The sequence below is a fragment of the Marmota flaviventris genome, chromosome 17, assembly GCF_047511675.1.
Source record: "Marmota flaviventris isolate mMarFla1 chromosome 17, mMarFla1.hap1, whole genome shotgun sequence".
NCBI lineage: Eukaryota > Metazoa > Chordata > Mammalia > Rodentia > Sciuridae > Marmota > Marmota flaviventris.
Genome location: NC_092514.1, coordinates 54,402,104 through 54,523,999, shown reverse-complemented (window position 1 = coordinate 54,523,999; position 121,896 = coordinate 54,402,104). Strand labels below are relative to the sequence as shown.

Below are 121,896 nucleotides of genomic sequence, written 5' to 3'. Positions count from 1 at the left end.
CCATATGCTTCTAACCTCAGAACTGCAAAGAAATTGCTAGCAGAGAAAGATCACTTCTTCTTTCAAAAATCAAAGATAAATGGCCAAGCTTTCCTAATTTTTTTTCAAGTCAGCAAAGACTGACTTGAAAGTTTTCCCAGTGTGGCAATGTAGAGCAATAATTTCAAGCTCAAGCTATATAGTGAAGAGCTCTATAAATCAGCTACATCCAATTCACCTTGAATCAACAAAATGAAATGTAACTTTTCTTCTTTTTTGCTGTGCTGGGGATGGAATCCAGCGCCTTGTGCATGTTAGGCAGGTGCTCTACCACTAAGCTACATCCCCAGCCTTTTTTGAGACAAAGTCTACATTTCCAGGTTGGCCTAAAACCTGTAATCTTTCTGCCTCTGCCCCAGTCGCTGGTATTAAATGCAAACTCCCGATCAATTCAGGAAATGCTTAACCTGGAGCCCACCTACCAATGTCAGGGGAAGTCAAGAAACCGCATTTTTTTTTTTTTAAAACAGGAATTTTGCTAAGAAAAGATCTTCATGAGTTCCTAAGACTAAAAAAGACCAAGAAACACGATCCTTTATGACTGTAAACACATTCATTCTGGGTCAAGGTTATGCCTTCGTAGGGGCACCTCTGAATGGCAGAAACATTTCTATTCTGTCAAATACCTGGTAACTATGGACGGAAATCTAAGCCTATCCCTAAGTGAGACTATAAAAGCACAGGTCTCAAAACCTACAAACAGACCTAAGGGGCCTCCTTGGAGGGAAAGCGTCGTGAAAGGCCAAGGAGTAGTTAGGAACGCTAGAGTCCAGTCCAGACCAAGTTACTATTACTAAACCACGGTGCGACCTTATACAAGTTCCATACCCTCTCTGGACTTCAATTTCCACGTCCGCGCTTTGGAAGTTGAACCACATGGTCTTCAAAATCCTTTCCAGCCAAGAGTCTAATAACAAGTAGATCTAGCTATTAAAGCAGCTTCATGTGGACGCAGTACAGAACTTTAACGGTTCCCCCCTCCTCCCCAGGCCCGCGAAACCCTCGCTCAAAACGCCCCTCGGAGTGACTGCACTTTCCGGACCGCTGTCCGAGCGGTACGCGGTCAGCTCCACCCCTTCCTGGAGGCGTCCCATCGTGCTCCGCGCTCCTAAAACGGCGGGGCGCCTCCCGCCTTTCCGCGCCCGGACCCCGAACTCCTCTCCCCAGTTCTCCCGGGCACCCTGTCCTATCAACGTCTAGTATCCCAGCCAATCAGAAGGACTCCGAGACTCGCCTTCAGCCCACCCTTTTGCCCGCGCTCAGCCTGTCTGAGCTTAAGGCCTTGACCAAGTCAATCCAATCAGTAGCCGGCTCTCACCTGCCCCACCCCGACTTCCCTCTCTTCGGCCAATCCGCGTGCCCCATCCCGCTGCCCGCCCAGCCAACCCGGACCCTAAAACCTGCGGACGAATGGGCGCAGGGCGGCCCTTCAACGAAGAACGCCTGGCCAATTGGGGATTCCGCGTGGCCACAGTGGCAGCCAATCGACGTGGAGCGCGGTGCCGCCGCGGAGAGGTTCAGCCCAATATCCCTCCGCCTTCCTCCCTCCCTTCCTCTCTCTCTCCCTCCCCGAGAGCCGCCGCTCACTTACTGCCTCCCTTCCTTCTTTCTCCCTCCGCCACCCGAGCACCAGCCGCGCTCTGAGCTGCCCCCGGGGTCCCTCCCCCGCCGCCAGAGGAGCAGCTGCCGCCGCCGCCAGCAGCACATTAGGAGGGCGGAAAGAAGAAAAGAGGGGAGGAAGGAGAGCTAGAGCGCCTGCCCAGAGGGAGCCGGTGAATGGGCTTGTGGTGACCCCCGCCCCCCACCCCACCCTCCCTTCCCACCCGACCCCCAACCCCCATCCCCAGTTGGAGCCGCCGCCCGAGAGCCCGGACCGTCGTCTTAGGAGGAGTCGCCGCCGCCACCTCCGCTATGGAGCTGATCACCATCCTCGAGAAGACCGTATCTCCGGGTAGGACGCGGGGGCTGGGGGTCGGGCTGAGGTGATTGGGGTGGGGGAGGGGAGCACGGCCCCTCTGACCCTGCTCCGGTTCCCACTTTCCTCCCACCAGATCGGCTGGAGCTGGAAGCGGCGCAGAAGTTCCTGGAGCGTGCGGCTGTAGAAAACCTGGTGCGTCCCGTCCCGCCGCGCCCCATCCCGCCGCGTCCCCATCCCTGAGAGCGGGCCTTCCCGCCCTCCCGGAGGCCCAGGCCTCGGGAACCCACCCCGCCCCATCCCGTCCCCCTCCCCCCCCCGCGCCCGGTCCAACCTAACCCCGCCATCGGGAAGCCGGTGGGTGTGTCCCGCCCCGGGCCCCGGGGCTGGCCAATGGCGTACCGCGCCGGGGTGACTGCTGCCCAATCGCCGTGCGGACTGAGGGCGGCGGTGCAGCGGGAGGGAGAAAGAGGGAGGGAAGGGAAGTTAGGTTGCACGGCGCTGCGTGTTCAGCAAGGGTGGGGGTGGGGGAGCCGGGCCTAGGGGCCATGTGGAAGCTCCGGGCCCGCCTGCTTGCCGGGTGCTGGCCGAGGCCGGCTTCTCCTTCCTGTCCCTTGGCCCCCGTGTCTCTCTCCACCTACTTCCCAGAGTTCTACCCTTTCCTATCTCTCTTGGTCTGTGCTTATGGCCAGGCCTGGCACCCGACTGCCTCTCAACCCATTCTCAGTAAAATTTTTCCCTTTGCTGCCTGGTTATTACTTTTCTGAGATATACATACACATACATAGATAGATATATATTTGAAGTTAGGTGGGTAGAGATTTGATCACTAGGGATCTGCATCCAGACAACGGACAGACTCATCCTTGAGATCAGGCCTATTTCCTGATGAAATCCCAGAGGAAAGTTCCTGCCTCTCATGTTTTCAAATTTAAGGGGCACTAAGAAAAAAGGAAATAATTTCGCTAAGGCTTGGACCTTTGTTTAAAAAAGTGGGGTGGATTGGTTAAAATAGCCTGCTGCCAGAAATGTTTCTCTTTGGTGTCCCTCCCTTGTTGGGGGGGATGGGGAGCACAGGGAAGGGTGGATGATACTTCAAGTGTTTTTAATAGGTAATAAGTCTGAAGAACACTGTAACCAGATGTGTTCTTTTGCAATATCCTGGCACAATAATGTCAACGACAACAAGGTGGTAGGGCTTATTTTATACAAACTGCCTTTGAATGATTATTTTCCATACTTATGTGTGCTAGCTTTTACTAACTTTTTTATCCTTTGTCTAGAATAAATTTTCCTGCTCCTATAGGCTGATAAACTCCATTAAGAGTATATTCCTGTTTCTGCTTTTACTAATTTGCAAAAAAGCCTTTTATTCTTTAAATTCTTTAATGGTACATAGTTAATAAAATTGGGAGGAATTACTTTCTCTCCTGTGCTTTTAGAATTTGTTAGTAAAAAATTGTATCTACTTTTGGCTTCTATTGACTTTCCTCTTTGGATAGGGCTTTTTTGGTGTGAAAATTTTTAAACAAGGGGTGGCTTTGGGGACCTGTGTGTTACAAAAGATTGAGTATGCTTTTCAGGGATCTATTATATTTAGTAGACAAGTCTAAAGTGTGTAGGAGCCTTAGTACATTTTTGTTGCAACAACTTGCCTTGCCATTTCTATCTTTTCAGTTATTCCCTAATTCTAAATATTCATTAGCATTTTGCCTTATAACTCAGCTTGTTATTGTTCCTCAGAGCTAGGCTCCTAAGTCTTGTGTTGGAGACTAGAAATTCTTATCTACAAGAATTTCCCTCTTATCAAAGATTACTTGCTTCCATGAGATCAAAAGCTGCCCTCAGTATCATTTTGGGGGGGCTAAGGTATTTTAAATTTAGAAAAAGAATTTTACTTTTGTTCCCTGTCATAATCCTTCAACAAATATTTATTGAGTACTAATGTGAAAATTTGGAAAGATGATCTTAATGGGGAATCTTAATAAGTGTGAGGCTGCAGAAGATGGGAACTTCATCACATACTCAATGACATAGTTTGTTTTTGATACGTGGTCTTGCGGTGTTACCCAGGTTGGTTTTAAAATTCTGGACTCAAAGGAGCCTGCCTCTGAGTGCTAGAACTATAGGAATATGCTACCATGCCCAGCTTTGGATTACAAATTTGATGTTTTCTAAGATAATTGAACATGATGTCCTGGAAAATTGACTGGTCTTATCCCCATTCCCGATCCCGCATGGTTTGGTGCTCTATAAACTATCCAGAGTTGTTTGAAATTTCTAAGAAATTTTCATTTACAAATGCATTTTTTCTTAACAGCCCACTTTTCTCGTGGAACTGTCCAGAGTGCTGGCAAATCCAGGAAACAGTCAGGTTGCCAGAGTTGCAGCTGGTCTACAAATCAAGAACTCTTTGACATCAAAAGATCCAGATATCAAGGCACAGTATCAGCAGAGGTGGCTTGCTATTGATGCTAATGCACGACGGGAAGTCAAGAACTATGTAAGTAAATTGCACCTCATTTTGGCATACTGTCTAGGGAATAAGAAACATCTTTGTTCTTTTGTCATTTGTTTGGGACGGAGCTTGACAGTGTGACATTTGTGGGTTCTAAACTCTACCTGAAGGTGAAAGTTGTATTTGGTTTTAATGTCTTTCAATTCAGTTTGTCTGATGGATTGGAATTCAGTATCAAATGACTGAGGTAGCCTGCAATGTTTTGGAGAGTTTTAATTGGATCTCTTTGAATTGGAGTAGTATATGAATGGATGCTATATCAGAATCACTTACATAATCTCTGGGGATGTAGCTCAATGGTAGAGCACAGACCACATGGATGTCGTGGCGTTGGGTTTGATCCTCAACAGCACACCCCAAAAAGGGGTGTGGGTGTGTGAATTTCTAAGCTCTTCAGATATTTTGGTTTGGAAGGCCTAGAATAAAAGTTTTTTTTTTTTTTTTTTTTTTTAACTGTTATCCTATGTGATTCTTTCATAGTTAACCAGCATCTAGCTCTTGTTGAACTTCTGCTGTAGATAGTTCTCATTCTTTGCTGGTTTAAGCTTGGCATTGTGTGGAATCAGAAGAACTAAATGATTTCTTGGGCCTTTCAAGCCCAAAGAGTTTGCAGAATGAGTATGACATTAATGATGGATGCTTTTATCTACTTAGCAAATTGTGAAAAACTTAAATACTTGACTTTTTTCAAGAGTGAGATGATGAATTTTGAGGAAAATGGAGTATCCTTTGTTGCTTTGCATCATAACGTTCTTTTGACTTTCTTGTTGAATTAGAAATTCATAATTCTATCAAAGTATGGGATGTAGAATATAAAGATAGGTTTGGGGTAGGTTGGTTGGTTGGTTGTCTTAATGAAGTTCTTTAGTGGCCTGTGTTATGTGGATAAGGCCCAAAGGAGATTAAGTTAAACATTTGTGCAGTCATTTTGAGGAGAAACCAATGGGCAGATCATGGTTATACACCATATTTACTATATCTTAGTTCTACATGATAAGTAGCTTTAGGCAAATTAGTGTCCCTTAAGGCAACTACTTCTCTTTGTAATATGCTTCTTTTTGCAGTCTTGCAGTTAGGAAAGCTGTCTTACTTTTAATAAATTTTTTTGGAATATGTAAAGCTGTTTCAATTCACTCTGGGTCTGCTTGTGTAACAACACTCCCTTCAGCCAGTTGACATAAGGGAAGCATACTCCATCAAAAAAATTTTTTTTCCTCTTTGTGATGGTGTTTCCCTATATTGCCCAGGCTGCCCTGAAACTCCTGCTTCAGCCTCCTGAGTAGCTGGGACTACAGGCTTGTGCCACCACGCATGGCTCATCACTGAAAACTTTGATGTTCATTGTGCCCATTGGATTTCTCATTTCTTCAAAGTGTGTGTGTACACGCACACGCATATTGGAACTGTAATTGAATTTATTGGCACATTGCTCTTGACACTTCTTTTTTGGTACTAGGGATTGAACCTAGGGGCTCAACCATTGAGCAACATTTCTGGTTCTTTATTTTCTTTACTTTTTTATTGAATAATAATTATTGTTGTTGTTGAATTTATTGCTCAGTAAATTGCAGAGGTTGTCCTTGAGCTTGGGATCCTCCTGCTTCAGCCTCCTGAGTCATTGGAATTGTAGCCACCGGATCCAGCAATGCTAAAATTTTTAAAAAATTGGGTAATAATCAATATTGGCATGGTTGAACTCTGATGCCTGAGAAGAAATTAGCATGAGCTGAGTGTGGTGGTGTACACCTATAATTCCAGCTACTTGGAAGACTGAGACCCAGCTGGATTGCTTGAGTTCACAAGTTCAAGGCCAACCTGGGCAACATAGTGAGATTCTATGTGTCTGTGGGCCCCCCCCCCCAAAAAAAAAGAAGCCATTAACTTGTCCTTTTTCATAGTGTATCTAATTATTACTCTAGTGTTGGTGGTCTTTTTAAAGTGGGGAGAGATGGGGTTTCTGTGTTGTCTAGGCTGGTCTCATTTGCTATAGCATCACTCCTAGTTTAAAGGGGGAAAAAAAGGTTTTTGTACTCAGAAATTGGACATCTCTAGCCTCTAAGTTACTTCAAGTAGTATTAACTAAGGGTCTTCTAAAAGCAATTTTAAAGAAGAGATAAAAGGGTCTGGGATTATGGCTTAGTGGTAGAACGCTTGCCTTGCACACGTGAGGCACTGGGTTCAATCTTCAGCACCACATAAAAATAAATCAAATAAAGATATCATGTTCATCTACAACTAAAAAATATTTTTTAAAAAAAGAAAAGAGAGGTGAATGGGATTCATTGTGCTCCATATATGTACAGAGGTGTGAATGGGATTCAGCATAGTATAAAGATACCCTGGCATGGGGAAGCAAGGAAAGAGAAGGATTGCTTAGTGAGTACGAAATTATTGCTAGATCAGAGAAATAGTTCTGGGGTGCTGTTACACAGTAAATTTTCTATAGATAATGGTATATTTAAAAAAAGTTACAAGAAAGGATTTTGAATGTTTTTTTACCACAAATGACGAAGGTTTAAGGAATGTTATGTTTACCCTGATTGGAACTTTCTATAGTATATCTGTATATTGAAGCTTCAGGTGGTTATTGCATTAATATATACAATTTTTGTCAGTCAATCTACCCCACCAAAAATAAATAAATAAATAAAGTACTATGGACTTTAGTCCTTTAAAAATACCCATTTAGCCCCTGGGACAATTCAGTTCATTTTTTCCCCTCGCTACATTGTGTTTTTAACATAGTTTTTGTCCATTCTGCTGTGCCTAGAGAACAAAATTTTGTTAAAATTAGTTTATTACTGGGTAAAACTGTTGGGGGTGAGGGCAGTCAGGGATGGTGATATATTGTGTAAAAGTGAAAGGTGGGGAGTTCATTATTAGCTGATAATTACAAAGCAGAGTGCTAAGTGACCTGACCCAGTCAGCAGAGCTGGCCTGAATATCTGGTAGCTATTCTTTGTCCTGTGTTCATGCCAGGAACAGTTAACTGTTTGACTTTGAGTGGACTGGGGATTCTTAGTGCCTTCATTGACTGAATTTAGCTGATCGTGGTAATGATTAACACTGGGTCAATTGTGGCTTCATCCTTTAGCCTAACCTGTGACTTCACCCATTACATAAATGTTTGAGTGATTAACACTTCCAATGAGATATATTTAATGACAAGTGAATCTTGTTTTAATTGGCATATCTGTCTAGTTCTTGGAATCTGTTGGTAGTAGAGAGAACCATTCTTGGGCAAACAGAATGAATCCTTTTAAAAATAAGAATTCATTTTTAGGTTTTTGTAGCATTAGGAACTTTTGTTTCCATATTCAGTGATATTGCTTAACCAAGGCCTTTCTCTTTAAATCACTCAGAGTGCTGGGCTGTTGGTAACTAGAAGGAAGGAGGTTTATTTCACATGTCACCTATAAGTAGGATCTTTTCCTTGAGGCAGGTTTTAGACAGTGTCCTACTGTGAATCAGACCCACCTGGATGCCCCATAGGTGTTGTTCTAAAGCCTCACGTTTCTTTCCACAACAAGGCTGTGAGCATTCTTCCCTTATATCACCATCAAGGAGCATGGAAGATTTGTGTCATTTCTGTCTTGAGGATCAAACCCAGGGCCTTGCATGTGTTAGGTAATCATTCTGCTACCAAGATATATCCTCATCCCTAGGAAAATGAATTTTATCCCTTGCTCTTCCCCGGCTCCCTTTAATTTCCTTGACAAGGTTTCATTAAGTTGCCCAGGCTGCTCTCAAACTTGCCATCCTCCTGCCTCAGCCTCCATGTACTAGCTGAAGTTACAGGCATAGGTCACCATACCTGGTTCCCACTTAACTTTTAACACTATCTCTCCTAACCACTAGTTTTCTGCTGTGTTGATTGTTTTCTGCTGTGTTGATTGAGGTGTGTGGTTGTAATTCACAGCAGGGGATGGTTGGTTTTGCTTTTAGGCTCTGGGGAATGTTGATTTTTAAAGGTGTTGGTATTGAGGCTCGCATGGTTTGGGCTTTGTTTTGTTGGCAGAACTTAAGAGACAATGATATAAGGGGTGTGGTGGTAGGCAAATATGCTGAAGTTATTACAAACTGACAAATTTTGTCCCCTGTTTTCCAGGTTTTACAGACTTTGGGCACAGAAACTTATCGGCCTAGCTCTGCCTCACAGTGTGTAGCTGGTATTGCTTGTGCAGAGATCCCAGTAAACCAATGGCCAGAACTCATTCCTCAGCTGGTGGCCAATGTCACAAACCCCAACAGCACAGAGCACATGAAAGAGTCAACATTGGAAGCTATTGGGTACATTTGCCAAGATATAGTAAGTGCTTGCCTGGTGTATTTAATATTTCTATCTCTGATTCTCTCTAGCTGTGGACTTGCATGATGTTAGGATTAGCCTATCAAATCATAAAGAAAACCATGCTGCTGCAATGTTTTGAAGTAGAACTGTTTGTTAATTTAGATCTATCCTCATAGTTCTAATCATGCACTAAGTAAAGAAACTTGAAATTCACAAATTCAAAACATGACCAGGGATGTAACTCCATGGTGGCACATTTGCCTAGCATGAGCAATGCTCTGGGTTCTATTTCTAGCATTGTAAAACAAACAAAAGTAATAATAAACTTAAAATTGAAATCCATATGTTTGGAGAAACTGGGTTTTTTCCCTTTTTTTTTCTTTTTGCAGAGCTGGGGATTAAATCTAAACACTTGAGCATGCTAGGCAAGTACTATACCACTGACCTACACCCTGAGGTTATTCTTATCTGGAGCATCCCTGAATTGAGATTCTCAATGTCCCATGAATTCCTGAGTGCTTTTCCATTTACTAAATTGCAGAAAGATTTGCCAGTTCTTCATACAGTTGGGGTCGCAGCACAGTACTTCAGTTGCAGCCTCAGCCCTCCTACGATTATTATTGCCCCTGGAGGTTACCACTCTTTTTTATTTTGTACCAGGGATTGAGTCCAAGGGTCCTTAGCCACTGAATCACATCCCTAGCCCTTTAAATTGGTACTAGGGATTGAACTCAGGGGCACTGAGCCACATCCCCAGTCCTGTTTTGTATTTTATTTAGAGACAGGGTCTCAATGAGTTGCTTGGCGCCTGGATGATGCTGAGGCTGGCTTTGAATTCGCAGTTCTCCTGCCTCAGCCTCCTGAGCTGCTGGGATCACAGGCATGTGCCATCACGCCCAGCCAGTATTTTTTATTTTTGAGACAGGGTCTTACTAAGTTGCTCAGGGCCTAGCCAAGTTGCTGAGGCTGGTTTTGAGCTTTTGATTTTCTTGCCTCAGCTTCCCAAGCTATTGGGATTACAGGCGTGTGCCAATGTGCTAACATGAGGTTACTACTCTTGGTAACTGTTTTATGTAGACTTCATGTAGCAAACTCTCAGCACTTGACTTGGAGTTAGATACACCTAGTTGTATTATACTAAGGTATTGATCTTTGGCCCTCAGCTATTCTGAAACTATTTGGTACAGGTGAAATACATTATACAAAAGGAGAAGAAGCTAATGTTAACTTATGCCCATAGACATTATGCTAAGAAATCAGAGACAAAATTGATGAGATTAATTTGTTTCTGTTCAAATTTTGGACTACTAGTTCTCTTGGTTATTTTATGGTTACTTTGCAATAGTGTCCCAAAATGGAAATGCTTGGAAAATATCACAAAGTAATGATAATTAACTCGTGGATTTTACAGTTAAAAGGACTGCTGATTAGTCATGAGTTTGTTATTATGTTCATTGCATTTCTTTGCTTTTTTCAGGACCCAGAGCAGCTACAGGATAAATCCAATGAGATTCTGACTGCCATAATCCAGGGGATGAGGAAAGAGGAGCCTAGTAATAATGTGAAGCTAGCTGCTACTAATGCACTCCTGAACTCATTGGAGTTCACCAAAGCAAACTTTGACAAAGAGGTAAGTTTTCTTTTTCTTTCCCTGGGGTGGAACCCAGGATCTTAAGCAGCTGGGCAAGTGCTCTACTTGTGAACTACACACCTAGCTGAAGTAGGTTTTCTTTTTAAAACTTTGGTATAGGTTCAGAGGTTACTTGTAAAAGAAAACAGCATTACTTAGTGGGAATATTTTGGAATTTTAAAAAATTATAGCAGTGGGGCTGTTCACTTTAGGAAGGTGCTCTTTAAGAACGATATAAATGTTTTGCCTGAAAATCTTCCTGTCATTTACTTGTTTATATATAATGTAAAATATGCATACAACAAAATTTGCCATGTTTTATTGGTGCATTATAATTACACATAGTAGTGGGATTCATTATGTCATATTTATACATACACATAATTTGATCAATCTCTTTCCCTAGTACTTTCCTTTTCCCTTAAAATTTACTGTTTCAATAGTATATTCATGTGGAAATGGAACCAATCTTCAGAGCTTTTGCATCTTGAAAAAATGTCAGACTGAATATTGGGCTGGGGTTGTAGCTCAGTGGTAGAACACTTGTCTCACATGTGTGAGGCACTGGGTTTGAGCCTCAGCACCACTTAAAACACAAAAATAAAAGATATTGTGTCCATCTACAACTAAATGTGTGTGTGTGTACATTGAAAAAAAAGACTCAATGTTATTTATTTATGTACATATACTATGTTTATTGAATTATCCATTTGGATTGCTTCCATCTTTTTGTCTGTTGTGAATGATGCAGTTGTAAATATGGGTATATACCTTTCTGATTCTAATTCTTTTGAATGTATATCCAAAAGTGCAATTACTGGGTAATCTAGTCTGAAGACTTTTGTATTTGTTGACAATTTAGCTGGGCGTTTGCCTTTATTGGAGAGGTCTGAGAAGCCAGAGCAAACTGCAGTTCTAATTGATTAGAAAGCATGTTTTTTTTCCTTATAGACTTCAGAAGAGTTGGGAGAGTAGCAAATGAAGTTCATATTTTGTTCTCCCTTTACTCCTCACATTTGATGAGGATTTGCTACCCTCCAGAAAACAAATTTGGCCCCTGAAATAGTACAGATGTTTTGAGTTCTCTTAAATTTTAAATACAAGGACATTAATTTTTCTACATGTAGGTTTTGTTTTTTTCTTGAAATGATCAACTTTATTTAAACCACGTGACTTTGTTATTTTCTGCCTAAATTCTTAATAGTGAAGGTCATCTTGGAGATTAAAAAGGATTAAAACCTTCTTATAAGGTAGGTTGTATACCAGACACTGGAGGCAAACTGTGTAGCCTCCATAGTGCCATTGTTGCCTCAAGGAATAGTTGGTGGATTATACCAGGGTATGGGGCCCTCAAGGAGCAGCAGGTTTTTCCTTATATTGAGAATTCAGGAATCAATAAGTATGGTTCATATTTTCATAATTTTCTTTTTCTTTGTTCTTTCTGCAGTCCGAAAGGCACTTTATTATGCAGGTGGTCTGTGAAGCCACACAGTGTCCAGATACACGGGTAAGTGTGTGGTCATACGAAAAAATAGGGCTGTCTTATGTACTTCCTTGGAAATGTCAACTCTAACTTAGTTTGAAATATAGGGAGTCAATGGACTAAAACAAGGTTTGAGTAATATTATAAAGAATTTTTTCCAACGTATTGGAGGAGAGAATAGTACTACTTGGAAAGAGCATAATGGAAGTTGTAAAGGAGAGAGAAATGGTGGGTCCTTTTTTTTCCCCCCTCCTCTCTGTACTAGGTTGAACCCAGGGACACTACCATTGAGTTATAGCTCCACCTCTTTTTATTTTTTCCATTTTAAACAGGATCTCACAAGTATCTGAGACTGGCCTCAAACTTATGATCTTCTGCCTCAGTCTCCCAGGTTGTTGGGATTATAGGCATTTGCCCAGAAGAATGGGTTTTGATCAGCTTTGCTATTTTATTGCCATGTTATTCAAGTGATTGTTTCAACTATAGCCACTGGAATAGTTTTGCTATTGGTGTAACCTAAACTTTCCCTTTAAAGTCTATTTTTAAAAGTAGCATTTTCATTCTGAATAGAATTAGTGATTTTAGGGCTGTCATATGTCCCTTGGGCACCTTTGAAGGAAAAAAAAAAAGGAAATGGGAAGGGATAATGAGAACTGGGGGTAGAGATTGATTTAGGGGGAGATTTTTGACATTACCCATACACAACCTTGACCCATTAGAGTCTACCATTGCAGATTGTGTTATTTTTAGTAAATTATTTAATTTACTCTTCTTAAAAGGTACGAGTGGCTGCTTTGCAGAATCTGGTGAAGATAATGTCCTTGTATTATCAGTACATGGAGACGTATATGGGCCCTGCTCTTTTTGCAGTAAGTATTTCTTTTTTCTTTGTGTGTATGTGTATGTATATGTACTGGAAATTGAACACAAGGATGCTTAACCACTGAGTCACATCCATCCCCGGCCCTTTTTAATTTTGAGACAGGGTGTCACTAAGTTGCTGAGGCTGCCCTTGAACTTGTGATCCTTCTTCCTCAGATCCCAAGTTGCTGGGATTGCAGGGGTGTACCACCATGCCCAGTCTCAAGTATTTCAATTTTTAGGTGATATGAGCTTCTAGCTGATTGCAGGGAGTCATTATTCTTAGTTGCTGTTTTGTAATTTTGTAATTTTTTACTTAATATTGTGAAATCAAGAAAATTCCTTGAATGTGTGAGTAAATATAAGCAGCTCAGTGGTGTGCCAAAAAAACTTGTACTATTATTGTCTTGGTAAAAGGAGTATATTTTGTTTCTTTATTTCAGACCTAGCTTTCATAAATTATGTTTTTGAAACTTGAATCTGGTTAAAGAGGAGGGTCTAACTTGAGTCAATACTTACTTGAGGTCTGCGGTGTCATGTTTTTTCTCTTAAGATCACAATTGAAGCAATGAAAAGTGACATTGATGAGGTGGCCCTACAAGGGATAGAATTCTGGTCCAATGTCTGTGATGAGGAAATGGATTTGGCCATTGAAGCTTCAGAGGTGAGCCTGGGAGAACATCACCATAGGGGAAGTGCTATTCTGACTGGGCTTGAAAGGTATTTCCATTTGTAGATGTTCTGGATGTCTCCCCCCGCCCCCCCCAGCCAAACCTCCTCACAAAGGAAACAGATCTATAATTAGAGGCAACTTATGTTTTTGTAGATATCTGACATGATTTGTTGTACATAATGGTATTAGTACTATGAACACAAGGGGGCAGTAGGAAGTCAGTTTTACCCATACACAACCTTGACCCTTTAGAGTCTATCTTTAGTGACACCTGATGCTAAATTATTTCCTTTTTGGAAGTCCTAATGCATGCACAGGATGTGTATTTGATAGTTTACTAACTAGTGAAGGAATCAGATAGAGGTACAAGGAAAAGAGTAGTTGTGCCCTTAGAATCTTCAAATTTAAGCTTTACTTCCAACCTTATTTGTCATCTTGTTCTTCTAAAACAACAGCCTTATTTTTGTTATCCTATGTAAACTTCATGTATCTCTTAATCCAAAGAACACTAGATGTAAGGTTATTAAAATGAGTTGAGTTTGTGAAAAAGAATGTAATTTTTAAAGTTGCCTTGGTCCTTTAAGATAGATTTTATGTATAATCAAAAGAATATCATGTCAAGTAGATGAAAAAGTGAGCACTTCCAAAGATCACAGAAAATATTACTGTTGGCCCCATATATTTGTCACTGATCTTGGGACGGCTCTCATTGTATCCCTTTAGTATTGCAGCTTGTTCGCTTTTGTCTTAGAATCTGCTATACATTTCTCCTCAGGCAGCAGAACAAGGACGGCCTCCTGAGCACACCAGTAAGTTTTATGCCAAGGGAGCACTACAATACCTGGTTCCCATCCTCACACAGACGCTAACTAAACAGGTGAGCCTCCTTCCAAATCTAACAAGGTAAATTGTGAAACCTTATTTAAGGTGGGTTGGTTTGCTGTGGAACAGTTTCCATGGAGCAGCTTGGCAGCCCATCAACTATTTGATATTCTGTTATAGATGACTCAGGAATAACTGAGCTGAACTGAGCTGGATCTGTAAGATCTCCTAGGCTTTGAGCTGTTTATAAAAAAACGGGTCTGAATATCTCATGTGTCTTAATTGGGAAGAGAGCACACACTGTTTTGATATTACTGAGTACAGCATTATCCACAGTAATAGAAGAGGTGTGTTCTGTAAAATTTGCAGTAAAGGTTGGGGGCTGGGAGTGTTAACTCTGGTAGAACACTTGCCTAGTGGGTGCATGGCACAGGCTCAATGGTTGGCATCAAAAACAAAAGTTGGGAGGAGAGATGAACTAGGTTTAAGCCATTCTAATACCTAGGGTATCTTCATAAATCCGTGCTATATATACATTTTTAAAATGCTAATTAGGTTAGTTTAAGAGATATATTCTGACCCATAAAAAGAAACTTTACTAATACAAGTTTTTTGTAAAAAGTGTGTCTTCCTTGCCATTCTGCTTTTTGTTTTGGGTATTGGGGATTGAACTCAGGGGCACTCAGCCCCTGAGCCACATCCCTAGTCCTATTTTGTATTTTATTTAGAGACAGGGTCTCACTGAGTTGCTTAGCGCCTGGACGATGCTAAGGCTGGCTTTGAACTCACGATCCTCCTATCTCAACCTCCTGAGCCGCTGGGATTACATGCATGTGCCACTGCACCCGGCTGCCATTCTGTTTTGACTTTATGCATCAGTTTTTCTTGGTATGATGTTTGGGACAGGTGCTTTTTTGTTTTTGTTTTTGTTTTTTTTCTGCCACTTCAGTTCTTACAGTGCATGTGAAATATTACCAAAGAATTGGCAGTGCTCTGTGGAAATAGTTAATTTGAGCCCTAGAAATCTCTTTGTACATGGTAATATAATTTGTTTTTAGGAATATACACATTTTAACTTTGTCTTCAAAGGATAAGTAGAGATGTTTGGTTTGAAATGAACTGTGTTTCCTTTTCATCTCATCTTTCAGTTTTACGTTGATTTTTTTGATCTTTTAGTGTCTTTGCTTTTGTGTATTTTTGTTATTTTTCTGGCTTGCATACAAGTCTTTTTTTTTTTTAGTTGTAGATGGGCACAATATATTTATTTATTTTTACATGGTGCTGAGGATTGGACCCAGTGCCTCACAGGTACAAGGCAAGTGCTCTACCACTGAGCTACAGCCCCAGCCCAACAAATCATTCTTTATGTGTATAATTTTCTGACACTCCATAGGCAACATGCGTTAAGTTATTGTGTGGTGATTCGCCATAATAGATATACCTAGTCTACTTTTTAAAAATTTTTATTTATTTGTCCTAATTTGTTATACATGACAACACTTCGATTTCAATTCATAGTACAAAAATGGAGCACAATTTTTCATTTCTCTGGTTGTACACAAAGTAGAGTCACACCATTCGTGTCTTCATACATGTACCTAGGGTAATGATGTCTATTTCGTTCCACCATTTTTACTTTCCCATGGTTCCCTCCTTCCCCTCCCTCCCCTTTGCCCTATCCAAAGTTTCTCCATTTTTCCCACATTCCCTCCCCACCCCCATTATGGATCAGCATTCACTTATCAGAGAAAACATTTGGCCTTTGGTTTTTGTATGGAAATAAACGATAACTAAAGTCATTATATATATTCTCTACATGTTTGTGACTTAACCTGTTGTTAAAACTTGGTCATTCTCAATTGTTATAAAGGCTATGCTGTGGTGAGTATTTCTGGAAGAGACTTAAAAATCAGGGCTTAATATTTTATTTCAAGAAGCTTTAAGTTCTAAAGGTATTTGGGAGTCATCAGAAAACCTTTTGAATAAAAGTAATTCTTTGAACACAAACTCAACTAGTGCCACATCTTTCACCAGGATGAAAATGATGATGATGATGACTGGAACCCCTGCAAAGCAGCAGGGGTGTGTCTCATGCTTCTTTCCACCTGCTGTGAAGATGACATTGTGCCACATGTCCTCCCCTTCATCAAAGAACACATCAAAAACCCAGATTGGCGATACCGGGATGCAGCAGTGATGGCTTTTGGGTGTATCTTGGAAGGACCAGAGCCCAATCAGCTCAAACCACTGGTTATACAGGTAAAGCTGAGGGAGTTTTGTAAATATTAGTGGAATATTTATTGTTTGTTTCAACTTTTTGTTTTGAGTGTGCTTTTGTTTTTAGTTATTTGCTGTCATTAAGAATATAACGTATCGGGGGCTGGGGTTGTGTTTCAGCAGTAGATTGCTCATCCAGCACATGTGGGGCCCTGGGTTAGATCATGAGCACCACATAAGAAGTAAATGAATAAAATAAAGGTATTGTGTCCAACTACAACTAAAAAATAAATATTAAAAAAAAAAAATAAAGTATTAGGATGTGGCTGGGGCTCAGTGGTAGTGCACTTGCCTGGCGTGTGTGAGGCACTGGGTTTGATTCTCAGCACCACATATAAATAAATAAAGGTCTACCAACAACTAAAGTAAAATATTTGTTTTTAACTTTTCAGAATTATGTAAATTGAGCCGGGAATGTGGCTCAGTGGTAGAATGCTTTGCCTGGCATGTGTGATACCTTGGGTTTAGTCCCCAGCACTGCCAGAAAAAATAAAAATTAAGTTAAATTAAATGTCATAAATCCAGAAACTTTTGAATGCAGAGAAAACCAAAAAGAAAGTCCCATTTTCTAGGGATTACTCTTAACTAAATATTGATCTGTACAGCTTTTTTCATTGTACTTGTGTATAATAAGAAAGGGCTCTTACAGTCTTATAACTATGTTTAGGGTATGATTTTTCAACACCATAGCATAAACATTTCCCAATTATTTATTTATTTACTTTTGGATCAGGTTGTCACTAAGTTGCTGAGGCTGGCTTTGAATTTGTGATCTTCCTATCTCAGCCTCCCAAGACACTGGCATTATAGGCATGTGCCACCACACCTGTGTTTTTTTTTTTTTTTTTAAGGTAGTGACTCACTATGTTGCCCAAGCTATCCCCAAATTGCTGGACTAAAGCAATCTTTCTGCCACTGCTCCCAGCTGCCATACATATATATGTGTATATAAAGATGTTTTTAGTTGTAGATGGACATGACTATTTATTTACTTTATATTTATGTGGTGCTGATGATCAAGCCTAGTGCTTCACACATGCTAGGCAAGCACTGTACCACTGAGCCACAACACAACCCTAGCCTTGCCCTATAATTTTTAATGACTGATTATTCCCTCCTTTAGACAAAAAATAATCTATGGAAATGTGTTTGTTTTGCTAATATAAATCATCAGTTCATATAATTGACTTTAGAGCTTGCAAAACTCAAAAGTCTTTTGAGATATACTAGTTGCCATCATACCTGTATCCTAAATTAGTCAGCATAAAGTGCTTAGAAACATGCATACCAAACTCTTATTAGAACTCCACATTGGAATTTGGTAGAGAAAGAATTTTGTCACATTTCACTCTACTGTTTTTATTTGATAAATCTTTCAGGAGCACAAAAGCATCTTGATGATATTTTGAGTTTAAATCCACCCATCAGTATTTCCTTTTGAGTAGTTGTCAGTGTGAATTTGTTTTGTTTTACTGTATTTTCAGGCTATGCCCACCCTAATAGAATTAATGAAAGACCCCAGTGTAGTTGTTCGAGACACAACTGCATGGACTGTGGGCAGAATTTGTGAATTGCTTCCTGAAGCCGCCATCAATGATGTCTACTTGGCTCCCTTGCTGCAGTGTCTGATTGAGGGCCTCAGTGCTGAACCCAGAGTGGCTTCAAATGTATGCTGGGTAAGGGATTTTCTTCCTGGTGAGCTTGCCTGAGCCAATGTCAAGAAAATAGGAGGTATGTAGGGCTGGGGTTGTGGCTCAGCGGTAGAACACTCACCTACCACATGTGAGGCCCTGGGTTCGATCCTCAGCACCACATAAAAATAAATAAAGATATTGTGTCCAAACAAAAAATAAATATTAAAAAAAGAAAATAGGAGGTGTGAGAGAAAAGTGGATCTACCTCATTTGGAAGGCTTTCTCTGAATACCGTCTCCTTTCTAATTTCTTCAATTAAAACGTGGGAGAGTTGTCTATAGCAGGAGCCAGTGGGAACTGTTGACTCATGGTGACTAGATCTCAAAGCACTTAGAGCAGTCATGGCAATCATGACTGGAGAGGCACTCTGTACTTGCTTTTTTTCTTTTTGGGTGGGGCAGGTACTGGGAATTGAACTTAGGCACTTAACCACTGAACCACATCCCTAGTCCTATTTTGTATTTTGTTTAGAGACGGGGTCTCACTAAGTTGCTTAATGCCTCGCTAAATTACTGGGGCTGGCTTTGAACTCACTATCCTCCTGTCTCTGGTCTTGCTTTTCTTCCTTGAGTTGCTCCCAGACAATAAATTTCAATTAAGGTAGACAGTTGTTGGCCACCATTGCCAAGAAAGGGACAAAAAGGACCGAAAGTGGGTGGTCTCAGTGCTGAGTCAGTATAGAGTGCATGTCATTTATTGGGGGCCTTTGGGGTATAGAGGAGGAAGATGAAATAAGGAAGGAGTGGGGCTAAAAGCCTTTCTGTGAATGGAAAAATAACAGTATTGGTAGGTGAAAATACTCTGCTGCTTAAACGAGTTGGATGTAGCCAGGTGCAGCAGCTCATGCCTATAATCTCAGTGGCGCGCAGGAGGATCGTGAGTTCAAAGCCAGCCTCAGCAATGGCAAGGTGCTAAGCAACTCATTGAGACCCTATTCCTAAATAAAATCCAAAATAGAGCTGGGGATGTGGCTCAGTGGTCGAGGGCCCCTGAGTTCAGTCCCCAGTACCCAAAAAAAAAAAAAGAGCTGGACGTATTTATGAGACAGGACAAGTAGACAATATAAGTAAGTAAATGTTTAGTTTTTAAAGATACCTATAAAATGTAGAATGTATTGTGATGACCTTGACAGAAAAAGTCTTTTTTGAGTTTTATTAGCATTGATATGTTCTTAAGTCAGTTGGAGAACACTGCTCATGGTATCTTAAGGAAACTTGAGGTAATCCTAGGAGACACTTCCCTCAGTACTAATATTTAATCTGTCTGCTTTTTAGGCATTTTCCAGTCTGGCTGAAGCTGCTTATGAAGCTGCAGATGTAGCTGATGATCAAGAAGAACCAGCCACCTATTGCCTGTCTTCTTCATTTGAGCTCATAGTTCAGAAACTCCTGGAAACCACAGACAGGTAACCAATGATCCATAGAAGTGGCTGATATCACTGCACATGGTGGCACCCTTCTGTAGCCCCAGGTACTTAGGAGGCTGAGACAGGAGGATAGCTTGAGCCCAGCAGTTGGGGGACAGCCTGGCAACATAGCATGACTGTGTCTTTAAAAAAAAAAAGAAGTGTTTTGTTGTTATTTGTTTTATTCATGCAGCTCCTGTTGTCCTCTGGAGGATAGTAATGTAGAGGGATCAGACAGGATTTTATCTGCCCTAGGGGAGTTACAAGAATCCTATTGTAGATTGCATTATTTATTTAAATAAAAGGGAATGACAAACGTAAACTATGCTACTTAGGATTGTTAAGAAGCCCCATCATTTTTTTTGTTTTTGTTTTTAATATTTTTTAGTTGTTGAAGGACTTTATTTATTTGTATGTGGTACTGAGAATTGAACCCAGTGCCTCATGCATCTAGGCAAGCGTGCTACCACTAAGCCACAACCTCAGCCTGAAGCCTCATTGTTTTGCAGTATTGACAGTTGATGGTGGAGTATTTGGTAATGGTTTAGGAGAAATGGTGACACTGTAAATCAGAAGATTTATACCAACTCAGTAACTGTCAATTTTATGATATCGGATAAAATTTAGCATTAGTATTTATACAGTTGATATATAAATGAGCTTAAGTTTGGAGGTGGGTATTTGCAATGACTTGGGTGATCAGGGGATGAGAATCTCGGGTCCTAAACCAGCTTCAGCAACTTAGCAAGACCCTGTCTCTGAATAAAAATAAATTGAAAAGAGCTGGGGATGTGACTTAAGTGCCCCTGGGTTCAATCTGTGTTACCCTAAAAAAAAATTTGGGGACCCCAGACTTGTGTTTTGTGTGTTATACCTAAAGCCATGAGCAAAGTAAATGATTAGGTAGGGACTGGGCATAAACCTTCCATGTTTAATCCTTACTTCCCTGTTAAGATTGTATGAAAAAAAATTGGTGTATCTCCTCATCTATTCAGGCAACCTCTTTAATTATCCACATGGATTCTTTTTAAGTTCTGATTTCTAGGTATTATATTGCCAAACTCAGATAAGGTCTACAGTTGTACCAGTTTCTGGTTTTCTATTTTTGGAGAGACATTCCAAAACTTCTCTATCCTTTCTCCACAGTTGAGGCTTTAAGATTTTTGCCATATGTTCCTTACAGACCTGATGGGCACCAGAACAACCTGAGGAGTTCTGCATATGAATCTCTAATGGAAATTGTAAAAAACAGTGCCAAGGATTGTTACCCTGCTGTTCAAAAAACTACTTTGGTCATCATGGAACGACTACAGCAGGTGCTTCAGATGGAGGTAAGACTGACTGGAGTACCCTCAGCTATGGGGTGAAGGGGATAGTACTTTTGACAAATATAGCTAAGAAAGATATAAGGCTTAGATGACAACAACCAAAAAAACCAATATTGCAGTCTTGAGGAAGGCCCTTAGTTTAGTCCCCAGCACCAGTGCCCCCATCCAAAATGGAACTTAACATTTTCATTGCTTGTCACAGTTTACTTGCATTTGTATTATATTTCTTGTTTTTACTTAGTTTTCTACAGTAAAATTGTTTTTTCCTGTAAATAATATATATAAAACAGCAAATAAAGATGATTAAATAAAATATGTAAATTTATTTTATGTGTTATTTAATGATGGAAGGTTTTCACTTAGAACACTATTTCTTCTTTTCCTTATAGTCACATATCCAGAGCACGTCTGATAGAATCCAGTTTAATGACCTTCAGTCTTTACTCTGTGCAACTCTTCAGGTATGATGGTGCTTTATCACTTTTTTTTTTAATTATTATTTTTTTTAATTCATACACTATAGTTACAAATAATAGTGGAATTCATTATACCATATTTGGTTTTGGGGTTTTGTTTTTTGTTTGGTTGGTTGATTTTTTTTGGTACCGGGGATTGAACTGGGCGGCAGGGGGGCACTCAACCACTGAGCCACAACCCCAGCCCTGTTTTGTATTTTATTTAGAGACAGGGACTCACCGAGTTGCTTAGCGCCTTGCTTTTGCTGAGGCTGGCTTTTTCATGATCCTCCTGCCTCAGCTTCCTGAGCCTCTGGGATTATAGGCGTGTGCCACCACGCCTGGCTAATGCCATATAACAGTTTGGTCAGTCTCTTTCCTCCCTTCCCCTGATCTGCTTGAGAACTTTGCTAATTTTCCTTCTATTACTATTTTAATTAGTTCATTATAATTATATAAAAAGTGTGTCCCCCCCACCCTTTTCATTTTTGAGACAGGATCTTATGGTCTTGCTAAATTGCTGAGGCTGTCCTTTAGCTTGTGATCTTCCTGCTTCAACCTCCTCACCTTAATGAAACGCAGGCCTCGGGCTGGGGTTGTGGCTCAAGCGGTAGCGCGCTCGTCTGGCATGCGTGCGGCCCGGGTTCGATCCTCAGCACCACATACAAACAAAGATGTTGTGTCCGCCGAAAACTAAAAAAAATAAATATTAAAATTCTCTCTCTTTCTCTAAAAATTTTTTTTTTAAAAAAGAAAGAAACCCAGGCCTCACTCATGAGAGTCAAGCACTCTACCACTGAGCCACATTTCCATTTCCAACCCCTTACCACTTCTTAATAGCTTCAGGGAAGAAAGTCTGTCTCATGAGTTCTTATACTCTCACATCTCTGAAATGGTGTAGACAGTGCTTTTCTCAGTTTGGTATATGACTCTTCGGAAGAGTGATTTTTTCCTACCTTCCTTTCTGTCAAGAAAGGTCCAGTTTGTCTTTTGAGAAGGAAACACTTCAGTATGTATTGGTCCCTTCCAGCTGAATAGCTAATTTGTGTTGGCAGCTTTTGATCTTGTTTTCCAACAAGACTAGCTCAGTCAGATTCAGTTCCCAGCTGTGGTTCTTCTTTTTTAGAAAAGGGGATAGGATGAGGTGCTATAGCCCATACCTGTAATCCAGTGTTTCAGGAAGCCTGTAGCAGGAGGATCGCAAGTTTGAAGACAGCCTCAGCAACTTAGCAAGACCTTGTCTCAAAATTAAAAAGTAATTTTAAGGGGGCTAGAGGTGTGATTCAGTGGTTAAGTGCCCCTGGATTGAATCCCTGGTACCAAAAAAAAAAAAAAAAGTGGGTTGGGGTTTTAATTCAGTGGTTGAGTACTTGCCAAGTATGTGTGAAGCCCTGGGTTTGGTCCCCAGAACAACAACAAAAAAAAGTATGGCGTTTCTACCATCATCTTTTGATACACTTGCTATTAAAAGTTTTATCATTGTTACACCATATATAGTGCTTTGTATTCACAGTAGAATCTTTTTTAAGGAGAGGCTGAAAGCTAAAATAAAATGTTGCTCTCATCTCAATGCAGTAGCTGGGAAGCTATTCCTTTCTTTTAAAAAAGCCCTGGAACTTATTTGTAGTATTGAATTTTAGTATTAATTACATTAATTAGGTCATCTTACCTGTGAACTCCTTTTTTGTCCCAGACTTTTAACTTTTTAATAGATGACTGTTGAGAGATTTTCATTTCTCATCAGACAAAATACAGGAAAGATTCAGTGACATGAGTTGAAGCAAACAAAAGAATAAGGAGACAGATTTGATTGCTGTGTAATGTATGAAATTGGAAAATGTTTATCAGGACTGTACTTTTGATCATTTACAAGTCTGTTGGAATACAGGAAGCATTGCTTTTTGTTTTGTAAGTAGGAACTTCTAAAGCAACATGATTTTTTAAATTAATTAATTGATTATTGGTACTGGGGTTCACCCCAGGGGTGATTAACCACTAACCATATCCCCACCCCTTTTTATTTTAACTGTCGTTCCAGTAAGACTAGAATAGGGAGACTACTGATAGGGGTTTGTCGGGCCAGCGTAAATGAAGCACAGAGTTTACTTTTGCCCCATGGAGGGTCTATCATGTTTTTTGTGAACTGAAAAACAGAAGAGTTATTAAAATGAATGTAGCATTGCAGATGCTTTGCAGTGTCAAAGTTCTTTTTTTTTTTTTTTTTTTTAAATAAGCACTCTACTGACAGCTATATTCTCAGCCCTGATCTGTAATCTTTTTTTAAATTTGTTTATTTATTTTTTTAGTTTTCAGCAGACACAACATCTTTGTTTGTATGTGGTGCTGAGGATCGAACCCGGGCCGCACGCATGCCAGGCGAGCGAGCGCACTACTGCTTGAGCCACATCCCCAGCCTCTGCAGTGTCAAAGTTCTTGAGCAAAGAAAAAAAAATTGGCCTTTCTAAAACTTGAGAGGGGGTCTTAACTGATTTTAAAAAGAAAAGATATAATGTTCTGATAGAAAGGTTTGGAATTATTAATAGGTCCTGAATTCTCATTTGTTCACAGAATGTTCTCCGGAAAGTGCAACATCAAGATGCTTTGCAGATATCTGATGTGGTCATGGCCTCCCTGTTAAGGATGTTCCAAAGCACAGCTGGCTCTGGGGGAGTCCAGGAGGATGCCCTGATGGCAGTTAGCACACTGGTGGAAGGTAAGTGAGCACTAATCAGTTGGGGAATGACTTCAGAAAGCAGAAGTTTTAATATCTCTGAAATTTTGCTAAAAAAAAAAAAAAAAGACATAGTTCTTTTACTGTGGACTGACTGACTCAGTTCATAGATTGAACGTAAGTATAAATTATATAATTGCCTTGGCAATCTTCTTGAAGTCAATGGGGAGCCAGTTTGCAACAGGGAGTCAAGATTGGTAACCTTTTTCAGAGGAAACTATTCCCTATCTCATACTCAATAGATTACTTCTTGCCTTGAAAGTCCACTTGCTTTATTGACTCCTATCAAGGGTAGAGGAAGTAAAAGTTTCTAGTTTCATTACTGTCATGTGATACCTCCTGGTTCCAGTTTTAATGCTTTGGACTCAGGTGTGGGATATAATGAAACATTGAGTGAGTTTTAGGAATTAATTGATTTTTCTGATTGTTACATGTCTGACTGCAAAATTGCTCTGGGCAAGCCATATCTGACTTAAAATTCTTTGAAGGGCCATTAAAAGCACATAAAAGAGCACTTAAGAAATCTGGCATACTTCTTCAGGGTAGACCTAGACCTATAAGTATATTACTGAGGCCATTTCTTGAGGACCACTCTCCTGAGGACCAGTCCTACTGCTGGCATAAAGAGCCTGTGTCCAGCTGGTGTGGCAACATGTGACTACCTGAGAAGGGCAAGGAAGTTAATTTTGGCTCCTGAAGTGGTGTTTTGAATCTGAAGCTCTGTGCTGCTTTTCCTGGCTCTGGCTTGTTAAGCCCTTGATGGGATTGCCTAGGAACCCTGGTTTGAAGCTGACCTCTAGAGAGGACATATAATCAGATGAGGGGAGGTGGGGAAAGAAGCAGTATTACTGGCTCAGTCAATTCATAATTTACCTTGAAGTTCCTTAAGATCCTGCCACTTCATGTTTTAGCAAAAGTAAAATCCCATTCTGTATTAAAGTTGGTACTGTCTCTGGGACATAAGAATTAAGCCCTCCTATTAGTTATGAACTTGGCTTATGTGAGATGGAAACAGTAACTAACACATTCCACCAACTTGTTGAGGATTGCATACAATTTTGGGAGAGCTAGGATGGTTATTTTGCTCACCTGATATCCTGTGTTGCTATCATTTGCTAATATCTATCTTGTTTCAGTGTTGGGTGGTGAATTCCTCAAGTACATGGAGGCCTTTAAACCCTTCCTGGGTATTGGATTGAAGAATTATGCTGAGTACCAGGTAGGATAAGCTTTTCAAATTTTCAAAAATTATTATTTTTTTTTAGTTGTAAATGGACAGCATGGCACTGCCTTATTTATTTTTGTATGCAGTGCTAAGGATCGAACCCAATGCCCCACAGAGGCTGATCAAGTGCTCCACCACTCAGCCCCAACCCTAATATTTATTTATTTATTTATCTATTTATCTATCTGTCTATTCATTCATTCATTCATTCATTTATTATGGCTTTTGTTGTACTGGGAATTAAACCCAGGTCTTCACACATGCAAGGCAGATAAATGTGTACCATTGAACTGTATCCCCAGCCCTCAAAATATAATCATATTCTCATACCTGTTAGCCATTGAAGTACAGAAAAGATCAGGTTCCTATGATCTAAGTAGTTTTCCTTTTTGTATTGTTTGAACTAGAAATAGTCTATTTAAAACGGGATATTGGGCTGGGCATGGTGGCACATGTCTGTAATCCCAACGGCTCAGGAGGAGCCCGAGGCAGGAGGATCTTGAGTTCAAAGCCAGCCTCAGCAAAAGCGAGATGCTAAGCAACTCAGTGAGACCCTGTCTCTACATAAAACACAAAATAAGTTTGGGGATGTGGCTCAGTGGTTGATTGCCCCTGAGTGCAATCCCTAGTACTAAAAAAAAAAAGGATATTGGATCTACCCAATAAGGGACTATACAATGAATGACTGTGGCTGTACAGTATGAATACAAGGGCAGCTTATAAAGTTACCCCATAAGTACCTTAAAAAAGCAAACCTAGGGGCTGGGGTTGTGGCTCATTGGTAGAGTGCTCACCTAGCACGTGTGAGGCCCTGGGTTAGATTTTCAGCACCACATAAAAATTAATAAAATAAAGGTATTGTGACCAACTACAACTAAAAAATAATAATAGAGGGGGAGGGCTGGGGATATAGCTCAGTTGGTAGAGTGCTTGTCTTGTATGCACAAGGCCCTAGGTTCAATTCCCAGCACCACAAAAAAAAAAGAGAGAGAGAGCAAAGCTTCTTGTGGTTTTGTTTGTTTGTTTGTTCTGAGAATTGAACCCAGGGCCTTGTGCATGTGAGGCAAGCACTCTGCCAACTGAGCTATATCCCCGGTCCCAAGCTGCTTATTTTTTAACCACCTGTTTCTACCACCACCACCACCAGCAGCTCCAGTGAATAATGTCCTTTCTTTCTTTCTTTTTTTTTATTTTTATTAATGGTATCTCTAATACTTCTAATTACTTCTTGCCATTAACTAATCTCAGCTGTTGTTGGGGGGAGGTGGTCTTTGATTCTAGGTCCTGCCTTACCCATATAGGCCACCTTTTCTTTTTGGGAGATTATTTCCTTGATTCTTTTCAGGTTTGTTTGGCAGCTGTGGGCCTAGTGGGAGATTTGTGCCGTGCCCTGCAATCCAACATCTTACCTTTCTGTGATGAGGTAATGCAGCTGCTGCTGGAGAACTTGGGGGTGAGTGTCTACACATATGAACAACCACTCTGAATAAAATCTAAGTTGGCAAGAAATTTAAGCATTAAGACCATGATAGGAAGCTGTAAGTTCCCATAGCACTGTGAGCTTATGGGAGAAGGGAATTATTTTCTTTCAGATGATTTTAGAATCTACAAAGTTAATTAAAGGAATGTGTACTCTACTTGTAGAAAAAAAGAACAATAAAGTATAAAGGAAAAACAGTTTCTTGTGGGCTGGGGTTGTGGCACAGTGGTAGAGCGCTTGCCTAGCATATGTGAGGCACTGGGTTTGATTCTCAGCACTAAATAAGGATCCATTGACAACTAAACGATATTGTTTAAAAAAAAATTCTTTATCCAGCAATAATCATTTAACTTTTGTGTATGTCCAAAGATTCTTCTTGAGTCTCTGGATCAAATTTTTATGTTAGTTAATTGACTTTTTTTTTTTTTTTAATCAGAATGAGAATGTCCACAGGTCTGTGAAGCCGCAGATTCTGTCTGTGTTTGGTGATATTGCCCTTGCTATTGGTGGAGAATTTAAAAAATACCTAGAGGTTGTATTGAATACTCTTCAGCAGGCCTCCCAAGCCCAAGTGGACAAGGTAAGCTTGAAGCTGTCCCGTTAATCGTTAAGTCCAGCTCTAAATGGAGGAGAGGACTATTTACAAACATACCATAAAGGTGATCAGTGGTTGGATGTGGTGGCACACATCCATAATCCCAGTGACTGGAGAGGTGAGGCAGGAAGACTGAAATTCAAGGCCAGCTTGGGCAACTTAATAATACCCTGTCTCAAAATAAAAAAGGATAGGGATATAGTTTAGTGGTAGAATATCTCTAGGTTCAGTCTCCAGTACCACAAAAAATATATTTAATTGTTGTGATGGAAGTTTTATTCTTTGTCTCTTCTAGTCCGACTACGACATGGTGGATTATCTGAATGAACTAAGAGAAGGCTGCTTGGAAGCCTATACTGGAATCGTCCAGGGATTAAAGGGAGATCAGGAGAACGTACACCGTTGAGTATACAACCCAGCTCCTTAAGTCCACCCACCAGATTGCACAGCCAGATGAGCTATCTCTGCTGGTTGCTTTCTGACCAACCATGAATGGTTGATTCATGACTACCCCCATATTACTATTGGGGGAGATATTTGTACTTTACCTGTTTTGACATTCAAGGTTCAGAAGAAAAAGTTCCATTTGTTCCTTGTACATTGTATCTGATTATTATTATTTGTTTCATCTGTTGATTTGAAAAATGACATCCTCATTTAGGAAGAATAATTTGGTACTACTCTGCAGCTGGTTATCCAGCTCAAACCTGATATAGGTAGAATAGCTGGAAACTTTGGAAAAGGTGTGGTCCTGCCAAATTCAGGGCAACTTCATCAGACCTTCTCTTTTCTTTTATAGCGGATGTGATGCTGGTACAACCCAGAGTAGAATTTATTCTGTCTTTCATTGACCACATTGCTGGGGATGAGGATCATACAGATGGAGTAGTAGCCTGTGCTGCTGGACTGATAGGGTGAGTTATACCTGCTTCCAGTAGCTAAGTATTCTCACGCAAAATGAGAAACGTGTAGGAATGAATCTTGAGAGACTAATAGATGGTAATAATCCACTTCTCAGAGGAGATTCAGGAGTTAGTTTGTTGTGATGTTGGGGATTGAACCCAGAACCAATACTCTACCATCAAGGAGATAGTAAGCTCATAGTGTCTCTCTTGGGTATTCATAAGTGATAATCCATTTCAGACCCTCTAGAGCTCTGTAATTTCTTCCCACTAAACTCTGGTATTGGTCAATACCTCTGTTTAACATCCTTTGAGGGTTTCTGATGCATTGTTAAGAGAGCATTGGTCTTAAGCCCAAAGATCTGGATTCTAGTTCTGGTTTTTACAGTGAATTTAGCTGTTTAATCTTGGACATATTTAACTCAGCAGTGTTTTGACAGGTTCAAAACATGGTTCCTGGAGTTCATTCACAAGTGGGTTTATTCTACGCAGGGACTTATGTACAGCATTTGGGAAAGATGTACTGAAATTAGTAGAAGCTAGGCCAATGATCCATGAACTGTTAACTGAAGGACGGAGATCGAAGACTAACAAAGCAAAAACCCTTGCTACATGGGCCACAAAAGAACTGAGAAAACTGAAGAACCAAGCTTGGTAAGATTGGGTCACCACTTTTCTTTCTTCAAGTTTCTTAGGAGGAGGTACATTTAGGCTATTGTGGCAGGTTCTGGTATCTTATTGGTACTCTTTCCCTTATAGGTGCTTCCGGGCGAGACCTTTGTTCCTCATTCTTGTACTAGGGGAAAAGTCAGGCAGTCTCATTTCTCTTGAGCCAGATATTTGATTGATTATGGTGCTGGAGAATAGGACCCAGGGGCATTTTATCACTGAGTTATATTCCCTGCCCTTTTTATTTTTTAGTTTGAGACAGGGTCTCACTAAGTTGCTGAGGCTGGCTTTGAACTTGCCATCTTTCTACCGTAACCTTGTGAGTCACTGGAATTACAGGCATGCACTGCCCTGCCTGCCAACAGAACTTTTTTGTGGTTTTGTTTTGGGGGCTCTGGAAATTTAATCCAGAGACACTTCACCACTGAGCTTTATCCATAGTCCCTTTTTGTTTTTGAGACAGGTTATCACTAAAAACCTCAATAATTTGCTGAGGTTAGCCTTAAATGTGCCTTCCTCCTGTCTTAGACTCCTGAGTCTCTGGAATTATAGGCGTATGCCACAACACCTGGTTAGAACAGAACTTTTACAACAAAAAATTCCCAAAACATTTGGACCCTAATAAAACTATTGATAGAGGCATTCTCCCATAATTCTCTTTTCTACACCCTTCCCCATTCCCTTTCGCCCCCAATGCTGCGGATCAGACCCAGGGCCTTGTGTCTGCTAGACAAGTATTTTAAGACATTGCCAAACTCCATAGAAGATACCCTTTGAGACCCCTGCTTTGGAACATAGGTTTGTTTGTTTGCTTTCTGCAACTTAGTCAGTCTTAGTAAAAAAGGGGGGGGGAGGGCTATTTTTAGTTTTTAATTTTATTTTCCCATCTACCCCTGATGGATATGCTCATGAGAGCAGGTAGGTGGCACATAGGAAGAGAAGGAAAATTATTCATTCTTGAAGTTGACAAATCCATTCAGCCTATGAGCACTTGGTTGTAGGAATTGGAGGTATTTAGGTTTTATTGAGCATATGTGATCCTAGGATTGATCTTTTCCTTCCATCTGTTTTTAGATCTGTTACCATTGGGATGATAACCTGAGACCCCCACTGGAAATCTCCAATCTTTTGAAAAACCCGGAAGTGAGGAGTGTGCACGGATGCTGAATGTTTGGGAATGAGAGGATGAGTGAGTGAGGCTTGAAAACACACCACATTGAAAATCCTGCCACAGCAGCAGCCGCAGCCGCCAACAGCAGCGCTGTTAGTGAGCTAAGTAAGCACTGACTTCGTAGAAAACCATAACATCAGCCATCTTGGAAAAGAGAGAAACGACGGATTTACTTGCTTACAAAAAAGCTGTCTCTTCCCAGGGGAGGCTAGAACTAGCTTTTCTGTCTTTTGGCAGTGCCGAGTGGAATGACTGGTTTGGGAGAGGAAGAGGGACTGGGTTCAGCTGTGGTGCTTTGTTGTAAAAGGCAGCCTGGCCTTTGCTACTGAGGAGAAAGATGGAGCCTGGGTCTCAAGCCCACCTTCGCTGTACCTTTGCCACACGGTATTTTACACGTGCAGGCTAGAAGGAGGGTGAGGGATTTTTACAGTCTGAGAATGAGTGTGTGTGAGTGAGGCGGTATCCACATTCTCAACTTCAAGTCATTGCAGTTTCTTTTTCCCAGAAAACAAGGGGTTAGATGTTGCATTTCATAAAACTAACCGAAGTTCTGTCTACTGATGCAGCACAAGACATGTAAAAAAACAAAGAGAAAAAAAAAAAAGGAAAGACGCTCTTTAGGTTTTGTTTTGTTGGTTTTTTTTTTTTTTTTAATTATTTTAGGGAAAACACTGACGAATGGTCAGAGCTCCTATCCTGATCTTTTCATCAAGGCGCCTTTCCTAATAATATGGTTCAACTGTGAATGTAGAAGTGGGGGGGGAGGGGGGAGAAAAATAAAACTCTGAAGTTAGAGGATATAGAAAAATAAAAGTACAAATTGTTACAAATAAAGAATGCAGACTTAAAAGACAAAAAAGCCACAACCCAAACCAAAATTTAAATGCTTGAAATTGGCAGCACAAAAGAAAAGCTCTCTCCTGACTTGTATCGTGGCAGTCTGAACGCCCCCAGAGAATTGTGCCAAAGAGTTTAGAAGACAAATAACCAATAAAAGTAAACACACATGCGCGCACACACATACAAACATACACAACAGCAGACTTCAGGTAACTATTTTGGATTGCAAATGAGGATAAATTTAATGTTTAAACAATCTGATAAAATAACCATTTGGAAACTGCTTGGCCTTCTGTTCTCTTTTATTTGATTGACTCCAATGCGGTATTGGTCTCTTGCTGCACTTCAAAACCAACTAACCAACAAAACAAAAGTGTGTGTGTCTATATGTATGTATAGACACACACACAGTAGAACTCATGATGAAAGTGGCACTTGAAAATGGTTATATTTTTCCACTGAAGTTTGAAGATTAATAAAATGGTGTCAAACACTCCCCTGTTCACACATTTTAGTTTTTTGTTTTGTTTTTCAAGTGTAATGTGCTGTGATTACCATAAACCAGAATCATTTTCCCTTTTACAAGGGAACAGGGCATCCTGAATTTTAGACTTTCAGCAATAAGAAGGGATGTTGGTGAGCTTTTGGTTTTTGCAGATACTAGGGAGTTTTTGTTGGCATTTGAGTATGCGGCTTTCAAAAAAAAAAAAAAGGAAGGTTTTTAAATTGCTTCCTAGTAGTTTGAGGATTAAAAGGCAAGACCCACTTTCATTTTCATCCTGTAGAAAGCATGGGCTTATGTTTTTTCCCATCTCTTCCTTTGCATCTTCCCTTCCCTGATCCAGCCTTCCATTCAAAGTGGGATTGGCTCGGTTTTGCCCATCCATATGGCAGCATCTCTAATAGCTCTTGTACAGGGTATCAGATATTGTGCCTTTTGGTGCCAGGTTCAAAGTCAAGTGCCGATCTATGAACCAGTGTACAAAAAAAAAAAAAAAAAAAATCCAGGTGTTTGAAGGAGAGACGCTCCATTGTGAATAGAGAACTCACACCAGCTCCTAAGCCTATTGAGAAGAGGGCCTGGTCCTCTTAATGCCTTGTTTCCATTTTAGTTGTTTCTTGAGTGAGGGAGAATGATATACTAACCATTCCTGATATTAGGTAGGGTTGGGTCAGGGCTTAGGGAGGGGCAGGAATATTGGGGAAAGAAAGAAAAAATAATCTGATCATTCCTCAGTGCTACCCATTTCTGTCCTGTGTGGGTTGCTTAGCTAGACAGCAGGAGAATAAAGTACACCAAGAACCATAATAAAAACAAAACCTTCCGTGTGTTTTGTCATGTTTTGTTCCAGGGAACCAGTTGATAAGTGCTGTTATTAATGCTTTCTCCCAGATCCATTCAGTGATGGAGAGGAGGAAATGGGCTGGTTGGATTGTGGTCTTGGTGCCTTGTAGTTATTCTGCACTGGTTATGTATTTAATCCTCTTTCCTAGATACCTTTGGCAAGTGGATTTTCCATAGTCTGGGTATTTTCCTTAATCAGTTGTACCACCTAAGGCAACTGGATGCAAATGCATTCTGTCCAATCACTGTCTGGGCCTTCCCCCACCCTAGTCTTGGCACATTCCTTTAAGAATGTAGTTACCGTCTGCTTGGGAAGATGTCAGTGCAAATGTGAAGAAAATGGGCATCGGACTAGACTTTGGTTTGCCACAAGTGGCAGCTGCCTATACCAATTACATTTAATTTTGCTTTTCATTTTTCCCTGTTCCCCTCAGCCCCCCTCTTGAAATGTGGAAATTTTAGCTGTCAGAGGCAACTGTAATATTGCCCTAGGGACTTGTGGAGAAAGGGAGGGGAATTGCTCAGTGTAGTGTTTTAAACTTTCAGAACCAAGCAACTATTTACTCTTACTATTTAAGAAGTGTGTTAGTCTGACTTTAAGAGAAATCCAAACTCCATCAGCTTTTGATAGCATCTTGGTTTTTGAAACAACTTCAATCTGTAATTGGCATTCAGAATGCCCTTGGCATGCCAGTCTGTGTGATGGCATTAAAGACCTGTTAAAACACTTGAGCCCAACTTTATTAACCAAAACTGATACCACCACCTTTATCTTCTAAATAAAGTCCGCTTTATTTTTATTTTCAACATTTTGCTGCTTCAGTTTTTTGTTACAGATTGTGTCGCCTCTGTAGAGGTGAAGTGAGTGATTTGAAAGGAGCCAGAGTGTGGTGATAGGGAGTGTGTGTGTGTATGTGTGCGTGCACTTGAGAGTGGAAGGACACAAAGGGCTGGGGTGGTGCTCAGTAGCAAAATACTTGCCTTTGCCTAGCACATTCAACCCCCAGCACTGCAAAAACAAACAGAAAACTGCAGTGTGATGTGAAATAGAAACACTTCACCGTGCATGAGGAAAGGAGATGGCACCAAATAGGTTTCCTTCTTGGAGAGTGAGTGACTTTGAAGCAGTACAGAGATGTCCTTATCTCATGCATGTTTTTCAGGCTGAGAACTTGATATGGCCCATCTAAAAGTTGCTACCTATCTTGCAACATGCATTTAGTTTCCCCTTCCCTTTTTTCCCCAGAAACTGAAAGAACTGTAATTTGGGATTAAACTGGGTTCTTTCTTTCACTCTACTATTGATTAGCATAGTGGCACCAAGTTAACTGACACCTTAGTTCATGGTGGGCAAGTAAAATGAAGGCTGAGTTTAATTGGCCTACCTTTAACCCTTTCTTACTGCAAACCCATAAGATTTTTTTTTCTTTTTTTATACCTTTATTTTATTTATTAATTTTTATGTGGTGCTGAGGATCAAAGCCAGTGCCTCGCACGTGCTAGGCAAGTTCTCTACCAGTGAGCCAACCACAGCCCCCATCAGAAATTTTGATCACACGTACTTCCCCATGTGTTTATATACTCGTACACCTGAACCCACGTTATATAATTTTAAGATAAAAATGGAAATTAAAAAGTTACATGAGAAACAAGTCCTAATATTTCTCCGCCCAATTCCAGAAAACAGTACAATGTTACATTTCCTTCCAGGGCCAGCTTAATCTACCTGAATACAATACAATACACTGAAAAAGTTATATTATTAATACTCATAACAACTTTAATGGCCATTATTGTTTTAGTGATGAGGAAGAAGAGGTAGAAAGATTGATGTTGTAAGATCAAGTTCAGGCGAGCCAGGAATACCCAGGTAAGTCAGAAGACAGCATCCAGCATCTCACTTCTTCGCCCTGCACAACTGCACCTTAGCAATACAACATAAAGGTCCGTGTTCCGTACACTTAGGATGTGCCACCCACTTCCTTTGCACTGTATAAAAACATATCTTAAGCCAGGTGCAGTGGCATGGACGTGTAATCCCAGTGATGGGAGGCTGACGTAGGGGTCTCAGCAACTTAGACCCTAAGCAATGTAGGGAGACCCTGCCTCAAAAAAAAATTTTTTTAAGAAGAACTGGGGATGCCTCAATGGCAAAGCATCACCAGTACCAAAAAAATAAATGGGTAAATAAATCTATATCTTAAACCTTTTTTTTTCCCATGATACTGAGGTTTGAACCCAGGGCCTCATAGGTTAGGCAAGTGCTCTAACACCAAGCTACACCTTTAGCCCCATACACTAACTTATTTGTTGTTGGTTTCTCCCACTATAATGTGGGTTCCTGTGCTGGGGGCATATCTCACTGGTACAGCCTAGCATGTGTAAGCATTGGGTTCAGTCCCCAGCATCAGCACTGTGCAAAAAATGTAGGCTCCCGAATGCAGTGACCTTGTCTGTCTTTTATTTACAATTGTATGCTCAGCTTAGAGCAGTGTCTGACATACAGCAGACCTTCAGTAAATATTTGTTGAACTAATGACATGTCAGTACAGCTCAGGGAGTTTTGATGGCCTCAGTGTTTGAAGGGCAGAGCATCCAAAACTAGGAATGGCCAGGCCTTAGAAGTGGGGTTTCTAGCTCTTCCCTCATTTGCTAGATGACTTCCAGCTAGCCTCTTAGCTTTGGGTTAATGGGAGGAATGGGGACAAGATTAGTGAGTAATTAGTATCTCACAGAGTATAAATTTATTCGTCATTTATATTATTATAAAGGTACCCTTTTAGTCCCATTTTTATAGATGAGGAAATGGAAACAAATGGGCTAAAAGTCCTGCCCAAAGTCATGCAAGCTAACAAGCAGTGCTGACACTGTAGATTGTGCCTGTACCACAACCCATGTGTGCCAATGTTGAATGTGAGCTTAGCTATTGATCAGAGCAAACCCTGAACAAAACATTTTGGAAATCAATAGCCAAGCCATTTTGTGTTCTATAAGACCCATCCTGAGCCTTTTAACTCAATGGGCTGTGTGTGTGTGTGTGATTCTTAACCTAAACTCAACCTTCCTCCTAATCGGAGTTTGAACTAAAACATCTCCCTGCACTTCTGTTCCATTTTTCCTCTGAGCTGGAAGCTTTTGAGAACCAGGGCTGGGGGAGGGGTGGTGCAACCACTAGGCTGCTGAGTAAGCTCCACATCTGAATTACCCCATTCCCTCACTGATCTTGCAAAGCGAAGCACAGGCAGGAGGCCCACAAAGCCCAAGCTGGTCCTTCTACCAGGTGCTCTTTGACCACAGGTTCCCCAGCTGAGCTGTCCTCTGTGAAACAGACCTTTGTCTGAAAGGAAAGTACATCTCAGTTTTGGCAGCAGCCTGAGTTCTAGATGCAGAGGGGCAGCCTGTCACCATCCTAAGAGAGAATTAAGAAATGACTTTGTGTCAATAAGCTCTCCATAGCAATGAGCAAGGCTTCCTCTTTTCTGAGCACTGTCCTTTGCAATATTTTAGTCTTTTTGAGTGTGACTTTGGGCAAATTCTTCAACTTTATTATTATTATTATTTTGGTACTGGAGATTGAACCCAGGGGTGCTTTACCACTGACCTAATCCCCAGCTCTTTCTTTGTTTTTTACTTTTGCTTAAGCTTTGCTAAGTTTCTGAGGCTGGTCTCAAACTTGGAATCCTCCTGCCTCAGCCTCCCAAATCAAAATTCTTCAATTTTTCTGAACTATAGTCTCCTCATCTGTGAAACAAGAATCCAAATTATAGATAATGCATAAAGTTCTTAGCACAGGGCCTTCAATGCTACATAATTAATCAATTAATCAACAACTATTTATATACCAGACCCTGTTCAAGACATTGAGGGTACAGCAGCAAACTAAACAAAATTTCTTTCTTATGGAGCGATTGTTCTAGTGGATAATACATAGGAAGTGGTCAACAATTCAATATAATTTTTTGTAGTGTTGGGGATGGAACCCAGGGCCTTGCACATGCTCAGCAAGTGCTATATCCCCAGCCCCAATATAATTTTGGGGGGATTCAGGGGCTGAGGATGTAGTTCAGTGGTAGAGCGTTTGCTGAGCATGTGCAAGCTTCTGGGTTCCATCCCTAGCACTGCAAAACAAAAATAAAAATTTGGGGAGATAGACATAAACATAACTGTGGAGAAAAGCATATAGAGAGCTGTAAACAAAACACAACAAACCCTATTTCCAACCAAACCCTCCTAATTCAATTAGAGGCCTTGTATAACCTGTAAAAGAATTTGGGGAGTTGGTGAAGGAATGAGTCCTCCCCTGCTGTCCTAACTGAGGCTGGTCTCAAACTTGCAATCTTCCTGCCTCTGGTCAGCTGGGAGACCTACAACTGTACTTGGAGGCCCAGGATTGTTCTTCAGTGACCCTAATTTCCTAAGGTCTGGAACTTGACGAGGGGGGGTGAAGGTGGCACTGGATCCTGCATTGTCACATGTGTCTAATCAATTTTTCTGCTAGCCAGATTCTATTTGAGTCATCTGGGTTTTATTTTGATTCAGTCTAACGCTACCTCCTCCTACTCTTTGCAGGCAAGAATGGGACAAGAAAGAAAAAGTCTTTCTCCAGAGCAAAAGTCATGGAAGTGGGAGACAGTATCTCCCTGATGGCTTCCTAGGTGGAAACTTGCTAGGGCCCTGCTTTCTCTCTTACCAGTAATGACTAGCAGTTGGTCCTCTCTCACTGCCTCTGGGAAGGCCAGTGAGGAAGGTTTCACAACTGCCTGACAATGCTTCCCCAGGCTTGCCTTTCCCTTTTCCACCTCCCCTCCCCTTGTCATCCCCTGGATTCTACTTTTTTCTGTCTCCATGATGAGCCTGGATAGTTATTAAGAGTCTTAGGAGGGATTCTCACCAATCTCCAGCTGTCTTAGAAAGGTGAAGCAATGACTCTCAAGTCACATAATTTCATCCCTTGATTCACTCGAAGAAAATTCCTTCTTATCTTTTTTTAAATATTTTTTCAGTTGTAGGTGGACACAATATCTTTATTTAATTTATTTATTTTTATGTGGTGCTGAGGCAGTGCCTCACGCAAGCGAGGCAAGTGCTCTGCCACTGAGCTACACCCCCTGCCCTTAGCTTTTTAGTAGTTAGCTTAAATGCCATCACATCAGGAGACCTTGGGTGACTCTGAAGCAATTTTGTCCTCCTATTCTTCTCTGTTGCTGCCCGTTTATTCCTTTTACCTTTTATCAGAATATGTAATTGTCTTTATGATTTGTCTTTTTAATTTTCTGACCCTTCTGAGTATAAGCTACATGAGGTCAAGACAGACATGCTCATCACAGCATTTCCAGTGTTGAACACACATAGGTGTTCAAAAAATCTTTGTTGAGTAAGCGTATAATGAACAAGTACCCTCAGGGTGCCCAAGTATACAAAGCTGTATGGGACACAGTCCCTGCTCCCAAATTTATCTGTTTTGTGTGATCAACAGAACTAGTAATGGGGAGAATATAATGAGATCAGGTCCAGATCTGGTGCTGAGGGACATGTTAGAGCACTTGAACCAGGCCTAATCTCTGGTTTTTGCCCCTCTACCTGCCAGGTTAGAAGAACTCTTTGGCTCCATCTCACCAGGTGACTTTATTTAGGCTGTACCCTAAGCATCCAAGTAGCAGCAGGGGCTGATGACATTCTAGAGTGTGCTCAGAGGGTACTTGGACTTACTGCCTTTTCCAGCAAGGAAGGGATAGCTCGTCAGTTGATTTTACGTTTGTGGCAAAGTCAGTGCTCACTGAGGGTCTCAGAGACAACCCCATCACACCTTCTGGCCTACACTCCAATCTTTCCTGGTCTGTTTCAGAAGAGAACTTGTGAGCACTGAGGAAGGGGACATCTGCCTCACCCTTGGATTAGGGGAAGACACACATCACAGCCTTCACATCTAGAGGGTAGGTGGGTCATTCATTCCACATGGCTCAGAGAAAGCTGGTGCCTGGGAGGGCAAGGGCTGACCTGCCTTCCCTTCTGGTCTATAAAAGGGAGCAGCCAGCAGGAAAGGCTGCAAGGGAAGCCAGCAGGAGGAGGAGGAGGAGGAAACCAGTGAGAAATCCTTTGAAGAGAGCTCTTGCTGGCGGTCCTGGGGGGCGCTGCTTATCCTAGTCCAGTCTTCTCCCCACAGTGAAAATGACAGTTGCTGTTGCGTTTTCAAAGCTCACAGGATGCAAGAGACCTTTTCTTTCATCCTCCCCCTCTCCAATACAGCCCCCCCAATCAAAAAGGATCCCAGCAGCGTTTATAACAAAATGCTGACCCCACTAAGAGCCCCCTCCCTGGGCTATGCCCCCTTGCAGGGTTTCCTTCCACATCTCTTGAGGATACTTTTTAGTCACAGTCTTCCAATTTCCCCTGGTCATTCCCCACCTGCGGCTAGGTTGACCCTAACTCTGTACATTTTTTAATCTACCAGGGAATTAAAATGACTCATTAACACCTTCCAGTCATTCACAGTGTACCTTTAGTCCTGATCCCTGTTCTTCCCCAATAAGGGTGAGGGGTAGAGTATGATATCCAATCTAACTCAGAGGTTAAATAACTTACCCAAGGTCACACAGTGGGAAAGTGGGGGCAGGGTAACAAACTTGTGTCTCCTGCCCAGCGGTTTGGCAGATGCTCAAATAATCTTTGTGGAAAGGGTAAAATATGTTGTTTCTTCATTTCTCTGGCCTGTGGACACTTCTGTGTGATATGGGGGGGGGATGTCCGTCTTCCTAAATGAACATTTGATCTTAGTTCACTCTTACTTTCGAAGTTACAGATTTAACTAATCTCTCCGACTGCACCCTGTGTTCAGTGCCCCCTCCTCCCAGAGCAGAGGAGTAGACAGGTCTAACAATTTTCTTCTCAAATGAGCAAAGATTAAAACCATGCAAACAACCAACCTCACTTTCTCTCAAAATACACAGCCCCGAACCAAACGGGCAAAACACCAGCAGCACCCCTGCACTGTCCGCAGACGCCCCCAACACACGCCACCACGCCACACTGCGCTGCGAGGCGTCGGGAAGGGGGGCGCCGCGCGGCCGGCCGCTCTGCAGGGAGCGGGTGGGCGCCGGGCGCGCTGCCAGGCCGGGCCGGGCCGCACCGCGGGGGCCGCCGCCCCTCGCCACGTGGTGGTGGCAGCGGCGGGGTCCGGGGCGCCTTCCCAGCTGGAGAAACCTGGAGCAGCCGGGGAGGAGGAGGCGGAGGAGACGGCGGCGGCGGCGGCGGAGGAGGAGCGGGGCGGGAGGGAGGGAGGGGGTTAGGGGGAGGGGTGGGGGGTGGGGAGAGACCCGGCGGCGGCGACAGGGCGAGGAGCAGAGCGCGGTGCCAGGGGGGTGGGGGCACCGGTGCCCGTCTGGGGAGGGAGCAGGCAGAGGGGGTACGCTGCGATTACAAGCAGGAACCGGCGGCAGCTGTGAGTCCCCGGCCGGGGCGAGGGAGCGGGGAAGGGATCGGCGCCCGCGCGGGGCCCTGGGGGTCGCGGGGAGGCCGGGGAGGGGGCGGGAGGTTGGCAGGCAGTTTGCACTGGGTGGCGGGGAGGGGAAGAGCTCGGCGTCCTCCGCTCGCATTCTCCCGGCCCGGTCCGCCGGCGCTCCTCAGGCCGCACCGCCTCCGGAGCCCCTTGCCCGGCCCCGGGAGGGCAGCCGGGGGCCCCGGGCTCGCCCAGCAGTGGGGGAGGGGGCCGCGCGGTCTCAGCGCCCGAGAGGGGAGGGGCGACAATTTCTGTCAGCCGAGCTGAAGGGGTTTAAAGGGCGGCTCTTAAAGGGGCCGCAGGAGGGGCCCGGGCCGGCAAAGGCACCCCCTCCTCAGCCGCCTTCCATCGCGCTCCGCCGGGCCGCTGGGGTGTCGGGAGAAGAATGCGGAGGAAGGCGGCATTGGTGGGGCGGCCCGGGCGACAGAGCCCGCAAGTGGAGGTGGGCCAGAGGTGGCGGGCCGGGGTCTAGGGGGTGTGGTGAGCGCCGGAGAGCAGAGTAGGGGGAGGGGATGGCGTGGGCAGGAGAGGGTTAAAGGTGGGGCCAGCCCTACAAACACGCGCACACACTTCTTACTCAGACCCAGTCACACGCGTTTCCCTGGTACTTAGGTGAGGTTACGGGGGGTTGTTGGGGCCTGGGCCTGAGCCCTTGCACCCTAAGCTCCTGCAGCGCAGCTCGGGGAGGTCAGAGACCCCACTGTCTGAATTCGCGCCTCACCGCCGAGCCCCCTTTCCCAGGCGCACACACGCTCCAACGCGCGCACACACCTCGGACATTCCCTTAGTGCCTCACGTGACACACGGCCCGAACGTGCCCACCCTTCCCACACGCTCACGCACGCGTGCTCACACGCGCGCGCACACACACAGCTTCCCGGCCGCTTCCTAACTCCGTACCCCCACTCTTCGCCCTGCAAAAGCACTCATTGACGGTGACACACCTACACTCATTCACAGACACACACTCCCCCCACATGCCAGCCACCACACATTCATAAACAGGGCCCGGAGAAGTACTCACGCACCCCCTCGCTGCCTACTCCTTTCGGGAGCCCTGAGTCATTCCTGTCCCCTCCCAGGGCGCCCTATTTCCCTGTGTGCCCGCACTCTGGGACTGGCTGGGGACTTTATTGACGTCCCTCATCACTTGAGTCCCCTTGTCCAGTTTGCTGCCATTGACACTCGGCCAAGGACTTCCTGCAGGTCCCAGGTCAGGGGCCATGAGCGCCTGGACGGTTGCCACGGTCCCCGGTGCAAGAGGGGGAGGCACTTCCTTTTCCTGAACTCTGGGATCCTGCGGGAGGAAGCGGGGAAGTTGGGCGGGGGCTCGCCAGAGGCTGACTGGGCCTTCCTTAGGGAGGAGCTGGGGTGCCACAGGCCTGGGATGAGCTGCTTGGTGAGGTACTTGGGGAAGTGAGGTCTGGGGAGGAAAAGGGTCTGAGGATGTGTCATGCTGGGAAGGCCCTCTCATCTACAGGTCTCCCTGGGTTCTGCAAGGATCCTGCTGCTGACCTGGCTTTCTTGTCCCTATTTGTCAACTGTCACTGCTCCTCCACTCACAAGTCTTCATGTGATTCCTGCCCTCTTCCCCCTACCCTCCCCACCAAGACAGTGGCAGCAGAGAGGATGGGGCTTAGCCATCTGGGAAAGGGCTGTGGCAGTCCCCCACTTAACTCTGGGCAGAAATCTTCCAGGCTGCTTTTCAGCTATCCACAGGATGCTTCTGGCCAGCATGAGTGATCTGAGGACAAGTGCCAGGTGTTCCTCTCCACATTGTTCCTATTCTCCCAGGAGGCCCAGTGTGGGCTGTGGCCCTTACCATGGAGTCCATGTTTGAGGAGGACATCAGCATTCTGACCCAGGAGGCCCTAGGGCCCAGCGAGGTGTGGCTGGATGGTCCTGGAGACCCCTCGTTGGGTGGAGACATGTGCTCTGCCTCCCACTTTGCCCTCATCACAGCCTACGGGGACATCAAGGAGCGGCTAGGGGGCCTGGAGAGGGAGAATGCCACCCTCCGACGCCGCCTCAAAGTCTATGAGGTCAAGGTCAGCATCTGGAGACAGGAAGGTAGTAGTATGGGTTGTGGGGGGATGGTAGCGGGAACTGGGTGTCCAGTAGAGATTCCAGGTATCCAGAAGAGAGGTTGAGAGGCAGTCTTCTCTGAGGGATGTGACCCAGCAGCAATCATGAAGGATCTGCTCTGGAGTGGTGGATCTTACCGGAGAATGGGAGGGGAAATTGGACACTCTGAGGCAGATTGTGGGGTTGGGGGCATGAAGAGGCCCAGGCATGGGCAGGAAGCCAAGCTCAGCCCTCCTGAGAACCTGCCTTCCTGCAGTACCCGCTGATCAGTGACTTTGGAGAGGAGCACGGCTTCTCTCTGTATGAAATCAAGGATGGCTCCCTGCTGGAGGTGGAGAAGGTCAGTCTGCAGCAACGGCTCAACCAGTTCCAGCATGAGGTGAGTCCTTGATCCCCATCTAGCCCAGCTCCCTGAGCTTCCTATTGCTGATACCCACTGCCGTGCTGTCACCCCACTCGAGCCTCTGGCCTTCTGTTTCTTTGATCAGAGATGTCTACAGTTCTACCTAAACCAGCTACAGCTCCTCCTGCCCCTTCATAGAGTGCTGGGAGTCGGGGTGGTAGGCATGGGGTGGGAAGTGTGGGGAGCTCATTTGAGGATAGGCATGACTCTGATATGCCCTCTGGGCCTTTCCAGTTGCAGAAGAATAAGGAGCAGGAAGAACAGCTCGGGGAGATGATTCAGGCTTATGAGAAACTCTGTGTGGAGAAGAGCGACTTGGAGACAGAGTTGGGGGAGATGGTGAGGCCCAGGGAGCAGGGGTGCTGGAGGGTGTTGCCAGGTGTTGTGGGTGTGTGGTTCTGCTGTGAGCATTCTGACCCTGTGATTGTGTGACCCCATTTCGTACTCCTCTTGTATCTGAGTGCCCACTTGGTTTTGCAAGTGAGGTTCTGTGTGTCATCCAGCTTATGAGTGACTGTATTTGGTCATGTAGTGACCCTATGGGACACTGTGTGTGAATGTTTGACTCTCATGCTGGGTCTACCCTGTGCCTGTAGCACTGCACCTGGGAGGTGATATGAGTGATCACAAAGGAGACCAGAAGTGTCTGACAGCTGGGACGGGTCTTGGTGTGTGTATGAATCAGTCAACATGTGACTGTGCATGTGAGCAGGTGTCAGAATCAAGAAACTTGGTCTCTGCCAATTCTTAGCTATGACCGCAGTAAAGTCACTTAACTTCCATCTCTCTGAAAAATGGGGCAAATAATAACCCTTCTGAGCTGTAATGAGGGTAACTGGGTGTTTGTGTAAAAATGTTTTGTTTTGGTGCTGGGGATGTATTTTAGTGGTAGAGTACTTACTTAGCTTGTGTGAGACCCTGGGTTCTATCCCTAGTGCTGAAAAACAAACAAACAAACAAACAATTTTGCTTTAGTAAGCATAAATGCTCATATGGCTTATTGTGTGCCAGGCCCTGTTCCTATATCTGAACACATATTTACTTATTTTAGCTTTCAAAACCATCATAAGAGGTAGGCATGGTACTGCTGTTCATTTTATACATGAGGTAGATGAAACCCAGAAGTAGTTAAGCTGCACATACAAACAGCCTACATCTTACAGGGTGGCAGTGACTGGACACAAGGCTGAGTGTTGTTTGTTTTTGTTTTTTCAAGTTTTGTGGGTATTTTGTTACTGGGGATTGAACCCAGGGGTACTTTATCATGGAACTATATCTCTAGCCCTTTTTATTTTTTTAAATTTTGAGACAGGATCTTGCTAAGTTGCTGAGGCCAGCCTCAAATTTGTGATCCTCTTGCCTCAGCCTCCCAAGTTGCTGGGATTACAGGCGTGCACCACTGTGCTCGGGAGGCTTAATGTTCTTATGAGAATTCATAAGACAGAGATATTTGCTCTGACCTTGCCAGGGGCAGTAGCCAGAAACATCTGCATTGCAGTTGCTGGAAGAAGAGGCCTCACACCCATGACCACTTGGAGCAAGAGTATGGGATGTGTGATCTGGTGGCCTCTGCTCCAGTTTGGAGAATGATGATTATACAGACATGGCATTGTCGTGGGTGTGGGGAGTCCCTGTCAGGCCTGTGCAGACCCTCAACCCTCTTCCTCTGTCTGCAGCGGGCCCTGGTAGAAACCCACCTGCGGCAGATCTGTGGTTTGGAACAGCAGCTGCGGCAACAACAAGGCCTCCGGGATGCAGCCTTCCCTAGCCTGAGCCCTCCGCCTGCCTCTGCCCCACCCTGTGCTGATCTGGACCTGCACTACCTGGCATTGAGAGGGGGATCTGCCTTGGGTCACGGTGAGATCTCAGTGACCCCTGACTTCCCAATCCCCAAGTCCCCAAGCCAAACCCACATTTGGACACCACTGGACACCAGTAGCTTACCTAAAACCCTGTTATAATACCTTAATTTTCTCCCACAATCATCCCATCTTCCCTTTCCAACTGTTTTTTCACTGCAAACACTGTTTCCCTAATTTCTCCCACTGACATTCCCACTTGGCCATTTTTGATAGGTGCCTGGCTACCAGTTGCAATTCTTGGGTTCGCCAGCAGAGGGTGCCCCCACCCAGCGTTCCTTGCCTGTCTGAGGTTGTGGTTAGGAGAGGCCCAGGGAGAATATCCTAGCTGCTCAGTCTGGTCTGGGATGTCTTCCAGAGGTCATCTCATTCCCCCCCTGGCCTCCAGCCAGGTTAGAAACAGCAGTCAGCCCCTCCCTCCTCACTCCCTTTGTAGCAGTCTGTCTCATCCTTGGGTATCTGTCCTGGCTTTTCTCGGTAGTCTCCACCTGTTTCATTTTGTGTGGATCTGGATATCAGTCGAGGCAGCTAAGTCCAACCTGACATTGTCCTGTCCCCTGACAGCATGCTGGCCTGGCTCCACACCGAGTGTGAGTGAGCTGGAACGTCGGCAGCTGGAAGAGGCCTTGGAGGCTGCCCAGGGAGAAGCTCGGGGGGCTCAGCTCCGGGAGGAGCAGCTCCAGGCGGAATGCGAGCGGCTGCAGGGGGAGTTGAAGCAGCTACAAGAGACCCGGGCCCAGGTAAAGGCAGAGGGCACAGAGCAACCTTAGACGTCCAGGAGTGCAGACAGAATGGCCGAGAAGGGGTCCAGGAAAGGGTAAGGCTAGGCTCTGACCTCTTGATCTTCCCCCTTAGGATCTGGCCACCAACCAGTCAGAGCGGGACATGGCGTGGGTGAAGAGAGTTGGGGACGATCAGTAAGTCACATCTGTAACCCTTGCCCTCTTAACCTGGGGAGGTATATCCCAGGTACCCCTTAGGTTTGCTTTCCATCCCTCTGCATTATTTGAATGACCTTTCTTTCTAGCCCAGGCCTCAGGGGTATGGTGTCTCGGTCACTTGTCTTCTGTGTCCATACCTGGAAGGAGGTGGGTTCTGGAGTATTCAGGTTCTAGGATGTTCCTTTTGCCTTCTTCTGGGACCAAGTCCATTTCTTCTTGAGGTATCAGGGGCTGAGAGATGTTTACTCAATGACTTTGTTGCTACGTTCTTTGTGCTCTGGTGAGTTTAGGGGCCTCTTTGGGGCCCCATTTTTCTATAGCAGGAACAAGGCCCGAGTACTCTTCCCTCCCTATTGAGGAGGAAGGAGATGGCCTCGTGCTAGATTTGCTGTGCCCTTTCTACTTGTCTTGGAAGGGAGCAACCCTTGGCTTAGAGGTGGAGTCTTCCTTGGGTTCACACAGCAGTAGTCAGGGGAACTAGAAGGCACCTTGGAATCCTGTCAGGACAGAAGGGCAGCAGGAAGTAGTGTGAGAGCTCTGTTGGTGAGGACCTAACAGCGGGACACAAGGCCACCCAGCAGTGGTGGCGCCTGATGCTTTTCACATCTGCAGCCGAACTCCTCCTCTCCTACTTTCTGAGAAATAGAGCTCAAACCTCCTTCCGCTCAAGTCCTCTGAGATGAGGCCAGTGGCACATACTCCTTACGTGCATTGAAGGAAAAGACTGAGGCCCAGAAAGGGGCAGGAACTAACCCTCTGTCACACAGCATACATAGCTCCAGGTCTCCAGGGGTCATCCCTCCCAGCAATCATCCTCCTGGTCTTCCTCACAGCTTCTGGACAGCTGGGGATACCCCTCATCTCCGTCTCCACCCTGGGGTGAGGGCCTGGGTGGAGCTGTGATATCTGAGAGGGTGAGAACCCAGTGTGTGGGACTGCTGGGTGGTACCCCTCAGTTAGGCTACTGAGGGAGTGTGAGGGCCCCTTTGGAGGGTCTGCCCTAGCTGTGCCTAGGGCTCTGGGCCCATCTTGCCCATGTGTCCAGACCTGGACATACACATACCCAAATATTCTAGAATCCCAGCTTACCCCAGAAGTCATATGGCAGGCCCCCTTACACGTCATTGAGTCTGATCCCTTCTAATAAGACCAGCAATGAAGGCTCTGGAACTCTGAGGCTTTTTGGCAGAGCCAAGTGTGACCATTCAGGCTTTGAGTCCCAGGCCTTTCCAGGCTGCAGAGTGGCTTTGGCTTCCCCTCTCTGGACCCCAAGTTTCTCTCCTGGCTTGGAGCCAGTCATTAATGAGAGTGAAAGGGTGGTGAGGTAGATGGGTGGGAAAGGGCAGAGAAGGGATGGGGGTCCCTAGGGTATGTGCTGAGTGGAGAGAACTCATCCCATAATGTGCTTTGGAGGCTGTGCCATCCTCTCCTCCTGTGGTTCCCACGGAGCCATAGCCCTCCTTGATCGCTGCGTCCACAGCAGCCTGGCTCTGCCTGCCCAGCATGCCTGCCTTTCAGGCCGGGTTTCTCTGGACAGCCCCAACTTGGCAGAGGCTGATTCTCAGAGGAAGTCCTCACTCCCCCAGTAGTTTTAGTTTCTTATAAACTCAGCTCCTTTTGGTAATTGGCACTTCCCGAGGGCTACCTCCTGCCCTCCCACCTGAGAAAGCCTTGGTCACCTGCTGTGGGCTGCCTTTCCCACCAACCCCCTCTTCCTTCTGCTTCCCCTGACCCTGCAGACTAATGAGAATTTACAGGTGGGATTTTCCAGGAGTGTTATGCTGGGGCTGGATTACCTGAGTTGGGGTGTAAAAGCTGAGGCGGGGAGACATGGTTCCTGAGTCTATCTTATTCTTTTGGGATTCTCTTGAATCCTAAAAGGTGCCTCCGTATCGGCTTGAACACTAGGGCAGCTAGGTTGACTCTGGGAATCCTCACCACTAAACACCTCTCTTAGCCTGGCAGGGTGGCACACACCTGGAATCCCAGCAACTCAGGGAGCCTAGAGGATTGCAAGTTCAAAGCCAGCCTCGGCAATTTAGCAAGGCCTTGTCTCAAAATAAAAATAAAAAAAAGGCGTAGCTCAGTAGTAGAGCGCCCCTGGGTTAAATCTCCAGTACCGCAAACCATTAAATAAACAGTTCCCTTGTACTTATCCTCTGTGAATCCCCTTCCTGGTGCTGTCCGTGCTAGGGAGCAGGCCTGGGATACAGCTCAGCCTTAAGGTTCCTGGTCCCTTCCTTCCTAGTTCCTGGTCCACAAACTGTGGCCCTCAATGTCCCCCTGTAAATAGGTGCCCAGACCTGAACAGGCTGCCACCCTCCAGGTCTGACCTTGGGGCAAGATTTCCTTTGGTCCCCTTGGTTCTTGGTGGCCAGAGGCCAGCAGGACAAATTGCCCCAGATGCCAAGAGTCTCAGGGGCCAGCAGCAATGATAAGGGAGGAGGTGGAAGCAGAGCCCACCAGCTTCTTAGGATGCTCAGAGAGCTAAAGACCCCAGGAGGGTCCCAGCCAAGGTGGCAGGTGCAGAACCCATGGCCCACTCCCCTCTAGTTCCTGAGTGGGACTTTTTGAGGGTGTTATTAATGCTGAGGGGGAGGGGGAGTCGTGGGATTGCCTGAGGGGGATGAGACTCCAGGGGCCCTCTGAGGGGTGTGAGGGCCCAGTGAGGGAGGGGGCTTATTAGGGAGGGACCCCAGTTAGAAAATGGGACTCAGTATGGGTGGTGAGGGGAAACTATAAACTATAGGTCTTTCTTTTTCCCAACGTGGGGGGCTCAGTGTTGTAGCCTGGGCCCTTTTCCGTCCACCCCTCCTACCCCCCTCTCTCCGCCCACAAGCCTCTGCGTGGGCTGCGGTTAGTGGTGGGGGAGAAGTGTGAACTCAAGAGAGAGGATGGAAACTCTGCACGGAGGTCAAGGGCAGTGTGGGGTGGGTCAGGACGGAAGTTGGAGACCCCTATGTACCCTGAGCTTAGCCTCATGCCCCAGAACCAGCGGGCCCAGGGCCTCCCCTTTCATGCTTCTCACCCTCCCTACTTCCTTTCTTTCAAGTCTCCCTCAGCCTGGGTACCCTGTGTGTGTGTGTGTGTGTGTGTGTGTGTGTGTTGCGGTGTTAACCCTTGAGGAATTAACCCTTGAGCACTTGCAGCCTCCAGGCTCCCTGAGAGCTGGGAAGGGCTCTGAAGCGGGTCTGAGGGACTGGTGGGCTTCAACCCCCAGCTTGCCAACCAAGCCTGCCAGAGCAGTTCTTGCTTGCTGTCTCCCTGATGGGAAACTGCACGAACACTCCTCCTCCTCAAACCAAGTTTTCAGCTAGTGTCTCAAAAAAAAAAAAAAAAAAAAAGTCTCAAAACAGGTTTGTCCCTTTCCCTGCCTGTCCACAAGGACTCCTCATTCTTCGTCTGAGCAGGATGCTAGGTGAGGTGCTAGGTGAGGCTGGGCATTCAAGATCTCGTTTCATTCTCATAAACAACATGAGTTGCAGAGAAGTTCAGGAACCCGAGAACTGCAGTGCAGATGCCAAGCAGGTCCGAGCAGGTGGGGGCAGTGGGACCTCGTGGTTTTCCTCGTCAGGTTATTCTGTAGGAGGCCTTTATGGGGGGGGGGGCACCATGTGATTTGTTGACCAAATAGGATCACTTTTGAAAGTGAAAGGGGGCGCTATTAATAATTATGCTGGGGTAACTAGCGTGAACGGGACAGTCCTGGGCCATTGGGGACCCTGGTTCCTGCCCTGCAGTGAGCTGCTCTATTCCTCTTCACTTGGGGAAGCTTCTAGGCACATTAGATATCTAGCTGTGCTGGAAACCTGGCAGGGGTTGCCATGAAGTACTCTGGGGACCGCAAGTCATAGCTGGTCGAGGAGAGTAAAGGACTCAAGGCGCCCGGAAAGGAAGTGGTGGCGCACTGGCTTGTTGCAGAGCGACTTCCTCCTCCCCCAGCCCGCAACCTCAAGTCCGCTCCACGGCCCGGTGCTTGTGGTCCCCTCCCAGAGGGTCGGGCGGTCGGGGCGGGAAGACTGATGCTGGGTGTGCCTGTGGGTGGTGGAAAGTTTGGCCCCTGAATTCCCCCTACAGGGTGAGGTGGCTGGGGCAGTGGTGGGCAGCTCTGGGCAGGGATGGAAGGGCTGGGAATTCTGGCTTGCTGTTTTTTCAGTTCTGAATCAGATGATGATTCTGATCATGGGACAAGCTGTAGTCCTGACCCCAGTCCTAACCCTAATGTTGAACCCATCCCTGACTCTTACCCTATCCTAGCCCTGACTTCATATCTACCCACAGTGAACCATCAGTGAGCTCATAACCCTCTGCTTAGTCTGACCCCAACCCAGCTTCCTTTAGAACCTCAAGCCTCTCTTTGGGTCTAATCGCGTCACCCAATACTAGCTTCAATTCTGACCCTGCTGCATCCTCACCTCCTCACCAGCTCCAGTGTAGCAGCCAGCATGGAGAGCCCAAGGGTCTCAAAAGCTGGTTTGAGGCAGAAAGAGGCCTAAAGGAGGATGCTTAGATCTCTAATCTAACTGATCTTAGTTGCTTTATCAGTAACAACAATGCTTATTGTGAGATACCCCAGTTACTTGTGAAAAGAATGAATGAAAGGATAGGTCAATGAAGAGTGGAATGATTTGCAGCCGAGGGTGCCAGCTCTGCCATTTGCACTCTGGCTCCTCTGAAGGTGCCAGCCTAGTGGGCTGAGGTGCCAAGAGCAAGTGTTTGAATCCCTGCTGTGTGCCACCGCTGCTATGTGACCTTGAGCCAGCTCTTAACCGCTCTCATCTTCCACTTCTATGCATGTCTAGCACCTTCTTCTCCCCTTCCCAGGCAGTTCTCAGGGCTCCCAGGTCACTTCCAAGTTCCCCAGCCTCTTTTTGCCCTTCTGTTGCCTTCTTGCTTTTTCGCTCTCATCTTTGCTGATTCTTTGGGAGGTGTATGTATAGTAGTCAGTAATCTGGACTTTGGAGTCCAGGAGGCCAGAACTTCCATCCCAATAGCTCCACCACTTCGAAGATTTAAGGACTTTGGTTGGTCAAGTGTGTCACATTTTTCTCATCTGAAAAATGGAGGTGATAACAGTAGCAACATTGTAGGGTTGTTGTGAAGACAAATGATTTTCGTAGCACAGTGCCTGGCCCATGATCAGCACCTGTACAAATCATCTGTTTTCTTTTTTCTCCTTGGGTCCCTCTCAGGTTCTGACAGACTCAGAACTTTTCCTAATTTAAGCAATCGAGAAGCACCGTATTGCAGCTATCTGCTGCCCTTCACCTGACCCACTCTTCCCAAAGGCATGGTGATGGAAAAAGTGTTCAGGTGTGGGCCAGGAAATGGATGTGCATTTAGTTGCACGTGTGCAGCTCTTGGGTCGTGTTGTGAAGTTGAGATTTTTTCCACTGAATTGGCAGTGTTTTCAGTGAGTCATGCAGGTCGTTAGCGTATTCAGCAGCCTGGGCATGTGCATCTTGAGGAGGGAGAGATGCCCAGTGAAAAGGGAGGTCCCACATGGCCATGAGGCATCAGGAGGAGGTCGGGACCCTCACCCTGCCCAGGGTCTCAGGATCTTTGTGAGGGTGGCTTGGACCTCTTGGAGGAGAGAACCAGTCTGCCCTAGGCCCCTAGTGTCCACTCGGAGAGAGGGGCTGAGCGTTCTGAGTTAGGGGCTGCTGCTTTGGATTTCCTGGTTTTTTTTTTTGCTCGGGAGAGGAGGGTACCAGGACCCAGGCGGTGGAAACTGGGGTTGCTCCTGAGAGACGGGGCCTGGGAACTGAGTGTGGCAGGTGAGATCTCCAAGGTGGGGTGTGAAGTCAACGACCTGTATCTGTCACCTGAGATACAGCAGGGAAGGTGGATGGGGAGAGCAACTGTGGCAGCCTGGATGGAGAATGACACTATCAGTGCCTTGCCCAACGTGTCCTACCTCCCCGGAACAGATAGCATAGTCCTGCCCTTCTGTAGCCCCAGTCTGACAAGAGACACATATATCCTGCTTTCAGATTCCCTTAGTCTGAAAGGAGGAGACTTCCTTTGGGGAGTCCCCAGTTTGATGTGGGGCATACATGGACCTACAGTCATGGGAGAGATGCCATTTCTTCCCACAGACCTGTAAGATGAGGTGGGGGAACACAGGACACATTTAGGGGGCCCAGATGTGGTGGGATCGCAGGCCACAGGATTTGGGTGAGGGTTCCTAGGACTTCTTATCCCTCTGAAGATGGGTGGGGAGAAATCATCTTCCCTAAGAAGTGGACTCGTCCCTTAGACTCCCTGCTTGTGTGCAGGACTCCAGCTTTGGCCCAAATTGGTTGAAGATGGTTTTGTTGTTAAGGGGACTTTTTTCCCCCCACCCTCCAGCCCTGTGCCAGAATTAGTAGAGTGCCAGCCAGCAGGTCAGTGGAGGAGTGCATTCACTATCTGCCCTCTCCACTTGGGCTTTTCCTGCCTTCTGAAGCCCTAAACTCACAATTTGCCCTCATTCCCTTTGGAATTTGACAAAAGCACAGGAACACATGGACATCTTTCCTTGCACTCCTAAGACTGGCCTCACTTCTGCCCTCACCCCATCCCATCCCCATAGCCATGGGATGGGGACAGCCTTTGGGACTGGAGAACTTTGGCTGCTCCCTGACCTCTGTCCTGGAGCAAGAGGTCCTTCCTTACCGAGGAGGAGAGTCACATGGAGTGATATCTACTACTGCCCTCCAACTCAGACTTCCAAAGTTCTAGAAGTCTGTTCTGGAGTTGGGGAGGTGGGGAGAGTCAAATAAACCCAAATTGCTGCTTTTAGGGAGATCCCAATCTCTGTCCAAGTCCGGAACCGAAAGGAAGGCAGAACCCAAGGCCATGGCAGAGCTTCCTGTGAGGTCAGGGGGCTCCCTGTGGGTGAGCAGGCCACAGTGGACGAGGCGGAGGAGCGGTACTGGAGTGAAAAATCTTTCATGGTTCTGGGTTAGAGTGACATAGAAAGCAAAGGAAAGGACATGGTGAGATGTCCCTTAATAAACCCAGAATCTGTTACAGCTCTGTTTCTTCTCTGGAGGTCTGAGCAGAAAGAGAGGGAAGAAGGAAAAGAAATGGACAGAGAGGCTCAGTTCATTATCAACTTAGTGAATATTTCCTGGGTACCAGGCCCTGGGCAAGGTGCTGATAATATAAATACAATGATATAATCCTTGCCCTTGAGGAACTCCCAGTAACATTCTAGAATGAGGTAGCCCTTGAGAGGTGCTCAATTTGGGTGCCCCCTGCAGGCGTGCAGTGCAGTAGGAGGAGGTCCTGGGAGGTGCAAGGCAGAAAAGAGCCAAAGGCAGCTTTGAGGTCCAGGCAAGAGTGTGGATCTAGAATGGGGCCAACTTGGAGTCATATTTATCAGTTGGCACCTATGCCAGCCAGGAGGCTCTGTCTTGTCTTAGAAATGGGCTCATGATAGGCTGTACAGCAGTAGTTCCCAGCCTTTTCAAAGGTGAGGATGCTTTTTATAGACCCCTCCCCCCAGCACATGGCTCCTGTTATACTTTTAGTATGTGCTATGAAAAAACTCAGTGACAAAAGCTACTATAAATTCAGGGCAGCTGTTTGATGAATCTGTGTTTTATTTGTCATCACAGCTTTTGCAGAGATTAGGAAAACATTCACACATACCTGCGTGAGCTATGATCTAGCCACAGACAATGCTTGGAGCACATAGGGAATAGGGGACCCCTGGCAATCTCTCTGCTCCCCATCCCAGCCCCTAGGCTGGGAACCACTGCCTCTGCCTGGGGAATGGGTCTCTGGAAGTAGATGGAGTCTCCCTGGTAGAAGTGGCATTTGAGGTGAACCTTAAAGGCAGAGAGAATTCCTGCAGTTGGTATAGGAGGGTCCTGGAGTGGGGACCCAGTGCAGTGACAGAACCAGTTTTTCCTTCATAGTTGGAACTGTAGAGCCCTGTCCCCATTCCTCTGTCCCACTCCCTGCCCTCTGACCTCAGGGTGAATTTGGCGCTGGCCTACACCGAGCTGACGGAGGAGCTGGGCCGGCTTCGTGAGTTGAGTTCCCTGCAGGGGAGGATCCTGAGAACCTTATTGCAGGAGCAGTCCCGGAGTGGCGGTGAGATGGGGCAGGATGACAGGGCAGGATACCGGAACCGGGCAGGCAGGTGGGGATGGGGGTGGTGGCTATGGCAACCAACCTTAGTCCTGTGTACCACCTTGGACTTCTTTGCCTGGAGGAGAGTGGGTGGGCTTTGGACCCCGCCAGCCTCTAGCTAGCCAGTTCTGATGGCTTTCCTTGCGTACCTTCGTTCCTCAACCCGCCCTACTTTCTTTTCCAGGCCAGAGGCACTCGCCGCTGTCGCAGCGCCATTCCCCGGCCCCCCAGTGCCCCTCGCCCTCCCCGCCTGCCCGAGCGGCGCCACCGTGTCAGTCCCCTGTCCCGCAGCGCCGCTCTCCAGTGCCCCCGTGCCCCTCGCCCCAGCAGCGCCTCTCGCCGGCGTCACCCTCCTGCCCATCTCCGGTCCCGCAGCGCCGCTCGCCGGTGCCGCCGCCGTGCCAGTCGCCCAGCCCGCAGCGCCGGTCGCCGGTGCCGCCCAACTGCCCGGCCCCACAGCCCCGGCCGCCCCCGCCGCCGCCGCCGGGGGAGAGGACGCTGGCCGAGCGCGCCTACGCCAAGCCGTCCAGCCACCACGTGAAGGCTGGCTTCCAGGGTCGCCGCAGCTACTCCGAGTTGGCCGAGGGGGCGGCCTACGTGGGCGCCTCCCCGGCCTGGCTGCAGGCCGAGGCGGCCACGCTTCCCAAGCCCCGCGCCTACGGCGGCGAGCTCTACGGCCCCGGCAGACCGCTGAGCCCGCGGCGCGCCTTCGAGGGCATCCGGTTACGCTTTGAGAAGCAGCCCTCGGAGGAGGAGGAGTGGGCCATGCCCGCCAGCCCGCCCAGCCCCGAGGCGGGCACCATCCGCTGCGCCTCCTTTTGTGCCGGCTTCCCCATCCCGGAGTCGCCGGCCGCCGCAGCCTATGCCCACGCAGAGCACGCGCAGTCCTGGCCATCCATCAACGTGAGTGGGGCACACACCTGCGGCCCGCACCTTGAGATGCAGGGCCAAGAGTCCCGTCCTGTCCTGGGGACCCTGCCCTTCGGGTGTCAACACACGAAATATTCACACCTGATAAGCAGAGGCCTGTTCCCTAGACCCCAGACTTAGTACAAGTCCCTTTACCTCCCTCTGCATAGCTTTTTGTTTGGGGAAATTGGGGCCTGCACCACTGAGACTGGTCTATTGCGCTGTGAAGGGTATGGCCCTCGATCCCGGCTTTGATTTCAATTTCACTATTTAATAGCTGTGGGAACTGTATAACTTTTCTCCTCTGATCCTCAATTTCCTCATCTGCCAAATGGGCAGTTAATATCTAATTACCTTAGAGAGGTTTGGGAGGCAGTGAGCCTAAGGTAGCTTGCATTGTGCCTGACTCAAGCAACCTCTCTTATTTTGGTACCTGTGGAGGGGGATACTGAAGGCTGTGGGTCAGGGGTCATCACAGGGACAGGACTAACCCCCCCTCAGGCCTCAGAGCCCCTGCTGTTTTCTGTCTGCCCTAGAAGACAGCTAGCTGCACCTCAGGGATTCATCATTTTACTGAAATAATGAGTTTCCTGAATGTCAGAGCTACCTTTGCCACCTAGAAGGACCAAAATATATTCCAAAGCCAGTCAGAAAATTATTTTGGGGTTGAACATTGTTTGGGATTATCCATTGCTTTGAGTTATCCAGAAACTGTGTCTTAGTCACCCCAGGCACCTGTCTGGGTGTTGACGTTCCTCATTACTACAGATGCCCTGGCAAGCTGAGCAATGACTGTCCTATACACACCTCCTGAGGAACCTATGTCCTGGGATAGGGGAGGAGATGCTGAACTGGTTGGGGGTGTTGCTGGGAAAAAGGTGCACAGACCCCTGCAGAATGCTGTAGCCCTCCCTGCCTTAGATCCTGGGAAAGGGCAGACTGGGATTTGGGGACCATGGGTGGGGACTGGGGTCCATAAGTGACTCCCTTTTCTCCCCACAGCTGCTGATGGAGACAGTGGGCTCCGACATCCGCAGTTGCCCCCTCTGCCAGCTGGGTTTCCCTGTCGGATACCCGGATGATGCCCTCATCAAACACATTGACTCCCACCTGGAGAACAGCAAGATCTAGGGCGCCTCCTCCCAACTGGCTGTTTCTCTGTCCTCTCCTGTCACTCCTGAACACTCACTTTGAATGCTGCATGAATCCCGTGGGGCGGGGGGTGGGGCCTGCCCCTTACGATCCCCAGATACCTCCACTAGCTACCGAGTTAATGTGTGTGCCGTCTTCCCTGGTCCAGGCACCACTCAGCTCTGGCTCTTCCCAGGAGGTCAGCAGAGGCTCCCTCCATCTTCCCAGTTTCTGCTGGGGAGATGGGATCTGGGCTGGGATGGGCAGGGGTGTACCTTCCGGCCTTTTCTGCCTTTCTGTTCTTAAACAGGGTTGGATCCAAGAAGGTGTCTAGTAGCTGGGCCTAGGCGAGGGGGAAGGTGTTGGATGACTCCAGGAGCTGCCTGAGCTCCTCCCCCACACCCATCTTTCCTAGGCACTGTACTACGCCCCTGTAGGGTCCCAGAGCCTGCTCTGACACTGATGCCAGTTCCTCCATCCCATGACCATCTTGAGGCTCCTGTTGTTGGGGGAAAGAGGCATCTTGTTTCTTGTCATTCCCAGCAGGCCAGCCCTGTCTTCCCCCTCTGCCCACCCTGGGGAACAGGGAGGGTGGGAGAGGAAAGGGAGGCCCCTGAACTGCTGGAAGAAGCCAGCCCAAAGAGGGTACCCTGAGACTGAGGGTCTTGTGTCATCACCTTCAGGCTAAGGGACCGTTTGCCAGCTCCCAGGCCCATGCCCTCCTTCTGGAGCCCTGACACTCAGGCCCAGATCATAACGGCAGATGCTCCTCTTCACCTTTTCCCTCACTGGAGCTCCTGACACTATAGATGCCCTGGGGCCCAGGTGTAACTCAGCCTCTGTTTGGTGGGTGTCATCAGTGCCTGCTTCCCAGGCCAGAACCCGCGAATGGGCCCAGGGTGCTGTGGAGATCAACTTCAAAGAGCTAACCCCCTTCCCACACCCCACCGACCCACGTTCCCTCTGTGAAATCTACCTCAGAGTCATACCCTCAGAAGGATGGGTACGCAGGAGGCCAGGGGCCCCAGAGCTGAGGTGGGGAGCCTCTTGCAGAGGGAGCCTGCTGCCCACAATGAATCCACCCCTCCACTGCAGGCCTCCCCAGGCCTCAGCCCTGGGCAGGTGGCAGCGGATGCTACCAATACGTCAGCGCATGTACCGTTCTGATCCAAATCTTCCAGGTCCCCCACCTCCTCACACTCCTCCCCTCCTTAGTGCAGGGGAGTGAAGGGGTGTGCTGGGCCGGGAAGGGGCCAAGGACTCCAGAGACACATGTCATTGTACCCTGAGTGTTCCCCAGAGAGGGGACATGGGGAAGGGGGCCTGGAGTGTGGAGGGGGGCCCTGTGCTCTCTGAACAAGTTGAAAGTTCAAATAAAACTTAACCTGTTACATCTGCCCCAGGGCTGTGCCTCCTCTATGCTGGGGCAGGGCCACAGTGCCTAATAGCAGGAGGTCTTGGAAACTGTCTCAGGGAACCACAGCCATGAGAGGGTGGGCACTGGCAAGTAGGGGACAGGACATGGGACGCCCACATTGAGAGTGATTCTGGAGCTGCTGACATGCAGGTGGTCACAAGTGGCTTGAGGAGTTCATTTAGAACATAGATAAGCCTCCAGCCAGCCCCAGGCAAGGGGCTCATGAACTTTTCCTCCCAGAGGATCTGGCCAGTAGAGAGCCTCTAAAGCCTGAGGGCACCTGGGATGTAGGGAAGTGGTAGAGCACTTGCCTCGCTCGCAGGAGGCCCTGAGTGCCATCCCAGCACCACAGAAATAATAATCTGACTGTTTCTTCATCAAATGAATACTGCATTCCAGGAGCCAACACGGGGCCTCACAGAAGAAGAGCATTAGTGTTCCAGGTCCTCACAGGTTAAAGACGGGAGGGGCCAGACTCCAGCCTCCCTGCTGCCTCAGAAGTCCCACACCTGGGAGGTCAGAACTGGGTCATGAACTCATGACTTCTGCCCCAACTGGGGTTATGCCCTCTGCAAAAAAGGGCCTAAAGTACTTATTCTCAGTCCTGGCTGCCTTTCATTTCCTTTTTGGCCAAAGGTTCACTTAAAAAGGGACTGAGGGAAGGCTTGAGGAGGAGAGGGCTGGAAATGTAGCTCAGTGGTACAGTACTTGCCGGCATGCACAAGCCCCGGGTCCCATCCCCAGCAACGTGTGCACATGAAAACTCACACACACACGGGCAGGCAGGGGGCATTGGCTGCTCATTGGCAGCCTAAGACTTCTCTCTAGACTCAGGGCAGATATCCCTCTCCATTCCATGCCAAGGTCCCGAGTGGCCTCCCCAACCTCTCTGTTGTAATAAACAACTATTGTCTGGAGCCAAGGCCTCAGTGCTAGGAAAGGTGGGGCCAGCTGACCCTGTTAGACTGGCTCATAGCCCTAGGAAAGAAGGCTCCGGAGCTTTTGTTGCATGGGTGCTCAGTGCCCTCCACAGTCCCCACATCCCTGTCATGGAGGAAGGCAGCACCCAGGTTTCTGGATCTGGACCCGACAGATCTCTGGAAATGCTAGAGTGGTATGAAAGGATAAGAGGTGGTCTAGGGACATACAAGCAAAGGGAGATCCTGGTTCTTGAGAATGGCCAGGGAATGAGCTAGAACACAAGCAAGAGGTGACCCAGGTAACCTCAGCACAGTGCTTGAGTGTGCCTGAAGGTGGGAGGGAACCTAGGTATCCCACAGCCTGGACAATTGCTCTGTCATGAGGGTGAGGGGAGCGTGGGGACATAGGGTACAGATTCTGTCAGCTTGTCTCCTTAATTTCTAGAGACCTGGGAAAGGGCTCAGGTGCAGGGCAGAAAGCTGCTGGGGGCTGGGGCGGAAGGAGGGGAAGAGAGAAAGAGCCAGCATTTCCCTAGTCAGGTCCTCTAGCTGCAGCTTACATCTAATGCCCCCAAAAGGAGAGGACTTGGGGGAGGGAGAGCTGGGGAGGGGCTGGAGCAGGGGAGACACTCACCTTTCTCCCTCTTCTCTCGCACAGGACTGCCATCAGACAGGACACTTGCTGCTCTTGCTACTCATTGCTCTCAGGCTGGGAAGAGGGCACAAGGGATTGAGAAAACACAGGGGCAAAGGGTTGATCATCTCTGGGCTTCTGGACAGGGGAGGGGGGCAATTTTTCCTTTAACCAGGTGGAGGAAAGACCTCTGTCAAGTCTGGAAAAGGCACACCTGGGGAACCCACTCACTCCCCCCAGCATACACCCCAAGCCAGATGTGACAGGGCTAGGGGAGATGACTTCACAGAGACCAAGCCATCCTCGGGCGTGAGTCCACATGCCAAATTAAAAGCCAGCCTTCAACATCCTCTCCATCCTGACCTTTCTCCCCTTAGGGTTTCTCGGCAGAGTTACCAGGCCCCGGGACCCCTGCCCCGATCCTTGGCCCCATGCAAGCTGGGTCAGGTAAACAGCCAAGGAGGGCAGCACCTGTCAGAAGCTGGTGGCATGTGCATGCGTACCACTGTATATGTGGAGGAGAAGCAGATCGACAACAAAGGGAGGGGTGTGTGGGTGAGCCCTGTTAATGAGAAACACCTTACCTAGCTGATTAGGGCTGATGAAGAAAAGAGGGTGTGGGCATTACTTAGTGATATCTTTATAAGGTAGGGGGAGCAGGACAGCTTCCCTAGTCTTATATCTCCCTCAGCAAGGACACGAACTGAGCAGATTTGGCAACCACAAATTTGGAAGAATTGAGGTCAGACCCAAGGACGAACTATCAAGGGCAAGAGGGGTCGTTGCCGGGAGGAATGGGAAAAGACATCTAGGGCAGAGGCCAGATAGTGGGGGGAGAAGTGTGAAACCCTCTAGCACCCTGCCTCTCTTCCTGCCCTTCCTCCACTTTCTCTACCGTGAGAGAAATTCTCAGCACCCCGGGAAGCTCCCCCTGGTTGCCTAAGTGCCTCTTGAGATCTGACCCCCATCTGCAGAGGCTGTGAGCCATGCATTCAGCAGATTGGAGCCCGTACCCTGCCTATCAGCAGCCTGGGAGAGAAAGCTCGGGTATGAAGTCCCTGCTGGTCTGTGGCACTGGCATCTATGCAGATGCCATGTGACTATGTTCATGGCCCAGGGAGACCTGGCAGGGCTGAGGGCAGGAAGGGACTGGGTTATAACTCAGCCCCCACCTACAGCTTCAGCAATCCTCCATGCCACTTGAGCAGAGGGCAGGGTCCCCAGGCGCATCGCACAGATGTTCCAGTTGGCTGTGTGAGTGTGGGCATGGGGGAGGGGGAGGGGCCAGGGGACAGGATGGGTGTCGGCCAGCACCTCCAACACCTCCTAATTTGCATTACCACTGACACCCTTCTTGACCAAGAAAATGGAGCCAGAAATAACAAGGGGGGAGGTGGTTCCCTTGGGGGGGGGTGACTTTGAGGCACTCTTTCCCTGCCTCCAACACTCCCACGGTACCAGGGGCAGGAGGTCACCCCACAGCTGGCTTGGTCAGGGGAAGTGCACCCACTGTTGCTCATCCACCCTCACATTAGGCAGACACCTCGTCCCAGCTTCTCACTGCCCTTGGCCCCAAACACCCCAGCGCTGCCCTTTTTCCTAAGCCCGCTTAACCCTGCCCCATCTGAGGGCTCTCTCCTAGGGCCCCACTTGCAACTGTGATGACCAGTGCTGCCCAGCTGGGGACTCATCTCTGCCAATGTCCTATAGTCTGTATCCTGCCTTCCCCATCAGATTGGCCATTTCCCAAGGCCAGGGGCCAAACCTCCCTGGCCAGTCTGAGAGAAGCATTAAGGGACCATTCTCTGTGGGAAATAGTCCAGATAATAGCAGGACAACTTGTGGTTAGATTCTAGAAATCTCTAGAAATGGCATGAGGTAAATCAAAGTCTAGTGTGAGACCCTATCCCTGGGGATGTGTAGTGGGGGCCGAGAGGCCTGTTACAGGCCTTTAGTCCTCCTGCACTTGGAGGAGCTCTCCAGATGCAGGGCCTCCCCCTCATGAGACCTTTGAGAAAAGGGTCAGGATTGTTAGTTAGATGGCCTTTCTTGTTATTTACTTATTGTGGTGCCAGGGATGGAACCCAGGGCCTCCAACGTGCTAAGCAAGTGCTCTACCATAGAGATGCACCCCCAGCCCCACTTCAACATTTATGCCCCTGCGACTACTGCAGAGACCCTCATGACCATATCTGATGCTCAATTTATGTGCACTGAGTTGACTTCTGCCCCAAAGAGGGTAAGGAATAGTATGACAGCCACAGCTGGGGGACAAGAGACGGCAGGAGGGTGGCTGTGGTGAGGAAGCGCTCTCTTTGGCAGAGGGGTCCTGGGACCTGGGAGGATGAGGGGTGAGGGTGGAGGCAGAACCTGGCAGGGAAACCAGGTCGCGAGAGACAGCGGGGAGAGTTGTGAACGCACTGTGGGAAGGAGTGAACGATGAGCTGAGAACTTCCCCCACTCTCCCTCAAGAGATGCTATTTTGGGGGAGAGAATATATGCAGTGCAGGGCCAGGGTGCAGGGAGGACACCAGCTTCTACACGGGTCAGCCAGGCCACCCCCTGCCTTCACTCTCTCAGCCATCTTCATTGGTCCTGGAACCTTCCAGCACCTCCCTCCCATTGAGAAAGTCTTCTTCCCTTGAGCATGAGAGTAGAAAGAATGAACCAGGAGATTGTGAGCTGGACTCTTAGCACCCTCTCGGGGGTCCCCGCAGCTTCAGACCAAGGAAGAAGCTTGGAATAAAAATGTGGAGGGGTACTGTGGTGCAGGCTCAGAGCACATGTCGAGCATGTCCACTCCCCAGCTCCATACTTAGGCATTAAACTCAGGGCCTGAATGGGTCCAGGGTGAGGCCCTTCCAGGGCCACTGAGCTTGCCTCCAAAGGTCAGCTAAGGAGGCTGGATGGGGTTCACTATCAAGTGGAGCCCTTGCTTGGCACAAAGGGGAAATTCTTGCAGCCCTGCTCAGCCCTCTGGAGGCCCTGACTCATTTTGGGATGAAGGCTCCAATGCCCTGTGGGTTTCTGTGGTGGCCGGGTGCAGGGGGAGGACAGGACGTATAGATAGAGAGCATGCTGGGATAAGCAGAGACTTTTGTTTTCGTTTTTGGAGCTTGGCTGTGTCTCTGCTTGAGAATCCAGCTTTACCTGAAGATTGACTGGGGTCGGAAGAAGGTCGGACTCCCAGCTCATGAGCACAGCTGCAAGTAGAGGGAAACTTAGGTTAGAATTTAGGAAGAACTGCCGGGCGCGGTGGTACACACCTATAATCCCACTGGCGCAGGAGGCTGAGGCAGGAGGATCGTGAATTCAAACCTAGCCTCAGCAACTTAGTGAGGCCTTAAGGAATTCAGTCTCTCTGTGTTAAGAAATTCTGTCTCTAAATAAAATATTAAAAATGGCTATGGCTGTGGCTCAGTGACAGAGTGCTTGCCTCGCATGTGTGAGGCTCTGGATTCAATCCTCAGCACCACATAAAAATAAATAAACAAAATAAAGTTATTTAAAAGGGGGGAGGCTTGGGATATAGCTCAGTGATTAGGCACCCTTGGGTTCAATCCCCAGTATCAAAAAAAAAAAAAAAAAAAAAGAAGAAGAAGAAGAAGAAGAAGAACAACAACAACAACAACAACTTCTTCCTGTGAAGACAAGGGGCCACATTTCCAAGGATGAATGGATATTCCACAGCAGACCCCTTTCTGCTCTGAAGGCTCCAGGCAGGAGGGATGAAGGTGGGTTCAGGCATCAGAACGTTGATATCCCCAAGCCAGACTAGGAGGTTAGGGGTTGGAGTTAGGAGGCCACAGGTTAGGAAACCCCTCTCTCATCTCAGACCCTCTCTTGGTCCTGGATTTGTGCTTTTGCTCCTGCAGCCTAATGGGCAGGGAGGGAAGGAAGCAGCTCTGGTAAAGCAGACACGTGCTCCTTCCTAGCCTAAAGTGAGAGACCTGCAGGACTTTTTGGCAGGGAGACTGAGATTAGACCTAACTCAGAGCCCTCAAGGGAAAAATGGGGATGAGAATACAAATCTCCTGGGGCAGAGAAGCTGAGTGGGCCAGCCAGGGGCAGGGACCCTTGCTTGTCACCCTGCCCAGGCATCTCACTCAGGCCCATTGAATGAGCACATCCCTCCCCCTTCAGAGAACCCTTGGCCTTGTGGGTGTTGTAGGAGCTGGTCTTCCTCCCCCCACATGACAGGAGCATACTGGAGGGGGCGGGAGGGTCAGGTCAGGAGATGGAGTGAGGGAGATGGCTCACCCACTGAGTGAGGGGCAGGGAGAGGACAGTGTCCACTGTGCTGGCCTTTATGGTAGGTCCAGGGTGGTCACACAAGTCACATAGGGATCAGAGAGCCCTGGGCTGCCTTGAATCCCACTGCTTCCTGGACTGATGGAGGCTGTTCCTAGCGACAGAGGAGGGACCAAGGAGGGACTTGGCATGAGGGCTCAGCATTCCTTGAGTCCTCTGAGCTCAGAGATTTGTGTGTGTGTGTGTGTGTGTGTGTGTGTGTGGTCTCAGCACTGTCCTGGTTCCTCACACTGGGCACAGGTGGGTCTCCTTCCCACCATCAGGCAGATGTGCCATTACCACACTGTTCTCCAGAATCACCTGGTCACACTGCCCCTGGGGTGCACCCTGGAGAGACCCAATCACACACGTATTTTACCCTTCCCACCCACCTGCCTCTCAGGACACCCACCTGCAGAGGCACGCTCCCCTGGTAAATGAGGGTACACACCTCTCTCAAACCCAGGATCACAGTGCCACAGGCTGTGTGCCAAGTACAACAGGGACCCTGGGAATGGCGCACACCAATGCACACATGGAATTTCCACATGCACATACAGACACATGAAGATACCCAGTGGTGTGCTGATATTTAGCAACTAGTTCTCCAGTTTACTGCTAAGATGGCACTGAGCACCAAGAGACGCACACTGACAGCTCTTTGGAGCGGGTATGAGCCAATTCTAACACCTTCACCCCGCTTCAGTATCCCTTGTAGAAATCACATGGTGAGCCTCACACACCACCTCTGGAAGCCACCAGAGGGCTGCACCTGGGCAGCAGTGACTCATCAGGGCAGCTTTCCCCCAGTAGGTGCCTCCCTTCCCTAGCTTCACTCCTACCCCCTCTTATCTAGACACCACCTCTTGTCCCCTCTTCTCATTCCCTGTCACTTAGGGCTGTGAGGAGCTGTGGCTGGCACTTGGGCATGTTCCTTTCACTCTTGCTCCCTCCTTTCTCTTTCTGCTGTGGCCAAGGCCCTAGGTATGCAAGGCGACCACCTGTAGCTAATTCAGGTAGGCTTCCAGGGGGAGGGGGACAAGGCAATTCTAGGTGCTGCCAAAATCTCACACACTGTGCCTCAGTTTTCTGCCTCCTCGAGCTTCTCCATTCCTCCTTACTTTCTTCTCCCTGGTCACGAGGACAAGGGATCTGGTCCTTGGTGGAAACTGTGGCAAAAGGGAGGAGCCGCAGCTGGCAGGGCGGTGCAGCAGGTGGTGAGAGCCTGTGCCCAGGGCCAGCGCCTCTGTCCTGCACCATGGGAACCTTGCGTCCCTCCCTATTCAGAGCCTCTGCTCCCCACTTTGAAAACACGAGAAGACTGGACTAGGTGGTTTTAATTTCCCTCTTGGCTCTGACATTTTGGCATTTTCTATTTCTGAGATGCTTCTAAACTCTTACTCAGTGGGAAGCTTTCTTAGAGCTAATCTTGCTCTCTTTCCCTGTCGCTCATGTGGGAGGAAAGGAAAGAAAGAGAAAGAGAAAAATGAAATGACATAAAAGGATGGAAATTAAATGAAAGAAAAAGAAAGAAATGGAAATGTAAAAAGGCAGAGGTGGGAAGGGCAAAGGGCTCGCCCTGGATCAAGTGAGGTTGCCAGGGGTGCTTGGTAGGGGGGGAGCATTGCTAGCGATTACAGCCCTGGCCTTTCTAGGTGAGTCTGTGAGGTGGGGACATTCTGGTCTTCCTGAGTCTCAGGCTGCACTGTGCAGCGCCTGGGCCTCGGCATGCAGTGCCCGCCTGGTTGGGGGCCAGGACCCAGGCCACACCTCTGCCAGGGCAGAGGATTTGCTGCTCCTTCTGAAAACTGAAACCACAAAATTGGCTTGTGGTTGGGTGGATATCAGTCACCGCTATTCAGCTTGGCTTCCTAGGATGACTAAGGGGATTGGAAACCACTCCCATTAGCCCCCAAAATTTTTAGAGGTGTCAGAGGCAAGGATGAAAAGTGGTTTTCTTTGGAGACTTTTGCTAAGTAAGGCCTGAACTCTCGGAGGTCACAGGGGCAGGGCCTGGGGGCTCAGGTTACCCAGGAGGGAGGTACATTATTCCTGGGCTTCCTCACCCAGTGACTTGGAGTTCAAGGGCTGGAGTGGCAGACACCAGAGTTCCCTTCAAAGTCTGCTTTCGGTCCTGCCTCTTCCAGCTGCAGGTTTTTTCTTCTTTCTTTTTCTTTTTCCTGTTGTTGTTTTTAGTACTAGAGATTGAACACAGGGGCATTTTACCACATTTTACCAGTAGGCTACATCTCCAGCGCTTTTTATTTTTTATTTTTTGTGGTGCTGGGGATTAAACCCAGGGCCTTGTGCCTGAGAGTGAGAGGCAAGCCCTCTACCGACTGAGCTATATCCCCAGCCATTCATTTTAAAAAATATATTCTTAATTGTAGATGGACACAATACCTTTATTTTTGTTTATTTAGTTTTTTTTAATGTGGTGCTGGGGATCAAACCCAGTGACTCACTCACATATGTTAGGCAAACGCTCTACCACTGAGTCACAACCCCAGCCCCCTTTTCACTTTTTATTTCAAGACAGGGTCTTGCTAAGTTGCTTAGGGCCTAAGTTGCTGAGGCTAGCCTCAAACTTGCAATCCTCCTGCCTCAGCCTCCTGAGTTTGCTGGCATTACAGATGTGCACCACTGTGCTTGGCCAGCTCCTGTTCTAGAGGGAGCAGAGCCACTTGAGGGCAGATATGGGCACAAAGGATTCCCTCTGTAGGGCCAGGCAGCTAAGCTGGGGCTTTAGCCTGGGACCAGAGCCCTAGGTTGGAATTCCCCCACTGGCTCCCAGCTGGCTGTGTGCCCTGAAGACAGTCCCCTCCCCTCTCTGAGCCAAGGTCTGCGGGTGGTCTTTCAGGCAGCAGTGGTGCAGACACTGGGAACTAGGTTGCACACACTCAGCCCCCAGCCTGGTTGGCATACTAATAGAGTTCCACAGTTCTGATTTCCTAGACCCCCCCCCCCCCAGAGTCTGGTGAACCTGAGTTCAGGTGGAGGTGGGCGGAGAACAGATGCTTTCCTTTTCCCTTCTAGGACTCTAAAACACCCCTGGCCTGATCTCTTTTCTGGCTTCTTTGGTGATGGAAGTGCCAAGGGAGGAGGCAGCATCCCCTGGTCTGTGTTACATAAGAGCATCCTTTAGAAAGTTTTGCCATTTTTATTGATCTGTAACATCTCAAAGCAAGACCTGCACTTGCCATGCAAATATACCCTCAAGGCAAGTCCCGGTCCTGTTCCCCATTGCTGCTGCCCAAGCCCCGCCCACAGAGGACACTGGAACTGCCTTGCCGCAGCCTCCCATCTGCCGACCTCCGGATTCCCCCTGGGAGGCAGGAGGTGGGCTTTACCCGGGGCGTGGGGAAGGGGGATCTCAGAGGTTTTTGGTGACTCTGAACTGGTCTAGCTCTTACTAAGCCTCGATTTCCCCTTCCCGACATGAAAAACTTGAATTCTGTCCTCGCTGACCTTTTGTGCATCCTCAGTGCTCGTGGAAAAAGGGGAAAGCACGCAGACCTAGACCCTGACTCTGGGTCACCCGCACCCAGCCGGGCCACCGCCCCAGCGCTGCCCTGCGCTGCCCTGCGCTCTCTGTCTGACTCTCGCTGTCTCGGTTTCTCTCCTTCCCTCCTTTCTCTCTCTCATTCTCCATCTCTCTTTCTGTTTCAGCTCCTTCATTCTCTTCTCCCCCACCCCCAGGCACGGGGGCGTGGGGCGCGGCGGCACGTGCGATCCTATAGCTTGCTGGCTCCCGCCTTTCTCACCATGTCACCCCCCAGTTTCCCCAAGGGGGGGTCCCCTGACCCTCCAGCCTTTATCCAGGGTTGGGGCGCGGGCTTCTGATCACTGGGGTTCGTGTCTCTCTCGGAGTCTTGGAACAGGTGGGAAGGTTGAAGGTCTCCAGGGCACCTCTGTGACCTCCCCCCACCAGCGGAGCGCAAGGGGGTCCCCTGGTGGGAGGAAGTAGAGTCAGTTTGGTTTTCTGAGATGGGAAGTACCCACCTCCTGTTTTTATTTGTTCTAATTAGACATGACAATAGAATGCATTTCGATACATCATACATAAATGGAGTAAAACTTCTCATTTTTCTGGGTGTACACAACCCACCTCCTCTTAAACTCCCGAATCCCCCAGCCTTTCCCCCCAAAGCTGGTGGGGTGTCCTCTTATGGAAGGAGATAGAAGGAATTTGCTGAATGCCCAGGATGCAAGGTAGGGGAGGGGTACCCAGGGAGGGCTACCCACCCATCGTGCGCCTCTGGGAAGGGATGGAGAGCATATGTGGACACAGAACGTATGTGTGGACACTCACCTTGTGCCACTCACAGTCGCACCAGAGGCATGACACCTCCCCTCCTCGCCCCGCTGGGAGCCCCGATAGATAGCCAGGCGGCAGGGGGAAGGGACAGGAAGGCAGGTAGCCCCACCCCCCAACCCCGTGCCCACCAAGACCCGCCTCCCGGTGGCTGGCGAGGTCTCTGCCCCCTTGACTTTTCCCGGCTTCGAAGAAACACCTCCCTTTAGGGGAAAGCGAGATGGTGAGGGGAAGCAGGGGAAGCACTGACTCTCGAGCAGAAGCATGAGCCTGATTTTCCAGTCCCGGCGGGGCGGAGGGAGATGGCACTGGGGACGCCCGGGCAAGGGGCCTGACTCAGAGCCAGAACCACAGTGCTCCTCCGCTATATTGTCGTCGGGGAACAAGAAGCCACCAGATTTATAAGAAACTGCGATTCATCTCTGTCCTCTTCCACTCCTCTGCAAGGGATTAAGGTTCGACTCCAGGAAGAACTTGCAGCCTGGGGCAAGGAAGGCACTGCCTCAGATGATTTGTTGGGTGGTTGTTGCTGGTATCAGAGATTGAAACCATGGGTACTCTATTACTGAGCTACATCCCCAGCCCTTTTTATTTTAACACAAAGTCTCTAAGTTGCCCAGACTGGCCTCAAACTTGGGATCCTCCTGCCTCAGCCTCCTGAGTGGCTGGGATTACAGACGTGTACCACCACACCTGGCTTCACATGATCCTTTTGGAGGTCTTCCCTGGGTTTGTTTAAGACGAATGGCACGTTCAGGGAAGCTTCGGAGCCAGAAACAGGGTCCTCCATTTCTCCAACCCAGAACAGGAGCTCTGAAATCCCACATATCCCCAGGGCTACTGCTGAGGCTGCAGCAGGGGCGGACAGAACCCCCAGAGTGGCAGACAGTCTGGTTGGCAGTGAGGGAGTGAGGCAGCTGGCAGCTCCAGCCAGCTCTGCCACCCACTTCTTAGCCACTGGCTCACAGGTCCCAAGGTGAGAAGCAGGAGGGGAGAGCGCAGGTTCTGTTGGGAGGCAGGTGTGATGAATCTCTTGGGGGGGGGGCAGAGGGAGGGCGGCAGCCCCACCTGGCAGGGGGCATTCCTGGCACCATCTCCCTGTTCCTAGGAGTGGTCCAGGCTCCCCTCCACTCAGAAACACCAGTCTGGCAGTGGGATTGGTAGCCAGGGCAGGGGAAGGGGAGAAGTGGGGACTGCCCCTGCCTCCTACTCCTGCACCTGGAGACCAGGCCTTGCTGTTCCTTCTGGTCTGGACCCCTTTTCCTCCACCACCGCCCCATGCCTAGCCTGGCGTTGGCTGTGATGGAGCCGGTCCCTGCCCCTTTCCGCCCCTCGCCCTGCTTCCCGTCCCTCCTGCTCCATAAAGGAGACAGAGTTGCTGAGGGCTGGGGTCCAGGTCTGCAGGGTCATCAGACAGGAAAGGACAGCAGGAGAGTGAGAAGAGGAGGCCTGAGTTGGGGTGAGAGGTGAGAGACGACACTGGAACACCAGAAGTGACTTCCCAGAGCACAGGGGAACACTAAGCAGGTGACCTAAGGAGCTCTGAAATCCTACATGTCCCCAGGGTTACTGCTAAGGCTGTGGTGCTGCCTTTCTCCAGAAGGCGGAGGGAGGACTCTGAACCCCGACATCTTGTAAGGAGAGAGATTGGGGAGGCACATGACAGCCTGGGGAAATTGTGTCACCCCTCAGCGTCAGTTTTCCATCAGTGAAATGGGAATAACATAACACCCTCTAGACACAGGAGAGGGGGCCTCAGCCCAGGGCATGGTCCAGGCTCAGCCTAGGCTTGTCATCGTGGGACCTCAGTTTCCTTGTCCATAAAATGAAGATGGGGGGGGGATGGGGATGTGGCTCAAGCGGTAGCGCGCTCGCCTGTCATGCATGCGGTCTGGGTTCGATCCTCAGCACCACAAACAAAGATGTTGTGTCTGCCGATAACTAAAAAAATAAATATTAAAATTATCTCTCTCTCTCAAAAAAAAAAAAAAAAGAAAAATGAAAATAAGGGTCCCAGCCCAGTTGACCTCAACTCCACTGTGAAGTCTAATGTCACAAGGGTATGCATTGTCTGGAAGTGTTCTCCTGTCCCATGCTCCCCACCCCTATGTGCCCCCCAGCAGCATTGGGGATAAATAAACAGAAGAACTTGGGTTTTGCAGTTTAGAAGCTCATGGAGGCAAGGGATGAGATCAAGTACAGGCTAGATGAGGCAATATGTTCAGGGTAGCAGGGAGCTGGGAGCTCTGAACCTCAGGTGGAGAGCCCAGGTCAGTGTGTGTGTGTGTGTGGAGAGAGAGAGAGAGAGAGAGAGAGAGAGAGAGAGAGAGAGAGATGTGCAAAGAGATGGGTCCAGTGTCTCGACTCCCAGCTACTCCCAGTTTCTAAGAACTTGCGTGACCATAAATCCTGGCCCGCAGGATCTGGTGCCAGTGATTGAAAAGAAACAAAGCCAGGCATAGGGAGGAGGAAATGACAGGCAGTGCACCAGCTTTCTACCTGCTGTGGCCAGAGACATGGGTCCAGGGGCCATCTCAGGGCCCTGCACAGAGCGCCAGCTGCCCATGGCCCTGGTGGAAGGAGGTTGGCAGGACGCCTTGTGACACTTGCTGGGTAGCTGAGGGGGGTGAGCAGCAGACATCAGGCTCCCGGGGAAATCGCAGACTTGTGTGTCAGAGCAGATCTGTGTCTGGGGTGGTAAGTGGGGTTAAACTCAAGGTCAGACCTAACCAATCCGTTTTCACACCCAACATGGCCCTGGGTGCTTGCCCAGCATGGTGGTGACGGGAACCCAGGTGCCCACTCAGCTGGAGATGGAGCTGCTGGGAGCCTGGTGACTGGTTTGTCCCTCTGCTCTGGGTACCGGTTGCCGGGCTGCTTTCTGCCCATGCCTGGGATTCAGGAGGAGCAGAGGTATGGGGTGGCGTCCCAGGCCTTACTTCCGCTCCCAGGTTGCAGGTGCCAGTCTCCAGGTGAGTTCCAGTGAATTAAAAAAAGGGGAGGTGACTGAGCTGCAGTGCAGGGAGCTGTGGAAGGACAACTAGAAGAATAGGGGAGGGGACCCCACACTAGTAGGCATCTCAGATTTCCGTTCAGACCAGGCACCGAGCCCCTGTCTGCTGAGAGCTCAGAGATCATCAACTGTCCTGGACCCGTGGGACCGTGGGGCTCCTGCTTCCTCATGCTCTGCCTTTCCCAGGCCACTGTGGTGTTCATTGCAAGAGTCAAGAAGGCAGGGAAGGAGGGAAGGAGGGAAAAGGAAGCTCCCAGAACAAGTTGAAGGGCCAGAGTGGACCCCCAGCAAGATGCGGAGTTGGCAGAATGACAAAGGGGACGCGGTGGTGGGTGAATCCGTTCTGAAATATAGGGTCAGTTAGCAAGCTGCCTCTAAGGCTAACCTAAGGCTAGAAGGTAAGAAGAACTTCCAGATCGGGCAATAGTCTTAGCATTTTCTGGAACAGACTTGGTGTACATGGTGTGGGTTAGGCAGGGGTGGCATGGCCCTGCCTTTGAGGAGGAAGATGGGCTGTGGGTAGAATTCCAAAATGTCCCAATGAGACAAGGCTGGGGAGGCAGAAAGCCAGCTCCTGGGCCTGCAGCCGTCTTGTCCCCACTCCCCACTCCCCGCTCACCCGCCTCTACCAACACTCCTCAGCCCCCACCCAGTGAGGCCACAGCCCTGGGGAAGCTACTTGCGTTCTCACCATGGGCCCAGTGCCGGCTGTGGCTTCTTCCCTCTGACCTATTTTTTAATCATTTGATAGGATTTTCCCCCCCAAACCAAAGCCCTGGCCCCCTGGGCCCGTCAGCTCCGCCGCGTGTCAAAACCACCCCTGTCACTTTGCGTTGGTTTCTCAGTCCAGCAGCCCCTCCCCGCAGGGCCTGAGAGAGATGGCTAATTACCCAGCTGCGGAGCGCCCCCCACCCTTGCCCTCCACCCCAGTCCCAATAGAGGAGCCCTGGAGGCCTGCTGTGAGGAGACGCTGGGGCCTCTCACCCTCCTCCTGTGTGGCAGGAAGTCCTTCCTGCTGTCTAACCTCCATTCTTCCCTCTGTCCTGCCCCTAGTGGTGCTGAATCACAGGCACAGAGGCTATTGGTTTAGACTGGAAGAGACTTTGGGACACAAAAGGTCAACCAGCCTCCTGCCCTGAATTTAGTGATGCCATTGTCACTCTGGCTCTCACGGAATTCTAGGGGATGGTCTCTGCCAACTGACTCACTCTACAGAGCAGAGAAATGTGGTAGAAGGAGAGGACCTAAGGTTATCTGGGGCTCGTGGTGGAGCCAGGATTAGAACCCAGAGCTCCCTGTCAATTCGCCTGCTTCTGGGTCTTCTCCATTCTAGTCTGTTTCCGTATGTGTGCAACTCTGAACCCACCCATGGCGAGGAGGTGCCTTCCCTGCTGTGTGCACCCCTGGGCTTTCTCCTGGGGTCTCCAGGCTCTCCACCATTAGGAAGTCTGTGCCTTCACATTCCCGACATGCACCTGCTGTTCCCTCTTCCTTCCTCTTGCGTCCATCCCTGGGCCACCTCATCCACTACCCCAGACGGGAGCTCCTCCTTCCACCCCACAACTTTAGCCAGCAGGACAAGCCAAAGGGCCCCAGGCCAGAGACAGACAGGCCAGAGTAGACCCACAAATGGAGGCTCCGTCCCAGACAGACAGACATGCAGTAGACACACAGAGAGCTAGACAGACCTCATGAGGCTGACTGATGTGGTAATACCCACACAAACACGGGAGACTCAAGCAGGTGGAGACCAGAGACAGAGAGGAGGGTAGGGAACCTGCACTCAGGACGTGCACAGCTCCACACAGCTCCCTGGATAGAGGTGGAGAATCAGACAGATGGCAGAGAAGGGCAGAGAGAGAGAGAGAGAGAGATGAGAGGACGCAGAACCACAAGGATAGTATGGCTCACAGGAAGTAGGCAAGGACTTGAAGAGAGGGGGCCAAGTGGGGCCTGTTGCTGTCCTCTGGCCAGAGGTCCTGGGGCTCGCAGGAGGCCTGGCAGAGCATCGCTGAGCCAGGACGTCTTGCTGAGTCCCCCTGATGGGAGCTGGGAGGATCCCGGCTGCACAGGGTTAACCCCTCAGCCCGTCCTCCCTCCCCTCCATCCCCTTCCCTGGGCTTCTCTCCCTCCCTCCTCCCCCAGCTCCCTTCACCCAAAGCCCTGGGCACCCCTCCCCACACTTGGTAACCAGACCCTGCTTCCTGTCTGAGATTAAAGGCCTGTCTGCTGAGATTCCCCAGGAAGGGGGGGCACAGCCTCTCCCCAGGGCCTCCCTGAAGCATACTCTGGCATGTCCCACGATGACAGAGGTATTCAAGTGCCCAATGTCTTAATGTCCCTTGAAACATTAAGTGGGAGCCATAGTCTCCCTGCACACCACTTGGGGAGGAGTGTGGGGTGAGGGTCTTATGTGAGGAGCTGGGTGGAATAGTTAGATCTAGAGAGGATGGAAAATCAGAGAGGATGCCCACAGTGGGTGAGAGGGACTGAAGTGCAGGCTCAGGTGTCATCTGGAGTCAGCGGGCAAGGGGCTTCTAGCTGGGGCGATGGGTGTTGGGAGCTTCCAAGGGCAACCTGGGGATGTGAGCCTGGAGCCCTTGACCTTGGGATCATCTCTCTATTCTGTGTTCACACTGACCACCTGGTGCTGGGTGCTGGGACTCAGAACTCCTGCAGCTGTCACTGCAGGCGGTGTGGGGGGGGCATCTACAGGTGCTGTCACTCCTTCACCCTCCCTGGCTGTTAATCCGAGGGTTCCGGCCATGCCTGGTGAAGGTCTGGCAGTCTGGGCCTGGGTGGGGGTGGGGGTTCAGGGCTGGTGGACGGGCAGAGTCAGATGCCCCAAGGATCCCTGGGAGGCTGGATGTGGGACAGGAGCAAGGGGTAGGGCTGAGGGACTGGACCATGGGGATTTCTCCATGTGCAGAGTGTGTTCACACGTGTGGGCATGATGCGTGTGCACACAGGTGGGCGTGTTGTGAGTCCACACCTGAGGGGCAGTGGGCAGAGGGGCTGAAGAACGATGGCCCTGGGTCACCAAGACAGGACCTCTTTCAGGGTGGAGACTAATCCTCATTCATTTGTGACCCCAGAGTCCCCAGGATCTGATGTATCCCAGCCCTGAGCACTGGAGACTCCAGGGAATGGTATGCAGGCGTCAGAGGCAGGCCTGTCCCCTCTTGTGATGGCATCTTCTGAACAGAAGGGTTCTCTTTTGGCTCAAGGCCCTGAGTGGAGGCTGGGGGATGGATTTGAGGGACCCTTTATGGATAAGCCTGTGAGTCAGAGGGAAAGAAGGGAAGATCAGGTAGCTGGGAGGAGAGGTAAGAGGGTCAGTTCAGCTCAGCCTGTTCCTCTGTTTTGCTCCTGCCTTAGGACAGAGCCCCTTGACCTTTACAGACAGAATTAGTCCTGGCAGAAAATCAATTAGCTCCATTTACTGACAAGGAAACCAGAGAGGTTAAGATACTCCACCAAGTCACACAGCCAGCGAGGGTTGGAATTGGGCTTCCAATCCAACCAGCTGACTACGTCTGCCCCATTCCCCTCTGCATGGCCTTTGGTGCCTCAAAGCCTCCCCGCCTCTGTGGACCTCCCTTTCACAGATGGGGCGTCTCTCTCCCTTTCTTCTCTCTTGCATTCCCCATGAGTCCTCTTCTGGGTGTCCATATTTGTGGTCCCTGTCCCTCTCCATCTCTGAATCTCTTTCAGAAATGCACTCTGAAGTTCTCCCTTTGCTTTCTCTTCCCCACACACCTTACCCTCCACCCGCCCCCCCTTTCAAGCCTCCAAGGCTGGAGGGCAGAAATCCTGGGTCCTGGCGCCCTGTGCTCTGAGTGTCCGCCACCCGCTGTCTGTCCCCTCCCCTAACCCCCCCCCATACCCGCCTCTCAGCCTAGCTGAGTATGAGCCCACCCAGGAGGCTTCCAGGTCTCCAGAGGGGCCCTCCGCCCTCAAGCTGCCTCATGGATTGGCGGAGGATCATTTGGTCTTCGGCGTTGAAAAGGAAGTCCAGCGCCTGTGGCTGCCCTTTTCGACTGTCACCATCCTCTTCACACCTTGCAGACCCTGCAGTGACCCGCAGGCCCGATCTGGAGGTAGGAGAGTCCCGTGGGAGGGGGCCTGCAAGCCTCTGGTGCTCAGCTTCACCTGGACCCTAAAATGTGCAGATTCTGGCTCCACTACAGGCCTGGGAATCAGAATCTCCAGAGGCAAGTCCCAGAAATCCACATCCCAGCAGCTTCCCCACACAGTGTGGAGCAGGGGCAGAGCAGTGCCGTGTGACCTCAGGGCAGCACCTATAATTTTTGAATCTTGATGGGAAGCAACTTGTTCAAAAGGAAGTTTAGAACACTTCAGAGGACAGCGGGGCGAGCGACCCAGTGCCGAAGTAGGGGTTCAGGGGCAATCTTCTTTTCTGCTTTCTATTATTATTATTATCATCATTATTATTATTAGGGATTGAACTCAAAGGCTTTTTACCAATGAGTCATATCCCCAGCCCTTTTATTTCTTATTTAGAGACAGGGCCTCCCTAAGTTGCTGAGGCTGGTTTTGAACTTGGAATCCTCCTGCCTCAGCCTCCCACACTGCCGGGACTACAGGTGTGCACCACTGTGCCTGGCCTTTCACTCATTATTATGACTCTCCCGGACTCTTGGGGAAAGAATACTGGGCCAGGAGTCAAGAGACCAGGGTACAAGGCTAACTCTGTCACAAATGGGGTGTGTGACTTTGGTAAGTCATTCTATTCCCCATATTTGCAATCCAGCCTGTCTCCTAGAGTCTGATGCTGGTTGGAGACTCTCTCCCCCCTCCCAGGCTCCACCCTGTGTTTCTCATTCCCACTCCACTGGGGCCGGCCTTTGGATGCTCAGCGAGCAGATGGGGTTCTAGAAGAGAAGTGAGGAGGTCCCAGGGGGCCTTGTCTCCTAGCTCCTTTTTTTCCCACCTTTCCAGCCCTGGGGCCTGGGAAGGGGGTGAGGTGGCAGCAGGAAGAGGAGGTGTCACTGCCAGGGTTCTTCTCACCTAAGCTGGCAGAGGGGCGGGACTGGCGGTGGTGACACCAGGGCCACTCAGCCCCCGCTTTTCACAAGCACTTTCTTTTTTGGGTGGAAGAAATTGGAGGAAGATGGGCGAGGAATCTGGGGTTAATGAGACAGGCTGTAAGACCCTCTTACAGCCCCTTAGGTTATAGGGAGACCACTCCAACTCCCCTTATCCTCCAGAGACATGTTCCCAGGGCCACCTGATTCTGAGGTTCGTAACCCCTCCTGCTCTGGAAAGCTGGGTGGGAAGTCAGGTCATCCTGTTCAGAAGCAGGGGGATGGACCACTTGACCTGAAGATTAGCGTGAAAAAGAGGAGACGGAGAGAGGAGGAGCAACAAGACTCCATTTGGCCTTCTACAGTCAACCACTTAGTAAAAATGTCCCCCCCCCCCAAAGAAGTGGCAGGATTCAACAGTCTCATGTCTCCTGGGGAAATCATTCAGGTGAGTCTTACGGAAATCTCTAATGTTTTACAAAAAGTGGCCAAGGGCAAGGTCACCCTCTTTCAAACTATGCTGCCCACTTCGAACAGCAGGCAGAAGCTTCCGCCTTCCTCAAGGCTTGGAGAAATGTGGGTAAAGGGCAGGGGAGGAGACCAGACCTGGTTTTCTGGTGCTGTCATGTATCCGGTCTCCATCCTCAAGGGATGTGTTGATTCTCTCTCCCCCACCCTCCCTGGGTCATGCCCGCCTCCTGGGGTCCCCAGTTTCACCTTCACCTGCCAGCTTGCCTCTTGGTTCAGCTCTAGTTGGGAGCAGAGAGCTCCCATGGGCCCCTCAGGGTGAAGCCCTGTTGGGCTGGGACAAAAATATAGAAATGGGGCTGGCCCCTAGGGGAGAATTAGGGCTGGCAGGAATGGGGGAGAGAGGAGAAGTTAACCTTTAACATGATGAAACTGTTTTAGTTTTCAAAACACTCCTTAAAATGTAAATCTCTACATGTTGATTTGCAAAAAAAAAAAAAAAAAAACATTCCATGACACCTTATTGAGTGAAAAAAAAACAAAACACTACAAAACATCATGTACATGTTTATAGAAAATTATGTATTTGTGTGTGTGCAGAAGACAGAGAAAGAGAGACAGTGTGTAGGAGTGACACCTGGAGGGATGCCCACCAAAATGTTAATTCTGTTTGCCTTTGGGGGCTAATGTTTGGGAAAGATTTATGTAGCTTTGCTACATAAAGCTTTCGCTTTTCTGTACAGCTTATATCCTTATACACAGGACAACCACAATAATGCTATTTTCCATTGAAAGAAAGTAAGGATACTTTTTATTAAAAAGTGTGCCTATAGTAGCAGAAAAGAAAAATCAAAAAAGACCCGCCTCTGTAGCCATCAGCTGAGGCCGCCACCAGAGCATGTGCTGGGCTTCCTTCTTGTCTGCCAACTCTGAACTCTTCCAAACGGCTTTCCATCCAGACTGGAAAGTGCTACACACTGATACTGGCTGGTGTCACGGCACCCCACTCGCAAAAGTAGATGTGTTTATTTCCCCAGTCCATGTTGAGACCTGTGAGGATGATTTTCAGGCAAGGGAAGTGACTTGTCCAGGTCATGTGTACACGAGTCACAAGCAGGGACTCTGAGCCCTGGTAGCCTAATACTGCTTCCAGTGCCCACGTTTGAGAGTTTTTTTTTTGGGCCCAGATTTGACCAGCCTAGCCCTGCTCAGCAGAGTCCAGGGCTCTGGCAACCTGGTATGGGCGGCTGAGAAGACAATCCCCTTTAAAGACCCTGCTGCCCACCAAGTTCTAGGTCTGCTTCTGAGCAAGATGCCCAGACAGAGGCCACCCTGGCCTCTGGTTGGAAAAGGAGGGAAATGGCTTCATGCAAAGTCACTTAGCCCAGAGCCTGGGCACAATAGCTATCTCTTGAATATTTATGTTGAGGCAGCTTGGAGCCTGCCAATGGGGTGAGAATGTCCAGCTAGTCCCATCTTGGCCATCCTCACAGGCTCCTGTAGGAGAGGTCTCTTGAGCTGAGCTTTCAAGGATGAGTGAAATGTCCTCGAAGTTTGAGGGGAAAGAAATGGACAGTTGTTTCAGGTGGCGGGATTGATTCTGCCAGAGGGCAAGGTCTACAAGCAAGAGTTTCAGGTCTCTGGGGTTCGCTCATCTGCACTGTGCAGGGGGCCCTCCAGTCCTGGCCAACAGCGGAGGATTCGCCAGAGTATTAGCCACGAGGGGGCGGGGTGAGGCGGGGCGGGGCCGAGATGGTGGGGTGGGGGACCCGAGAGCTTCATAAAGCCACAGCAAAGGCCGCGCGACGCTAGTGACAGCGGCCCGCTGGAGAGGGAGCCCGGTAACTGCCGCGCGCCTGCCAAACGCGGGCGCGGGAGCCAGGCGCCCCAGCCCAGGCTCCGGTGGGGCCCCCACCCCGCCCCCGGTCCCGCCCCCAGCCGCCCCAGCCGTCCCAGCCGCCCCAGCCCCCGCGTCCCTCTCGCCTGCCCCCACGCGGGGAGGAACGGGTCCTCGACGGCTGCGGGAAGGTGCCCAGCCCGCCCCGGATGGGCATCGTGGAGCCGGGCTGCAGAGACATGCTGACGGGCACTGAGCCGATGCCGACGAGTGACGAGGGTCGGGCGCCAGGCGCCGACCCACAGCACCGCTATTTCTACTCTGAGCCAGGCGCGCAGGACGCGGCCGACCGTCGTGGGGGCGGTAGCCTAGGGGCGCCCTACGCCGGGGGCGCCCTGGTGCCGGCTCCGCCCGGACGCTTCCTCGGTGCCTACGCCTATCCGCCCCGGCCCCAGGCGGCTGGCTTCCCCGGCGCAGGCGAACCCTTCCCGCCGCCGGCGGGCACGGAGAGCTACCAACCCGGGGATGGCTACCCGGCCCCGGACCCGCGGGCTGGGCTCTATCCAGGATCGCGCGAAGACTACAGGCTGCCTGCGGGGCTGGAGGTGTCGGGGAAGCTGAGAGTCGCGCTCAACAACCACCTGTTGTGGTCCAAGTTCAATCAGCACCAAACGGAGATGATCATTACCAAGCAGGGACGGTGAGTGAGCAGCGCTAGCTCGCGGGGCGGAGCGGGCGAGAGCCTCTGTGCCTGGGCCGGAACAAGGACTTTTTTTTTCTTTTTTTTTTCCCCCTGGCTAGACATCATAGTGTGTCCGTGTTCTTTGCAGTTTTGGCTTAAGCTTGAGGAGGCAGGGGATGGGGTTGTAGTGAGGCCGGGGAAAGCTCTTAGGGGGTCGGTTTCGCCCGGGGAATTTCGCCAACAGCCAGAGAACTCAAAAAGGAGACGGATGTGTGCGCGCAAGAAATTACCTTGGTGGAGGGGAAGAGGTACCTCTGGCTTCATCCAGAGTTGGTGCGCGCCCCTGCCCAGCCCTCTGCCTGACTGGGGGTTGCAGCGAACAGAGAGAAGCAGACACTCTGAGCCTGCGGGGCAAGGCTCCTCTTAGCCCCTCAGTGTGGGAAACTAGAACGCTGGGATCGATATCCCGGCCTTCTCCTTCTCTCTCCTGGGCCGGGCCGTGTCCAGCCACCCACTTCGCTTTTTTGCTGCTGTGTGCTGGGGCAATCTTGGTGCTGGTGGGGGTGGGGGGAGGCTGGGATTTGGTGACATGGAGAAGCCCTGGCCAACTTTCCTTTCCGGCCTTACTTTGAGATCATATGTCTTGAGTGTGTGTGTTGGGGGGGTGGGGAGAAGAAGAGGGACACTGCAGCTTATTGGGGGTACAGGTCCCTCTAGGCATAGGCACCCGGGCCTAAGCAGGTGAAACTCATTTAGGGCCCATGCAGGTGTCACCCTTTGGGACTAGCCCCTGAAAACCTGCTCACTCCCCTGCCCAGATAGTCATTAATTCAGCCCCTTGGATGGGGGAGCCCCTTGGCTCCATGGTCCTGAACCCCTGAATCCAGCATGAGGATTAGGGGTTGAGGGTGCTGCTTCCGCATAGAGCCTCCTGAGTGAGGAAAGAAAGAGAAACTTGCAGTTTGTGTGGTGATTGTTTAGTAAGCAACACCCTGAGTGGGCCTTGCGTGTCTGAAATGTGGACTCACCCTTCCCAGGGCAGGGGCAGGGGGAACCATCAGGTTGCTCCTGTGCAGAGGCTGTGTCATTGGTGGGCCTGGATGATGGGCCCAGGTTGAGGTGCTGAAGAGTAGATACCAAGGGTGAGGCCTAGGAGGGAAAGGGGGAAGGCCACGCAGGGCCCGGGGTGGGTATTCAATCTAGGCACGGCTAGAACATCTTCATTTTCCCTCCAGACGGTTTCTGTGAGTGCCCTGGGATTGATGGACCAGGCATTAAATTGCTGAGCTGGGCCTCTTTCCTTGAGATGAACCCAGGAAAGGTGGCACTTTCTTTTATGGCTCAGCCTTTGATAATGCTCCATCTTCTCAACCCCAGTCTCTCTCTCTGGGTGTCCCTGGCTTCTGATCCCAGTGTGTCTGAATTGCAAGGAACCAGAAGATGCCGCACAACCTTCTCACTGCACTGACAGGGAAACAGACCCAGAGACATCAAGAAACACTTCAGAGGTTACACAGCACACCCATTGCTGGCAGAGCTGGCACCAGAGCCCAGAGGGAATCTGCCTGGGTTTCCTTCTTCAAACCCCCATAGCCACCAGTAAAAAACGGCCACCCATGCTGTCTGAAGGCCTTGCTTGATGCACTGAGTGCTTTCACTTCCATTATTTCACTGTGTCTTAGGTGGGCCAAGCAGTCTCCCGGTTTTACTGTTGAGAAGTGCACAGATAGCTAGTGCTTGCACCCCAACACACAGCAGATCAGAAGTGGGGCCTCCTAACCCTCTGCCTTGTTGTATGGTCGGCAAGGTCTCCCCACGAGGCCTGGCCAGGGTCTCCCCATGGCACTGTCAGGCCTCTGCAGCTCCAGTCTGGAGGGCTGGGTGAATGGAGCATCTGCCAGAACTTCAGGGATCTGGCTGGAGCTGGACCAGTGTCTTTCTGTCCTTCAGGGAGATTTTCTAAGTGTGGATCACCATCTGCACTCCTCTGGCCTCCTGCTTCCTTGTATGTTCCTGCTACATAATTCTCACTTGTCTTGTCTCCCTTTTAGATCTATAGACTTTTTTTCCTTCTTTTTTTGTGTGTGTGTGCATGTGTGTGTGTGTTGGGGATGGAACCAAAGGCTTTGCACGTACTAAACTTACTTTTTTTTTTTTTTTTAACCCAAAGATGCTTAACCTGAGCCACATCCCCAGCGGTTTTTATTTTTTATTTTGAGGCAGGGCACCACTGAGCTCCTAAGGGTCTCGCTAAGTTGCTGACCTTGAACTTGCAATCCTCTCTCTCAGCCTCCAGTGTCACTGGGATTACAGGCATGTGCCACCATTTTTTTTTTTTTTTTTTTTGCAAATTATGAAAAAGTCTACTATAGGGGCTGGGGCTGGGGCTCAGCAGTAGTGCACTTGTTGCCTGGCATGTGTGAGGCACTGGGTTCGATTCTCAGCACCGCATATAAATACATAAAACAAAAGTCTATTAACAACTAAAAATATATATTTAAAAAAAGCCCACTATAAGCTGGGTGCAGTGGTGAATGCCTGTAATCCCAGCAACCTGGGAGGCAGAGGCAGGAAGATCAAAAGTTTGAGGCCAACCTCAGCAATTTAGTGAGGCTGTAAGCAACTTGAGTCTCAAAATAAAAAAGAAAAAGGACTGAAAAGGTCTGGGGATGGGGGCTGGGATGTGGCTCAAGTGGTAGCGCGCTCGCCTGGCATGCATGCGGCCCGGGTTCAATCCACATACAAACAAAGATGTTGTGTCTGCCAAAAACTAAAAAATAAATATTAAAATTCTCTCTCTCTCTCTCTCTCTTAAAAAAAAAAAAAGGACTGGGGATGTAGCTCAGCAGTAAAGCACCCTTGGGTTAAATACTCAGTACTATGGGAAAAAAACAAAAAAACCTGCTATATACAAAAGTAGACTGAAAAATGTACCCATCATCCAATTTCAAGAGTCATCAGTACAGGTCCAATTTTGTCGTTTCTTTTTCTTTTTTGTGGCAGTGGGGATTGAACCCGGGGTGTTTTACCACTGGGCTACATCCCCAGCCCTTTCAAATATTTAAAAATTTTGAGACAAGTTGCTAAATTGCTGAGGTTGTCCTTGAACTTGCAATCCCCCTGTCTGAGCCTCCTGAGTTGCTGGGATTATAGGTATGTGCCACTGTCCCCAGCTTGTTTCTTCTTTATCTCCACTCACTCCAACTTGTCTACAGCTGTATTAGTAACATAGTAATTAGTAGGCTCTCTACACATTTGTAAAAAATGGATCTTAAAAAAAAAAAATTAACACAATACCATTAGCAAACTTGAAAATAAATAACTAAATGTCACCCAGCTTCCTTTGTCATTTCATAAACATGTGCAAGTTGGTGTGTTTTACATTCTCACATTATTGGACTTATTCTAAGGGGCTCCTTTGGGTCCCAGTAGCTCCTCACTTTTTCCTTTCACAGCTCTCTTTGGATCAGGCCTCAGGGGCCCCAGTTCAGACCCACCAGCCCAGCAAGGGGCCCCATATCTCAGCTTGGACTCTGGTGATCTGGGAAGTCTGTGGCCATTTCTTCTAGCTTCCGAATTTTGGGCTCAGAGAACAGCTTTTTTTCTGTCCTCCTGCTTTGCCAAGCTGGCCTGTCCCCCTGTAGGTTCTAGTGACCTGCCAGTCACCACCACATCACCCACAGCCTTCTTTCTTTTTGAAAAATTCTTCCACCCCAGGCCCACCCACAGCCCTGCAGCCTTTCACCTTGGGTTGACTCACTTCGTCCCAGATCCTCCCTCTCCTACTCACTCTAGCCCTACTCCTTGGTTTGGATTAGCAGCAGTCATACTGTCACCCATGGGTGGAAATAGATGGGAACAGAGAATGAATCCTTGTGGGGAGGCTGGTCCAGGCCGCTTAGGTAGGGCTTGGAGCGGGGAATTGAGAACAAAATGGCGGATGGGCCCATTTTTAAGTTTAAGTTTTTGTGTTTGTGGAAACTTGGGCAGCCTGCTAGTGCCACACACAGACTTGTGCTTGGGTTTCTGTGTGGAGTGTATGTTGTGAATGTGCTGGCAAGTGTATAATAGCTGATGGTAGACATTCTTAGTAGAGGGAGAGAGGCCGGGTCTCTGTGGGTGTGTGGGTGTGTATTAATTGCTGGTAATCCCCACTTATCTGGGTGTGATTGGTTGATTATTATAATTAAGATAACTTTGGGGAGCTCTGCTGTTAAGTAGCTCAATTTGCATTTGCGTTTGTGTATGGGAAGTTAGGAGTTGGCAAAACAACAATTTCAGTCCCACGTGGTCCCTTCTAACCCCACAAACATTGCGATTTTCTTTTCTTCACATTCCCAATTTCCAGCACTTTTTGGATCTTAAATTTAATTAATTAATTTTTTTTTTTTTTTTTTTTTTTTTTTTTTAATTTTAAGCAGAGCACAGTAGTGCAAACCTGTAATCCCAGGTCTTCAGAAGGCTGAGGCAGGAGACTCTCAAGTTCAAGGCCAGTCTCAGCAACTTAGATGCTGTTTCATTAAGCTTTTTTTTTTTTTTTTTTTTGGTACCAGGAATTGAACCCAGGGGCACTTAGCTACTGAGCCACATCCCCAGTGCTTATTTATTTTTCTGTTTTATTAGAGATAGGGTCTCACTGATTTGCTTAGGACCTTGCTAAGTTGCTGAGGCTGGCTTTGAACTTGTGATCCTCCTGCCTCAGCCTCATGAGTCACTGAGATTACAGGTGTGCACCACTGCACCCACCTTGATGCTGTTTCAAAATAAAAAATAAAGAGGGCTGGGGATTAGCTTGGTGATAGAGCATCCCTGCACCACAAAATAAAATAAAATAAAACAAATAATTTTTTTAGGCTTAAGACTGCTTTTTGTTAGGCTGACTGGCTTCCTTTCTCTTGGAGCAGGTACAAACAACTTTTTTTTTTTTTTAAGTGAGGACCTTGCCTATGTTGCCCAGGCTGGCCTCAAACATCTGGGTTCAAATGATTCTGGGATAACAGTCACACACCACTGTGCCTGCTCCATTTTGCTTTTTGGTGCAGCTGTCTGCCAGTGGCTAGATGATTTCTATTATGTTGAACTGAGTTTGGAGGAAGCGAGGCCTTGAAGCCTGAGCACATTTTATACTTTGGTAAGTACAAGGCATTATCAAAATACCCTCTTTTTTTGTTTTTGTTTTCTGTACTGGGGATTGAACCCAGGGGCACTGTACAACTGAGCCACATCCTCAGCCCTTTTTATTTTTTATTTTGAGGTAGGGTCTCACTAAATTGCTTAGGGCCTAACCAAATTGCTGAGTCTGGCCTCAAACTGGCCATCCTCCTGTCTCAGCCTCCTGGGCTACTGGAATTAAAAGTGTGTTCCACCACTCCTGGCCAGAATACACTCTTAAAAGCTGATCCCAGTTTATACCCCAGTAGTTTCTGAGAGGATCCTCTTTCCTGCAGCTTCCTAAGCAGTAGATGCTATCAGTTTTTAAAAACACAACTGACAAAAATTCTGTTTACTTGTTATTTTAATTTGCATTTGAAAACTGTGAGATGGAGCATGTAACCGCTACCTTGTGGATCATCTTGAGGCAGGCTGGCTCTTAGGGGCAGCAGAGGAACTGGGGTCTTGGACTCTGTCCTCTGAGGATGGGATGGTAAGTGGTTTGGTGGTCTCAGTGTGTTACCAGACCCATTCTCCATTCCTGGTTCCTTTCAGATAAGTGTCATGTAAATTAGAGGGTGACTTAGAGATTCCACCTGGTGGTGATTCTGTACTTTTAGGGTGAAACGGAGACCTCCATTTTCCTCTCCCTTTTGCTTGCCATCTGTGTCTTCTCCATTTCCGGCTATTTGTAATAAAAGCAGGATGGAAGCTGGGCGTGGTGACACACCCCTGTAATCCCAGCAGCTTGGGAGGCCGAGGCAGGAGGATTGTGAGTTCAAAGCCAGCCTCAGTAATTTAGCGAGGCCCTAAGCAACTTAGCAAGACCCTGTCTCTAGATAAAATATAAAAAAGGGCTGGGGATGTGGCTCAGTGGGAAAGCACCCCTGGGCTCAATCCCTGTTATCAAAACAAAAGGGGGGGGGGCTGTCACCAAATTTCTCCAAGCCCCAGTTTCTTCAAATATAAAATTGGAAACAACATTTTATATCTCAAGGACTGGCTTGATGAACTGGCTGGTGTATAAGTAGAGGCTCAATAAGTGGATTTCAGGGCTGGGTTTATAGTTCAGTGGTAGAGCACTTGCCTAGTATGTGTGAGGCCCTGGATTCTATCCCCAGCACTAAATATATATATATATATATATATTTTTTTTTTTTTTTCTCTTGGATCCTTTATTCCTACAAGTTTGACTAGGGAACCAGTTACAATATAGGAAATATTTGAGTGACCTTCCCACCACTGCATATTGAACTGATGAGAGCAATGTGTTCAGAGTATTCTCTCTCTCACTCCAGGTTGTTCAATGCCTAATCCCTCAACTTTGATTACTCCAGGCAACTGGCCTGCTGAGCCCCTGGGGCCCAGAGCCTGGAACCAGGTCTCTGTTCTTTGCTCAGGATCTTCCAAGGCCAGGGAGCTTTGAGAACTCTGGGCCTAGGAGAAGGTGGGATGGAGATTGGACAGGAGAGAAATGAGCTGAGTTTCTTTTTTTTTTTTTGAGCTTCTCAACAATTTTCAAAGGAAAAATGAACAGGAGTTATTTTATGGGTGAAGAAAACGAAGCTTTATTTTGGGAATTAACTCTTCCAAGCTCAAGGGGCCAAGAAATTTCTTTTTTCTCAGCTCAGGAGTCTGGGGAAGACAAGAATATGACAGCAGCCTCCTAGGAGACCTTCCCAAGATTATCAGGGTTCTGGTTCTGGGACTAGGACCCACCCCAAAGTGTACCTTGACCCCTGGAACTTTCCCTCCCCAGGTTTCCTGACTCAGCGGCCAGGAAACCTCATGCTACAGGACTTCCATGGGAGGAGGAGGTGTGTGGGCATGAAAGGCGCTTCTGACAGCCCTGCTCTTCCTCCTTGGGTTCCAAGACAGAGGCTCAGCCATTCAAGCTGGTGATGGATGGCCTTGGTGCACCCAGAGGTGGTGTCTTTTGGGAAGGTGAAGTGGTGGTTGTGGTGATGGTGGAGGTGGTGGTTAGCGGGAGCGTGGTTGGAATGGTGATCATGGAGGTGGCAGCTGTCCCGAAGGTGCTGTTGGTGGTGGTTGTAGTGATGAGATGGTGGTGAGGGTGACGGTGGTTGTGACAGTGGGGTGGTAGTGGAACGATGGTGATGATGGGAGTAGTGATGGTGGAAGTGGTAGAGACAGGGGTGGCAGGAGACGGTTTGCTTTTTGAATCTTTAACTCTGGCACGGTGGGGGATACTGCAGCATCCCAGCCCCTAACTTCCTCTGCTTTTCCTGGGAAACCAAGACTTTGAGCATGAAGACTGTGTTTGATAGACCTTGACCTTCTTTCAGGGGGTTGGGAAGCTTCCTGTCCACCTAGGATGATAGCTGCTTCTCTGAAGATGTAGGCCTGGGCCAGGTTGTACTACACGTACAGATGTCAGGCCCAGGAGTGTGGGACCAAGACGGCCTGTGGGTGGGTGCCCTGGGGCTAGGAGCACGTTGCACAGAGTGGGAAGAGTCACAGTGGAGAGGATGGATGGGGACTGAGGCACAAGGACCTGCTGGGAATGGCCTATGAAGATGGCTTGTGCTTTGCCCCTCCGAGGAAACCCCCTAAGGTTAGAGGCCTCTGAAAGGAAAACATTTAAAAAAGTCCTTGGGCTGGGGATATAACTTAGTGGAAGAGAGTTTGCTTAGCATGTGAGAATGGGCTCAATCTCCAACCCCCGCCCCCCGCAGAAAGATAGATAGATAGACAGAGCAAAAAAGCAAACTCTGCTGGGTGTGATGGCGCATGCCTGTAATCCTAGCAACTTGAGAGGCTGAGTCAGGATCGCAAGTTCAAAGCCAGCCTCAGCAAAAGCTAGGAGCTAAGCAACTCAGTGAGACCCTGTCTCCAAATAAAATACAAAATAGGGCTGAGGATGTGGCTCAGTGGTCAAGTGCCCCTGAGTTCAATCCCTGGTACGTCTCCCCACCAAAAAAAGCAAACTCTATAATTGTTGATTCTCATATAAATATTCTACTATGGCTGATTTCAGGTCACCAACGTATGTAGTTGAACATGGAGTTGGGGGGGAGATGCGCAGCACGCCACCTTCTGTACCTTCACTGCATGGGTACAATAGGCATAAGTCACCTCAAGAGTTAGTAAAGTAATGGGAAGTGATGATTTCTCAGTATGGGTTACCTTGGATTTTCATCAAATGTATTTAATTGTAAATTTATACAATTGAATTTTAATTATGGTTGTATTTAACAACTGACTGGCAAACTTACTGAACCCTTTTCTGCTGGCTGTGGTGAGCGTGTGGAGGCGGGCTCCAGCACCCCAAGTGCACACAGGTAACTGGCAGAGAGCTGGGGCTGATGGATCCTGGGGGGCTCTCTTTCTTGCAGGCGGATGTTCCCATTTCTGTCATTCACTGTGGCTGGGCTGGAACCCACCAGCCATTACAGGATGTTTGTGGATGTGGTCTTGGTGGACCAGCATCACTGGCGGTATCAGAGTGGCAAGTGGGTGCAGTGCGGAAAGGCTGAGGGCAGCATGCCAGGTATGTGTCCCTAGGGAGCGGTGGGCTTGCTTTTTCTCCAAGAGCGGGCGCCCCCTGGTGGATCCCCAAGCCATTGTCCCTGGCGTGGAGGACTGAATTCCACATCCCTTCCCACCCCGCTCTATCTTGTGTTTGTCTTCACTTTTCTATTTTGTCCTAGCTTGTCCCCTGCTCAGTTCTCTGCCACAGCTGTCCCCCCTGCCCTGCCCTGTCTGGTACTTTCCCTATATTCTTCTCCCCTTCAGAACGGGGAAAGCTGCACATCACCAAGGGTCTGCCCTGGGGGCTGCTTACCTAAGAGGTTAACTGTCCACAGGGAACCGTCTGTACGTCCACCCAGATTCCCCCAACACTGGAGCTCACTGGATGCGCCAGGAAGTTTCATTCGGGAAACTAAAGCTCACCAACAACAAGGGAGCCTCCAACAACGTGACCCAGGTAGGACCTGCACCCCGGAAGCCACCCACTTGGAATCTGGTACCTCCTAGACCACAGGAAGTATGTGTGTGGGGGAGATTCTGTTCTGGAAGAGTCCCTTTCCTTCCTCTCAATTTTAGTTCTTTCCCATCCATGTGGGGAGGAAGATGAAATGGGAGGAAGCTGAATCTAGGTGGGGGTCACATTCAGGCCAACACAGGCCAAGCCAACCTGGGGGACCTCTTCAAGGAGTCCCTGGCTGCCATGATTTGTCACTCTGATGGGCCTAGAGTCAGTCCCAGTATCCCAGGGTATGTATATGGAGTATTTCCATTCTGAGAAATCCTGTGCACTTATCCCGAAAAGGCCCTCTTGTGCTAATCTCTTGATCACAGTGGACTTCTGGGGATGGAAAACGGGGGCGGGAGTCTAGAACTGGTGCCCCAAAGATGTAGGCAACTGGATTTGGAAGACCTGGAAGAAGTTACCTGGGGGTAGGGCAAGGGAGGGCACAAGATGACCTCAGAGTCCCTTCTAGTCTCATGGTAGGGCCAGTCGTTGATGGGGGAGGAGGGCTCCACAGGTCTGTGTTTCCAGACCTAAGGCCACCGCAGAGGGAGAGGATTCATCAAACTCCCTCCCCACCCACCACCACCTGACTCCCTCTTCAGATGATCGTGCTGCAGTCCCTCCATAAGTACCAGCCCCGGCTGCATATCGTGGAGGTAAACGATGGTGAGCCAGAGTCGGCCTGCAACGCTTCCAACACGCATATCTTCACTTTCCAAGAAACCCAGTTCATTGCGGTGACCGCCTACCAGAACGCCGAGGTGAGGCTGCCCAGGCCATGGGGGCCTGAGCCTGGGATTGGGCAGAGGGACAGCACTGGGGCCGGCAGTCTTCCTCGGGAGGGATTTTGGAAGTTCTCAGGCTCCAGACTCAGGCTTTGGGTGACTCTCTTTCCCCTTTCTCTAGATCACTCAGCTGAAAATTGATAATAACCCTTTTGCCAAAGGATTCCGGGAGAACTTTGAGTCGTAAGTGCCACCGAGTTCAATTCACTTTTGGTCCCTCCAGAAATGAAACTCTAGATTGGTGCTTTCTCTGCCCTGGAGGGTGGGGAGGGTGCTGGAGGGTGGGCAGACCAAGGAAGGGAGGGTCAGGGAAAGGACGTGGTGTACCAGGCGGTACCTAGGTGACTGGCTGTGTTTGTGACTCATATCTTCCTTTCAATTTTTTTCTTAGCATGTATGCATCTGTTGACACCAGCGTCCCCTCCCCACCTGGACCTAACTGTCAACTGCTTGGAGGAGACCCCTACTCACCTCTCCTATCCAACCAGTATCCCGTTCCCAGCCGCTTCTACCCTGAGCTTCCTGGCCAGGCCAAGGATGTGGTATCCCAGCCATATTGGCTGGGGGCCCCCCGGGACCACAGTTATGAGGCTGAGTTCCGAGCAGTCAGCATGAAGCCCGCATTCCTGCCCTCCGCCCCTGGGCCCACCGTATCCTACTATCGAGGCCAGGAGGTCCTGGCACCTGGAGCTGGCTGGCCTGTGGCTCCCCAGTACCCTCCAAAGATGGGCTCAGCTGGCTGGTTTCGCCCCATGCGGACTCTGCCCATGGAACCTGGTTCAGGAGCCTCTGAGGGGCGGGGGCCAGAGGACCAGGGCTCCCCCTCGCTGTGGACCGAAGTCACCCCCATCCGGCCAGAGCCCAGTGACTCAGGACTGGGCGAAGGAGACTCTAAGAGGAGGCGGGTGTCCCCCTACCCTTCCAGTGGTGACAGCTCCTCCCCTGCTGGGGCCCCTTCTCCTTTTGATAAGGAAGCCGAAAGCCAGTTTTATAGCTATTTTCCAAATTGAGCCGAAGACGGGGAGAAATGAACAGATCCAGTGTTGGTAGGTTGGAGGGTGCCAACCTACTCCATCACAGACGCAGGGTGGAGAAGACCCCGGCTCCCTCGGTCCCTTCTCCATATAGTTGGGGAAGAGGCGGGCCCATAAGGATTCTGGGGTTCACTTCCTGTTCCACAATGAAATGTCAGAGGAGTGTCTCCTGCTCCTTCCTCTGCCCAAACTATGGTCATGTACCTGGTGCTGCTTCTCGCTGTTGGTCCCATGGAGAACAGAAAACAGGCGCAAGGTCTTGGACACAAAGGAGCTTTGTGGCTTCTGGTGGGGTGGGAGGCTCAGATGCGGAAGGCCAGCTCTGCTTCTTTGTGGAGTCGCATTCAGTGGCTTTATTTGTGAGTGTATTAATCCCTGATCTGAAAATAAAGACACACGGAGTTGCCCAGCCAGGGCCAGGGAGAGGACTCAGGTGAATGGGCAGCTGGCCGGGGCCCCACCTGCTTGGAGACAAGACAGAGCAGTAGAGAGGAAGGGGCTGGGACGGGGGACAGTTCACATCTTGCCAAGCGAGGTCCTATTTGTGGTGGTTGTATGTGCACGTGCTTTTTCCTTGTCTTTTTTTTTTTGATGGGGAAAGCTATTTATTGCACAGAGAGTGGTGTCTCGATGTATTTCTTTGTGTTCATCACTTTCTGAAAATAAACATGAAACTGTTTAAGAGTGTCCTGCTTCCATGCCAGGTTGGGGGACTCATCTGGGGATGGCTGGTCTAGCATACCTTTTTTGTGGGTTTTCATTTCTGGGGTACTGGCTAGAAACCTGAAGTGGCTTCGTTCAGGGGATAGGCTGAGTTAGAGCAAGGCTACATGCCTTACCCTCCGCACTCAGGTAATGGTTGATGCTGCCTCTTAAGGCATCTTGGGATAGAGAGGCATGTCTCTGCCTGTGTGTGAGCCTGGCCTGGGGAGGAGGAGTGTGAGGGCCAGGCAGGGCACAGGGCTGAGTGGGGTGGGGGCTCTGCAGGCCCTGGTGACACTTGATTTCTCTTTGCATTTCCACAACTCTAGGGTTGTTCAAGGATTAGAATAAATATAAATTGGGGCTGGGGATATGGCTCAAGCGGTAGCGCGCTCGTCTGGCATGCGTGTGGCCCGGGTTCGATCCTCAGCACCACATACAAACAAAGATGTTGTGTCCGCTGAAGACTAAAAAAATAAATATTAAAAAATTCTCTTTAAAAAAAAAAAAGAATAAATATAAATTGGGCTATGTGGCACTGCTGTTTTTGTAGGTCGAGAACAGCCAACTATTGGCAATTTCATGTGATTCAACCTAATGCAAGTAAAGGGCTTAAGAATGGTGCCTGATGATCAGGAAGTGCTCCTGTGTAAACCATCATTATTATCATTTTCTAGCTCTCTCTATCTCTATAAATACACTGAATTGTGTTTGTAAAATAATACATGCTTTTGAGAAAATAATTCAAGCAATGAAGAAAGGTGTAGAGACAGCAATAAATTATCTGAAGTCTCACCACCCATCAAGAATTATTATTAATAACCAGGAGCCTGTGACCAGAGCAACTCCGGGGCTGAGGCAGGAGGATGGCAAGTTCAAAGTCAGCCTCAACAACTTAGTGAGACCCTCTCTCAAAACAAAAAAGTAAAAAGGGCTGGGGATGTAGCTTAGTGGTAAAGCACCCCTGGGTTCAATCCTTAGTACCATAGGAGGAAAAGAATTAGCATTAGATGAGCTATATAGAAGTACTTTATAGAGTTGGAATCATACTGAGAATGCTTTTTCTTAATGAAAACTATTGAATTTTAGTTAACAGAATTTATTAACACAAAAAATCAAGCACACAAACAAAATCCCAAAACTCAAGTGAAATGAAGGAATTGTTGAACTTGAGATAAATTTTTCCTCACATAAAAAATATTATTCTGGGCAGACATTCCCAAAATTAAAAACAAAAATTTGTTCTGAAAGAACACTTTAAGGTTAAGAAAGGGGTTTACGAAAAATACTATGAGGCTGAAGTTATGATGTTTGCTTTGCCCCAGTACAGGGTGTACCCCATCTTAACGAGGAACCATAACATGGCCTTTGGCTTATCCTTGCAATTATTTTTGGAGCAGGGAAAACTTTACTTCTGTCTCAGTTCACATTTCTCCTTTCCTGGTCTCTACCAGATGCCATTTCTTTTCTTTCTTTCTTTTTTTCCTTGTCTTTTTTTTGTACCCGGGATTGAACTCAGGGGCACTCAACCATTGAGCCACACCCCCAGCCCTATTTTGTATTTTATTTAGAGACAGGGTCTCACTGAGTTGCTTAGAGGGCCTTGCTTTTGCTGAGGCTGGCTTTGAACTTAAGATCCTCCTGCTTCAGCCTCCAGAGCCACTGGGGTTACAGGTGGGCGCCACCCACTGCACCCAGCCTGCCAGATGCCATTTCTATCACCTTCTAGTCAGAAGGAAAAGATAAGGACACACACTTGCTCCACCCTCTTTAGATTTGGAAACCGATACTTTTATAAACTGCATTAGGAGCATTAGGAGTCCTCCCATCCTTCTCTCCTCTGCCTCTATTCTTGACTGTCACTTTCTGGGGTTAATGGTATTAAGCTGGTGCTATGGTTTATATCTAGAAATGTCCCCCCACCCCCACAAAAGCTGATGTTTTGAAAGTATAATCCCCAGTGTAGCAAAGTTCAGAGGTGGGGCTTTTAGGCAATGGTGAGATCATGAGAGCTGTCACCTCACAGAGAAGTTTAATCCATCTGAAGAATCCACCATGTCAATGGACTCCTGAGTGGTAACAGTAGGCAGGGGGGCAAGGCTGCTAAAGAGGTAGGTAACTGGGAGCATGGCCTTGGACTATATTGTCCCTGGCTTCTCCCTCTTCCTCCCCCTTCCCCCTACTCATGAGCTGAGCCGCTTTCTTCCACCATGATGCTCTGCCTCACCCGAGGCCCGCCAGCAACAGAGTTGGGCTGACCATAGACTGAACTTCTGAAACTGAGCCCAGACTTTTTTCTCTAAGTTGTTCTTGTCGGGTTTTGTAATCACAGCAATGAAAACCTGACTAGCCCAGTTCAGTCTATTTTGTTTCTTAGGAAACTGTTGGTACTTACAATTAAAAAAAAAAAAAAAGAAAAGAAAACTTTAAAAAAATGATTGAGATATTTCTTTATTTTTTTAAAAGATTTTTTAAAGATGGACATAATAGGGGCTGGGGCTGGGTTGTGGCTCAGCAGTAGAGCACTTGCCCAGCCCCATGGAGTTATTTTTTTGAGGGGTATTGGGATAGAACCCAGGGGTGATCCACTCACAGCTACATCCCCAGCTCTTTCTATTTTTTATTTTGAGACAGAGTCTCACTAAATTGCTGAGGTTTTCCTCAAAGTTGCAGTCCTCCCATCCTAACCTTCCTACTCCCTGGGATTATAGGCATGTACCACTTTGCTGAGCACTAAATTCTTTTTTTTTTTTTAATTTTTAATTTAAAACAATTTTTAAATTGATTTTAAAAAAATAAATGACAGCATTACAATTCTTATTACACATATACAGCAAAATTTTTCATATCTCTGGTTGTATATAAAGTATGTTGACACCAATTCGTGTCTTCATACATGAACTTTGGATAATGATGTCCATCACATTCCACCATCCTTGCTAATCCCTGCCCCCTCCCTTTCCCTCCAACCCCTCTGCCCTATCTAGAGTTCATCTATTCCTCCCATGCTCCCTCTCCCTCTCCCACTATGAATCAGTCTCCTTAAATCAGAGAAAATATTCGGCATTTGGGTTTTGGGGATTGGCTAACTTCACTTAGCATTGTCTTCTCCAATGCCATCCTTTTACCTGCAAATGCCATGATTTTATTCTCTTTTATTGCTGAGTAAAATTCCATTATATATATATGCCACATTTTTAATCCATTCATCCACTGAAGGGCATCTAGGTTGGTTCCACAGTTTAGCAATTGTGAATTGTGCTGCTGTAAATATTGATGTGGCTGTGTCCCTGTAGTATGCTGTTTTTAAGTCCTTTGGGTATAGACCGAGGAGAGGGATAGCTGGGTCAAATGGTGGTTCCATTCCCAGTTTTCCAAGGAATCTCCATACTGCTTTCCATATTAGCTGCACCAATTTGCAGTCTCTCCAGCAATGTATGAGTGTGCCTTTTTCCCCACATCCTTGCCAACACTTATGTTTGTCTTCATAATAGCTGCCATTCTGACTGGAGTGAGATGAAATCTTAGAGTAGTTTTGATTTGCATTTCTCTAATTGCTAGAGATGAACATTTTTTCATATGTTTGTTGATTGATAGAATATCATCTTCTGAGAAGTGTCTGTTCAGGTCCTTGACCCATTTATTGATTCAGTTATTTGTTTTTTGGTGCTTAGCTTTTTGAATTTTTTATATACCCTAGAGATTAGTGCTCTATCTGATGTGCGGCGGGGGGGGGGGGGTGTGTGTGTGTAAAAATTTGCTCCCAAGATGTAGGCTCTCTATTCACCTCACAGATTGTTTTTTTTTTTAAAGAGAGAGAAAGATAATTTTTTTTAATATTTATTTTTTAGTTTTCGGCGGACACAACATCTTTGTTTATATGTGGTGCTGAGGATCAAACCCGGGCCACACGCATGCCAGGCGAGCACGCTACCGCTTGAGCCACATCCCCAGCCCCAGATTGTTTCTTTTGCTGAGAAGAAACTTTTTAGTTTTATTCCATCCCATTTATTGATTCTTGATTTTAATTCTTGCGCTATAGGAGTCTTACTACTGAAGTTGGGGCCTAATCCCACATGATGAAGATTAGGCCCTACTTCTTCTTCTTCTTTTTAAACTAAGTTACTTTTAATAGTAAGAAAGATATTTTTGCAGAACACTCAAGAGCTTAAAAAAACAAAACAAAACAAAAACCCTAACACTAGTCTAACTACCTAGATATTCCCCCATCCTATCTTCTGCCTTTCCCTCATAAAAAACAGCATACTGGATTCTGCATTTATCCCTTTCTTGATTTTTTTTTTTTATATTATTAATTCATTTATGGTACTGGGGCTTGAACCCAAGAGCACTCTACCATTGAGCTACAGCTCAGCTCTTAATTATTTTTTTTAATTTTTTTATTTGTTGGTACTGGGGATTGAACCCAGGGGTGCTTAACCACTGAGCCACAGCCCTAGCCCTTTTTTATATTTTATTTAGGGAAAAAGTCTTGCTGAGTTGCTTAGGGCCTCAGTAAGTTTCTGAGGCTGGCTTTGAACTCGCAATCCTCCTGTTTCAGCCTCCCAAGCCCCTGGAATTATAGTTGTGCATCACCATGCCTGGCCTTATATTTTATTTTGAGACAGGATCTAGCTAAATTGCAAAGGCTGGCCTCAAATTTATGATTCTCCTGCCTCAACCTCCTGAATAGCTGGAATTACAGGGATGTGCCACCATGTTTGGCTGTTGAGTTCTTTTCTTTCAGTAGTTGCAAGGTTGAGTCTCTCTTTATGTGTTTACTAGTCATATGTCTGTGAAATGATTTTTCATTTCTTTTTCCCATGATTCTGGTTCTTTATATATTCTTGATAGCAATCATAACTTGGTTATTTGTATTGCAATGATGTTCTTCTAGATTCTTGCTAATATTTTTACTTTCTTTTCATTTTTTAATATTTATTTTTTAGTTGTAGTTAGACACAATACCTTTATTTTATTTATTTGTTTTTATGTGGTGCTAAGGATTAAACCCAGGGCCTCACACATGCTAGGTGAACCCTCTACTGCTGAGTCACAACCCCAGCCCCCAAATTTTTATTTTCTTAAAGGTTTTTTTTTTTTTTTTTAGTACCAGGGATTGAACTCAGGGCCACTTGACCATAGAGTCACATCCCTAGTACTTGTATTTTATTTAGAGACAGGGTCTCACTGAGTTGCTTAGGGCCTTACTAAATTGCTGAGGCTGGCTTTGAACTTGCAATCCTCCTGCCTCAGCCTCCTGTGCAGCTGGGATTACAGTTGTGCACCACTAGAAACTCAGAGTATTAATGACACCTTCCCCCAACTCCTTTTAATCATGTGCTGGAAATCCTAGGTTGATTCTCTAATTTCATCTCCTAACTTTATAATCCTTTTCATTTTGTTACTGTTCTTAAAAAGTTTTTGTTATGTTCTGATTCTTCATTGATTTTAAAATTTATTTTATCTTGTTTTCAATTTCTAAGAGCCTTCCCCCCCCCATATTTTATACTGGTGCATTATACATAATGATGGTACCTACTGATGGAATTCATTGTTACATATTCATACATGCACATGATAGAACAGTATAACTTGGCCAGTATCACTCCAATACCATTCCTCTTTCCCTGCCTTCCTTCCTCCCCTGGTCCCTTTCCTCTCCTCTACTGATTTCCCTTCAATGTTCATGAGATCGCCTCCATCTTTCTTTTCCTTTTTTCCTCTCTAACTTCCACATAGGACAGAAAAAATATGCAACTCTGACCTTTTGAGTCTCTCTTGTTTAACATAATGTTCTCAAGTTTTGTTCATTTTCTTGCAAATGACATAATTTCATTTGTTATGACTGAATGAATCTCCATATACCATATTTCCTTTATCCATTCACTCGTAGATGGTGAGAAAGATATTTTTACAAAGCACTCAAGAGCTAAAAAAAAAAAAAAAAAAAAAAAAAAACCACTAGCCTAACTACCTAGATATTCTCCCATCCTATCTTCTGCCTTTCCCTCATAAAAAACAGCATACTGGATTCTGCATTTATCCCTTTCTTGATTTTTTTATATTATTAATTCATTTATGATACTGGGGCTTGAACCCAAGAGCACTCTACCATTGAGCTACAGCTCAGCTCTTATGTTTTTTTTTGTTGTTGTTGTTAATTTTTTTATTTGTTGGTACTGGGGATTGAACCCAGGGGTGCTTAACCACTAAGCCACACCCCTAGCCCTTTTTAATATTTTATTTAGAGAAATAAAAAGAAAAATTACTATGGTGAACTGTGCTGCTATAAACATGGGTATGCATGTATCTCTGTAGTATGCTGACTTTGGTTCTTTGGGGTAAATCCCAAGGAGTGGCATAACTGAGTCATATGGTGGTTCTATTCCTGGTCTTTTGAAGAATCTTCTTGCCGATTTCCATAATAGTTGTACTAATTTATAATCCTACCAACAGTGTAGAAGTGTTCCTTTTTCTCCAAGAGTTATTTTCTTCTTTATCTCCAAATGTTTGTAGAGAATTCTACACTCATTTTATGAATGGAAATTGTCTTCTCATATCTCTAAATATATTTGTTGGTAGGGGAAATTTTTCTTTTGCTTCTTGAAATAGCTCTCTCATCTCAAAGTTCCTTTTTTTTTTCTTATTTATTTCAGATTCACTTTCAAATTGGTGTTTTTACTCAAATACTTGGTGATCCTTGACTGTTGGCTCGTGTTTAATGAGAAGTCATTAGTAGGTCCCTTGCACTCTTGTGTGCATATGGTAGAGGGGTTTATCTAAACACCAGTGGGCTTCGTTGACATAAGGGTGACCTGAAAGGGTGATCAGGCAGGAGATCTGGCAATTCTGTGCTGGAGCTGGCTCATATCAGTACGCAAAAACCTGAATGTGACATCTTTTTTCAACTGCATTCAGTGACATCATGTTGGCAGCTTGTAATTGTCCATGTTGAGAGTATTTACACCATCAGGATCAGCCATTGCTACACTTGTGGGCACACTTCCTCTCAGTGAGCTGGTTGACTCCCCAACACTGGGAGCTGGTTTACAATGTTGAGTACCCTGTCCTTCCCAACAACACCAAGAATCAATATCTGGGGATGTTCCTGAGGAGACTTAACAAATTTCTCAGTAGCCAACAGTGTTCTAGGGGTTGGGTAGAAGAGAAAATGAGAGGTCTTGCAAACTTTCACTTCAATGTTCTTTCAGTTTTGCCTCCCCTTCCAGCCACTGTCTTTGATATCCTAAAGTCCCACGCTTGTTCTCATTTTCTTCAGAGATGAACACTCTCTGCTTCTGGGAGGTGGTGGTAGTGGCTTGGTGACTCGGTTGGTTGCTCAGTGTGGGGAGCAGCCAGGCGCACCTCAGATTTCAGTCTTCTAGCCAATCTACTATGCTTAGCCCCTTCGCCTGGGCCTGACACTCCCAAGACCTGAGCTTCTTAATGGATTTCTTGGAATAGATCAGTTCACTTATTATTGATCCTTTTTGTAGGCATTTGAGGCTGTAGCTCGATTTTGCTTAATTCCTCTGCTTTTTACGTTTGTTGAAATTTATTGCATGTTTTTTTCCTTCTGTTCTTCTCTTTGCTCCTGTGTTTCTATGTATCTAAAATTTTCTTTATTATCATTTTAGTACCAATGCACAAAATTTAACCTAAATATTCTTTGATGATTTTGTATGGAACCTGGGAAACATTTTCAGTACTCATATGTTGGCATTTTGTCTCTCTCTTTCTCTCTCTTTTTCTTTACCAATTTCAGGAAAGTTTTCTTTAATTAAAAGAAAATTAGATGTTGATGGACCTTGATTTTATTCATTTATGTATAAGTGGCACTGAGGATGGAACCCAGTACCTAGGCAAGTGCTCTACCACTGAGCCACAACCCTGACCCCAGTTTTCTTTAATTTTACCTCTGATTACTTCTCATTTAGTTGGTATTTATTTTTCAGGGACAAATGTAAATCTTTGACTTGATCTCTACCCTCAGTTTCTCTTGGAAATCAGTTTTCAGAGCTGGGCATGATGGCACACACCTGCAATCTCAGCTACTTGGGAGGCTGAGGCAGGAGGATGAATCTCCAAGGAGACAGTGATGCAGAAGGCTAAATATCTATACTTACGATTTACATGGATCTCTTTGTGAGTGTGTATAGTTGCAGCTATCTTTTATTATCTTGTATTTTGTAAATGTTAATAATGGGAAGACTCAAGACTCATGCCGAGGGCAGTGGCGCAGGCCTGTAATCCCAGTGGCTCAAGAAGCTGAGGCAGGAGGATCTCGAGTTCAAAGCCAGCCTCAGCAACAGTGAGGCGCTAAGCAATTCAGTGAGACTCTGTCTCTAAATAAAATACAAAACAGGACTGGGGATGTGGCTCACTGGTTGAGTGCCCCTGAGTTTAATCCCCGGTACCACCCCCGCCAAAAAAAATAAATAAATAATGGGAAGATTCTATAATCGGGTTTAAAAGTAACTGTTCTATTCAGAGTGTGATACTAAACACTAATACTTTCTCAGACTCAGCAAAACCCAGCTTGTCTGAATTACTTATTCCTAGGTTACCAGTGGTTCTTCCAAGTAGGGAACAGAGACATAAGAATTGCTTTAGGAAACATTTAAGAAAACACAACCATCTATGCTCATCCTCTTATTTATTTATTTATTTAATGGTGCCAGGGATTGAATCCAGGGCTTGTACATGCTAGACAAGTCTATCACTTGCTGAGCTGCATCCCCAGTCCTGTCTATGCTCATATTTTTATATAACAAGTATCCTGGGCTGGGGTTGTGGCTCAGCAGTAGAGAGCTCGTCTAGCACATGCAAGGCCCTGGGTTTGATTCTCAGCACCACATAAAAATAAATAAATAAATAAAATAAAGGTATTTAAAAAAAAAAAAAACAACAAGTATCCTTCTGTGATAAAGGAGAAATTGTGGCATAGATATCTGGCTAAATCAGAACGATCTTTCAACTCACTGATTGTGTGTGTTGGGGGGTGGGGAGTATGTTTTACTGGGAATTTAACCCAGGGGCATTCTACCATTAAGCTATATTCCCAGCCCTTTTTTAAAATTGTTATTTGGAGATAGGTTCTAAGTTGCAAAAGCTGGCCTCAAACTTGTAAACTTCCTGCCTCAGCCTCCAAATCACTGATTGTAGGCATGAACCATCATGACTGGCTTAAGTGGATTTCCCTCAATTCAGTTATGGTTTTTGTTTTTTGTACTAGGGATTGAACCCAGGGACACTTAACCACTGCGCCACATCCCCAGCCCTTTTTATATCTTTTTTGGGACAGGGTCTCACTAAGTTGTTTAGGGCCTCGCTAAGTTACTGAGGCTGGCTTTGAACTTGTGATCTGCCTGCCTCAACCTCCCAAGTCACTGGTATTACAGGTGTGTGCCACTGCGCAGGGCTCAATTATGTTCTTTTTTAGAGCCTTCATTGGGAATTCAAACTATATTGCTGAATTTTAGTTTCCTTTTCAATTTTATCTTATCTACCTCTCCTTGATCCTGGCCCATTATCTTTATTTCTCCATTCTTTCCTAACAGATTTCTTTAATTTCATCTAGGATGCTGAACAGTTCTCTGGATTTTTTTATATATATATATATATATATATATATATATATATATATATATTAAAATGGAAAAGTAGGGCTGGGGATATAGTTCAGTTGGTAGAGTGCTTGCCTCACATGCACAAGGCCCTGGGTTCAATCCCCAACACCACATACACAAAAAAAAGGCAAAATAATTAAATGAGATAAATAAATAAATAAATAAATATTTTATATATATATATATATATTACTATATACTATTAGCTACTATTACTATTAGCTATACATTAGTTAAATAAATAGTTAAACTCTTACCCTTTGGGGATAAAATAATGGATATTCTATCTTTAAATCATATTCCTCTTTTCTGTGTCCACACCCTTTCCCTCCAGCAGTAAGCCTCTGAAGGCCATTTTTGTATAATATGACCCAGCTCCATCTCACACCCCATCGTAGCTTGTTGGAGTGGGAGTTGGTACATGAAAGAATTGGGATCTCCAGTGATTAGTTAGTCTGGGGCAGTGCTTGAATTTGGGGTGCATGAACTGTGCTGTCTTTGTAATAGGGCAGCCAATTATACGAAAATGCAGAGAATGTAATTTGCAGAGAGAAGAGATAAAGAAGATATGCAAGAGACACAGGAATAAAATACAGGGAGGGGTGAGTGACTGCAAGAACAAGAGTGAGAGTGAAAGAGAGTTTCCTGATTTCAGTTCCTCTTAACATCCCACTGAACTTTTCCGCCTGTCTCCTGGAGCTGCTCCCCACAGCCCCCATGTGCTGACAACAATTTCCCTTTAGTTTGGAGTGGGAGCCTGAGACCATTCAGAGCATCTCAGTGAAGACTTCCCTTCCTAGTCATGACAATCAAATCACATCATGTGAGTAAGAGGATGAAGAGGCTACTCATTTTGTTCCTATGACGGGGGACATGTATCCAGCTCATCGCGAAGTAATATCTGACTATGAAGGTGTGGGTGCGGGATGGGGGCACATACTCATTTTGCCCTTAAAGGAATTATTTTCTATCCACTAAAAGGTTGCCTCTAAGCCAGTGTGATGGCACACCCCTTTAATCCCAGTGGCTTGGGAGGTTGAGGCAGGAGGATCGTGAGTTCAGAGCCAACCTAGCAAAGGTGAGGTGCTAGAGTCACTCCATGAGACCCTGTCTCTAAATAAAATACAAAATAGGGCCTGGGGATGTGGCTCAGAGGTTGAGAGTTCAATCCCCGGTACCTGCCTCCTTCCAAAACAACAGTTGGCTCTGTCATTTCTAGGTCTTGCTGAAGCATGAGGGTGCAGGATCCATGTGAGTAGCAAAGCTTGTGAAGCTGAGTGCTGATCATTGACCAATCAAAGTTGTAGCCTCAGGTGGAGGTTCATATCCAAGGTCTGCCAACTTCTCTAATTTTTTTTTTTTTAGTAGATGGACACAATACCTTTTTTTTTTAATACCTCTATTTTATTTGTTTTTATTTTTATGTGGTGCCAGGGATCTAACACAGTGTCTCACACATGCTAGGCAAGACTGTACCACTGAGCCACAACCGCAGCCCCAATACCTTTATTTTATTTATTTATTTTTCTGTGGTTCTGAGGATGGAACCCAGAGCCTCACACGTGCTAGGCAAGCGCTCTGCCACTGAGCTACAGCCCCAGCCCCCTGCCTACTTCTCTTGAGTAATACCCACCAGGGAAACCTAGGGCTTCAGGTCAACAAACAAGTGTAGGCATATATTTTGAATGGCTGCTATGACATTGGACAGCAAGTTGCCTTTTTAAAAGAAAAAAGACTGAGTGAGATTCATGTATATGGGAACCAAATCTGTGAGGCTGATAGCAGCTTGGCAGGGACCAGGGGGCATTCCCCAAGGAAGTTCCGGAATGTCACCAGGGTCAGGAAGTCTTTCATGGATGCTGTCCTCAGTAACAACTTTGTTCTTTTAAAACTTTTCATTTATGAAAAATTTCAAATTGACCAAAAAAAATCCATTAAATTTAATAATTATTAACATTTTGCCATATTGCTTCATCTTTTTTTCCAGGGTTTTGTTTATTTGTTTGTTTTGGGTTTTTTTTGTTATCATTTGTTTCATTTTTGTTTTGTTTTTTGGTATCAGGGCTTGAACCCAGGGGTGCTAACCACTGAGCCATATCCCCAGTCTTTTTAAATTTTTCATTTTAAGACAGGGCCTCACTAAGTTGCTTGGGCCTCACTAAATTGCTGGCTTTTAACTCATGTCCTCCTGCCTCAGCCTCCCAAGTTGCTGGGATTTCAGGGGTGCGCCACCACACCTGGCTTCCAGATGTATTTTAAAGTAAATTATGAATATCATTATATATCATGTCTGCATCTTTTAAAAACAAGTACTTTTTGAATGACCACAAAACCATTATCACACTATATAAAATCAGCAGTTTTTAATATGTTCACTTACTAAGTTCTTTTTTTTTTTTTTTAGAGAGAGAGAATTTTAATATTTATTTTTTAGTTTTCGGTGGACATAACATCTTTCTTTGTATGTGGTGCTGAGTATCGAACCCGGGCCACACGCATGCCAGGCGAGCGCCACCGCTTGAGCCACATCCCCAGCCCACTAAGTTCTTTAAAAAAAAAAAAAAAAAAAAATTTCTTAAGGGCTGGGGATGTGGCTCAAGCGGTAGCGTGCTCCCCTGGCATGCGTGCAGCCTGGGTTCGATCCTCAGCACCACATACAAACGCAGACGTTGTGTCCGCCAAGAACTTAAATAAATAAATAAATGTTAAAATTCTCTCTCTCTCTCCCTCTCTCTTAAAAAAATACTCTAAAAATATTTTTCAGTTTTCAATGAAACTTTATTTTATTTATTTATATGTGGTGCTGAGAATCAAACCCAGAGCCTCACACATGCTAGGCAAGTGCTCTATCACTGAGCCCCAACCCCAGTCCCCTAAGTTCTTATTCATATTGATCTAAATGTCCCCTAAATGTCTTTCACAATTGATTTGTTTGCACAGAATCTGAACAAATCCCACATCTCATATTTCATTTGGTTGTTATTCCCCTTAAAATTTTAAAAATATGCAATAGACCCTCCCACACACACCTGTCTTTTTTCTTTCATGCTGTTGACTATTTTTTTGGCATTGGGGATTGAGCCCAAGGGTGTTCTACCACTGAGCCACAGCCCCAGTCCTTTTTATTCTTATTTTGAGAAAGGGTCTCATTAAGTTGCTAAGGATGGCCTCAAACTTGTGATCCTTCTGCCTCAGCCTTGGGAGTGACTGGGATTACAGGCATGTGCCACCATGCCTGGCAAATTTGGCTTCTTCAAAGTCAACAGGAGGGGGCTAGGGTTGTGACTCAGGGGTAGAGGACTCACCTCACATGTGGAAGGCACTGGGTCAGATCCTCAGCACCACATAAAAATTAAAAAATATTGTGTCCATCTACAATTAAAAGATATTTTTTTAAAAAATCAACAGCAGGGCTGGGGTCATGTCTCAGTGATACAGCGCTTGCCTAGCATGTATGAGGCTCTGGGTTCAATTCTCAGCACCACATATAAATAAACAAATAAAATAAAGTCCATCAACATCTTAAAAAAAAAAAAGTCAACAGTATAGCCTAGCATATATGAGTACCACAAAATTCAACAGCATGAGAGCCGGAGGCAGGAGGATTTCAAGTAAACAAAATAAAAATTAAAAAAAAAAAGGTCGAGGGGCTGGGGTGGTGGCTCAGCAGTAGAGCGCTCGCCTAGTACAGGCGAGGCCCTGGGTTTGATCCTCAGCACCACATAAAAATAAATAAATAAAATAAAGGAATTATGTCCACCTACAACTCCCCTCTGGGGAGAGGGTGGGGATGGGACTCAGCAGTAGAGCTCTTGCTTCACACGTGTGAGGCATTCAGTTCAATCCTCAGACCACATAAAAATAAACAAAATAAAGATATTGTGTCCATCTACAACTAAAAAAAAAAAAATTAAAAAAAAAAAAAAAGGTCTGGGGAGGCAGCTCAAGGCAAAATGCTTGTCTAGCATGTGACAGGCCCTGGATTCAATCTTCAGTACCACAAAAAAGAAAAAGAAGCAGAAGCAGCAGCTGCTGCCAACAGATTCGCTGTTCTATAGAAGAGTATCTTGGTTCACTGTTTGGAGCTAATTGATTTCTCATGGTGTGTCATCTAACTTGTTACTCAGCCCCTTTTATTTCCTAAAAATATGCACATATACATATGCAGTATATATACACACATATATGATACATATACATGTATATGTGGGTACACATGTCTGTGTGTATGTATAGTACATGTCTATACATACTTGTGTATTCAGCTGCTGTAACAAAGAGACCATAAAACATAGTAGTTCAAACAAGAAAGAAATGTAGTTCTTTTGTTTGAAGACTTCTAGATTTAAGGTGAATAGGTAGCTCACCTGTGGGGGCAAGTAGAGGTTATGTATTGTACAGGTGTCCCAATCTTTGAAGATATGACACTAATTTCAGCCTGAATTTTCAATACCAATTCCTCTCATTATGAAGTTGGTCAAATAGTGTGGAAGTAGAGTTCTTCACATTGGCCTCACTGACAATGTCAGGGGAATCACCTTAGTGGGGACAAAAGTCTCTCTCTCGCTCTCTCTCTCTCTTTTTTTTTTTTTTTGGTACCAAGGATTGAACTCAGGGGCACTCGACCACTGAGCCACATCCCAGCCTATCTTGTATTTTATTTAGTGACAGGGTCTCATTGAGTTGCTTAGTGCCTTGCTTTTGCTGAGGCTGGCTTTGAACTCGGGATCCTCCTGCCTCAGCCTCCTAAGCTGCTGGGATTAGAGGCATGTGCCACCTTACCTGGCAGAAGTCCTTTCCTTAACACCACTCACTTGGGTGGTAGCAGGGAAGGGAGGGTTGGTGCCTTTTTACAGACTAGTCAGCATGAAAATCACCCCTTGGTTTTTACTGGCGTGTTTGGAGTTAGGCCATAGTTTCTTTCTTTCTTTTTTTTTTTTTTTTAATAGCTGACATTTCTTTTTTCCTGTTTTTTAAAATTGGTGCTTATAGTTTTACATAATGGTAAGATTTGTTGTTACATATTTGTACATGCACACAATATAATATAATTTGGCCAATATCATTCCCCAGTATTTCATCTTTCCCTTCCTCCCTCCCTCCCCTTTTCTTCTATTCTACTGATCTCCCTTCAGTTTTCATGAGATCTTTTCCTTTTTCCTCTCTAGTTTCCACATATGAGAGAAAACATGATCCTTGACCTTCTGAGTTTGGCTTAACTTTGCTTATAATATTCTGAAGATCCATTTTCCTGCAAATGACAATTTCATTCGTTATGGTTGAGTAAAACTCTATTGTGTCTATATACATTTTCTTTACCCATTCATGCTTTGACGGACACCTAGGCTGGTTCCCCAGTTTGGCTAATATGAATGGGGCTGCTACAAACATGGCTTTGGATGTATTGCTATAGCATGCTGACTTTCATTCTTTTTAAAAAATTTTATTTATTCTAATTAGTTATATATGACAGCAGAATGCAATTCAATTCATATTATACAAGTGGAGCACAATTTTTCATGTCTCTGGTTGACTGAGTTTAATTCTTAAGGTAAATACTGAGGAATGCTGTAGTTGGTGATTCCATTACTAGTCTTTTGAGGAACCTCACTTCAGCTACCTGGAATGTGAACTATTCCCATAAACATACTTTTTTTTTTGGCGGTGGGGGGGGTGTTCCAGGGATTGAACTCAGGGACATTAGACCACTGGAGCCACATCCCCAGCCCTATTATGTATCTTATTAGAGGCAGGATCTCCCTGAGCTGCTTAGCACCTCCCTAAATTGCTGAGGCTGGCTTTGAACCCGCGATCCTCCTGCCTCCGCCTCCCGAGCCGCTGGGATGACAGGCGCTCAACACCGCGAGCAGCGACTCCCAATAGCGTACTTCATACTTGTTCGATTTTTCTAGCCCAGGCTGGCCTTGAGGTTCTGGACTTAAGGGGTCCCTCTGGCACAGCCTCCTGAGTAGCTGGAACAATGGCTCTCACCACTGTGCCTGGCTACTCCACAGCTACTTATTGTAATTTTAAATTATGTTTTGAGGAACCTCCATATGTTTATCAAATTACATTTGATAATAATTCCTCCTTTGCTACTTTTTTATTTCTTTAAAAAATGATCTTGATTATGCCCATGAACTTATCTTCCTGATGAAATTTTTAGGCTTAGCATTTCAAATTCCCTTTGAAAAACCCTATTGGGATTTTAATTAAGATATTACATTAACAGATTAATTGGAAGGAGGTACCCACATTAGAATTTTGAGTCATTCCATCTAAAACCAAAGTCTTGTTATGTTTATTCATGTTGTATTTTGTGTTTTATATGAAGACTCACTTTTTTCCCCCCAGTACTGGAGATTGATTGCAGGGCACTCTACTACTGAGTCATATCCCCAGCCTTTTTTATATTTTATTGTGAGACAGGGTCTGACTAAGTGACCCAGGCTGGCCTTGAATTTGGGATCCTCCTACCTTAGATTCTACCTTAGCCTCCGGAGTCTCTGGGATTACAGGCACAAGCTACAATGCCCAGTAAAGATTCACAACTTTCTTAAAATTCATTTTTCTTTTTATTTATTTTTTCTTTTCTTTGGTACCAGGGATTGAACTCAGGGGCACTTGACCACTGAGCCACATCCCCAGCCCTATTTTGTATTTTATTTAGAGACAGGGTCTCACTGAGTTGCTTAGTGCCTCGCTATTGCCTGAGGCTGGCTTTGAATTTGCAGTCCTCCTGCTTTAGCCTCCTGGGATTACAGGCATGCACCACCCATGCCCAGCTGAAACTTCTTATTAGATTTATTCTTTTTGGTACTGGAGATTGAACTCAAGGGCACTCAACCACTGATCCACATCCCCAGCCCTATTTTGTATTTTATTTAGAGAAAGAGTCTCATTGATTTGCCTAGTGCCTCACTTTTTGCTGAGGCTGGCTTTGAACTCATGATCCTCCTGCCTCAGCCTCCTGAGGAGGCTAGCACTTTCAAATAATTATTTCTGCCTATAGAGTCCCCAGATGTAAAATATACATTTATCTTATATCTGGCCACTTTACTCAATCTTCTCATTAATTCTTCCAGTGGCTATTTTTTTTTTCTCTACTAAGCATGCACTTTCTCCCCATTTCTTCTGGTAACAGTCACAGGAATACATATCTGATCCAGCATAACTCAATAATAACATCCTATGCTCCTGCATGAAACATGAGTAAATGACCCAAGACAAACAAAGCCCATTTTGGTATTTTTATGGTTGTAGTTAAAGAGGAAGAGACTTGTTTCTTCTCTGGTAATGGAACTGTCAACCACAATTCTGGGGTGTTGGATGTCACTGTAGCTAATATTCTCTATATGTACAGAAAAACCCATTCTAAACTGGTAGACTAAGAAGTTGCAACTTCTGGGCACAATGGCTCACACCTGTAATCCCAGCAGCTCAGGAAGCAGAGACAGGAGGATTGCAAGTTCAAAGTCAGCTTCAGCAATTTAGCAAGACCGGAAGCAACTTAGAGAGATCCTGTCTCTAAATAAAAAATAAAAAGGGCTGGGGATGTGGCTCAGTGGTTAAGCGCCCCAGGTTCAACCCCTGGTAACAAAAGCAGAAACAAACAAACAAAAAAAATCCCTGGGGCTGGGGATGTGGCTCAAGCGGTAGCGCGCTCGCCTGGCATGCGTGCGGCCCGGGTTCGATCCTCAGCACCACATACAAACAAAGATGTTGTGTCCGCCAATAACTAAAAAATAAATATTAAAATTCTCACTCTCTCTTTAAAAAAGAAAAAAGTCAGGCTCAAAGTGTACATACTGTAAAGATTCTCTTTGTAATGAAGTTCTAGAACAGGCGAACTAATTTGTAACCATAGAAATAAGATCAGTGGTTGTTGGGGGACAAAGGATATGATTGATGGCAAAGGACACAGGGAACATTAAAAAAAAAAAAAATCCCTGAAACACAGAGTGTAAAAACCAAACAGAGATAGGAGAGAGAGAGAGAGAGACTAACAGTATTTTGTCTCTGTTTCTAATATACCCCTACCTTTCCCATCCTATGAACCAAAAAGCTCCCTCTTGTTTAAATATGAGTGGAGTTGCTTTCTTTGCAACTAAAAGAATCTTGATCTTAGGACTCATACTTGTGCCTAATGGTACTGGAGTTATTAGAGACTTGATGGAAAAATATTAGATACGGAACATGACATTCTTCTGTGGTCTTCAGTAAAGTTCTGTCAGGCAGCAGGAATCTTTCTTTTAAGCTGAATCACCAGAGAACTTTAGCTTTGTTAAGAAAGATCTGATTTGCTTCTGGCCAATGATCTAGGTCCACTGAAGCTGCTAAAGTTAAATTAGGTGGGGCCAAAAGAAATGATCCTTTTTCATATATATATATATATATATATATATATATATATATATATATATTTATTTATTTATACACACACACTTTATTTATTTATTTATTTATTTTGAGGCGGGTAAAAGGAAAGTGACCACAACACTCAGAGCGACCAAGAAATATTTATTGCGGCAGTGTCTGATTAACAGGGAATGAAGAGAAAAAAAAAGAGAGAGAGAGAGCAGGGAAAGAGAGAGAGAGAGGGATAAAGCAAAGTAAGAGAGAGAGAGAGAGAGAGAGAGAGAGATAGAAGGGGGGGTTAGAGAGAGTGAGAGAGAGGAGGGTCTGCCAGGAGAGAGTTTTTATAGCCAAAATCTAATGGAGTCTCTGGGTCTGCAAGCTGCCTTGTTGGCGTACAGTGACTGGATCATACAGTAGTTGCTAAGTTGACACCCTTAGCACCAGACAGGTGGGGGTCGAGTGTTCAGCCTTGAGGCAAACAAGCGATAAGGAACCAGAAGGATGGGGGCCCAGTGTCCAGGCTACCCTGCAGCTAGCATTCATTAAGCCTGCTCTGCAATTAATGGGGATGGGGGGGTGATCCTGGGGATGGAACCTTGAACCCAGGGGCACTTTATCACTGAGTTACATCCCCAACCTTTTAAAAAAAAATTTTATTTTGATTTTTAAAATATTTTTTAAAAAACATTTATTCTTAAGTTTTAGGTGGACACAATATCTTTATTTTACATTTATGTGGTGCTGAGGATGGAAACCAGTCCTCGTGCATGCTAGGTGAGCACTCTACCACTGAGCCACACCCCCAGCCCTAAAATATTTTTTTAGTTGTCAATAGATCTTTATTTTATTTATTTATATGTGGTGCTGAGAATCCAACCCAGTGTCTCACACATGCTAGGTAAGCACTCTACCATTGAGCCACAGCCCTTATTTTATTTATTTATTTAAGACGAGGGTCTCCCTAAAGTGCTTAAGGCCTCACTAAATTGCTGACATTGGCCTTGAACTTGCAGTTCTCCTGTCTCAGCTCCCTGTTTTTGTTGTCTGTATTTCTCTCTTTATAATCCCAACAGCACTCAGGGCTGACAGGAGCTCCAGGGATTACAAACTTCCTTGTTCAATACCAGTAAGAAAGAGCAAGTCCATATCTCAGCATTCTCAGCAAAAAATCCTGCAATTTGCTATAAGTGGGCTGCCAAACACCATGTGTTCATCACCAGTCATTTTGATTATGGTGATGGGAATATACTGATCAGCATGTCCCTAGATTTGGGGGTATAAGACATCTCAGATGAAATATATTTAATATCCTGGCTGAGAGTGGGATGGGATGGGGACGATAGACCCTCCCCAAAGGAAATTCAGTGTCCTAATCCGTGAACCTGAGATGTTCATATGCCAAGGGAAAAGCTGAACCTAACATCTGGACGAAGAGGGGAGCCTCCAGATCTCTGGCTAAAAGACAGAATCCACTAGAGAGGGGGATCAGAATCAAATTTCATGACCAAGGGAGATTGTTGGCAATGGTCACTTGTGCGTGGCGTCCCCAGGAATTGCAATGGCAGAAAGCCAAGAGGGATTTAAGGGAGTCCTATTACCAGAGAAATTCTGACCCTGGCAAAAAGGGGGCCTCTGCCTGCTCAGCCCTAAGGTCATTCCAACTCAAGCTTTGCCAACAGGAAGTGGGGCATTTGAGCAGGTCTTTAAATTCCTCCCCAGTCTGGCCCTGAGGATAAAGGATGAGACAAACCCAGTGGCGAAAATCAGAAGCAATCAGATTTACTGTGGAACAACTGACCTCCCTGTCCATCTCCCTCTGGGGGCACATTTTCTAGACTCTGGACCTCTGTTACTTTACATCCTTCCTTCCATTCTATTTATTTATTTATATACTGGGAGTTGAACCCAGGAGTGCTTACCACCTAGCCACATGCCCCTTCCTTTTTATTTTTATTTTTTTTTAAATATTTTTTAGTTGTTGATGGACCTTTATTTTATTTATTTGTTTTTTTTAAAATTTTTTATTGTTGGTTGTTCAAAAACATTACATAGTTCTTGATATATCATATTTCACACTTTGATTCAAGTGGGTTATGAGCTCCCATTTTTACCCCATATACAGATTGCAGAATCACATCAGTTACACATCCATTGATTTACATATTGCCATACTCGTGTCTGTTGTGTTCTGCTGCCTTTCCTATCCTCTACTATCCCCCCTCCCCTCTTCTCTCTCTGCCCCCTCTACTGACATTCATTTGTCCCCCTTGTATTATTTTTCCCTTTCCCCTCACTTCCTCTTGTATGTACTTTTGTATAACTCTGAGGGTCTCCTTTCATTTCCATGCAATTTCCCTTCTCTCTCCCTTTCCCTCCCACCTCTCATCCCTGTTTAATGTTAATCTTCTTCTCATGCTCTTCGACCCTACTCTGTTCTTAGTTACTCTCCTTATATCAAAAGAAGACATTTGGCATTTGTTTTTTAGGGATTGGCTAGCTTCACTTAGCATAATCTGTTCTAATGCCATCCATTTCCCTGTAAATTCTATGATTTTGTCATTTTTTAATGCAGAGTAATACTCCATTGTGTATAAATGCCACATTTTTTTTATCCATTCGTCTATTGAAGGGCATCTAGGTTGGTTCCACAGTCTTGCTATTGTGAATTGTGCTGCTATGAACATCGATGTAGCAGTGTCCCTGTAGCATGCTCTTTTTAGGTCTTTAGGGAATAGACCGAGAAGGGGAATAGCTGGGTCAAATGGTGGCTCCATTCCCAGCTTTCCAAGAAATCTCCATACTGCTTTCCAAATTGGCTGCACCAATTTGCAGTCCCACCAGCAATGTACAAGTGTACCCTTTTCCCCACATCCTCGCCAGCACTTGTTGTTGTTTGACTTCATAATGGCTGCCAATCTAACTGGAGTGAGATGGTATCTTAGGGTGGTTTTGATTTGCATTTCTCTGACTGCTAGAGATGGTGAGCATTTTTTCATGTACTTGTTGATTGATTGTATGTCCTCCTCTGAGAAGTGTCTGTTCAGGTCCTTGGCCCATTTGTTGATTGGGTTGTTTGTTCTCTTATTGTCTAATTTTTTGAGTTCTTTGTATACTCTGGATATTAGGGCTCTATCTGAAGTGTGAGGAGTAAAGATTTGTTCCCAGGATGTAGGCTCTCTATTTACCTCTCTTATTGTTTCTTTTGCTGAGAAAAAACTTTTTAGTTTGAGTAAGTCCCATTTGTTGATTCTAGTTATTAACTTTTGTGCTATGGGTGTCCTATTGAGGAATTTGGAGCCCGACCCCACAGTATGTAGATCGTAGCCAACTTTTTCTTCTATCGGCGTGTCTCTGATTTGATATCAAGCTCCTTGATCCATTTTGAATTAACTTTTGTGCATGGCGAGAGAAAGGGATTCAGTTTCATTTTGTTGCATATGGATTTCCAGTTTTCCCAGCACCATTTGTTGAAGATGCTATCCTTCCTCCATTGCATGCTTTTAGCCCCTTTATCAAATATAAGATAGTTGTAGTTTTGTGGATTGGTTTCTGTGTCCTCTATTCTGTACCATTGGTCCACCCGCCTGTTTTGGTACCAGTACCATGCTGTTTTTGTTACTATTGCTCTGTAGTATAGTTTGAAGTCTGGTATCGCTATACCGCCTGATTCACACTTCCTGCTTAGCATTGTTTTTGCTATTCTGGGTCTTTTATTTTTCCATATGAATTTCATGATTGCTTTCTCTATTTCTACAAGAAATGCCGTTGGGATTTTGATTGGCATTGCATTAAACCTATAGAAAAAGTTGTTTATGCAATAAAGCACTTAATAAACTTATTGAGCTTAAAGAGAAAACATTTGATTAATTCTGTTGCTGACTCATATTTGCCATTTAATCTAGATTATTTTCTAATTCTAAGGACATTATCTTGTTTTGTTCAAAAGTAAAACAAAGTTTTGGTAACCAAAACACATTTTCAACAAAATTTATATGAAGACATGTAACAAACAATGAAATAGCACCGGGGACCTTTATAAAATTTCATCACACAGTTTCTATACAGGCATCTTCACCAATAACTGGCACTCAATTTATTTTAAATCATGTGACTGCAGAAAACTATTCAAATTGTTCATCAAACACCAAGTGGGATTTTCCAAAGATATTTCAGAAAATCAATTCAGTCTATATTCTGTTTATCAATTTGAGTTGCACAGGTTAAAATGAAGACCTTTCACACAGTTTTGAAGAAGTGATAACAGCCTGTACTTGAATTGGCATTGCACTTCATCAGACTTAGGCTGCCTTCAGCAGAAATAGCTTCCATCCCTCAGAAATCAGCTACATCAAGATGGCTCATCAGCTAAATCACGTTGGTCAAAATACCTGCTAACCAAGCAGATTAATAAATTCAAGGCAGGAACTCTTTCGTCATCTTTACTGTCCACTAAGAGTCTCACTTCAGAGCACCTTCTTGCAAGCTGCCGAATCAGTGAATGAGCCTCAGGTAATAAAGGTTTTTCAAGGCAAGCCAACAAGGCATAAAGCCATCTTCCCAATTCTGGAGCAAAGTCTCTTTCTCCAAACCAGTTACTCAGATATTCCAAGACACTAGTTACTGTTGCCTGATTCATTCTGCTAACAATGCTAAGCAATGGAGGAAAACCAATCATAGTCACATTACTGTCTAACTGTTGTGATTTCCAGTGACTTCTATGTTTGTTCACACTCTGTCGAACAGTTGAAAACTGTGCTACTTGTTGCTGTTGCCACTTAAGTGTTGGGGAATAACCTTCAGGGGCAGGTTGGCATCCTGAAAGAGAAACATTCACACTTTGCTTTCTTTTCAACTTCTTTGGGTCAATTTGAGCTACCACAACATCTGGACACTGAGCAGCTTCGATCTGAACACGCCTCAGGTATTCCTGAGGCGTCCTCGGAGGTACCGAGGGGTCCAAACCTTCCGCCAAGTCGCAGGGCTCCACCGGCAATAGCCGGGGCATCAACTCTTCCACTGCAGACTCGGATGGTACCCACGCCATGGCCCTATTTTATTTATTTGTATGTGGTGCTGAGAATCGAACCCAGTGTGTCACACATGCTAGGCAAGCGCTTTACCACTGAGCCACAACCCCAGCCCCTCCTTTTTATTTTTTGAGACCCGGTATTGCTAGGTTGTTTAGGGCCTCACTAAGTTGCTGATGCTGGCCTCAAACTTGTGATCCTCTTGCCTCAGCCTCCCCAGTTGCTGGGATTACAGGCGTGTACCACCGTATCCAGCTCCCCCTTTCTTTTTAGAAATATACATCACAAAATATATGTTATAAGCTGTTATGGTTTGAATGTGGTTTGTCCTCCTCTGAAATTCACGTTGACATTGGATTGTATTGTGATAGTGGTGAGAGATGGAGCCTTTACCAGATGATCAGGTCATTAGAAGTGATTAATACCTTTCTCACACTAATGGCTTAATTATCATCAAAGTGGGTTGTTGTCAGGTAAGCCTGGCCTCTGTTGCTGTCTTTTGCATGCACTTGCTTGCCCTTTTACATTCCATCATGTATGATGCTCTTGCCAGATGCCACTGCTATGCCCTTGGCCTTTCCAGTCTCCAGAACCATTGTTTTAGTCAGCTTTTACGCTCTTGTGACTAAAGGACCCAACCAGCACAATTGTAGAGGAAGGAAAGTTTATTTGAGGGCTGGTGGTTTCAGAGGTCTTAGTCCATAGAAGGCCAGCTCCATTCCTCAGGGCACGAGGTAAAATAAAAAAAATAAAAAAATAAATTGTAAAGTAAATGTAATGTAAAATTGAAAAGTGGTAAATTTTGTTGTTGTTGTTTGGTACTGGGGTTTTAACCCAGGGGTGCTTTACCACTGAGCCACTTCCCCAGTTCTTTTTTATTTTTTGTTTTGAGACAGGGTCTCACTAAGTTACTGAGGGTCTCACTAAGCTGCGAGGCTGGCCTCTAAATTGTGATCCTCCTGTTCCAGGCTCCTTGGGATTATAGGTATGCACCACCAAGCCTGGCAGAAGTGATAATTTTTAACCACTTCTCTTTTTAGCTTTCCTGACAGTGTTAGAAAATATACTTATCTCTCTGTGGCTAATTTATTAACTTTAAGCAGTATCTCTCGACTCTCTGCAATGAAAGTTGATGGATTTAACTTGCTTTCACAGTTCCCCTTTTCCCCAAATCCCTGTCAATTACATACTTATTTACTTTAAGGGCTTTAAACACTGTATTTGAACATCTGTTTCCTGACTTCTCTTTGGATGGTTGCCTGCTCCAAATTGATTTTGTTTTATTCTCATACTTGATTGATATTTTGGCTGGGTATAATTTCCTCTCAATATCAGTTAGGATAGAGTTTAGTTGTAAATAAGAGACTCAAAATAGCAGTGGCTTCAACTTATGTAAAAGACTGGAGGGGATGAGGCTTCTTCCAGTTTTCTCTTCTGCAACACTCAAGACCTCGCTGTCGTCCTGGTCCAAGATGATGGGATGATGAAGGCCTCAGACTGAGGCCAGGAGAATGGAAGAAAGTGCAAAGAAGGAAGAGGCAGTTGGAATTTAACCATGTTAGCTTCAAGTGAGGCCGGAAAGGGAGACTTCATTCTGGATGGCCATGCGGCCAGCTACGAATTCAAGGTTCCGTTGCTAAGAAAGAACCAGAGAACAGGTGTTGGGGACAACTGGTGGTCTTAACTCACCCTCTGCTCTTTTGAAGATTTGATTTGCATCAGGTTCTGCTGCTGACAACCTGATTTTCATTTCTTGGAAGGTAACATTTTCTTTCCCCTGGAAATTTACAAAGGAGGAGGGAGGATGACATTCGCAGGGCCTTTGGGACCAGAAAGCACAAACCGTTGTGTCACGGTTGCTGCTCCCCTGCACCCGCCTCTCTCAGCCTCCTTCCTTCAGACTCAGATTCTGAGTTCACCTGCTCAGTGAACACGGGTGTTCCGCAGCTCTGTTCATCTGAGCCACACCGTCTGTCCAGCTGGGTGAACCCCAAATTTATCTCCACCACTTATTCCTTTTTCTAAACCTCTAGATCCAAAATAATCTAGTCATCTACCAGGTATCTCTATCTGAGTGAGCCACATGTTTCCCCTCACCCCTCCCATGTCAATCTGAACTCTCCAGTTCCTCTGCTTCAATCGCAAACTCCTCCTGTGTTCCTCTCCTGGAATCACACGACAGTTGACCCCTTTCCTAAGCCAGAATCCCAAGCCTCTAAGATCTGTGCCTCTACATTTCACTGCCTCTTCTGAACTTCCTCTTTTTTTTTTTTTTTTTGGCTAGGCTAATTTTCTCATCTTCCATAATTCAGTGGAGGGGCATTTTTAAAATTGTTTTTTTTTTTTTTTTCAAAGAGAGAGGGAGAGAGAGAGAAAGAATTTTAATATTTATTTTTTAGTTATCGGCGGACACAACATCCCTGTTTGTATGTGGTGCTGAGGATCGAACCCAGGCCGCACGCATGCCAGGCAAGCGCGCCCACCGCTTGAGCCACATCCCAGCCCTAAAATTGTTCTTTTTTAAAAAAAAAAAAAAATCATTTATTTGTATGCAGTGCTGAGAATTGAACCCAGTGCCCCACACGTGCTACCGAGCTACCGCCCCAGCCCCTGGAGGGGCATTTTTGACCCAGTTTGTCCTGATTTCTTTCTGCCTTCCTCTGGGTGGCATGCCCATCTTTCTGAGTTCCCACCGTCTCTGGAGAATGGCTGCGTCCCATCCTCCTTGTGACCTTTACTAGACATCAGAACCTTCACCTGCACTGTGGAGTATTTGAAGGTAGAGACGGAATCTCCAGCCTTTAGCAGAACATCTGACACACAGAAGTGGCAACTCCTGTCAGGCAGAGTGGCACGCGCCTGTAATCCCAGTGATTGAGGAAGGAGGCTGACAAGTTCAAGGCCAGCCACAGCAATTGAGCAAGGTCCTCAGCAACTTAGTGACACCCTGTCTTAAAAATAAATAAATAAAAGGGCTGGGGATGTAGCTCAGGGGTAAAGTGCTCCTGGGGTCAATCCTCAGTGCCAAAAGATAAAAATAGAAGGGGCAGCTTCCATTGCTCGCTGGCCAGCCCATTTCCCAGGCCCTTCCTGATAACTCTGTCCCCTTTTCTTTGGGGACCTCTCCCTCACTCCACATGGTCTTGAGGAGCTGTGAGATGTGGTGGTATCTCCTGCTTCTGCCTCCTCTAAAAATGTGGACCCTGGGTGGGTTCATCCCAGCATCCCGTGTGCCCAGCCACGGTGATGATTAGACCGAAAAATCTCAGTGACCCAAAGGGGACCAAGCAGATCCTTCTTGGCAGTTAATATGCAGACATTGGAAGGAGGTCCTCTTTACACTGACACTACTAGTTGAGGTGACAGAGGCATGGGCTGGGACAGCCCTCTTCTCTGCCTTGTGAAAGGAACCTGCAGAAGAAATCCAAGCAGGGACAAGAGAAGAGATGCGGCAAGGAGGAGGTCCTGCTGGCCTGGAGTCCTGAGCTCCAGTTCCTTTGATCCTTGAGACTCTCGAAGTGTCCTCCAGTTATGTGAGCCAACATGATTTTTATTTAAGTTGGTCCCCATGGGTTTCTGCTGGGTATAAGAGCTCTGACTAATAGAGAACTCCATTAAAGCTTAATACAAACATTAAGAATCTAAGTGGACCATCTCCTGTCCCTCTTGCCTACCTCTTAGTCCCTCTGAGCTTGCCAGGACTCCTCATCCTGCTCTCTGAAGAGGGTGACTGCTTCCTCTGCTTGCATGGAAACTTCAAGGCTGAACTCCACAGCCCCATAGGTGAGACCTTGGTGATCTGACCCCCACTCCCCTGGTGACTCTCTTGTCCTCTTTCCAGGCAGCCTTGGCTACAGCCAGATGAACGCTCACAAACTGCCTGGTTGCTTAGACTGCGGGGACTACATGCCTCACCTGCAATACGCGCCTCTTCCCAGGGCTAAACCTGACCCACTCTCTAAGACCCACCTCAAGGGCAGGTCCTGCAAAACCTTCCCTGCCCTGCCCCAGAGGAGCTCAGCCTCCTTTTCTGCTGTAATCGCCTCCGCCTGTGCCCGGCATGCTGAATCACAGCCACTGTTGACTCATCCGTCCTTCCTCTATTAAACAGGGTCCTATAAGACAGAGATCTGCTCCTGATCCACCTTTGTGGCCCTGTCCCCACACACCCACAGAACATCGTCAGCAAACACGGGGTGAGTGGGTGGTCTCAGGAAAAGGCTTCGTTTCCTTCTCCCCAAGTGGTGGAAAGGGAGCTCTCCTGGCACTTTACACCCCCAGGTTTCAGGTTTCAGAAGAGAGGTGGGTCTTATGACCACCCAGCCAGACCCTCTCCAGGCCCAGAGGGTGTGAAGTGAAAAGGCAGTCATCTGACCCGCCTGCGTCTACACTGGCTTTTGGTTCTTTGGTGATAGAGCCATATTGGCCCAGAATACTCTGACTGCCCCCGAGAAGTCAGATGTGAAGCAGCCGCACCCCCTACTGCATTTCCACATCCCAGAAGGGACAGAAAGAACCAATAAGAAAAGGGAGGCTGTTGGACGTCTCTCTACCCTCCGTGTGTGTGTGTGTGTGTGTGTGTGTGTGTACAGAGTCATCCTGGGGAGGGACAGGGTAAGCTTTGGGGAAGTCAGGGATGAGGCCTGGGGACAGTCTCTGTACTGTGTGTACACATGTCCCTTAGCTGTGACTGTTATCATGTGAGGCTTCCCATGCCAGTGGGAGGCAGCATGGGGGAGGGCTTAACAATACAGCATCTGGAATCCAGATTCTCCATGTGACTTAGGCAAGTCATTTAACTTCTCTGTTTCACAATGTTCTCATCTGTAAAATAGGGGTGATTGTAGTACTTACCTCACAGGGTAGCTGTGAGGAATAAATGAATGATTTATAAAGCACAGAATAATTGCTGTGGAAATGCTTGTTTACACAATAATAGGGTTTTTTGTGTGTTGAAATCAAATCTCAGAACCCCAGAATCCTTTATGCCATTAATAAAGGGACCCCTCATGAGTTTATAAGTGCAATAAGGATGGAGCAGAAATGGTGGTGGAACTTCTTGAAGGTAGAAAAGATATAGTGAAATACCTCAGGTATCCACAAGAGGGCATCCCTATTTAAAAAAACAAAACAAAAAACAGCACAGGATGAAGCCCTGTGGGATGCTAGGACTTCTCTTCCTTCTACTGTACTTGAGTATTTTTGTTTTGGTTTAGTTTAGTTTGGGTACTGGAGATAGAACTCAGGGGTGCTCTATCTCTGAGCTACATTCCAGACCCTTTTTTAAATTTTTTTAATTTTTTGGCACTGGGGATTAAACTCACGGGCACTTGGCCACTGAGCTACATCCCCAGTCCTATTTTGCATTTTATTTAGAGACAGGGTCTCACTGAGTTGCTTAGTGGCTTACAGTTGCTCAGGCTGGCTTTGAACTCACAATTCTCCTGCCTCAGCCTTCTGAGCTGCTGGGATTACAGGTGTGCAACACTGCGCAACTGTGCCCAGCTTTATTTTTTATTTTGAGATAGGCTAAATAGTTGAGGGTCTTGCTATACTGCTAAAGCTGACCTTGAACTTGAGATCCTCACTCGTCAGCTTCCCAAGTTGATGGGATTACAGGTGTGCACCACTGTGCTAGGGTACTTGGGTATCTTTATCAAAGCAGGATCAAGCAAAGCCACAAATGTGTGATGATGGCTGAATGTGCTGCCCAATGATAATCAATAATTCATATATAACTATCTCCAAACTTGGACTTTGTGCATCCAAAACATAACCTTTGGACCCCCAAAAGACTCAGATATCCCCCAATTTTAACACTGTCCCCAAATCTACCACTCTGAGGGCTGTTGTGATAGTGGGAGAGGGGGTATCAGATTCCTCCACATCTGAATATGTTGGTTACCTCACCCCACCCCCATCACACCCCTGGGGGTCAGGCCCCTCCTCTAGTCTTACCACTTGGGCCCTCATAATCTGACTCTTAAGCCACCCTAGACTCCTCTCCAATACCTCCTGCTTCCCCAGCTACCTGAACCTGACCACAGTCTGGGCTGGGTTACCTGAGTCTAGCTCTGGTCCTTACCTTTGGTTTTCCAGAAGTAGCCACATTGGGATGGGAGACAGGTGGTGGGATAGAAGATATCCATCTGAGAAGGGTAAGTATTGAGGTGGTGCCATCAGGCCCAGTGCCTGATTCAGCAGAAAACCCATGACTAATAAGGGACCTTACTGCTCCTCCTAGTACAGAGGAGAGAAGGCAAAAGATTTGGAAGGTAGGTCACACAAACTCCCCCTCTCACAATACAGGCTCAAGACCACCCCTCCTGCAGCCTGGTCCCGCAGGGATGTAGGTCTGGAGGGTCCAGATATGGCAGGATCACTCACACTCCCTTCCGGCCCCCTCTCACAGCTCCCACAGGTTGGGGGGGTGCAGAGGAAAGAGCGATGATGTCTATGGAAGACCTGGATTCTTAGGCCTGTCTCTGCCATTTTCTGCTGAGGATGAGTTTCCTCATGGATAAGTTGGGGAAAGGATGCCACCCAACTAGGGGGATGGAGTGGCAGATTGACTTCTGCATATAACAGAATCAGAATTTGGAAGGCAAGAGAGATAAGCCAAATGTAGGCGGGAACCAAACATGATTCCAAAAATTACCTAACAATTTAGTTGAGGCAAGAAGACAATAGTGAAATCTAAGGTCCATCACCATCCTCTCAAAAGATGGGATCCAAAAGGAGAGGATGGTTCCCTCGCCATCAACCCCTGAGGCAGAACACCTCTTTACATCCGTCAGCTGACTGCTCCCACGGAGTCCTGTCCCACCCGCCTCAGACATTCAACTTCTGGAAGGACAGGAAGACCCAGATTGGCAAACATGGAGGTCAAGGAGATGTGGACACCTGTCCCCAGGCATCACCTTCAGCGTGCGCTCTGGGACCCACAGGGAGTGGCCCAAGATGGGATGTGGCTGGGGAAATGCGGACCGCGAGATGCCTGTGGGCGGCCAGGTGGGGACAGGCCTCCAGGAGCAGCAGGGCAGGGCCTGGCCCCTGGCCCCGGGCCGGCGCTCGCTCGGGTGCAGCAGGCCGGCTGGCCGCGGGGCGGAGCCCGAGAACCAGAGACGCCTGAGGAGGGAGCTGGCGCGCCGCGGCCTTGGTCGCCTGTGCCCGCAGCGACGCTGGCCCGGGCTTCCCTGGGCTGCTTGGCTCGAGGCGCGCGCGGAAGGCGATCGTCGGTGGCTGTGCCCGGACTCAGTCCCCCACCGGCGGGGACATCTGGCTGGGACTCGGGAAGGAGGGTGCTTCGAGCCCGAGCCGGGCGCAGGTGTAGCTGCGCAATCTAGGTCCCCTCGGGGACATCAGTAAGGGGCGCTGCGGGGGCCCGGGACCGAGACCTCAGCCTGCACCCCTCACCCTGCAGAGAGCGAGCTCGGACCGCCTCCCGCACACCCTGTCACGCGCGTCCGTATTTCCTCTGCAGTTTTTAGGAGGGGACCGACTGGAGATATTTGAGCTGGGTACAAGGGCGCAGGCGGTTGTAGGGAGCGAGTGGAGGAGAAACTGGCTTGAGGAAGGTGCAGCACTGGCCACCCAGACCTCTGCGCTTGCAGGTGCTAGCTCACGGCCATCTGTAGTGGGCTCTGGGTGTTTGTGGAGCTGCAGAGAAGCAGGGAATGGCCCCTTCTAACAGGGATCCTGATTTGCCTGGGGAGCAGAAATTGGTTCCCACAGCAGCCCCATTGCATTCCGGAGGTCCAAAGACCCAGCCCTGAACGGTTGGTCTCTCTCTCTCTCTCTCTCTCTCTCTCTCTCTCTCTCTCTCTCTCAGCAGGGATTGAACCCAGGGATACTTAACCGCCGAGCCACAACCCCATCCCTTATCTTTTTATTTTATTTTATTTTTTTATTTTGAGACAGGGTGTCCCTAAATTCTTAGGGCCTCACTAAGTTGCTGAGGCTGGTCTTGAACTTGTAATCCTCCTGCCTCAACCTTCCCAAATTGCTGGGATTACAGTCCTATGCCACTCACCCTGGCTATGAGCCTAATCCTTTCTCAGTATTTCGCACCTGGGGGCCCCTCACTCCCTGTGCCAGGAGAGGCAGTATTCTATGAAACCCTCCCAGCCCTGGCTCTGACCACTCCCCAGCCTACCCTCCAGGCCAGAATCCTTTGGGAAGCCTCAGTTGAGTCACATCATGCAACATATCTCTGGGCCTAATTCAGGAAGGGGGTTCAGTAAATTTTCTGACACTTAGAATCACAATTGAGAGAACCTAGTTTGAGCTTTTGGGGATGGCAAGAGCCACCATCCAGGGCTTGTATTCTGGTGAGAAGACAAGAAGACAGATAACAACACAGAAAGATAAGATGTCCTGGGCTGGGAGGATCATTGGCCTGGGTCTCCAGGGTCTTGATTTCTGCTCTTCTCTTGTGTAAAAACGGATTCATAGTGTGTACCAGACATGTTATCACAAGGATTTGGAATTAAAAAAAAAAAAAAAAAGTCTTTTTAGGTGCCTGCTTCCCTCCCAGAGTGTCTCTTTCCTCTCTGGGATGTTTTCCCATCTGTCACTTGAAGCACTTTTAGACCATACCCAAGATAGTGCTGTAGAGATGTAAGTTATTTAAGTTGCATGTTAACAGTGGTGGGTCCTATGAAGTGGGCTCCTGGCTAAGAAGCCCTGCGCCAGACCTGAGGTCAGATTTGACATCCCCCCTAGAGTGGGGCCTCACTCAGAGTAAGTCCCTGAGCAAGTGACAGCAGGGGTCAGCCCAATCTGCTCCTAATTAAGTGCTCAGCTGTTATATCTTAGGTACCTGAAATTAGTGTTAAGTCCAGGACTGGAGGGGGGTTGTTCACTGTAAAGGCAGTTATATTCTATTTGGTGCCTATACAATGAATGTCCCAGACGTTTTACGTTACTTCCCCTCTATTCTTTATAAATATTTCTCAGGTAAATACTTTTCCCAGTTTACAGAAGAGGGACATGAAATTAAAGGAAATTCAGTAACTTGACAAAGAAAAATCATTTAGTCACAGGTTATGGACTTGGGACTCACTTTTTTCATCTCTACTTTTAAAAAAACTTCTGAAAGGCTTATGTGATACTTTATAGATTTAAATTATACGATGACCACCTTTCCCTAATAGGAAAATAAAAGCAATTTGCTTAGAAACCCTGGGAAAATGAAAACCCACATAGGTTGTCATTTTTGAGATGTTAACCCTGTTCCTGAGAATGAGATCAGTGATAATCTAATCAAAGATTGTTCTCCCTGGAGTCTT

At 46.9% G+C, this 121,896-nt stretch overlaps 3 protein-coding genes, 1 long non-coding RNA gene and 1 pseudogene across 8 annotated transcripts; 3 read left to right on the top strand and 2 right to left on the bottom strand.

Annotated features, from left to right (window-relative positions):
• The first annotated feature begins 1,573 nt into the window (after window positions 1-1,573).
• Kpnb1 (karyopherin subunit beta 1) lies at window positions 1,574-31,500 on the top strand. The gene is made up of 22 exons (XM_027924608.2): window positions 1,574-1,990; window positions 2,091-2,149; window positions 4,275-4,457; window positions 8,581-8,781; window positions 10,241-10,393; window positions 11,841-11,900; window positions 12,656-12,745; window positions 13,291-13,401; window positions 14,186-14,287; window positions 16,267-16,491; window positions 17,994-18,185; window positions 19,478-19,608; window positions 20,792-20,939; window positions 21,326-21,397; window positions 23,960-24,104; window positions 25,259-25,341; window positions 26,693-26,800; window positions 27,264-27,407; window positions 27,718-27,823; window positions 28,222-28,336; window positions 28,817-28,978; window positions 30,068-31,500. Coding segments are annotated over exons 1-22 (2,631 nt in total). The 5' UTR covers window positions 1,574-1,950; the 3' UTR covers window positions 30,069-31,500.
• Window positions 31,501-39,687: 8,187 nt separating this feature from the next.
• Window positions 39,688-56,940, top strand: Tbkbp1 (TBK1 binding protein 1). Of its 5 annotated transcripts, none has more exons than XM_027924796.3 (10): window positions 39,688-39,787; window positions 41,639-41,892; window positions 42,186-42,308; window positions 42,567-42,671; window positions 44,009-44,189; window positions 44,756-44,931; window positions 45,047-45,108; window positions 53,099-53,217; window positions 53,441-54,159; window positions 55,168-56,938. In XM_027924796.3, exons 2-10 carry the CDS (start codon window positions 41,668-41,670, stop codon window positions 55,294-55,296), a joined length of 1,839 nt encoding a protein of 612 aa, XP_027780597.2. In that variant the 5' UTR covers window positions 39,688-39,787; window positions 41,639-41,667; the 3' UTR covers window positions 55,297-56,938. The 5 variants fall into 5 exon arrangements, with proteins under 5 accessions (XP_027780597.2, XP_071459089.1, XP_071459091.1 ...); XM_071602988.1 differs by having other exon boundaries at window positions 39,725-39,787; window positions 41,325-41,892; XM_071602990.1 differs by lacking the exon at window positions 39,688-39,787 and adding an exon at window positions 40,145-40,286.
• LOC114083478 (uncharacterized) lies at window positions 52,704-58,764 on the bottom strand. Its single transcript, XR_003581152.3, has 3 exons — window positions 58,631-58,764; window positions 58,268-58,342; window positions 52,704-53,332 (listed from the first exon to the last, which is right to left on the bottom strand). It is a non-coding gene; the product is annotated as an uncharacterized lncRNA (long non-coding RNA).
• An 18,486-nt stretch (window positions 58,765-77,250) lies between these two features.
• Tbx21 (T-box transcription factor 21) lies at window positions 77,251-89,569 on the top strand. The gene is made up of 6 exons (XM_027924723.2): window positions 77,251-77,938; window positions 86,428-86,582; window positions 86,899-87,020; window positions 87,671-87,829; window positions 87,975-88,036; window positions 88,245-89,569. The coding sequence occupies exons 1-6, from the start codon at window positions 77,448-77,450 to the stop codon at window positions 88,861-88,863; spliced, it is 1,608 nt and encodes a 535-aa protein (XP_027780524.2). The 5' UTR covers window positions 77,251-77,447; the 3' UTR covers window positions 88,864-89,569.
• Window positions 89,570-111,552: 21,983 nt separating this feature from the next.
• LOC114083461 (gem-associated protein 2 pseudogene) lies at window positions 111,553-112,623 on the bottom strand (annotated as a pseudogene).
• Window positions 112,624-121,896: the final 9,273 nt, after the last annotated feature.

What these genes read in the sequence shown, in the direction of transcription:
- Kpnb1 (XM_027924608.2), top strand. Translation starts at nt 1,951, where the DNA reads ATGGAGCTGATCACCATCCTCGAGAAGACCGTATCTCCGG. An exon ending in CGAGAAGACCGTATCTCCGG is followed by an intron (nt 1,991 to 2,090) that starts GTAGGACGCGGG and finishes TCCTCCCACCAG; the next exon opens with ATCGGCTGGAGCTGGAAGCG. An exon ending in AGAATTATGCTGAGTACCAG is followed by an intron (nt 25,342 to 26,692) that starts GTAGGATAAGCT and finishes GATTCTTTTCAG; the next exon opens with GTTTGTTTGGCAGCTGTGGG.
- Tbkbp1 (XM_027924796.3), top strand. Translation starts at nt 41,668, where the DNA reads ATGGAGTCCATGTTTGAGGAGGACATCAGCATTCTGACCCAGGAGGCC. An exon ending in AGACAGAGTTGGGGGAGATG is followed by an intron (nt 42,672 to 44,008) that starts GTGAGGCCCAGG and finishes CTCTGTCTGCAG; the next exon opens with CGGGCCCTGGTAGAAACCCA. An exon ending in GGAGCAGTCCCGGAGTGGCG is followed by an intron (nt 53,218 to 53,440) that starts GTGAGATGGGGC and finishes TTTCTTTTCCAG; the next exon opens with GCCAGAGGCACTCGCCGCTG.
- Tbx21 (XM_027924723.2), top strand. Translation starts at nt 77,448, where the DNA reads ATGGGCATCGTGGAGCCGGGCTGCAGAGACATGCTGACGGGCACTGAG. An exon ending in CCGCCTACCAGAACGCCGAG is followed by an intron (nt 87,830 to 87,974) that starts GTGAGGCTGCCC and finishes CCCTTTCTCTAG; the next exon opens with ATCACTCAGCTGAAAATTGA. An exon ending in TTCCGGGAGAACTTTGAGTC is followed by an intron (nt 88,037 to 88,244) that starts GTAAGTGCCACC and finishes TTTTTTTCTTAG; the next exon opens with CATGTATGCATCTGTTGACA.